A 144,179-nucleotide genomic window follows, 5' to 3' on the forward strand; every position below is an offset into this window, starting at 1 on the left:
GCGTCGAGCGAGCGTCAGGGGATCCAGCCAGTCCCCCCGGTCGTAGTCCAGGAGGTCCCCGACCCTCGTAACTCCCGCCAGGACCAACCTCTGGCGCACCGTGCGGGACTCCGCCGCCTGCACACAAAGTTGGGGGTTGTGTAGCAGGGGCTCCGTGAGGAGATCTGCCCCCACGATGGCCGCCACGGACCTGGTCGTTGAAAACAGTTTCCAGGCCCGGAGGAGGTCCTGGTAAAAATCCGGCAGCCCAGAGAGGTCTCGCGGAAAACCTCTCGGGCAAAGATAAAAGAGCTGTCGGTCATATCGGAGCCCATGGAAGCGGCGTAAGAAGGCATGCGCCAATATGCTCCACGTCGAGCTACCTGCACTATAAAGGAGCCTCTGCAGGGCCTGGAGGCGGAAAACGCGGACCTGAGTGTACAGACACTTCAGGCCCTGCCCTCCTTCCTTCAGGGGCAAGTGGAGAACTCCAACAGGGGCCCAGTGCAAACCTGACCAAAAGAACTCCAGAATCAATCTCCGGAGGTGGGACAGGAAACCCGGGGCCGGGGCTAGGGTGTTGAGCCGGTACCAGAGCGTGGACAGGACTAGTTGGTTAAGCACCAGTGCTCTCCCCCGAAGGGAGAGACATCGGAGTAGCCCCGTCCATTTCCTGATCCGCTCAATCACGCCGCCTTCCAAATTTTGCCAGTTCTCCGGCGGAGAAGGGTGCGTGGCAGAAAGGTAAACGCCGAGATAGAGCAGAGGGCCGGCACTCCACCGGATGGTCTGAAGCGCGGGTGGGAGGGAGCTTACCTGCCGCCAGCCCCCCACCGCCAAGCCAGAGCTCTTGACCCAGTTGACTCGGGCGGAGGAGGCTGCCGAAAAGATGGTTTGGCATGTCTCCACTCGCACCAAGTCGCCCGGGTCCTGGACCACGAGGAGGACGTCATCGGCGTACGCCGACAGGACCAGCCGCAGCTCCGGCTCCCGCAGCACCAACCCCGTCAACCTCCTGCGGAGGAGACAAAGGAAAGGCTCGATCGCCAGAGCGTACAGCTGGCCTGAGAGGGGGCACCCCTGCCGCACCCCTCGCCCGAAGCTGACCGGTTCGGTCAGGGTCCAGTTGAGCCTAACCAGACACTCCGCGGAGGCGTACAGTACCCGGAGAAAACTCACAAACTGAGGTCCGAATCCAAACGCTCGCAGGGTGCTCAGGAGGTACCCATGATCTACCCTATCGAACGCCTTCTCCTGATCGAGAGACAGGAGGGCGAACGACAGACCGTCTCTCCGCCCGAGTTCCAAAAGGTCTCGGACTAAAAAAAGATTGTCAAAAATGCTGCGACCCGGGACAGTATAGGTCTGGTCTGGGTGAATCACGTCCGCCATCACGGACCCTAGCCGCAGCGAGAGTGCTTTCGCTACGATTTTGTAATCCGTGCTGAGGAGTGAGAGGGGACGCCAGTTTCGTAAGTCGCGGAGGTCCCCCTTCTTCGGCAGCAAGGCGAGCACTGCTCGTCTGCACGAGAGAGGGAGGACCCCGCCCTGCAAGGACTCAGCCCAGACAGTGACTAGGTCTGGGCCAAGGATGTCCCAGAACGCGCGGTAAAACTCCACGGTCAGCCCGTCCATGCCCGGAGATTTATTGGTGGGCATGCGACGGAGGGCTTCCGAGAACTCGGCCAGGGTGAGAGGCAGCTCTAGCCGGTCTCGGTCGCCCACGCTGACCGTGGGGAGTTCCTCCCAGAGCACCCCGCAAGCGCCAGGATCGGTCGGATCCGGGGAGAAAAGGTTTGCGTAGAAGTCACGGGCCCTCCCACACATCTCCTCCGGATCCGTGAGGGGGGTGCCGTCTTCCGCTAAAAGGCAGGTGACGTGTTTTTTGGCCCCCCTCGTTTTCTCCAGGGCGTAGAAGAAGCGGGAGCCGCGATCCATCTCCTGAAGGAGGCGGATGCGGGACCGGACAAAGGCACCTCGGGCCCGGTGGTCCTCGAGGGCTCGAAGTTCCTCCCGCTTCTCCCGGCACGCTCCGCAGAGGGACGGGTCCCCGGGGTTGGCGGCCAGGCGCCTCTCCAGCTCTAAGACCTCCCGTTCCAACTGCTCTATCGCCGCATTTCTCCGTCGGCTGGTGCCCCGAGTGTAGTTGCGGCAAAAGAGCTTGGCGCGTACCTTCCCTAAATCCCACCAGCGCCGCACCGAGGGAAAGGCACGCCACTGCTCCCGCCAGGCCAGCCAAAACTCCCGGAAGGACATCACAAAGCTCTCGTCCTCCAACAGGCTGTTGTTAAAATGCCAGTAAGCCGGCCCCGGTCCCTCTGCACGGAGGGAGACCGTGACGGCAACCAAATGATGGTCGGAAAAAGGGGCCGGCCGAATGGTGGAGGAGTGGGCCTGTGAAAGATGGAGACGGGATAGGTAAATACGGTCTAACCGAGAGTGGTGTGACCGACGGGCCTCCACCCGAACGAAGGTAAACGTGGAAGTATCATCTGGGTGATGGTCACGCCAGACGTCCACTAGGGAGTGATAATCGACTATGTCTCGGAGAATGGTCGCGGCGGCCGGGCTCGGTTCGGCCCCCGAGCGGTCCCGTTCCTCGAGGGTGGTGTTAAAGTCCCCTCCCAGGACCAGGCACTCGTGCGAATCCAGGGTGCCGAGAAAGTCGGACACCTGCTGATAAAATTGTGGCCTCCTGGAGCTCATTTGCGGGGCATAAATATTAACAAAATTAACAACAAGCCCTTCCATACGGACTCGAAGGTGCAACAGGTGGCCCGGCACGGCCTCGTTGACCCCTAGCACCTCAGGCCGTAGGTCGGGGGAGAAAAGGGTCGCCACTCCAGCTTGCCAGGTCGCGAAGTGGCTAAAGTATACCCCGTCCCCCCACTCCAGCCGCCACCTGTCCTCGGCGGCCGGGTCCGTATGGGTCTCCTGCAGGAAAACTACAGAGTACCTCCCCTCCCGAAGGTAAGAGAGCACCTGGGACCTGCGGAGAGCCATCCTACAGCCCCTGGTATTCAGGGTCGCAATAATAAGAGGCGTCATGCGGAGGGCTGGGGGGGTGGGGGCCTCGTATCGGTGGGGGTGTTCAGGGCCCCCGGCGGGTTGCCCAGCAACCCGTGACCCATCCCGTGGGTGAGTAGATCGCGTCGGAAGCTGCGGGCTCGCTCGTAGGCCGCAGCACCGCGCCTTCCTTGCCCCCTGCCCTCCTTTATAAGGGCCCTTGTGGCCTGGAGGAGTTGATCAAAGTCCCCCCACAGCTGAAGAGCCAGCTGTGCCCTATCGCGGGCGCCACGGGTGTGCTCTAGGAACTTCCGTAGCGCATGCCGCAGCTCATGGGGGGGTGGGGTTACAATTCCCGAGGTGTTCCCTGATGGGCTTCTTAATACAGCCTCGTGGTCCGCTAAGGCGGGTAGACAGGGTGCGGACCACCGACGGGGCGTCTGACAGGCTGGAGTTATTAAATTCATTTCACGCCTTGGGGTGGAGGGGGATGGCAGGGGAAAAATTGCCACTCCTAATGGGTCGCGGCTAGAAAGTGCAAAGACTGCTCCCTGGGGGGAATCTGCAAAAGGCGGAAAAGAAATAACCCCAGGGGCGGCATTAACATTGCAGGAGGAGGGAACTTGGGCAGGGGTGGGGGCAGGGGCAGGGGTAAGGCTCTGGGGTGCAGGAGGCAGGCAGCTAAAGGAAAGTGCTTCCTGAGCAGAGTCAAGGGTTAAGGGGTAAGGGAGGGGGCTCCCAATAATGCTAGGCGCTGGCTCCATGGTGGTCTTAGCGGCCATGGCATCAGGTGGTGGACCGCCCTCTGCAGGGTGCTCACCCGGGAAGGCAATTAGGGGGAGGGAGCATGGGGAAAGGGAGGCTGGGGTAAGGCTGCCCAGCTCAAGGCCAGCCGGCAGCAGATCATCCCCTCCCTGGGTGACCGGGGTCAAATCTAGGGCCTCAATCTCCGCGTACACGGGGGAGAGGCCAACTCCTGCCACCCCGGGGGCCTCTCCTCTAGGGCCCGCCTCAACGGTCGCCCCGGGGTCCGCAAGGGGTTCAGGTAATGTCCAGGCAGCAGGGGGGTCCTCAAAAGTCTCGGAGGGGAGGGTCTCCCGTAGAGGGGGGATTCTACCCTCCGATGCCAATCCGTCTTCCTCTCCCGACACCAGCGGATGGATCTCGCTCGTGGCCATGGCGGGAGGCTCGATAGCAGTGCCTCCTTTCCTGGTCTTCCGGGGGGCTTCCGCGTCGGGTGGATGCAGCGGAGCTCGAGCCTTCCGCTTGCCTCGCTTCCCCTGGACTAAGGTCCAGCCCTCCATAGCGTCATCTGGGGGCTGGTTAGCAGGGGTCGTGTCGGGGGGCGGAGGCGATGGTTTAGGGGTTCGGGGAGGCAGCGGTGAGGCAACATGAGGGGCAGGGGTTTCTCCTTGGGGAGGGCCCTCTCCTATACCCGATGATATCCTTGCTACACCCTCCTCCATGGGCTCTGTTGGAGTGGTACTAGCAAGGGTGGAACTCCCTTGCTCGCCCGGGCGTTGTAGGGAAGGTATCTCTTGGGCCCGGACGGGAGCAGCAATGGGTCGAGTAGGAGGAGGGTTGGTTTCAGGTGCTGGGCAGCCAGGGGCGTCGGCAGCGACGGGGCCGATGTCCTGCCGGGTCCCGGGGGTTTCGGGTGCCCCTCCCCCCCGGGCCAAAGGGCAGTCTCTGCGGACATGCCCCGCTGAACGGCAGAGGTAACACCGGGCCTCTCCGGTAGAATAAAAGACCCGATAGCGGGCTCCCTGGTAGGGGACTAGAAAGGACCCCTCAAGCGCCTCTTCGTCACGCGCCCCTGCCGGTGGTAGAAGCTGCACTTGCCGGCGGAACGAAAAAATGTGACGGAGGGTGGGGTCCTTGCAGCCCAACGGGAGAGGGCTGATGACAGAAACAAGTTTCCCCAGGGTGGAAAGAGCGGGTAACAGGGCAGCATTGGGTAGGAAGGGAGGAACGGAGGTAAGGACGAGGCGAACGCCCAAATCTTCTAACGGTTCTAGGGGGACAAACACCCCTCCCACCGTCAGGCCTCTCTCTACCGCCTCCTGGGCGGCATCCTCCGAGGCTAAGAAGAAAACGACCTTCCCATACATCTTGGAGGCCGCCACAATAGCCGTGGGTCCTACCACCTTCGCCAACGCCTGCACGTAGGTCTCCACGTGGGGCGAGGCGGGCACCAGGAGGCAACGGACGCCGTGCTTCCTGGTCAAGGCGGGGAAAGGGCCTCGGCCGCTGGTGATGGTGGTGGAGGCGGGGGGGGGGCGAGATGACGAGGCGGCAGGCAGGGGGGAGTCCGCTGCCGCCCGGGCATACGTCCTGGGGGCCGGGGGAGGGACAATCGCAGAGCTGGTGGAGGGAAATGCAGGGAGGGGCGCCACAGTTGATGACGAGGCCACAGCGGTGGGGGCAGCCCCTGCCATGGAGGGCTCAATGGTTTTAGCGGGGCCCTTTCCTTTCCACCCGCCCTGGCCCTTCCGGCGAACCGGGGGGGGTTTCCTAGAATCTGGGGGGGCAGTGGGTGCAGCAGCAGCAGCGATAACCCTGGTGCTTCCTGCTACCGGTGCCCCAGCAGGGGGGGTGGCAAATATCTTAACAATAGTGGTAGGGGGGGGACCTTGGGGATCGGGCAGGGGTGGTGGTGGGGGAGGAACAACTAGTTTTGTTGAAGCAGTCTCGCCCCTCTCGTTCCCCGCCATTGTAAGCAGGGAGAGACAGGAAGACACCGGAAGGAGGAGGGGGGAGGGGAGAAGGCGGAGTAGCCCCTCCTTCCGCTAGGCTGCGGGCAGGGAGGGGGGAAATACTGAGGGGGTTAAACTGGGGGAGGGGAGGGAAACAAAATCGGGGTCCAGTAATAGGGGCAAGCTGTGGGATAAGCAATCCGGGGGGGGGGGGCGGGTGCAGACCCACACACGTTTGTCCAAAGAGTCTCGGTTGGTCGGCTGTTCTGTCCGGTCCGGAAGGCAAAGTCCAAAGCGAACAGCTGGATCCGAAGGGAGATGGCAGGTTGCCAGCAGGGACAGACGGCGGGGGGCCGTGACAGTTGTAATAACGATGGGGGGGGGTGGGGGCACCGATGGATCGGGGGTGGGGGTCTCCACGCCACACCCCCTGTGCCGCCACAAACGCGAGTAATCACAATCAAACTCCCCCCCACGAGAGTGTAATTCAGAAAATTACTCAGTCTTACGGCCCTCTCACGATGATTTATATTATTTCTTCTGTCTGCTGAATCTTCTTCTCCGGCTGTCTTGGCTGTGTTCCAAGGCTTCCGGCATGTTAAGAATGTTGTAAGGTCCGAGCTGCTGGCAAAACGGCTGGGTCTGGGGGTTTTCACTCCCCCCTCCGGACAGCAAAATCAGCAATCTTCCCCCCCCTCCTCCGGGGGCTCAGCTGAGACAAGTAGCTGCGCCCGAAAGCAGGCGTGGGGGGCGGCGGGTGCTGGCGAAGGACGTAGACGGGGGAAAAAAAAACCAAAGAATCAAGAAAAAACAAAAAAAGCGTCCGGCTCGGTCGGGGGGGGACTAAGGCAGGTGCAAAAAGTAAGAAAAATCCGGGCCAGGGGGCTTTAGAAAAGAACAGAAAGCAGATAGCTGAGGAGCAAGCAAAAGACGTTCCGTTTCCTAACAGGGAAGGTTTTTTTTTTTTTTTTTTTTTTTTTTTTTTTTTTGAAACAGAAAAGAAATTTATTTGTAACAGTTACAAAAGGTACAAAAGGATAAAGAAAAACTTAGCAACAACACAACGCAATCAGAAGGTATAACACAACAGCTTTTCAGGAGGGAGAGGTGTTCAGGGTAGCCCAGGCCCAGAGCGGGGGGGCTTCCTCGACACTCGTGGTCTTCCACCCTCCTGAGTTACCTGGTGGCCTAGAGCGGGGGGGCTTCCTCGACACTCGTGGTCTTCCACCCTCTCGAGTTACCTAGTGCCACGCCCAGGGTCACCGACCCTCCCTCTCCCGAGAGTGCCCGACAAGATGGGCACGGCTGCGGGGCGGGTGGTTGGGAGGGAAAGGGGTACATCCATGTATTATAGGACCCCTCCTGGAAGACAGTAATGATGGTAGTCACAGCAACTAACGGCTGTGACTGGCGGCTCTCGCTCTTTCCCTCAATCAGAGGGTCAAACGGAGGGAACCGGACGGGGTCACCGAGCAGAGAACCCCGGACAGCGCCCACCGCTCCTCAAAGGTGTCAAGGGAGTCGGTGGACGCTGCCCAGAGGAACTCCGCCCGGATACGTGAATGTACTGAAAGTCGGAAAACGGCCTCACAATCGCAGGACGCCTCATGAGCCAACCTCCGCTCTCTGGTCTTATAAATGGCTGTTTTAGCCAAGGCTAGGAGGAGGTTAACCAGGAGATCCCGCGACTTGGTGGGGCCACGGATGGGGAATGTATAAATAAAGAGGTGGGGGGAAAAATGAAGCCAAAAGCGCAAAAGAATATTTGTGAGGAGCCGAAAAAAAGGCTGCAATCTGGCACACTCTAAATAGACGTGCGCCAGGGTTTCCCTCACGTTGCAAAAAGGGCAAGTCTCCGGAAGGGAGGTAAAACGTGTCAAAAACACGCCCGTGCTCACAGCCCCGTGAAGGAGCCGCCAACTGATGTCCCCGACGGGCCTCGGGACCAAGGTGGAGTACAGGCTGGCCCACCGAGGTTGCTCACCCTCCAAAGGTGGTAAGAGATCTCGCCACTTTGTGTCGGGGCGGGACACCAGGGTGCGGACATGAAGGGTATGAAGCGTGAGTGTATATAAATATTGCCGTGATGCAACTTGAAAACCGACCGGTTGCAGTTCATGCAGCCGGCTTGCAGTGAAAGGATGAGGGGTGTGTTGGGATCGGCAGGGTAGGGGCCCGATGGAAAGGTCCGGCGGGCCTGGGGTAAGGGATGGGCGGGGCGCGCCCTCGCGCAAGGCTCGGCTAACATAAGCCCGAGCGGCGGGGGTTAGAGCGGCCTCCACCTCCCGAAGCACGCGCCGGGGGGTGCGAAGGTTGGAGAGCCCCATGCGTCGAGCGAGCGTCAGGGGATCCAGCCAGTCCCCCCGGTCGTAGTCCAGGAGGTCCCCGACCCTCGTAACTCCCGCCAGGACCAACCTCTGGCGCACCGTGCGGGACTCCGCCGCCTGCACACAAAGTTGGGGGTTGTGTAGCAGGGGCTCCGTGAGGAGATCTGCCCCCACGATGGCCGCCACGGACCTGGTCGTTGAAAACAGTTTCCAGGCCCGGAGGAGGTCCTGGTAAAAATCCGGCAGCCCAGAGAGGTCTCGCGGAAAACCTCTCGGGCAAAGATAAAAGAGCTGTCGGTCATATCGGAGCCCATGGAAGCGGCGTAAGAAGGCATGCGCCAATATGCTCCACGTCGAGCTACCTGCACTATAAAGGAGCCTCTGCAGGGCCTGGAGGCGGAAAACGCGGACCTGAGTGTACAGACACTTCAGGCCCTGCCCTCCTTCCTTCAGGGGCAAGTGGAGAACTCCAACAGGGGCCCAGTGCAAACCTGACCAAAAGAACTCCAGAATCAATCTCCGGAGGTGGGACAGGAAACCCGGGGCCGGGGCTAGGGTGTTGAGCCGGTACCAGAGCGTGGACAGGACTAGTTGGTTAAGCACCAGTGCTCTCCCCCGAAGGGAGAGACATCGGAGTAGCCCCGTCCATTTCCTGATCCGCTCAATCACGCCGCCTTCCAAATTTTGCCAGTTCTCCGGCGGAGAAGGGTGCGTGGCAGAAAGGTAAACGCCGAGATAGAGCAGAGGGCCGGCACTCCACCGGATGGTCTGAAGCGCGGGTGGGAGGGAGCTTACCTGCCGCCAGCCCCCCACCGCCAAGCCAGAGCTCTTGACCCAGTTGACTCGGGCGGAGGAGGCTGCCGAAAAGATGGTTTGGCATGTCTCCACTCGCACCAAGTCGCCCGGGTCCTGGACCACGAGGAGGACGTCATCGGCGTACGCCGACAGGACCAGCCGCAGCTCCGGCTCCCGCAGCACCAACCCCGTCAACCTCCTGCGGAGGAGACAAAGGAAAGGCTCGATCGCCAGAGCGTACAGCTGGCCTGAGAGGGGGCACCCCTGCCGCACCCCTCGCCCGAAGCTGACCGGTTCGGTCAGGGTCCAGTTGAGCCTAACCAGACACTCCGCGGAGGCGTACAGTACCCGGAGAAAACTCACAAACTGAGGTCCGAATCCAAACGCTCGCAGGGTGCTCAGGAGGTACCCATGATCTACCCTATCGAACGCCTTCTCCTGATCGAGAGACAGGAGGGCGAACGACAGACCGTCTCTCCGCCCGAGTTCCAAAAGGTCTCGGACTAAAAAAAGATTGTCAAAAATGCTGCGACCCGGGACAGTATAGGTCTGGTCTGGGTGAATCACGTCCGCCATCACGGACCCTAGCCGCAGCGAGAGTGCTTTCGCTACGATTTTGTAATCCGTGCTGAGGAGTGAGAGGGGACGCCAGTTTCGTAAGTCGCGGAGGTCCCCCTTCTTCGGCAGCAAGGCGAGCACTGCTCGTCTGCACGAGAGAGGGAGGACCCCGCCCTGCAAGGACTCAGCCCAGACAGTGACTAGGTCTGGGCCAAGGATGTCCCAGAACGCGCGGTAAAACTCCACGGTCAGCCCGTCCATGCCCGGAGATTTATTGGTGGGCATGCGACGGAGGGCTTCCGAGAACTCGGCCAGGGTGAGAGGCAGCTCTAGCCGGTCTCGGTCGCCCACGCTGACCGTGGGGAGTTCCTCCCAGAGCACCCCGCAAGCGCCAGGATCGGTCGGATCCGGGGAGAAAAGGTTTGCGTAGAAGTCACGGGCCCTCCCACACATCTCCTCCGGATCCGTGAGGGGGGTGCCGTCTTCCGCTAAAAGGCAGGTGACGTGTTTTTTGGCCCCCCTCGTTTTCTCCAGGGCGTAGAAGAAGCGGGAGCCGCGATCCATCTCCTGAAGGAGGCGGATGCGGGACCGGACAAAGGCACCTCGGGCCCGGTGGTCCTCGAGGGCTCGAAGTTCCTCCCGCTTCTCCCGGCACGCTCCGCAGAGGGACGGGTCCCCGGGGTTGGCGGCCAGGCGCCTCTCCAGCTCTAAGACCTCCCGTTCCAACTGCTCTATCGCCGCATTTCTCCGTCGGCTGGTGCCCCGAGTGTAGTTGCGGCAAAAGAGCTTGGCGCGTACCTTCCCTAAATCCCACCAGCGCCGCACCGAGGGAAAGGCACGCCACTGCTCCCGCCAGGCCAGCCAAAACTCCCGGAAGGACATCACAAAGCTCTCGTCCTCCAACAGGCTGTTGTTAAAATGCCAGTAAGCCGGCCCCGGTCCCTCTGCACGGAGGGAGACCGTGACGGCAACCAAATGATGGTCGGAAAAAGGGGCCGGCCGAATGGTGGAGGAGTGGGCCTGTGAAAGATGGAGACGGGATAGGTAAATACGGTCTAACCGAGAGTGGTGTGACCGACGGGCCTCCACCCGAACGAAGGTAAACGTGGAAGTATCATCTGGGTGATGGTCACGCCAGACGTCCACTAGGGAGTGATAATCGACTATGTCTCGGAGAATGGTCGCGGCGGCCGGGCTCGGTTCGGCCCCCGAGCGGTCCCGTTCCTCGAGGGTGGTGTTAAAGTCCCCTCCCAGGACCAGGCACTCGTGCGAATCCAGGGTGCCGAGAAAGTCGGACACCTGCTGATAAAATTGTGGCCTCCTGGAGCTCATTTGCGGGGCATAAATATTAACAAAATTAACAACAAGCCCTTCCATACGGACTCGAAGGTGCAACAGGTGGCCCGGCACGGCCTCGTTGACCCCTAGCACCTCAGGCCGTAGGTCGGGGGAGAAAAGGGTCGCCACTCCAGCTTGCCAGGTCGCGAAGTGGCTAAAGTATACCCCGTCCCCCCACTCCAGCCGCCACCTGTCCTCGGCGGCCGGGTCCGTATGGGTCTCCTGCAGGAAAACTACAGAGTACCTCCCCTCCCGAAGGTAAGAGAGCACCTGGGACCTGCGGAGAGCCATCCTACAGCCCCTGGTATTCAGGGTCGCAATAATAAGAGGCGTCATGCGGAGGGCTGGGGGGGTGGGGGCCTCGTATCGGTGGGGGTGTTCAGGGCCCCCGGCGGGTTGCCCAGCAACCCGTGACCCATCCCGTGGGTGAGTAGATCGCGTCGGAAGCTGCGGGCTCGCTCGTAGGCCGCAGCACCGCGCCTTCCTTGCCCCCTGCCCTCCTTTATAAGGGCCCTTGTGGCCTGGAGGAGTTGATCAAAGTCCCCCCACAGCTGAAGAGCCAGCTGTGCCCTATCGCGGGCGCCACGGGTGTGCTCTAGGAACTTCCGTAGCGCATGCCGCAGCTCATGGGGGGGTGGGGTTACAATTCCCGAGGTGTTCCCTGATGGGCTTCTTAATACAGCCTCGTGGTCCGCTAAGGCGGGTAGACAGGGTGCGGACCACCGACGGGGCGTCTGACAGGCTGGAGTTATTAAATTCATTTCACGCCTTGGGGTGGAGGGGGATGGCAGGGGAAAAATTGCCACTCCTAATGGGTCGCGGCTAGAAAGTGCAAAGACTGCTCCCTGGGGGGAATCTGCAAAAGGCGGAAAAGAAATAACCCCAGGGGCGGCATTAACATTGCAGGAGGAGGGAACTTGGGCAGGGGTGGGGGCAGGGGCAGGGGTAAGGCTCTGGGGTGCAGGAGGCAGGCAGCTAAAGGAAAGTGCTTCCTGAGCAGAGTCAAGGGTTAAGGGGTAAGGGAGGGGGCTCCCAATAATGCTAGGCGCTGGCTCCATGGTGGTCTTAGCGGCCATGGCATCAGGTGGTGGACCGCCCTCTGCAGGGTGCTCACCCGGGAAGGCAATTAGGGGGAGGGAGCATGGGGAAAGGGAGGCTGGGGTAAGGCTGCCCAGCTCAAGGCCAGCCGGCAGCAGATCATCCCCTCCCTGGGTGACCGGGGTCAAATCTAGGGCCTCAATCTCCGCGTACACGGGGGAGAGGCCAACTCCTGCCACCCCGGGGGCCTCTCCTCTAGGGCCCGCCTCAACGGTCGCCCCGGGGTCCGCAAGGGGTTCAGGTAATGTCCAGGCAGCAGGGGGGTCCTCAAAAGTCTCGGAGGGGAGGGTCTCCCGTAGAGGGGGGATTCTACCCTCCGATGCCAATCCGTCTTCCTCTCCCGACACCAGCGGATGGATCTCGCTCGTGGCCATGGCGGGAGGCTCGATAGCAGTGCCTCCTTTCCTGGTCTTCCGGGGGGCTTCCGCGTCGGGTGGATGCAGCGGAGCTCGAGCCTTCCGCTTGCCTCGCTTCCCCTGGACTAAGGTCCAGCCCTCCATAGCGTCATCTGGGGGCTGGTTAGCAGGGGTCGTGTCGGGGGGCGGAGGCGATGGTTTAGGGGTTCGGGGAGGCAGCGGTGAGGCAACATGAGGGGCAGGGGTTTCTCCTTGGGGAGGGCCCTCTCCTATACCCGATGATATCCTTGCTACACCCTCCTCCATGGGCTCTGTTGGAGTGGTACTAGCAAGGGTGGAACTCCCTTGCTCGCCCGGGCGTTGTAGGGAAGGTATCTCTTGGGCCCGGACGGGAGCAGCAATGGGTCGAGTAGGAGGAGGGTTGGTTTCAGGTGCTGGGCAGCCAGGGGCGTCGGCAGCGACGGGGCCGATGTCCTGCCGGGTCCCGGGGGTTTCGGGTGCCCCTCCCCCCCGGGCCAAAGGGCAGTCTCTGCGGACATGCCCCGCTGAACGGCAGAGGTAACACCGGGCCTCTCCGGTAGAATAAAAGACCCGATAGCGGGCTCCCTGGTAGGGGACTAGAAAGGACCCCTCAAGCGCCTCTTCGTCACGCGCCCCTGCCGGTGGTAGAAGCTGCACTTGCCGGCGGAACGAAAAAATGTGACGGAGGGTGGGGTCCTTGCAGCCCAACGGGAGAGGGCTGATGACAGAAACAAGTTTCCCCAGGGTGGAAAGAGCGGGTAACAGGGCAGCATTGGGTAGGAAGGGAGGAACGGAGGTAAGGACGAGGCGAACGCCCAAATCTTCTAACGGTTCTAGGGGGACAAACACCCCTCCCACCGTCAGGCCTCTCTCTACCGCCTCCTGGGCGGCATCCTCCGAGGCTAAGAAGAAAACGACCTTCCCATACATCTTGGAGGCCGCCACAATAGCCGTGGGTCCTACCACCTTCGCCAACGCCTGCACGTAGGTCTCCACGTGGGGCGAGGCGGGCACCAGGAGGCAACGGACGCCGTGCTTCCTGGTCAAGGCGGGGAAAGGGCCTCGGCCGCTGGTGATGGTGGTGGAGGCGGGGGGGGGGCGAGATGACGAGGCGGCAGGCAGGGGGGAGTCCGCTGCCGCCCGGGCATACGTCCTGGGGGCCGGGGGAGGGACAATCGCAGAGCTGGTGGAGGGAAATGCAGGGAGGGGCGCCACAGTTGATGACGAGGCCACAGCGGTGGGGGCAGCCCCTGCCATGGAGGGCTCAATGGTTTTAGCGGGGCCCTTTCCTTTCCACCCGCCCTGGCCCTTCCGGCGAACCGGGGGGGGTTTCCTAGAATCTGGGGGGGCAGTGGGTGCAGCAGCAGCAGCGATAACCCTGGTGCTTCCTGCTACCGGTGCCCCAGCAGGGGGGGTGGCAAATATCTTAACAATAGTGGTAGGGGGGGGACCTTGGGGATCGGGCAGGGGTGGTGGTGGGGGAGGAACAACTAGTTTTGTTGAAGCAGTCTCGCCCCTCTCGTTCCCCGCCATTGTAAGCAGGGAGAGACAGGAAGACACCGGAAGGAGGAGGGGGGAGGGGAGAAGGCGGAGTAGCCCCTCCTTCCGCTAGGCTGCGGGCAGGGAGGGGGGAAATACTGAGGGGGTTAAACTGGGGGAGGGGAGGGAAACAAAATCGGGGTCCAGTAATAGGGGCAAGCTGTGGGATAAGCAATCCGGGGGGGGGGGGGCGGGTGCAGACCCACACACGTTTGTCCAAAGAGTCTCGGTTGGTCGGCTGTTCTGTCCGGTCCGGAAGGCAAAGTCCAAAGCGAACAGCTGGATCCGAAGGGAGATGGCAGGTTGCCAGCAGGGACAGACGGCGGGGGGCCGTGACAGTTGTAATAACGATGGGGGGGGGTGGGGGCACCGATGGATCGGGGGTGGGGGTCTCCACGCCACACCCCCTGTGCCGCCACAAACGCGAGTAATCACAATCAAACTCCCCCCCACGAGAGTGTAATTCAGAAAATTACTCAGTCTTACGGCCCTCTCACGATGATTTATATTATTTCTTCTGTCTGCTGAATCTTCTTCTCCGGCTGTCTTGGCTGTGTTCCAAGGCTTCCGGCATGTTAAGAATGTTGTAAGGTCCGAGCTGCTGGCAAAACGGCTGGGTCTGGGGGTTTTCACTCCCCCCTCCGGACAGCAAAATCAGCAATCTTCCCCCCCCTCCTCCGGGGGCTCAGCTGAGACAAGTAGCTGCGCCCGAAAGCAGGCGTGGGGGGCGGCGGGTGCTGGCGAAGGACGTAGACGGGGGAAAAAAAAACCAAAGAATCAAGAAAAAACAAAAAAAGCGTCCGGCTCGGTCGGGGGGGGACTAAGGCAGGTGCAAAAAGTAAGAAAAATCCGGGCCAGGGGGCTTTAGAAAAGAACAGAAAGCAGATAGCTGAGGAGCAAGCAAAAGACGTTCCGTTTCCTAACAGGGAAGGTTCCAGAACAATCAGGAACTTTCTGGAAATAATTAAGGCAGACAGGCTGATTAGAACACCTGCAGCCAATCAAGAAGCTGCTAGAATCAATTAAGACAGGCTAATCAGGGCACCTGGGTTTAAAAAGGAGCTCACTTCAGTTTGTGATGCGCATTCAAGGAGCTGGGAGCAAGAGGCGCAAGGAACTGAGAGGGAGAAGGCGTACTACTGGAAGACTGAGAAGTACAAGCATTATCAGACATCAGGAGGAAGGTCCTGTGGTGAGAATAAAGAAGGTGTTGGGAGGAGGCCATGGGAAGTAGCCTAGGGAATTGTAGCTGTCACACAGCTGTTATGGAGCCACTGTAGACAACTGCAATCCACAGGGCCCCGGGCTGAAACCCGGAGTAGAGGGTGGGCCTGGGTTCCCCCACATCCAGGGACCAAAGCCCTGAGGTAAGTGGGAAAGCGGGATACCGGGAGGAAGCACAGGCAGGAATGTCTGTGAGGGGAGGGCTCCTGCCTCATACCGAGAATGAGGGGCGATCAGCAGGTTATCTCAAGTGCTTATATACGAATGCACAAAGCCTTGGAAACAAGCAGGGAGAACTGGAGGTCCTGGTGATGTCAAGGAATTATGACGTGATTGGAATAACAGAGACTTGGTGGGATAACTCACATGACTGGAGTACTGTCATGGATGGTTATAAACTGTTCAGGAAGGACAGGCAGGGCAGAAAAGGTGGGGGAGTTGCACTGTATGTAAGGGAGCAGTATGACTGCTCAGAGCTCCGGTACGAAACTGCAGAAAAACCTGAGTGTCTCTGGATTAAGTTTAGAAGTGTGAGCAACAAGGGTGATGTAGTGGTGGGAGTCTGCTATAGACCACCGGACCAGGGGGATGAGGTGGATGAGGCTTTCTTCCAGCAGCTCGCAGAAGCTACTAGATCGCATGCCCTGGTTCTCATGGGTGACTTTAATTTTCCTGATATCTGCTGGGAGAGCAATACAGCGGTGCATAGACAATCCAGGAAGTATTTGGAAAGCGTAGGGGACAATTTCCTGGTGCAAGTGCTAGAGGAGCCAAGTAGGGGGAGAGCTTTTCTTGACCTGCTGCTCACAAACCGGGAAGAATTAGTGGGGGAAGCAAAAGTGGATGGGAATCTGGGAGGCAGTGACCATGAGTTGGTTGAGTTCAGGATCCTGACACAGGGAAGAAAGGTAAGCAGCAGGATATGGACCCTGGACTTCAGGAAAGCAGACTTCGACTCCCTCAGGGAACGGATGGCCAGGATCCCCTGGGGGACTAACATGAAGGGGAAAGGAGTCCAGGAGAGCTGGCTGTATTTCAAGGAATCCCTGTTGAGGTTACAGGGACAAACCATCCCGATGAGTTAAAGAATAGTAAATATGGCAGGCGACCAGCTTGTCTTAACGGTGAAATCCTAGCGGATCTTAAACATAAAAAAGAAGCTTACAAAAAGTGGAAGGTTGGACATATGACCAGGGAAGAGTATAAAAATATTGCTTGGGCATGTAGGAATGAAATCAGGAGGGCCAAATCACACCTGGAGCTGCAGCTAGCAAGAGATGTTAAGAGTAACAAGAAGGGTTTCTTCAGGTATGTTGGCAACAAGAAGAAAGCCAAGGAAAGTGTGGGCCCCTTACTGAATGAGGGAGGCAACCTAGTGACAGAGGATGTGGAAAAAGCTCAATACTTTTCTTGCCTCTGTCTTCACGAACAAGGTCAGCTCCCAGACTGCTGCGCTGGGCATCACAACATGGGGAATAGATGGCCAGCCCTCTGTGGAGAAAGAGGTGGTTAGGCACTATTTAGAAAAGCTGGACGTGCACAAGTCCATGGGGCCGGATGAGTTGCATCCGAGAGTGCTAAAGGAATTGGCGGCTGTGATTGCAGAGCCATTGGCCATTATCTTTGAAAACTTGTGGCGAACGGGGGAAGTCCCGGATGCCTGGAAAAAGGCTAATGTAGTGCCAATCTTTAAAAAAGGGAAGAAGGAGGATCCTGGGAACTATAGGCCAGTCAGCCTCACCTCAGTCTCTGGAAAAATCATGGAGCAAGTCCTCAAAGAATCAATCCTGAAGCACTTAGAGGAGAGGAAAGTGATCAGGAACAATCAGCATGGATTCACCAAGGGAAGGTCATGCCTGACTAATCTAATTGCCTTCTATGATGCGATTACTGGTTCTGTGGATGAAGGGAAAGCAGTGGATGTATTGTTTCTTGACTTTAGCAAAGCTTTTGACACGGTCTCCCACAGTATTCTTGTCAGCAAGTTAAAGGAGTATGGGCTGGATGAATGCACTATAAGGTGGGTAGAAAGTTGGCTAGATTGTCGAGCTCAACGGGTAGTGATCAATGGCTCCATGTTTAGTTGGCAGCCGGTGTCAAGTGGAGTGCCCCAGGGGTCGGTCCTGGGGCCGGTTTTGTTCAATATCTTCATAAATGATCTGGAGGATGGTGTGGATTGCACTCTCAGCAAATTTGCGGATGATACTAAACTGGGAGGAGGGGTAGATATGCTGGAGGGCAGGGATAGGATACAGAGGGACCTAGACAAATTGGAGGATTGGGCCAAAAGAAATCTGATGAGGTTCAATAAGGATAAGTGCAGGGTCCTGCACTTAGGACAGAAGAACCCAATGCACAGCTACAGACTAGGGACCGAATGGCTAGGCAGCAGTTCTGCGGAAAAGGACCTAGGGGTGACAGTGGACAAGAAGCTGGATATGAGTCAGCAGTGTGCCCTTGTTGCCAAGAAGGCCAATGGCATTTTGGGATGTATAAGTAGGGGCATAGCGAGCAGATCGAGGGACGTGATCGTCCCCCTCTATTCGACATTGGTGAGGCCTCCTCTGGAGTACTGTGTCCAGTTTTGGGCCTCACACTACAAGAAGGATGTGGATAAATTGGAGAGAGTCCAGCGAAGGGCAACAAAAATGATTAGGGGTCTGGAACACATATCTTATGAGGAGAGGCTGAGGGAACTGGGATTGTTCAGTCTGCAGAAGAGAAGAATGAGGGGGGATCTGATAGCTGCTTTCAACTACCTGAGAGGTGGTTCCAGAGAGGATGGTTCTAGACTATTCTCAGTGGTAGAAGAGGACAGGACAAGGAGTAATGGTCTCAAGTTGCAGTGGGGGAGGTTTAGGTTGGATATTAGGAAAAACTTTTTCACTAGGAAGGTGGTGAAACACTGGAATGCGTTACCTAGGGAGGTGGTAGAATCTCCTTCCTTAGAAGTTTTTAAGGTCAGGCTTGACAAAGCCCTGGCTGGGATGATTTAATTGGGGATTGGTCCTGCTTTGAGCAGGGGATTGGACTAGATGACCTCCTGAGGTCCCTTCCAACCCTGATATTCTATGATTCTATGATCCCTCCAACTCCCTACTTGATACTGGAGGAGTTGACCCGGACTGTGGGTTCCACCAGAGGGGAAGGTCTCTGGCCTGTTTCCTGATCCACTAGGTGGATCAGCAGAGACTGCGGGGATTGTTCTTCTTCCTTTTCCTCATGCTGGCCAGTGATGAGGCTAACTGAGTGAACGACAGATTTGAGCCACGAAAGTGGCCAAACTGAGGGCTGCCAGGAACCTCTGAAGCGAGCAAATCCGCCAATAAGCGCAGGACCCACCAAGGCAGAGGAGGAACTTTGTCACAATATGTAGTGGCTTCTGTAACACCAAGAGAAAAAGCTACGCCAAGATCAATCGGGTTGCGTGTGACCTTAAGAAAGATCTCATTCCTCAGGGGTGACAAAGCAAGGCTGAAATCTACTTTACAGCCCATGGTGATGCTATTACATGTGCGTGCTTATGTGTCTGCCAAATGCAAGGTAATATACCACTGTATTTTGTATAGCATCTTTCAGACCCACTGCATCCTGAAATGCTTTACAGATTTGAATAGTGTAATTGCAAATAATATTTAGAGGCATGAATAAGGGAGAAAAAATGTTTACAGATGACACTTCAAGGTGTGTGTGTGTGAGGGGGTGCTAAGACGCAAATGGAGGAAGGCTGTTCTAGAGGGCAGGAGTTTTAGGGAGGGCTCTTACACTACCATTGCAAAATTGTGCAAAGAGGCAGAGACGAAGTTGTTGCTGGAATGGCTAAGGGAAGGAGAGCAGAGTGACAGAACCGAGGAGGTAGGCTGAAGAAAGTCTGTCAAAAGTTAGAGGGTGATTTGGAGCAGAAACCAGAAATCAGTGGGGTAGCCCCAGCTGGGGCTACTGAGGCTGAATGGATTAGGTTCATCTCACATTTTCAATCAGAAAAATGTGAATAATTGGGACTCATTTAAGAACAACTTACTTAAATGCCCCCAAAGCCACAATCCTACAATTTGAGCAAGAAGGCAGCTGTAAAATATTTATATATAACAAATGGAAGAAAGGAGCAGTTGATAGTAACAAATATAAATCAGAAGGTAGGAAAATTGATAAGAGAAGCCAAAGGCCACAAGGAGAACTCTATGGCCATCAAAGTGAATGACAATATAAAGGAGATTAATAAAAATATATTAGGAACAAAAAGAAGACTGACAATGGTATTGGGTCACTACAAGATGGAAATGGTAGAATTCTCAATGTAGAAAAGGCAGAAGTGTTCAATAAATATTTCTGTTCTGTATTCGGGGGGAAAAACAGATGATATAGTCTCATCATATGGTAATAACTCTTTCTATTTGTTAGTCACTAAGGTGCCACAAGTACTCCTTTTCTTCTATTCCACTGGTATCTCTGGAGGAGGTTAAACAGAAGCTACTGAAGTAAGACACTTTTAAATCCGGGATAGATAACTTGCATCTAAGAGATGTAAAAGATCTGTGCTATGGGGCACCTGCCACACAGTGGGCTCTAAGGCAGTGCTGGACAACCTGCAGGCCACATGCGGCCCATCAGGGTAATCCACTGACGGGCCGTGAGACAGCTTGTTTACGTTGACTGTCAGCAGGCATGGCCACCCACAGCTCCCAGTGGCCACGGTTCACCGTTCCCGGCCAATGGAAGCTGCGGGAAGCGGTGGCCAGTACGTCCCTGCAACCCACACCACTTCCCGCAGCTCCCATTGGCCGGGAACGGTGAACCATGGCCCCTGGGAGCTGTGGGCGGCCATGCCTGCGCCACTTCCCGCAGCTCCCATTGGCTGGGAACGACTACCTGCAGCCACTGGGAGCTGCAAGCGGCCATGCCTACAGATGATCAGTGTAAACAAGCTGTCTTGCAGCCCACCAGCGGATTACCCTGACGGGCCACAGGTTGCCCACCACTGCGTTAAGGAGTTAATAGAGGCGTAGGGAGGCTGTGGAGGAGGCAGCCAATCAGGGCTAGGCAGACCCATATAAGAAGGGCTGCAGGGCAGAGCAGGTTGAGTTGCTCCCTGGAGCTCGAGGAGGGAGGATTGGCTGCCTTGCAGGAGGAAGAACACGAGCACCTTGGGCAGAAGTAGGGGAGTGAGAGCAAGCTCCTGGCTGAATAAGATGGGCAGGCTGAAGCCCTGAGATAAGGGCAGAGAAGGTTCTAGGGCCGCGGAAAAGCAGCCCAGGGAAGTAGACTAAGGAATCGGAGGGGATGCAGCAAATGTCACAGGAGACAGCAACTTCCCTTTCCATGCCTCAGTTTCCTTATCTCTGAAACAGGGATAATGATACTGACCTCCTCTGCAACCTGCTTTGAGATCTCTGAATAAAATATCTCATGGAGAGATGGTGGTTGGCATAGCCATGTATGTATTTTCATGTCCATTTTGTGTGTGTGAGAGAGAGAGAGAGTCATTTTAAAGTACCACCTTTAGGGGTGTAGGAAAACAGGGAAGTCGTGAGTCACCCTAATGAAGGACACAAAAATTCATACATCTCTCAAAGGATGGTGATTTCTATTTAGTAAAACCAAACAATTATTTTTAGTATTAGTGGCATGGAAACATTTCCTAATACTATTCGTTTGCACGGATGCTCTGAATATGGCTTTTTATGTGGAATGCTATGCAGTGGCATATGCTAACGTGTCAGGTATGTGTGACAAAGCAAGCATATGTCCAATATAAATTATACATGGCATCCTGAGAACAGGTATGGCTTGCTGTGAAGGCTGACCCTTTGGGTGTCATCCCTCCGCTCATAAATCTGCGGGGAAATAATAAGCATAGAATGTCTTTGTGCTGTGTGTGTGCTTAATGTAAAGATACTTTAACGCGGTTTGCATTGCAGGGCTGCAAAAGGCAGGTTGTGTATAATAATGAAGGCACCTACAAGGGGAATATGAATGCAAATAGGAATGACCTTTCACTTCAAAGGGATTTGCTCTTGACACACTTGGTCACTAGTGATTCTTAATGCACACTGAAGGGCATTCTGTGGCCCCAATCCTGCAGTAAACTCGGTGCACTTGGACCCCTGCCCCCAGGTGGAGCATATTTCGGGATCAGACCCTTTAGGGTGTGCAGAGTTAACTTGCTGATTGGCACCCACATCTGAGAACTTGGGATGGTCAAGCCCTGGTGTGAGTAGCCCTACTGCAAAGTCCTACTGGAGTTATTGTGTCTTCACTGGTGCTGCCCTCCCCCAGGTCTGTCACTGGGGTTCTCAGGGGCATACCCCATGGCTCTTACGTGCCACAGTAACCTGAGCTGTTCTGTGATTCTTTCTTTGCCAGTGAAGTGTATGAAAATTTGTCTTTCTGGGCACACGGGGGATTGTGGGAAGATATTGGAGGACTATCAGCACTTGAGTGGTTTAGCCTGCATCCTCACTGCAAAGCAGATGGGTTACCAGCCCTAGTGAAAGCAGAAGCTAGGCCTTAGTCTGCAGCTCCAGATGGGCCAGCTGGAGCCTGCGTTTAAGGCACCACTACACTCGGGTGAGAAGGTTTTATGTGTGGATGGGAGGGGGTTAGGGACAAGAGTCCAGGTTATCTCTGCAGAGAAGACTGGCCTAACGTGGCAGGCCACATGCAGTGTCTCTTGGAAGATCTGTCCAACATTTTTCAAACCTGCATTTTTATTGTCGAAATATTTTCTTTACAAATTTTGCCAAAACTCTCAATTTTTTGAAAATCTTTCATTTTTGGTGACTTTTTTTGGGGAAAATTGCATCAACATTTCTCTAGAGGGTTTCTGAAAAACAAATGTTAATAAGCATTTTGAGAACATGTTCCATTTAATTTTGGGGGGGAGGAGGGGAACCAAAATGCATCCATTTCAAATCCTGCTAAATGAAAACGACTCAGACATTTTAGCTCTGTTCCCTAGTAGTATCATCATTGCAAGGTTGGTCCTTAAAGAGCCAGGCCACATAGAATGTTCTCATGATAGGATCAGAAATAGCCTCCATGGACCCACTCTGGGATCAGACCCTAAAGTCCACCCCCCATAAGGTGTATCTACACAGAACGCTAAGGCTGGGCTCTGACCCAAGATTGAACCCAAGCCCCCTTTCCATCCACACACAAATCATTCTGACTCAGGTCTGGAGGATGAGGTAGATGAGGCTTTCTTCCGGCAGCTCATGGAAGCTACTAGATCGCATGCCCTGATTCTCATGGGTGACTTTAATTTTCCTGATATCTGCTGGGAGAGCAATACAGCGGTGCATAGACAATCCAGGAAGTTTTTGGAAAGCGTAGGGGACAATTTCCGGGCCAAGTGCTAGAGGAGCCAACTAGAGGGGGCGCTTTTCTTGACCTGCTGCTCACAAACCGGGTAGAATTAGTGGGGGAAGCAAAAGTGGATGGGAATCTGGGAGGCAATGACCATGAGTTGGTTGAGTTCAGGATCCTGACACAGGGAAGAAAGGTAAGCAGCAGGGTACGGACCCTGGACTTCAGGAAAGCAGACTTCGACTCCCTCAGGGAACGGATGGCCAGGATCCCCTGGGGGACTAACATGAAGGGGAAAGGAGTCCAGGAGAGCTGGCTGTATTTCAAGGAATCCCTGTTGAGGTTACAGGGACAAACCATCCCGATGAGTTAAAGAATAGTAAATATGGCAGGCGACCAGCTTGTCTTAACGGTGAAATCCTAGCGGATCTTAAACATAAAAAAGAAGCTTACAAGAAGTGGAAGGTTGGACATATGACCAGGGAAGAGTATAAAAATATTGCTTGGGCATGTAGGAATGATATCAGGAGGGCCAAATCACACCTGGAGCTGCAGCTAGCAAGAGATGTCAAGAGTAACAAGAAGGGTTTCTTCAGGTATGTTGGCAACAAGAAGAAAGCCAAGGAAAGTGTGGGCCCCTTACTGAATGAGGGAGGCAACCTAGTGACAGAGGATGTGGAAAAAGCTAATGTACTCAATGCTTTTTTTGCCTCTGTCTTCACGAACAAGGTCAGCTCCCAGACTGCTGCGCTGGGCATCACAAAATGGGGAAGAGATGGCCAGCCCTCTGTGGAGATAGAGGTGGTTAGGGACTATTTAGAAAAGCTGGACGTGCACAAGTCCATGGGGCCGGACGAGTTGCATCCGAGAGTGCTGAAGGAATTGGCGGCTGTGATTGCAGAGCCATTGGCCATTATCTTTGAAAACTCGTGGCGAACGGGGGAAGTCCCGGATGCCTGGAAAAAGGCTAATGTAGTGCCAATCTTTAAAAAAGGGAAGAAGGAGGATCCTGGGAACTACAGGCCAGTCAGCCTCACCTCAGTCCCTGGAAAAATCATAGAGCAGGTCCTCAGAGAATCAATCCTGAAGCACTTGCATGAGAGGAAAGTGATCAGGAACAGCCAGCATGGATTCACCAAGGGAAGGTCATGCCTGACTAATCTAATCGCCTTTTATGATGAGATTACTGGTTCTGTGGATGAAGGGAAAGCAGTGGATGTATCGTTTCTTGACTTTAGCAAAGCTTTTGACACGGTCTCCCACAGTATTCTTGTCAGCAAGTTAAGGAAGTATGGGCTGGATGAATGCACTATAAGGTGGGTAGAAAGCTGGCTAGATTGTCGGGCTCAACGGGTAGTGATCAATGGCTCCATGTCTAGTTGGCAGCCGGTGTCAAGTGGAGTGCCCCAGGGGTCAGTTCTGGGGCCGGTTTTGTTCAATATCTTCATAAATGATCTGGAGGATGGTGTAGATTGCACTCTCAGCAAATTTGCGGATGAAACTAAACTGGGAGGAGTGGTAGATACGCTGGAGGGGAGGGATAGGATACAGAAGGACCTAGACAAATTGGAGGATTGGGCCAAAAGAAATCTGATGAGGTTCAATAAGGATAAGTGCGGGGTCCTGCACTTAGGACGGAAGAATCCAATGCACCGCTACAGACTAGGGGCCGAATGGCTAGGCAGCAGTTCTGCGGAAAAGGACCTAGGGGTGACAGTGGACGAGAAGCTGGATATGAGTCAGCAGTGTGCCCTTGTTGCCAAGAAGGCCAATGGCATTTTGGGATGTATAAGTAGGGGCATAGCGAGCAGATCGAGGGACGTGATCGTTCCCCTCTATTCGACATTGGTGAGGCCTCATCTGGAGTACTGTGTCCAGTTTTGGGCCCCACACTACAAGAAGGTTGTGGATAAATTGGAGAGAGTCCAGCGAAGGGCAACAATAATGATTAGGGATCTAGAACACATGACTTATGAGGAGAGGCTGAGGGAGCTGGGATTGTTTAGTCTGCAGAAGAGAAGAATGAGGGGGGATTTGATGGCTGCTTTCAACTACCTGAAAGGGGGTTCCAAAGAGGATGGCTCTAGACTGTTCTCAATGGTAGCAGATGACAGAACGAGGAGTAATGGTCTCAAGTTGCAGTGGGGGAGGTTTAGGTTGGATATTAGGAAAAACTTTTTCACTATGAGGGTGGTGAAACACTGGAATGCGTTACCTAGGGAGGTGGTAGAATCTCCTTCCTTAGAGGTTTTTAAGGTCAGGCTTGACAAAGCCCTGGCTGGGATGATTTAACTGGGAATTGGTCCTGCTTCGAGCAGGGGGTTGGACTAGATGACCTTCTGGGGTCCCTTCCAACCCTGATATTCTATGATTCTATGGGGCCCTAGGACCGTGCTAGGCAGGTGGGTCAGAGCCTGAGTCCCACTGAGATTCTGGTCTAAGCCCTGTCATTTTGCAGTAAGGACGCCGGTCAAGCTGCAGACCAGAGTCAGTATGAACACATTAGCACAGTTGAGACCTGGGTCCAGCAATTGCAAACCCAGGTTTACAATGCAGTGTGGATGTTCAAGCACTGGCTTGGAAATACCAAGTCCATGAGCCTGAGTCCCACAGACCCAGGCTTAGTGTGGGGTGGAGATGTACCCATAGAATGCCCCACAGTGATACGATCGCTGCGGGATTGCTTCTTTTGTCATTGCACAGGGCACACTACAACCACAACATTAGGCTTGTATTCAACAATCTATGCTCTTTTCTCAAAAGCTATTGTTGGAGCATGGGGGAAGCCTGACTCCTGCATGCCCACAATGAAGATCGGCCGTATCTCCTTAGTCATTCAGTTACTCTCTGCTTCTGCATTTCCCTGACCCTTCCCGCAGGAGTGTTACATTTCTGTCTTGTTATATTGATGTGGTGATCTGAACAGTGGTTTCAACAAGGGGAGGAAATTAGTTGGCATATGTGCCAAGAATGACTGAATGTTTCAGGACACAAAACCTGAACCAGCCCAGTGAAATCCAATTTCCACCCTTCCCCCCGCCATCTCTCCCCCTCCATTTGTTCTTGCACAGAACAGTGCTCTTCATCTCACTGTGGCAGAGTCAGCAGTTGGTATCTCCTAGCCGGCATGGTGCTGCCAAGTTTCTTTCATTTGCATGCAGATGTGGCTGACTAAGAGAATCAAGCCCTGGATCTTGTCTGTCTATGAGGCCTTGCCAGCATGAAGCTAGAAAGGCAGCCCTGATCAAAGAGCAATCTGAGCCTGATGAATTAGTCTCTGGTCTCACTCCATGAATTTGAATACAGACGGTCACTTTTTTTCCCATCAAGGCAAGGAGGTTATTTGCATATTCTTTCCTCATCAGTCTTCTGCTGCTCAGGGAGCAGAGAGCTTCTCTTGATAGAATATAAAAATTCCATGCTGGTTTTTCATATGTAAAACAAATTGTATTTCAGCCATCTTCTCTATGTACCCATAGAATAAAAATATACGAGGCAGCGTCTGAATCTCAGCTGCTTTTCCATGGCCTATTGTAGCATGATTCCTGACAGAGCCCATTGTTAAAGCAGAAATCCATCATGTCTCCTTTATATTTTTCAACACGGGATAGAGTTTTCTTTGAGTGTGATGCTTTCCTGCCAGTCCTCGCATTCCCCAGACAAAGCAAAGCATTCAGGAGACATCAAGGCTCTGATGTCAACCCACATAAACAATACACCTCCCATTTTGGGGCTATAACACTCAGAGGTGAGGTCCTCGCATTCAGTTTCCAGGCCAAAAAAGTGTCATTTTTTGCCACTCAATAGTGAGCCCTCTGGCAAAGTAGGGAGTTAGGATGACTGGGTCTGAAGGGAGTCTGCTCTGTCCTTGACAAGAAAGATGGTGGAAGCAGTGTGTCTAAGGGAAGGGGATATGCAGATTCACTAGGAACTGAGAGTTCACTCTAGGCACAGTCACCCTGATTCATTACGGCAAAACTCAATCTGTAATAGGGGTTAGGCAGAAACTTGTGCTGAGGGAAAGTTATTCCATAGCTGCCTCTGAAGTAGCTGATATCAATGCATGTCAGACTGGCTACTGGACTAGATGGACCAGTGATCTGGTCCAGTCTGGCATCACCTCTGCCATGGGAATTTGAAAAGCCTTCTTCGAGGGCTTCTCCGTATGTGTATGTGAGAAGAGGATTGGGGGTGGGGAGTAATGGAGAGATCTAAGGACTTTGTAAAGGGTATCTCAAGAGAAAAGAAATTAAACAGTCTTAATGGTTGGAGGATCATTCACAAAATATCTTATGGGAGCTATTTTAAAAAAAAATCCCATTTTCACACTCTGACTTTGGTGCAGATATGTTTGTTGACATTCCCTCTGCCAACTAATTCCTCTGGTTTGTGTTTGTTTTCTTTGCTCAGTGATGGATTGCAACTCTCATCGCTCCATGTAAATTAATCTCATACAACCAGCAGATTCCCTGTAGGCCAGGTTAATATACACCAACAAAGACAGTTTTTCAAAAGGAGGTCATGGGGGGGAAATAATAAAGATCACTGCCAGTCTCAAGGTGTAGGGCGAGCCTTTTTGTTTGCCTCTTTGAGCTCTTGGACATTCCTACTACAACTATCGTAAATGGCAATTACTTTAAACTAAAGTATGATGCACTTAAAACTGAATCAGGTGGGATCAACCCAGAAGAGCTTCCTTGTAGGAAACATACATGTTTTCCACTGGGTAACTGCAAAGCAATCACTGATTACTCTTGATACTTTGCCTTACTCTGCAATCACCCCTATTTCTTTCATTTAAGAGGCAATGTTTTGTGCAGTGATTAGGGATCCCAAACCAGCAAACAGGAGACTTAGGGCTTCTCCACAAGGTGTGGTAATGTACCCTATCGGGGTGGGATTTCTCAAGCATACCAATGCGTTACGCATAAATTGGTCTGTGTGGACCTGGGTGGTGCACACTGAAGGTTGCCTAATAAAAGCATCTACACAGGCCAGTTAAGGTGCGATATGAGTGCACATGAGATATCACACCCCGGCAGGCACATTACCGCATCATATAGCCAAGCCCTTAGCTTCTGTTCTGGACTCTAACAAACTTGATGTGTGACTTGGGCAAACCACTTACCCTGTCTGCCTCAAATTCCCCATCTGTTAAATGGGGATAATAATTAGAGTTGGTTTGGCAGGGGGGTGGGGGGGGCGCAGTTACTATGGAATGCTTTGACTTTTCATCTAAAACTGGAACTTCTCAGCCAAAAAACAAAAATTCTTTGGTTTTCTAAACCAAAAAACCTATTGGAAATTTTGAAGGAAAGCAGACCCTTTTTGCCAACACTTTTCTTTTAGTCAAACCCCCCATTTTCAGTCAAAAAATGTTTTGACAGGAATTTTTCGATCACCCCAAACTTCCCTTCCAAGAATGTCTTCAAGCTTGACATAAAGCTCATGTTATGAAGCGCTTAGAGGTCCTGGAATGAAAGCAAATTATGATTTATTATTAAAAGACTTCTGGCTGAGAACAGCTGAACAGAATCTTCCCCTTTTCCATATGTATTTACATGGAGTACAAACAAACACAATGCTTGGAATGCTGCATATTTTCCAAGAATAATTTTCAGAAATCGCCTTCCCCCCACCACCACCACCACATTTCTAACATGCAGTGGAACTGCATCTGGTTTCGTGTACGCTTTCTAGTACACCATCACCATGTGATGATGACACTTCATTGTACGTATGAGACCAGGAGGATTCAAGAAGTAAATGAGCTTCTATACCACACATGGAAATGTTGCCAGAGGGAAACAATTGAATGAGATTGGGTCATAACACCCTGAAGGAGAAGAACGAAGTATCTGATCTCTGCAGCTCTTACTATTGTCATCTAAGACCTATGTGCCAATCTCCATCTCTAAAGCCAGGGGCAGAAGGACATCAACCTATTTTCTCCCTGCTATGGATGTGGACTGCAGGAGCAACGGTGATTCCAAAACACCATTCCTTCATTCTACTTACCCCCTAGGTCTCACAGTGTGGGAGGGACCCAGGTGGGGCCAGGCGGAGAGCTACTGTCCATGGCCCTGATCCTCCACCATAGAGATCCATGGGACTTTTGCCCTATGGCATTTTGCTTCTCCAATCCAAGGCTTGAATTAGGGGGAAAATAGTGATATTCTCCCAAACTATGCCCACAAACCATGGGTCGCCTACTTGAGACACCAAAATAAACACAACTTGCAGTCACTTGAACAGATGTTCAAAATATCTTGTGCTCTGATGGGCTCCTTGGGCACATGTCCCTCTCAGCTGCACCCCACGGTCCCTTTTGTTTGCTTGTGTCAGCTTTAGGGTACCTCCCAAGCACCGACCACACACAGCACCAAAATAAGATGCCAGTTGCAGTAGATGCTGAAGACCTTCATTATTTGATTCCTTTGCTCAGCAGGGAAATAGCTCCCCATTTCCATGGGAAACTTCAAATTTTCATTGAAAAACTGAACACCCAAAAACTGAAATATTTAAATTCTGAAATGCTGCTGCAGCACCTCATGGGATTTGTAGTCTGACTGGGGATCCCAGCCCATAGAAGAGAATGGGAGCATGAATTACATCTCCCATGACATCCCGAGGCCATGCGATTGCCATGATACACAACCTTCCCTCACCAAGAAGGGAGATCCGGATGCATCATGGGAGATGTAGTCCAACCAAAGGAGCTGGGTCTATAGGGTAGAACCGGGGGTGTGAGATAGTTGAACTACAACTCGCATGAGGCACAGCAGCAGCACTTCAGAATAAAAAAATTAGTTTTTAATTTTTTGCTGAAACTTGAAACTTCCCATGGGGGAGGGACATTTTCTGAATGCCTCTACTGGTTAGCTCCCTTAGGCCCCCTCAACACAGGCTACATTGCTTGAGAGACCCCTTCACAATTTGGAGCCTCCACCCCCACCCTAAGGGGAAGTTCTGGGACCAGTGGCCAGCAGAGGGCAATTGGGTGTCAATTTGAATGGATGGCCAGTGGCTTCCACAGATTTCCCCTGGATCTATACAGAACTTGGAGAGGAATCTGCTGATTTGGGGATAAAGTTGGAGAGAGAGAACACACTGACTTTGCTGCCCTCTGTGACAGAACAGCTGGTATAAAGGACCAGATGGCCAAAGAACAGTAAGCTGTAGTGTCTTAGTGGATTCATTCCATCGCTTAATGGTTTGGGATTTTTTTTATTGAATGACAACACATTTGTCTGGCTTGACTTTCTCTTCATAACCCATGCTGCGCATAGCCCAGGTTCTCCTCTCCTCGAGGCGTTCAATGACAATACATGTACACCTTGCAGGGTGTTACAGAGGGTATGTCTACACTTTGAGCTGCTGGGGATGTGAGTGACTGAGCTAGCATGCTAAAAATAGAGTGTAGTCACCGGTGGTGGGAGGGGATAGCTACTCCAAGTATGTATCAGTCTGAGACACTAGGCATAAGCGCCGACTCCCTGGGTGCTCCAGGGCTGGAGCCCCCATGGGGAAAAATTAGTGGGTGCTCTGCACCCTCTGGCAGCCAAGCTCCCCTCACCTCACCTCTGCCTCCTCCCCTGAGCGCGCCACGTCCCCACTCCTCCACCTACCTTCCAGCACTTGCCGCCGCCAAACAGCTGTTTCGGGACCTAACAAGTTCCTGGAGGAAGCGGGGAGGAGCGGGAACGTGGTGTGCTCAGGGGAAGAGGTGGGGAAGAGGCGGGGCTAGGGTGGGGATTCGGGGAAGGAGTCGGGATGGAGCGGAGACTTTGGGGAAGGGGTTGGAATGGGAGCGGGGAGGGAGGGGGCGGGGCAGGGGTGGAGTCGGGGCAGGACTGGGGGCAGAGGGGGGTCAAGCACCCACTGGCGCCAGCAGAAGTCAGTGCCTATGACACTAGGTACATCCTCAGGGCAGCTAGCCCCTCCTACTTCTCATACCACCGTGGCTACACTGTATTTTTAGCACACTAGCTCAATCAGAGCTAGTGAGGGTATGTCTCCTGGAGCTGGAACTCGCACCTTCCAGCACGAAGTGTAGACATACCCTGTTTATACCACACTTTGCACAGCACTATGTAAGTGCTAACGAGCTGTTGCCGGCGTTTATTACCGTTTCACTAGATTTACCTATCACAACCTACCCAGGGCTGGAGGGAGAGGTTAGGATGAATATTGCTCTTCCAAATGTGGCCAACTCTCCTGCACAGACAGCGGCTGTTACCTCATCTGCTGTTCTAAGGTTTGTGGTGGAGCTGTGCAAAACTGTTTGACAAGACACCAAAAACACTCCAGTTCTGCTAATTACAAGTTGGTAGAATCTTCAGCAGTTTTTTAAAAATTGTATTTATTTAATGCAGAAGGTGGCCTGCTTATTTTTTGATTGTGTGTAGGGGTTGGGGAGGAAAACCAAAGCTGGGCGTGACATTTTTGCACTGCATGGATCCCTGCCAAATTTGTAAGGCAGGCTTTCAACAGTGCTGTGACAACTTTGAGTTTTCGAACTTCTGGGGTTCGAAGCTTGGATCCAGAATTTTAAAGGTATTTAGGCTTTGCTCTGCTCAGTGTTGTATGGCCTAAGGGATTTAGATTCAAAAGTGACTTAGGCACTTGAGCCCAGATTCACAAAGGGATTTAGGTGCCTAACTCCCTTTGAAATTAATGGGAGTTAGGCACTTAATACCATTTTTGAGGATCTGGACCTTACGTGTCGAAATCTGATTGAAAGTCGATGGCTCTTCCCCATCTAAGTCATGTAAGCCTCGCAGTGCTGAGCGGAGCAGTGCCTAAATAAGGTTGTGGTGTTTTTCTGATTTCCTCTCTTCTGCTTCCTCATCGTCGTGAATCTCCTGTTTCTTTGGTAAGTCCTTCCCCAGTGCCCTCCCACCCCAGGCCTTCACTCCCACCCCATTCGTCGCTAGCGTGGTCAGCAGTGAAAGAGTCAATGACTCTGCTCCTCGTCACTGAGCTAGAAAAGAGTTGACCCTCCAATCAGGTGAATAGGGAGAAGGTAGTTCATCTCTCATGTCTCTGCAGACTCTGGCAGACATCGCTGTATCCGTTACATTTGGTAGGGTATTCCTGCAGCTACAAGAGAGAGAAACTGTATTTGTAAAGAAAGCTGAGATTCTACACAAGCTGCTCATGTCTTGTGGGCTGTACAATACAATTTGTGGACTGGTCCTGGCCTGCCTGTTGTGCACATTTGACACCTGTGCACTAAGCAAAGGTACGTGGTTGCAGTGAGGTTAATGCATTAAGTAGCATGACCAGATAGCAAGTGTGAAAAATTGGGATGGGAGTGGGGGGTAATAGGTGCCTATATAAGAAAAAGGCCCCAAACTTGGGATTGTCCCTATAAAATGGAGACATCTGGTCACCCTAGCATTAAGCCTCATTAATGAAGGCTATATTGCAGCTGTCAGGCTGAACTGCTGAAAGTTTTACCTTTCAGGAGTGAGAATAAATATGTCCAATGCAATCTGCTCTCACAATGCAATCTGACATCTCCCCTCTCTTTCTTTCTAGCTCCCTAAATTTTTTCCCTTTCGTTTCTAAGTAAAGATCTGCATGAAGCTAGGAGGAAGTACTATGACTGTTCTCAATTTACATCCTCAAAATAAAATACATTCTTTGCTGATTGGCTCTGAACTGCAGTTAAATCATACCCTCCACAGAGGTGATTGCTGGTCATTACAGAATATTTTGAGCTCAATTCTAAATTGTCTGCAACAACTAGTAATGCTGGATCCTGTTGTTTAGAAGCCTATGGCGTTCTGTGCTGAATGAAAATGTGCTGATGCTGGAAGAAGAATTCCTGCCTTGCTGGGTAATAATTATGTCACTTATGTTAATCTTGTATTATTTATGCTTGAAGTGATTGCAGCTTTCTCTTTGACACTAATCTGCTGTTGTCTCGTAGGTGCTGCTTTTGAGCATCATAGCAACGCTTTTCCTTTCTGCAACGATGGGCTATTGCAGGGGGAGGGGGGAGACGGAATTCTCACACTTTCTGGCATCGTTTATATCTCATACCCTGCCTAGGCTCCAGCAACGCACTTAAGCACATACTTAACTTTAAACCTATGAGTAGTCCCATTGAATCCCATTTTAGCCTCAATGCTTCAGTGCTTTGCTGGTCCGTGGCCTAAAATAGCTACTAACTGCACCAAATGAGGTGCTGTACTCTATATCTGCTCAACCCCAAGTTCCAGAATGCTAAAGTCCTGCTCGGTTTATGCATTTGTTTGTGTTTGTAACTCTCTGTGCTGATTCAGTTTGGCAAATTCTGTGTTCCAAGAACACCATGCTGGAGAAATGCACTTGTTACGTACAGTTTGTAATGCAAACTCTTCTCTTTTCATCTAGTGTCTTGAGATGAGCCAGGCAGCCAACTCTGGGGATGCAGATTGTTCTGCTGCAGTAGGTACTGTGACCTTGCACAAACATACCTGACTTCATAAAACAAATGGCAACCACTAAGGAGCTGAGTTTTATTCTTGCAGGAATGGATCAATTTCCATTTGATCAGTGAGTCAGGTCTAGGTCAAAGGCTCCTCTCCCTTCCCAACAAGAGACTTTCTTGTTCATTTCTTTAGCACTGAAGATTTTCTCTTCTCTCCCCCTTCCTAACCTTTTGGCCAGGCAGGTAATAAAGATTTGTATCTACATATCAGACACACAACTCTGATTAAGGTGGCAGCCTAAATCAGATAGGCCTTCAGAAGCTGCTGAGAACAGATGCTTCTGAAAGCTCTGTGTTGAGGCTTGCCTGGTTGGAAGCAGCAAACTGCCTTTCAAGTGAACGCTTCACATTCTTATCTGAATTCTCTGATGCTTGCCATGGCGCATGTTTCTTATGTAGATCTTTTCATAAATGTAAGGCCTTCTTCTAAGAGATCTAAAGGAAGCTTCATATCATAGTGGCCTCCTCCTTCCCCTAAGTTTGTGCATAATAAAGGCAGAGGAAGCCCTGTGTAATTAAGCAACCAGAGTGAGATTTAGATAAATTATTGGCCCAACTGATCCTTCACTGAGGATCTGACCCTGGAATAGGGTGAATGAGGAGAAAGAGATGTGGAAATACCACCAACATCAAATTGAAGAGAGATGGGGAAACAGTGAAGAACCTTAGCTGCGGAAAGCTAATGCTATGGGAGGATCAGTAACTGTCCCTGATGAGATGGTTGGGTCTGGAGGTACAGGTGAAATGACTGGTTCTTGGTTGAATGGGAATGGGTAATTACAGGGCATTGGTGGAATAGTGGACAATGTTGCAGCCAAACAGTGGCAGGGAAGGGGTGGGGAATCCACTGGTCTCTTGATGGCTTTCTGGGAGGTATGCTTTCATAGAATCATAGAAGATTAGGGTTGGAAAAGACCTCAGGAGGTCATCTAGTCCAACCCCCTGCTCAAAGCAGAACCAACCCTGACTAAAACATCCCAGCCAGGGGTTTGTCAAGCCTGGCCTTAAAACCCTCTAAGGATGGAGATTCCACCACCTCCCTAGGTTACCCATTCCAGTGCTTCACCACTGTCCTAGTGAAATAGTTTTCCCTAATATCCAACTTAGACCTCCCCCAGTGCAGCTTGAGACCATTGCTCCTCATTCTGTCATCTGCCACCACTGAGAATAGCCTAGCTCCATCCTCTTTGGAACCCCCCTTCAGGTAGATGAAGGCTGCTATCAAATCCTCCCTCACTCTTCTCTTCTGAAGACTAAATAAGCCCAGTTCCCTCAGCTTCTCCTCATAAGTCATGTGCCCCAGCCCCTTAATCATTTCCGTTGCCCTCTGCTGGACTCTCCAATTTGTCCACATCCTTTCTGTAGTGGGGGGTGGGGGCAAATCTGGATGCAATACTTCAGATGTGGCCTCACCAGTGCCGAATAGACGGGAATAATCACTTCCCTCGATCTGCTGGCAATGCTCCTACTAATGCAGCCCAGAATGCCGTTAGTCTTCTTGGCAACAAGGGAACACTGCTGACTCATATCCAGCTTCTCATCCACTGTAATCCCCAGATTCTTTTCTGCTGAACTCCCGCTTAGCCAGTCAGTCCCCAGCCTGCAGAAGTGCATGGGATTCTTCCATCCTAACTGCAGGAACTCTGCACTTGTCCTTGTTGAACCTCATCAGATTTCTTTTGGACCAATCCTCCAATTTGTCTGGACCCTATCCTTACCCTCCAGCATATCTACCTCTCCCCTTAGCTTAGTGTCATTGGCAAACTTGCTGAGGGTGCAATCCATCGCATCATCCAGATCATTAATGAAGATGTTTAACAAAAAGAAAAGGAGTACTTGTGGCACCTTAGAGACAAACCAATTTATTTGAGCATAAGCTTTCGGAAGTGAGCTGTAGCTCACGAAAGCTTATGCTCAAATAAATGTGTTAGTCTCTAAGGTGCCACAAGTACCCTTTTCTTTTTGCGAATACAGACTAACACGGCTGCTACTCTGAAACATGTTTAACAAAACCAGCCCCAGGACCAACCCCAGGGGCACTCCGCTTGATACCGGCTGCCAGCTAGACATCGAGCCGTTGATCACTATCTGTTGAGCCTGACGATCTAGCCAGCTATCTATCCACCTTATAGTCCATTCATCTAATCCATAATTCTTTAACTTGCTGGGAAGAATACTCTGGGAGACCATATCAAAAGCTTTGCTAAAGTCAAGGTATATCACGTCTATCCCTTTCCCCATATCCGCAGAGCCAATTATCTCATCATAGAAGGCAATCAAGTTGGTCAGGCATGACTTGCCCTTGGTGAATCCATGTTGACTGTTCCTGATCACCTTCCTCTCCTCCAAGTGCTTCAAAATGGATTCCTTGAGGACCTGCTCCATGATTTTTCCAGGGACTGATGTGAGACTGACCGGTCTGTATTTCCCCAGATTCTCCTCCTTCCCTTTTTTAAAGATGGGCACTATATTTGCCTTTTTCCAATGGTCTGGGACCTCTCGTGATCCCCATGAGTTTTCAGAGATAATGGCCAATGGCTCTGCAATCACATCAGCCAACTCCCTCAGCACCCTTGGATGCATTGCATCTGGCCCCATGGACTTGTGCATGTCCAGCTTTTCTAAATAGTCCTTAACCTGCTCTTTCACCACTGAGGGCTGCCCACCTCCTCCCCATACTGTGTTGCCCAGGACAGCAGTCTGGGAGCTGACCTTATCTGTGAAGACCGAGGCAAAAAAAAAGTATTGAGTACTTCAGCTTTTTCCACATCATCTATCACTAGGTTGCCTCCCACATTCAGTGAGGGTCCCACACTTTCCCTGACCACCTTCTTGTTGCTAACATACCTGTAGAAACCCTCCTTGTTCCCCTTCACAGCCCTTGCTAGGTGCAACTCCAGTTGTGCTTTGGCCTTCCTGATCGCAAAAACTTTCAAGATTTCAACTTTTGTCTCAATGCCAGATGGGAGATTTTTTTCCAAACTCTCATGTGACAGGAAAACTGCTTCCTGCCCAGTCTTGGTGAAAAACAACTTGAACTTTTTCATACAGTGTCCTTCAAACTGCTCAAACCAGCATTTCCGATCTTGGGAGAAATGTTCCATAAGCACATTCTGTCACTGCCAACCCTTTGCCTCAAATAATGTTGTGAAGGAGCTAGACAAAGGAATTCAGCTTGACCACTAATCCCCTCCCAAGACCAGTTTCACCATTTCCCAGGTAGCTCGCTCACCTGTGTCCCAAGTCCAAGCTTCTGAAGATCCTATTGTCTGGCCTCCCTTCCTTGTTCCTAGATGTATACATTTACATTTAGCTGTATTAAAATGCATATTGTTTGCTTGCATCCAGATCAGTCTGTAGGGGTGACCTGTCCTCTTCAGTATTTACCATTCCCTCAATTTTTGTCATCTGCAAACCTTATCAGTGATGATTTTATGATTTCTTCCAGATCACTGGGAAAACAAGTTAAATAGTTTAGGGCCAAGCATCAATCCCTAAGGGACCCCTTGATGGCTTTCTGAGAGGTATGCTTTCGTATGGAAATATAGCTGCTCGCTCATGATTCCCCTGTTTACAGTTACCCCTATCAGTTATCCGCCTATCAGTTAGCCAGTTTTTAATCCATGTAATGTGTGCCATGTCAATTTTATATTAACACTTTGATTAAAAAACTAAATCTAGTGCTAAATCAAATGCCATACAGAAGTCTAAGCATATTACATCAATACTATTACCTTCATCAACCAAACTTGTAATCACATTTAAAAAAAATCAAATTAGTTTGACAGGATCTATTTTCCATAAACCCATGTTGATTTACATGAATTACATGACCCTCCTTTAGTTCTTTATTAATCAAGTTCTAGATCAGCCACTCTATTATCTTGCCTGGGATCAATATCAAGCTGACAGGACTGTAGTTTCTCGGGTCATCCCCATTTACCCTTTTTAAATATGTACAATGGTCCCTCGCTCTCCTGTGGGGAGGGAGGCCACTGTGCCTCAGTGTAGGGGCAGTAGTCTTCGGGCTTGGGCCACCCCAGCAGGATCCATCTAACAAGAGCAACCACACAACAAGAGTGCGGGCTTCTGTCCCCACCCTTGGGTGGGTGTGGGGGGTGCGCCGATGCAGTCTTTAGCCCTCAGCCCACTCAGCTGGGGCTGACACCAATTAACAGTGAAGCCCCTGCCCTTGGGCAGGACCGGGCTAGTAGCAGGCTATTGCCTATGTCTCCGGGTCGAGTCAGCCATCAAATACACACAGTTAGCCCTAGCCCTTTGGGCGGGGCAGAGCAGGGAGCAGGCTTTAGCCTAAGCATGGGGCTCAGGCAGCCAGCGAACCCATACAGTCTCGGGGTTCATGTAGGGGTGAGTGCCCACCCAGTCTCGGGGGCTCCAAAAGGGGTTGAGCACCCAGCAGGCAGTCTAGGGTGCTGACAAGCTGTTCAGGGACACAGGCCTCCTGGCCTAAGGGGGGTTTGGTGGGGCAGGGAGACGTGGGCCCACCCTACTCCACCGCGTCCCAGCCCAGGGCCCTAGCAGTGGCAGAGAGGTCCGCCACTGTGTTGGCGGGGATCCAACCGCAACATGCCTACCCAGATGCAGTCAGCCCTATAGCCAGCCAGTCGTCAGCTGCCCCTGGCTACTTCCTACCTCCCCAGGGCTTGGTACCTCCAGTATCCACCAGTCCTCGAGCTCCTCTGGTTAGACAGTCAACAGTAGTCCCAGTAACTCCTCATCCGCTGGGGGCAGGGTGTGGCAGAGTGTAGATTCAGCTCCTGGGCACCGCATCAAAGCAGAGGCATCCGTCTCCTCTGCTGGCTACCGCTCACTGAGCTGCAGGGCCCTCCCTTTAAACTTCCTCTCCCACCTCGGTCCTTCTGGAGAGGGGAGCGGGATGGGTTTGTCTCTGCCCACCAAGGGGAGCGTAGTGGTCCCTCGCTCTCCAGTCCAAAGGGAGGCCACTCTGCCTCACTACATACTGGAACAATACTAGCTTGCTTCTAGTCTTATGGAACCTCCTCAGTGCTTCAAGACTTATTCAAAAATCAGCATTAACTGTTGAGTGAGTTCATCAGCCAACTCTTTTAAAACTCTTAGATGCAAGTCATTTGGACTGCTGATTTAAAAATTTTGACTTCAGTAGCTTCTGTTTAACATCCTCCAGAGAGACAAGTGGAATGGAAAGAGCGTTATCACCATATGAGGAGACTATATCATCTGTTTTCCCCCAAATACAGAACAGAAATATTTATTGAACACTTCTGCCTTTTCTACATTATTGAGAATTCTACCATTTCCATCTAGTAATGAACCAATACCATTGTCAGGATTCTTTTTGTTCCTAATATATTTTTAAAAACTTCCTTTATATTGTCTGTAACTGTGCAGGCCATAGATTGCTCCTTGTGTCCTCTCAGCTTGTATTATCTGTTTTCTGCAATTACTATCAACTTCCCTGTTCCCTTTGTGTGTATATGTATATAATATATATAATCTTTTATTTTTTATAGATGCTTTCACTTCCCCTCTAAACCAGGTGGGTTGGTTTGTTTGTTTGTTTTTAACCAGTGCAGCTTCCTTCCTCTCTTGTGAGATTGTGGCTATTTGGGCATCTAGTGAGGTGTTCTTAAATGATTCCCAATTATCATTCACACTTTTCTGATTAAATTGTTTCTCCCAACTGATTTAGCTCATAATTGTTTTCAGCTCTGTAAAACTGGTCCTATTAAAGTACCAAGTATACATAATCATAGAACTGGAAGGGACCTCAAGAGGTCATCTAGTCCAAGGCAGGACTAAATATTATCTAGCTCATCCCTGACAGGTGTTTGTCCATGATATATGTTACTGCTCTGGAGTTTATTCTGCTTGCACATTATAAATGTAATCAAGTCATGATCAGTTGTACCTAATCTACCATTAATTTTTGGTTCTGTGATCAGTTCCTCTTCATCTGTAGGCCAAGATTGAATAAAAAACATGTTTTGAGTTAGGAAATTGTCCTCTACAATGTTTAGAAATTCCAAGGATGTTTTAGCATTGCCAGTGTGAGACCTCCAGCAGATGTCCCTCAAATTGAAGGCCCCCAGGATCATGTAGGTTTTTTTCCTATATATTGAAAATAGTCGTGTGAGGAGATGGTCTGTGGCTAACCCCACTAATACCCTATCTCGTGCTTTATCTGTTTGGACATTGATCCATAAGCATTCAAGATCATTTTCTTCCTAGTTATCAGTGACTTGGAAACAGGCAATGACATTTTTGACATTGATTTTAACATTCCAGGCGTGTGAATCATCCCACCAGGTTTCAGTAATACCAACAAGGCTGAATTTATGCTCATGAATGAGCTATTGTAATTCCCCTTGTTTGTTACACAGGCTCCTCAAATTGGTGTCTAGGCAATTTAAAGGACACAAAGAGGAGAAATTCTTGGTTCCTTGATTGTTCTCAACATCTCGGTTTTGTTTTTGAGCTGAATGCTCATCTCTGCCCTCTTTTTACCCTCCCTTTTGCTATTAGTGTAACACCTTCTGCACTACTTTAGGCAACCCCAAGGAGATGGTCCCCCTTCTATTAAGGCGGAGGATATACAGTTCTCTTTCCCCACTGAAGAAGGATCAATGTTCCACGAAACCAAAACCCTCCACATCTTCCCTAGCCAGTGATTCACTTGCAAAATCTTCTGCCCTCTTGCTGTTGCTGGCGTTGCCATTGAGCCTGTCACTGTAAACACCAGTGTGAGAGGGAGGGTGTTGGTCAGCCTTTCCATGCCCATAAAGAAGCTACCTCTTTAAAGGGGCACAGTGCTATCTGCCTCCATGAAGGCAGTGTTGCCTAGAGGTTAGTGCACTAGAGTAGGACTCAGGAGAGCTAGGTTCTGTTCCTGGCTCTGCTGCTAGGTGACCATAGGCAAGTCATTCCCCCCATGCCTCAGTTTTCCCATCTGTCAAATGTGGCTAATGCTACTGACCTACTTTATATGGTGTTTTGGGATCTATGGATAAAAAGCAGATAAGAGCCAGGTATTCTTATTATCTGCCTATGGTGATCCTGCCGCAAGAAGAGTTTAAAGAAATATATGGGTGCGGGGGAAGAGGAGAAAGCAAGATCAGGTCTGTTATCCTGAGTTCTTCCAGTATCCATACCTAATTGCTGGTACAGGGGCACAAGGACAAGTGGCCAGTGGCATCAACACACAATCTGTTCTTAAACCATCTTCAATAGTTTTGGATTCACTGGAAGCCATAGTACCATGTGAGCCAAACACTGCAGACCAGTAAGGGTTCAACATGAAAGGCCTTTCTACTCCCAAGCAGACCTACTTTAAACAAGAGGGAACTGTTCTCCACCCCACTACTAGCATGACCTACCCCTTTCACCTTGCCACTTGTGACTCTGCTTCCGTTCATAAAAACGGACCATAATTGTTTTATTTCCCTGGAAGTGCAGTCAGCCCAGAACACGCAGGATCTGAACTCAGTTTGTCTGATCAGAGAACTTGGGCCTGGATTGATCTTTACAGCTATCCTAAGCTAGGAGCTGCTTTTCATCAACAGCATTTAAGCTAAACAAGTAAGCAGGCAGACTCACATGCCTGCTGTATCTGAAAGCAGCTTCAATGAGTTCAGCTTAAAGGCAGGCATTAGATTTGGCTTCAGCGCTGTACACACCTTTACCAGCTCAGGTCAGGTGTGGATATTCTTGTCTGGTTTTCTAGCTAACTAGCCAGAGAGGAGCAGTTCCATGGCCTACCAAGCCAGGCTCATTATTCGGACAGGGGATTGTTAAATGAAACAAGCCAAAGTCAGACCAGATGGAGAAGAGAGAGAGGAAAAGAGAAATGAGGGAGAAATAACAGAATAAAAAAAGGAGGGCATAGGAGAAGTGAGGGGGAAGAGAAGGAAGAAGAATTGACCTTTGCTACCCTGTCCAGCTGTTCAGAAATCGCTTCCAAAGCATATCACTCTTTCCAATTAGTTTCCAAAGAGATTTCATCCTATAAAAATATTGACTGTGTAGGAGGAGCAGGGGTGGTTCCTTGGTTCTGATGGCCTCTGAGCTCCTGAGACAAACTGATGAATTCCCCGAATGTGAAAAATAAGCCGCGATCTCACTGCTCTAATCGCATTGGAATGGGCGCCTGCTTAGCACCGCAGAGATGTTGTCACAGTAAAAACTGTCACGTTGCAATGAAACAAGGGTGGCATCATCGTTGCTGATCTTTGCATGCAGCCGTTGCTTTTTCGATCAGGTAGCAGGTGTTATGAGCCGCACTGTGTATTCAGTGATCGGAGGGCAGTGTTTCGCCGCTGACGGTTAGCAGAGCTGTCTGCGTAGCCGACACTTTTATGCGCCCCATTACTATAGTGCCCGAGCACCTCCCAGTATCCCTGTGTGGTAGGGAGGTGCCATTATCTCTCGTTGCTGGTGGGGAACTGAAGCACTGAGAGTTGGCGTAAGTCTGCCCGTCACTAGAGGTGTGTTTGCAACACGCACACTAGTTTCACTCTAGCTAATGCAGCTAAAATAGCCATGAAGATGCAGCGGCACAGATGCTGGCATGGGCGAGGAACACATGTACCTGGGGTTCCAGGTGGGCTTATACATCCCATGTTGCTGTGTCTTCACAGCTAGTCTAAGCCATGCTAGCTTGATTAAAGCTAGTGCAGGTCTGTCTATCCGAGCTGTGATCGCATCTTCACACGCAGGGCCAATCTACGTACCCTGGCTTGTCCAAGGTCATAAGAAAAGTCTATGCAAGATCAGGGAACTGAATCAGGGTCTCCAGGGTCCCAGGCTAGCTCCGTAACCACCAGACTGTCTTTCCCATCCAGGCTCCGGAACTTGCACCATGTTGAGGTGTTTTGTCAGCCGGATCCTCCTCTCTTTTACACACATTGAGAAGTACCTCATTCCACTGTGAGGGTGCTGGTCAGTGTAAAAGAATCAAAATCTGGCCCCAAGATAGCAAACATCATCACCTCAGGGCATGGAAAAAGACTGAGCATCAAGGAATCTGGAAACCCAAAATGCAGGGTGTAAATAGAAACCTTGCTCTGGATTTTTCCATATCTGTACTGGAACTGCCTAGTGGCCACGGATGTTGTAGAATTCAATAGCCCGCCACTGGAAGTGACCTTCCCCTTCTCCTCTGAGCTCAACCCTGTGGTGCAACAGCCATGATGGCCCTGTCAGTCGCTATTACTGTCGGAGAAAACTGGGTCTTAGCCAGGTAATAATCAGCAGCTGGAGCTGTACCAGGAAGTGAACAGGTGGGTGTAGTGCATTCTTGTTGGTCCACCTTTCTAAAAGGTAGGAGTCTGCATGCAGCGCTGATTGGGTGGCTTCAAGGAGGTAAAGGTCTGGGTAACAATGGGAAGGACAAAAAGATAATGGCATCGCCAGTGAGGACATTTCTGTTGTGACACCCCCGTTGAACTGCTCTTGTCTAGAGAGAGCTGAAATTTTTCAGAGAGAGGGGGGAGTGGGGTTTTCAAAAAAAATATCATTGTCCAAAACATTTTTCACCCCACAATCTCTGTCTCTGCTTCCCCTCTCACTGTCTTTGCCCTTTAAATCTGGATTCAGTGGCTATAAAAAAAATGGACCCCATCAACACCTGATCCTGGGCACTCTCATAGAATCCTAGAATATCAGGGTTGGAAGGGACCTCAGGAGGTCATCTAGTACAACCCCTTGCTCAGAGCAGGACCAATCCCCAATTTTTGCCACAAATCCCTAAATGGCCCCCTCAAGGATTGAACTCTCACCCCTGGGTTTAGCAGACCAATGCTCAAACCACTGAGCTATCCCTCCCCCAAATATGGAACACTTCACGAATTTGTGTGTCATCCTTGCACAGGGGCCATGCTAATCTTCTCTGTATCGTTCCAATTTTATGTAGCTGGAATAAATCCTTTCCTCTGTGGGAATGTCTAGAGTAAGGTACATGCTCTTCATGCCTAGAACCTGAATGCAGTGGAGAATCTGGGATGACCCAAGGGCTGGAAGTTGAAGCTAGGCAAATTCAGACTGGAAATAAAGCATTAATTTTTAACAGAGAGAGTCATTAACCATTGAAACAACTTACCAAAGATTGTGGTGGATTCTCCATCCGTGACCATTTTTAAATCAAGATTGAATGTTTTTCTATTAGATCTGCTCTAGGAATTATTTGAGGGAAGTTCTCTGACCTGTGCCATACAGGAGGTCAGACTAGATGCCCACAATGGTCCCCTCTGGCCATAGAACTGAGGAATCTATTCTACATATCTAATCTTTCATGGGAAAGAATTTCTTGTAAATTCTTCCATTCTGGCTGAAATTATGAGAAAGAAACAGGCTTGAGATGTCTCTAAATTATAGACATTGTGGGCCTGACCTTCTTTGCTATGATTTTTGTTTCTCTTTATCTCTGTTGCTCTTCCGCTCTTTGCTGCCACGTGCACTGAGTTATTCCCTGGAGCATCTTGCAGCTTGGCTAACCCCAAAATACATTCCACCATAAAATAAATCACAGTAGTTTAATCACTCAAGTAAATTACCCACAGAAAACTATCGTGTCACCTTAATTGCATCTCTTCTGAAGAAGCAGTGTATTAGAAGGATGTTTGGAACTCCCCTCCCACAAGTTATGGTGTGTCATGATCTAGCTATTATGGTTACAGAGGCTATAGCAACGGAGCTGTAATATTTTCTTATTATGCTTGTTCCCTGATAATACTCCCATTTCCCTGAAGGCTCCGCTTTTAAACCTATTACAAGGATTTTGGAAGATGGTACGTTATTTACCTTTCTCAGCCCGTAGCTTACCACGTGCTTTTCTGCCTGTGCATGCATCCCAGGATGTTGTTGCACTACCAAACAAAGCCATGTACTGTAGGTAAAACCCCATTTACATAGTTTGAGATCCACATTTTTTTTTTTCAGTGAGGGAGAAGTCCTGGCTGAGTGCAGCAGACAGCCCATTGGGAAGGGAGGAGTAGGAGGAGGCTGTGAGGGGTTAGAAAGAAAGCTGGGCTGGGGTCAGAGCTTCAGCACTGTCTGAAGAGAAAAGGGGACAAGAGGTTCATCCTCCCAGATGGGGATGGAGCAATCTACTTCTTCAGGGAGCTCTGCTACAGCCTTCCTGTGTGACTTTGGGCAAGTCACTTCTCCTCTCTGTGACTCAGCTTTCCCTCCCACTCTTTATTGGTATGTCTATACTGTGTTGTAAACCTAGGCTCAGAGTCAGGTTTGAGCCCAACTGTCCCTCTGGTCCACCCAAATCTTTCTGGATCGGGTCAGCAAGCACAGAGGACGGAAGAATCTCATGCACCACTACAGACTAGGGACTGAATGGCTCGGCAGCAGTTCTGCAGAAAAGGACCTAGGGGTTACAGTGAACGAGAAGCTGGATATGAGTCAACAGTGTGCCCTTGTTGCCAAGAAGGCCAATGGCATTTTGGGATATATAGGTAGGGGCATTGCCAGCAGATGGAGGGACGTGATCATTCCCCTCTATTCGACATTGGTGAGGCCTCATCTGGAGTACTGCTTCCAGTTTTGGGCCCCACACTACAAGAAGGATGTGGAAAAATTGGAAAGAGTCCAGCGGAGGGCAACAAAAATGATTAGGGGACTGGAACACATGACTTATGAGGAGAGGCTGAGGGAACTGGGATTGTTTAGCCTGCAGAAGAGAAAAATGAGGGGGGATTTGATAGCTGCTTTCAACTACCGGAAAGGGGGTTCCAAAGAGGATGGATCTAGACTGTTCTCAGTGGCAGCTGATGACAGAACAAGGAGTAATGGTCTCAAGTTGCAGTGGGGGAGGTTTAGGTTGGATATTAGGAAAAACTTTTTCACTAGGAGGGTGGTGAAACACTGGGATGCGTTACCTAGGGAGGTGGTGGAATCTCCTTCCTTAGAGGTTTTTAAGGTCAGGCTTGACAAAGCCCTGGCTGGGATGATTTAATTGGGGATTGGTCCTGCTTTGAGCAGGAGTTTGGACTAGATGACCTCCTGAGGTCCCTTCCAACCCTGATATTCTATGATTCTATGACCTGGGTTCTAGGAGCCACCTGCAGGCGGGGTCAGAGCTTGAGTCCACTGTTTCTCATGTCCAAGCCCTGTCATTTTGCAGTGTGGACAGTGCTCAAGCTGCAGAGCCAGCTCAGGTCTGCATAGTGCAGTAGGGATGCATTAGCACAGTTGTGAGACCTGGGTCCAGCAATTGTAAGCCCAGGTTTACAATACAGTGAGGGTGTTCAAGTGCGGTCTTGGAAACACCGAATCCATATCCCACCGGTCTGGGTTTACAATGCAGTGTAGACGTACCCTGTCTATCTTGTGTATTAAGTCTTAGTCAGTATAGTACTTAAGCATGTGATAGAGTTACACTGAATTAAGAATGCTTTCCTGAGTCAGGGCCTTAGATTGTATGCTGTCTGGGGTAGAGGCCATCTCTAATTCTGTGTTATGCAGTGGCCAGCAAAATGGACTCCTGATCTCACTTGGGTCCTCTCTGTGCTAACGGAACATAAACAACTGATGCTGGTCCAGTGTCCTTGCTAAGTGCCTTATAGAAATGTAGGGCTGGAAGGGACCTCAGAAGGTCATCAAGTCCAGCCTCTTGTGCTGAGGCAGGACCAAGTAACCCTAGGCCATCCCTGAGAGGGGTTTGTCCAACTTGTTCTTAAAAACCTCCAGTGACAGGGATTCTACAACCTCCCTTGGTAACCCGGCCCAGTGCTTAATTATAGCTAACTATGGCCTGGTTCTGAGGGCCTCCTTCATGGACCTCCGTACCGTCAACTCTCCTTTGAGTTGTTGGGAGTTGAATGAGCTTATTCTTTCCCAGGATCTGGCCGTATATTAGCACTTCTACATAGATCAGTTAAAAAAATCATCTGAAGGAGTAAATATCTGTGTTAAAAGGTAACTCCCTTACGCAGGGGGAGGACTGAGAGTGAAGTCTCCTTAAAAGATGATGTGGGATGCCCATAGTTAACATATCAGCCTGGATTTATTTATTTTTATCCTTGATAAAACATTTAATGTTGTTTAATTCTGCCCCAAGCACTAAGCTGGCTTCCCAGAGAAGAGACCTGTCATCTGAGCTTTTGATGCTAAAGTTCCTCAGACAGCTGTGTTCAAAATCTCACTTCAGAGGACGGTTTTGTTTGTGGTTTTTTTTTTTCTTTTTCTTTTTTTTCCTTTCAATATACTCCACAGACATCTCAGTTCAAAACCTATATAGGAAATTCCCTGGAGGATCTTGCTGTAATTTGTGGAATTCAGATTCCTCCTAGTGATTTTTTTGTATTGCCTTTTAAACACTTGTGATAAATAGTTTTTCATGTTCAGAGGGCTACAGTATCAAAGCCATCAAGGTAGTCTCACTGCCCTGTGCAGGAGCTGGCATACTTTAGCAGCACTTCCTTTCACACAGCTAACTATCCAAACAGCATCTATCGGCTCAAGACGAGCCCAGCAGCCTCATTATAACTTTTATTGTTGTTGTTGTTGTTTGTGTTAACCACTCAGGAGCCGTGAGAGATCAGGACTCCGCATCCTATTCCTGGCTCTGCCACCGGTCTGTTGGGTAACCTTGAGTAAGTCGCTGCCCTGCCTTGTGCCTCAGTTTCCCCTCTATAAAAGGGAGATAATGACTGACCTCCTTTGTAAAGTGCTTTGAGATCTACTGACAAAAAGTGCTATGGAAGAGCTAGGTATTCTTGTTAACAGTATTTCCAACCCCAAGCACTCAGAAATCATATGTCAGGTCCATCCAAAATTATGAGATTAATTTAACAATCATGAGCTGCTTTTAAAAAAATACATTTTGAGATTCTTTTTATTTACTTTCTGGTTTCCGAGCCTTTAGTGGGCACGAAGGTCACATTTTCAAGCTTTCCACTGCAACCATGAGGGCTGGAAACTTACTTTTTCTCTTGCATGAAAACTGAGATTCTCATGGAATCATGTGACTCCAGCTGCTGGGGATTTAAGAAAAACAGCAAATATTGCAATAAAATCCCACTTTACCCTGATCCTGCAATTGGGCCTGTGTGCGTAGGTGCCTTTGCCTGCATGGTGAAATGACGTTCCAGGGAGGAACAAGGGGCCACCTGCTTTGAATCACATTCAACATCAGAGCCATGGAGCATTAAGTAATTGATAGTGTGTTGCTGGACTGTTGAACCTATGCTGAGCCACACTGACTTTAGCAGAGCTCCATGCACATGCTGCGACCTGCCTATATGCTGGGGGCCTTAATGTGTAAATATGAGTGAGTTCTAATCATGTAACTGAAAAAGATACCCTAACTGATCACATGAAGGATTGTTTGGTGGTACTGAAGAGAAGACCTAAGGCTCTGGGTACATGCTAACAGAGTTATATTCTATGGAACTGGTATTGCGGTAGAATAACCAAACACAAGACATACATACCCGTGTTGATTTGGCACATCTGTACTTGAAAACAAGATCACAGAAAGGCCTTTAAGTACCATACCAAAGAGAAGTTAAGAGCTTCTGTGTATCAGTCCATAAAGCGAGGTTTATCGTGATAAATCAATGCTACTCATTGCCATTGCTGTGCAGTGTTCGTTTTTCTGAGCAGATCCAAAAGTCAAGTGCATTCTAAAGGGATGTGAAGCTGCGGCTTCTCCAAAATCAATGTTTCAACTATTGCTGTCAAGGGGCAGGCATGTGTCCTAGCACAATGCAAAAGCTGGTGGTGAAGGTGGTGCCTGAAAAGTAGAAATACATCTCAGGTGCAGAGTTAATTAGAAAATGGGGCGGGGTCCTCATGGAAAATTTGTACTGTTTGTCGAAAAACCCTTTTGGCTGAAAAGTTTTCGGGTTTCAGGTTTTTAACAAGAAAGCCACATTTCCCCCAGAAAGCAGATACTTTCTGCCGAAATGTTCATTTTGTCAAAACCCCAATTTTCCATCAAAACCCAGGTTTTGGGGAAAAAAATTAAATAGAAATGTTTTGGTTTTCTGTTTGCTTTTCATAATAATAATTAATAATAAAAACACATTGTGGATAATTTAGGGGGAGAAATAAATTCATTTCCCATGAAAAATAATTGGCATTTTGGATCAGCTGTACAATTTAGCCTTTGGTGCTAGGCGATCACACCCAGAGGCTTTGGTGTCCCAGTGACTTATTTTAGATGTTTTTTCTTGATTTTTGTAAAACACAAAAAATGTGTACACTGGTTGTAGCCAATCAGCAACGGCTTATCCCAGCGGTTGTGGGTCGGGACCCCAGAGTTGGCTGCAACCCCATTTTAATGGGGTTGCCAGGGCTGGCTTAAACTTGCTGGGGCCTAGGGCCAAAGTCCAAGCCCGAGGGCTTCAGCCCTGGGGGGCGGGAGCAAGATTACAGGCCCCCTGCCTGGGGTGAAGCCCTTGGGCTTTGGTCCCTCCAGCCTAGGGCAGTGGAGCTTTGGCTTTGGTCCCCCTACCAACCTGGGTGGTGGGGCTTGGGCAGGCTCAGGCTTCGGTTCCCCCCTCCTGGGATCCTGTAGTAATTTTTGTTGTCAGAAGGGGGTCGTGGTGCAATGAAGTTTGAGAACCCCTGGCCTATCCTGTGATGTGATTTGCAGGAGGACATAACGTTATCTAGATTTTTGAATGACCACCCTAGTATCTAAGCACCTCACAACCTTTAATACAGCATCCCTGTGATGTACATGCAGAGAATTGAGGTGCTGAGAGATTAAGGGCTTTGCTCAAGGTTACATGGTAAAGCTGTATCAGAAACAGGAGCTGAGCTGAACTCTTCCTGAATTCTATTACAGTGCCTTAACCACAAGGCCATCCATTGTCCAGGTTGTTTTTGCCTCTTGTATCCTGTACCTAAATGAGGTGCAGTTAACTGCTCTAGTTACTCCTATCTGCACAAAGTAGACTGAAGCCACTTACAAGGAAAAGTTATCTAATTCTGGAACGCAGGTTAATTGCATCAGAGTTGCTAAAAATATGATCCTCTTGGTGTTTACCATTTGCATGTACCAGTAGCTAAGTTCAAAAACGATACCAGGCAACTGCCAACTGGATTGTATGATTTTCAGAGGGAAAAGTTATGTGAACTTGTTGCATAAAATATTAGACTGAAAAAGGTGAGAATGATTCATAATAGTGAAAGAAACTCTGAAAATTTGGAATGCAGATTGAAGCAGAAATGGAGAAGTCCATTTCACATACTGAAATGATACCACCGCTTATTCACAGTGACATCTATGGCAAAAATACAGTAATTAGGAGTTTTCAAGCTCACTTTGGCTCATTGGAATCCTAAGCACACATTAAAAATCCATCATCTATTTTACAAGGAGTAGAGATTTAATAAGCAAGGCATTCATAGATTTAATAAGCAAGGCATTTCAGTACAAGAACATCACATCACATCTTCCATTCTGCTGGAGTTTCTTTCCATTAATTAATTTTAGTCTGCTTTTGTATAAAAATGCCGATGAATTGGTATTTCTTTGAGTAGGGTGTGGGTGTGTGTTTATGATGTGAAATTCCTTCAGGTCTGATCATTCAGTACAATGGAAGAATGTGGAGAAATTGAGGGGGGTGTAAAGACCCACAAAACTCCAGTTATATGAATTAGCAAAATTAATTCAGAAATAGACAAAATTACAAGCTATCTGAATAATACTTGTTGGGGAAAACAAATTATCAGTAATAGAGGAGCCTAGACTCTGACCATGGACATCAATGGCCCTACTCTTGTGCTTAAAGTTTAGGGAACTGAGTCAGGACCCTAGTTGTAATAGGAATTTAGGGTGACCACTGGAGGCATCCGTGATTGGGCAAATGCAGAGACATACATGTGTCTTTACAGGACTTAAATACTATCACTGGGCTACTGTTCCATCCATTCCAACTCACGTACACATGAAGACAAATTGCACCATGATAGAGATGACCATTTCAGTAGAGTAACCAAGGCATGTGCTGACATTCCCAACAGCTGCCAGTCAAAGACAGATTCAGGGAAGAAAGCTGGGGAAATATTGATAGTAATGGGTTCCAAGCTTCCAGCTTTTCGCCCTACTGGAAAAGATGAGGTGGAAAGATTTGTACATCTGAGCTGTCCAACCAGGGAACAATTGGAGACACCTATTGATCATTGCTGAGAAAGTTTCCACCTGGAAGTCCATTATACTGGTAAAGAGATAATTATTTACAGATTTCAGTGTCAATTCAGGTAACAGATGAGTAAACCAACAATTTCTAAGCTGTTAGAAAATCAAGTCGATGCTATGAATATGTCTCCTTCACACAAACAAGAATATATCCCATTAAAATTCATTGTAGCTCATTAAAATTCATTTATCACAGCACAATTTTAATCTGCAGTAGGAGGGATTTCAGTTTAGAAGCATGTTCTCTTATGACTTGTCTGGATTATCAGTCATTCTCAGAAGCAACATTCTTCTTCAGGTGCATTTTTCTTAGTCTGTGGGTAAAAATACAATGCCTTCTTGCTACTTTATCACAGTCCAGTAATGAGTCTCCGAGTTTTGAATATTAAACGCAGGGCCATCTAGGAGCTGTTCTGGTTTCCCACTGGAACTTTGGAAGCGGAAGCTGCCCCAAGAGATGAGCGAGACGTTGGCCATCTTGTTCCTTTAAAATAACAAAACAAAAATACCAAGAGGACAAATGAATAAGAAAGACCACAGAGAGGAACAAAAGGAAATGTTAAATTTCAGGGGGGATGGGTAATTAAAAACAGAAACGTATTGTAAAACCTAATCTTGCAGTGTTGTCATCTTTGAAAACCTCATCAAAGATTCCACTTGCTATTAGGAACTGGAGGAAATTATGCCTACTCTCAAAGCACTGTAGAAGCTTTGGCAAGCTGTTCAATTAAAAACTGAACTCTCATGAACTTCTCGGTCTCAGGAGAAACCAAACTAAACATGAGCTCTGATAACATCCTCTTCAACATGGAAGCTCGGTATCTTAATTATTGGGTCCATTTTGGCATAGAACAGCACTGTGGAATACCTCTTATGTAGGGAATTTAGTCTGATGTCATAAACAACTTTTGCAGTGTCAATCAGGAGGAACAGTTTCTGTGGTTTAAAAAAAAGGAATCCACTAATATTTCTGTATATAAAAGCACTGGGTTGGGTTAACAGTCATTCCTGATGTCATGTTGTTGCACTAAGGAATGGGTGTTGGTGAAAACATTCACGAATCCTGAAATTTTTGATGAATTTAGCATGAATGATCTTTTTTTCACAACAGAAGTTGACTATTCATTGTTCTCCTGCTTAAAATGGTTCAGTCATCCAACCAGATACCAGAAACATTACCATGTGACTGAGATGAGCCACCACACAACACAAATAATACACAGAGACTGTCCCAAGTGATCAGTTCACAAACAACACATAGTCTGAAAATGTTTTGTGTAAACTCTTCTATGAATAACCATATAAAGAACGGTTTAAAAGGGGCTTAGGCCTTTTCTACACCTACAAGTTGTACTGTTTTGAATCCGCCAGTATAATTAAAGTAGTACAACCCCCTAACGGGGATGTCATTGTGCTGTTCTAAATGTGCTTATAGTAGTACAATTAATTCCCACGCAGGAAGCGGAATAAAATATGCTGGTATGAGGCACCTTTGGACCATTATAACAACATCCGCAACAGGGGCTGAAGTGATATTGGTAAAAAAAATAAATAAAAAATCACTCTCTTAACCGGCATAATCATGTTGGTACAAAACCTGTGGGTAGGCCAAGCATAGGCCCATAAAGAACAGTTCAGTGTACACTGTAAGCTCTTCAAGGCAGGGAGCATCTACTGCTCTGTTTGTACAGCACCTAGCACAATGGGACCCCACTCTTGGATGGCCTTTAGGCACTGCTGTAATAAATGTGGTTATTAATAAGAATAATTGGTTGTACAACCAATGGGTGAATTTGTTTCTCGTGGCAAACAGATCTATCCCAATCTACAAAACTTCGGCTATTCTTGTCCTGTGTCCTTTTTGAGACAGGCCTGGCAGCCATGCAGTAGTTTTGTGATATGTGAAACACCTCCAGATTCATTTTGACTTGAGGCTTCCACTTCTGGACATGAAAGGCTAGTGCACTACCCAGCCTGCCATCGACATTCTCTGAACATAATGCAATTTTACAATTTCTTTTTGGATCAGAGGTCGAATGCAAACCTTGGGCTTGATTCTCATTTCACCAGTCTACATGCACTCGCATGGAAAGGAGGCTCTGTCCTGGGGTTTAGGAAATGTGGATCAGTTCCTGCCTTTATTTCAGATATCCTTTGTGACCTTGGGCAAATCACTCAGTTTCTTGGTGCCTCAACTGGGCTTCCACAAAGTATCCTTTTCTCTCACCCGTTGTCTGTCTTGTCTATTTAGACTGTAAGCTCTTGTCTTTTACTGTGTGTATGTGGAGCACCTCGCACTAGGAGGCTGTGATGTTGGCTAGGGCCTCCATGCCCTGCTGTGAATAATAGTAATAAATAACTGACTTCACGGAATTTGCTCCTGGTTTACACTGGTGTAAATGTAATCAGAATCAGAACCTCTGCTGCTGCTTTGCAGGGGAAGGCTGGCCTTGTTGTTAAGCTTGTTGCCTAGGTCCCTTGAGTCCTGGGTTCAGTTCTTGCTCTCCCACAGGCTTCCAGTGTGACCTTAGACAAGTCACTTCATTTCTCTGTGCCTCAGTTCTGCATCTGTGTAATAACAATTCCCTCCCTCACGGAGTGGTGCTGAGATAGTAGCGAGGAGCCCAGACACTCTGTCTAGCAGGGCAATATGGAAAGAGCTGGGAGAAACATTTCGGGCAAATAGAAATTTTGCCAAAAAATGCATTGGGGGCAGAGCGTGTCTCCAAAACTGTTTGCGAACTTGCATCAGCTTTGCCTAATCATTTCCGCCAAAAACACCCAGAAACCATTTTTTCCTAAAAAGAACATTTTGTTTAGACCTTTTTCATTTCAAAATGGCATTTCGTTTTCACATTTGGCCAGTTTAAATAAAAAAGATGAAAACCACCTCAAAAGAGCCACATTGAAACACAACACTAAAAATAAGCATCACCGTCATCATAGTTTCAAATCGACTAAAATGGTGTGGTTGTTTCAAAACAAAATTTTTATTTTTTTAGAGGTTTTTCAATTTGATAAAAATTTGAGGGAAAGTGATTTTGTTTCAAATCGAACTGGATTTTGAGGGAGGATTTTCTGGCTTGGCCCCTGAACCAAAAAATCCATTATTCACTTAGCTCTGAACATGAATGCCTATGCTGGAGCTGGATTTCAGAACCTGGCCTATGTCCTGGGTAGGAAACTCTGCTATGATCAGGATCTGAGTTTGAGTGCTAGCTGGGAATGGAGCTTTGGCCATGCACAGGTCCACACTTCTGAAAGGCATTCTCCTCTTTTAAATGCAAAACAGTCTGCACAAAATTCATGGTGCTTCATCAGATGGACATCAGGGCGAAAGTAACAGGAAAAGCTCCAATCATTTTTCTTAGATAACTGTCACCTTGTATAATTCTTCCTAGCATGGGAGTGAAGGCCTCACGCACCAGTGGGAATGGAAACCCATGTGCATTATAAACTGTTCCTCTGGAGTTGGACTAGACCTCACTGACTGAGGAGCAGGCACGGACATCTTGAGGTAGAATGAGTAGCTCCTTCGGGCTCATCTCTCTCCTCTCTTTCACCGATGCTACATGAGAATGAAAGGAGCTTTGGACTCTATCCAAGTGGATGCAAATCAAGCCAGTCTGCAGTTTCTTGATGAGTTTGTTTGCTTGAGTGTTTGTTTGAGTGTCAGCTACATCTAGGTTGACCAGATGTCCCAATTTTATAAGGACAGTCCCGATATTTGGGGCTTTTTCCGATATAGGTGCCTATTACCCCACACGCCCCGTCCCGATTTTTCAAACTTGCTATCTGGTCACCCTAGCTACGTCCCATTGTTTTGTGAATATCCCCGACATCAGCCAGGGAAGACGGAAGTGAGGGTAAAACAGCAATAATAATAATAAGGATGCCCTTAGCATTTATTACATATAATACTTGCCTGATCCTTCTCTTGCTGTAGATCAGGAGTAACTACACGGCAGCACAATGCAGTTATGACACTGTAAAACTGGTGCGAGACGCAAATCCAGTGCCATGTGTTAGAAATGCAGTACAATCATTAATTGCAGATTGAGTCCTCCCAACACTGGAATAGGGTTTCTTCAGGTGAGTAAGGGTTTGCAGGACTGGGCCCTCTGTGAGTGAGGGATTATTACCCCCATTATAGAGATGGGGAAACTGAGGCAGAGAGATGAAGTGATTTTTCCCAAGGCCACACATATTTATTATTATGTGTATTATGGTAGCAACTAAAGGCCAGTGCCCTGTTGTCCTAAGTGCCATACAAACATATAACAAAGAGACAGTCTCTAGCTGGAGAGCAAAGATTAAAACTCACAAACGCCTAAGACCTAACTTTCCACTCATTCCTTTAGGCCATGCTACTTCCAACAGCCCCCTCTGTTGTGTTCTTTCTTCATGCCCTAGAAACATTTGCTAAGAATATGTGTCTCAGAAAGGCATAATGAAACTGGAAGATGTCAAAGCAACATTAAATATTATTAAGGATACGATTCTGTTGTGGAGGTCATGGATTCTGTGACTTTCTGGAACCTCCATGATTTCTTCTGGAGTAGCTTCGAGCCCTGGAGCTGCCAGAGCAGCAGCTGCTGGAGCAGCTGATCGGTGACCAGCCCCAGGGCCGCCAAACAGCTGACTGGCAGCCAGCCCTGGGCCACCGGAGCAGTGGCTGAGGTTGGGTTAGCCCCCTGGAGCTGGAGCAGCTGCAAGCCCCTGGCAGAGCTCTGTTTGTCTTCCCCCCGCAGGGTATTTTCAGTCAAAGTCAGGGACAGGTTGCGGGCTAGCGTGAATTTTTGTTTATTGCCCGTGACCTGTCCCTGATTTTGACTAAAAATACTGTGACAGAATCTTAACCTTAAATATTATTGATTGCATTTTCAAAGGGGCTTCAATCCAATATCTAAATTTGCACTTGCAAATTTGCCTGCATAAATTATTTGCACTTCAGCTTGGGATTTCTGTGCACAAATGAGGTTGTTGACTGTCTAACTCTTATTTGCTCCCACGAATGTTATTTATTTGGGAAAATTCATTCTTGTTCCATGCACAAATGACTTTTCCTGGAAAACAGAGGGCACAGATTTAGAGGCTGCTTTTAAAAAGCAGTCCGTTGAATTACAGGATTACAGTGAAGGGTGATCTAGTGAGTAAGCAAGGATGTTACCTCTTGGTCCAAAGTGCTGCAGGTAGCAGTGATTGCAATAGGGTTTGTCATCATACTGTGAAAGAAGAACAGCAAGGTTTAGTGACAACTAAGGACTAGTTCTAGGGACTAGGTTTTTCCTACACACTGTAAACCCCTGAAGCACCACTTGTGATAATATCTTGTATATTGTTTCAGAGTCTTCCTTCCAGTTTGTCTCTGAGTATTCACAGTGTAGGTGTGGATTTATAAAGCCCTGCATGGCTTAGCACTTCTGCACTAAGAAACCATCGTTCATTCCTTGTTTTACTTCCTGTCACAAATGTGGTCAGGCTCCCCTATTGGCCGCCCACTAGCTTAAGAACATAAGAACGGTCATACTGGACCAGACCAATGTCTTCCAACGGTGGCTAATGCCAGGTGTCCCAGAGGGAATGAACAGAACAGGCAATCATCAAGTGATCCATCCGGTCACCCATTCCCAGTGTCTGGCAAACAGCTTGCTGTGAGGAATCCAACTGCTGGAGCCCTGGATGTTTTAAGCTTCCCTGGGCCTCTGTAGGCTGCCATATTGGTTCCTCTCTTGGTCTTTCTCGCAAATTCATTGGATGCTGACTCTGTCTCTTACCTTGTCATGGAAATGGAGCCCCTCAGCCCACCTGCCTTAGACCCCAAGGTCCAGCACTGACCCCTAAGGTACCCCAGTAGCTTAAACACTGCCTCTCCCAGAACTCCCCCCAAAGGTCTGAGCCTGCTGCGTTACAGTTTAACTCCCTCAGGAGGCGTGTGGTAGGTGTTGCACCCAGACACTATGCACAAAATTCCAACACATTATTGCTCTTTAGTTAATCACATAAACACACAGACACATACAAAAATAATAAACTCTACACACATTTCCCTTCTCCGGCTTATTCTTCCTTGGGGAGTCCTGGGGGACCACCTATGTTCTGGTAGGTAAGAAGGCAGGCAGCATTCCCCATTCTCCCCCACCCACCTCATCTGGGTCCTACTGCAGCTTCTCTCATCTTTACCTCATGGCAAATGGCCAAAGAGAGAGCAAATAGAACAGCTTATGCCCTTTATACTCTCCTTTGTCTCCTCTGTCAGGTGACTCCCTGGTCAGCCTCAACAGGTGACCCCAGAGCCCTGGGAGCCAGTCTGTTGTTTAGAGCGATTCCATTTTAATGGCTGAGCACTCAAGTCAACAACCCTCTCGTTATCCCTTGACCACCAGGAATTCTAGTCCAACACGGAGGTAGCAGGATCACCAAGAAGGTAAAGAGCCCCACATCCAAATGGAGCCTGCAGCCTAGCAAAGAGAGTTCATACAGGGAGTTCATAATCCCACACAGAACTCATAAACTGTACAGACAGATTCCCCCACCCGTCACACATCCACACTTGAGATCTACTGGGATGTTCAAGCTTAGAACCCCCACGTTTAATGGTGGGGGAGAGAATGGTGACAGGATGTTTCCATTTAAGGACTCTCAGCTCTAGAATTCACTTTGCTCTTTGGTGTTGTCAGATGTTGGCTGCATGTTCCCTCTGTGTGCTGCACCAGATAGCTGAGGCAGCAGACCTCGATCATACTGCCCAAGAAAACCACAGACCCGTTTCAATAGCGAAGGCGCCCAGCCAGGTTTATTGCTGACAAAGCACGGTCCTAGCTCCCCAGATCAACATCTACGTTACTCTAGCACATGTGTGCCCATGACAGTGGACCACCTCAGTCAGTGGCAGGACTTTCCACTGCCCCGCTAGGCTGACTAGATACACTCCCTCTGAGACGCCTCTTTATACACCAGTACAAACAAGTGACATATCGCCCCTCTGATGTGGTTAGCTACTGCCCCCTGACGTGGGTTGTTCTACCCATTACCTTGTACCTGTTGGTTTGATCAAAACATCTCTAATCCATCACACTGTCATCCTGACCTTATCACTAATAGGGGGTCAGTGTATCCTTGTATCATCTTCGGGGAGTGTGTTTGTACCATACTTGGTATCGGAGTGTTCTGCTACCACCCTTCTGGAATGTGTCCTGTGCCCAGCACTTCTCAGGAATGTGTGTGGTTTTTGCAATACCAGCCCTATTCTTGCCAGGTTCTGTGAGCCTGCTCACAGCCTGTCTCTTGCTAACTTTGCTTTATATTAGCAAGGCTTGACCACTACTTTAGTTCAGGCCTCTGATACAAGGCCTCATGTCTCAGGCTCTCTGTCTACTACACTTGGGTCAGAGACCTTCCAGTCATGGTGCAAGAATCAGCTGTTTATCTGGGCCTTCATAGAGGAGGCAGACTGAGCAGGTAAGGCATGATTATTTGTATTTGTGGAAGGGTGTTGATTTGGGCATCTATTTGGGTTATTTATGTCTCTATTGGAATGTAACAGTAAAATATACCTAGAGACTGTGACAGGTGCTTGTGGCAGGGGGCAAGGGGCACTACTTGATCACTTGCAAACAAATTGCAGTTTCTTTTTTCGTCCCTTTCCACAGGTGTTCAGGGGAGGATAAGGAGGCAGGGCTCAAGACTGCAGGCCACTCAGCTATTCCTGTGACATCGTGGGAGGATACATGTAGTGGGAATGTTATCACCTATTTAGGCAGGACAGAGTGGGCAGCAGATACTATTACCTGCTTTAGAGTTGCCATCAGTTCAAAGCACAGGACCTGGAGGGCTTCTGGATCAGTGTTCTCACTGATGAGCCACAAGGTGGGAGATAGGTGGGAGTTTGTTACAGACATTGAGAGCAGGATAAGCAGCTCTTTAAACATCTATTTGCAATGTACAGAAAGAATAAACATTGTCATTGGGGAGTTCAGTCGGGGGGACATATGCAGGAAGTTTGAAGCTGCCACTATTTAAACATCCTTTGAGTTTCTTAAAACTATAGATGATGATTTCTAAGTGTATTATATCCAAGTAGGAGTACTTCTATATTAGACCTTATTCTGACAGATAAAGAAGAATTGATCATGTAGCTAAGAATTAGTGGTTGCCTGAGAGCAAGTACTCATGACCTAATTACATTTGTTATGTTCAAAGAGGATATAGTCCTGACCATTAATATATATACTTGGCATTTTAACAGGGCAATTTTTCTGATGCTGGAAACAATTACGATCAAAATTGATTGGAAGAAAAAAAATTTAAAAATGGATAACTGGGAGTGTTTAAGAAAGCTTTACTAAATATCTAAATAAACCACAGTCCTGCAACCCTAAAAGAAGTCTTATTCACATAAAATATCATCCTGGTTAAGAAAGGAAGTGAAATCAGCTATAAAAAATAAAGTACAATATATAACAAATTGAAAAAGAGGGAAGTTGTAATGACTATAAATTAGCAATTATGAAATTCAGACAATTGATAATGGAAGCTAAAGGTATCAGTGAAAAAGGTATGGACATAAATTGAGAACAAAGGAATTTCTAGAAATAACAGAGGTTCTTTACTAGACAGATATGGTAAAATTGTCAATAATTCTGGAGAAAAAGCAGAAGTGTTGAATAATTTTTGTTGTGCATTTGGAAAGAAGCTGTATGATGTAGCCACATGTTAGAGGAATATTGAAATACTTTTTGTTCCAACAATAACTAGGCAAGTTGTTATAAAGTAACTCCTAAAGTTAAACATCTTTAAATCTGCAGGATCAGATAACTGGCACCCGTGAGTTTTAAAAGAATTGGCTGGCAGATGCTCTGAACCATTGATGTTGCTTTTTAAAATATCTTGGAATACTGGGGAAAAAATAATGTTGTGCCAATATTTTAAAAGGATAAACAGGATGACCTATGTAACTATAGGCCAGTTAGCTTGACATTGAATCATGGAATATGGAATCATGGGCAAACTCAGACTGGAAATAAGGCATAATTTTAAGTGAGAGTAATTAGCCATTGTTACAATTTACCAACATTTTTATCAATGATCTGGAAAACAACATAAAATCATGAGTGATAAAGTTTGCAGATGACATCAAAATTGGGGGAATGGTAAATAATGAAGAGGATAGGTCTCTGATACAGAATTGCCTGGGAAGCTGGGCACAAGCAAACAATATGCCTTTTAATATGGCTAAATGTAAATGTATATACATGGGAAAAAAGAACGTAGGCCATACTTACATGACGGGGGACTCTATCTTGGGGTGCAGTGACTCTGAAAAGATTTGGTGGTCGTGGTGGACAAGCACCTGAATATGAGCTCCTAGTGCAACACTGTGGCCGAAAGAGCTAATATGATTCTTGGCTGCATAAACAAGGGATTCTCAAGTAGGAGCAGAGAAATTATTTTCCCCCTTGTATTTGGCACTCTTGCAATCTCTGCTGGAACATTGTGTCCAGTTCTGGACCTTTGATGACCAGAACCTGGGAGTGGAAGACAGGGGTGGATCACTCCATAATTGCTCTTTTCTTTACATTCCCCCGACGCTTAGATACAGGCCACCATGGGAGATATAATAATTGGCAAGATGGACCATGATCTGACCTAGTATGGCAGATCTTATGTTCCAGCATGATCCAACGGCTGGAAGTTGAAGCTAGGCAAATAAGGTGTACATTTTTAACAGTCAGGGTAATTAACCACTGGAACAACTTACCAAGGATCATGATGGATTATCCATCACTGGCAATTTTTAAACCAAGATGGGATGTTTTTCTAAAAGATCTGCTCTAGGAATTATTTTGGGGTAGTTTTGTGGCCTGTATTATACAGCAGGTCAGACTAGAGGATCACAGGGTCCCTTCTGGCTTTGAAATCTGTGAATCTATGAAAAAAGATGTTGACAAATTGGAAAGGGTTTGGATAAGAGCTACAAGAATGATTCGAGGTCTGGAAAACCTGCCTTACAATGAGTAACTAAAGAAGTTCAGTCTATTCAACTTATCCTAGACAAGTTTAAGAGCTGGCTTGATGGTGATCTACAAATACTTAAATGGGAAAGGCATTTCTAACTGCAGATGGCTCTAGAGGAAAAAGATTACATAATGTCTGGAAGCTAGAAATAAGGTGCAAATTTTTAACAGTGAGTAGATTTAAGCATTGAAACAGCTCTCCTAAGGTTGTAGTGGATTCTTTATCACTTAAGGTCAGTAAATCAAAATTGGATGTCTTTTTCTGAAACATATGATGTTGTGCAGCCAGCAGTCTTGAGCTTCATGCAGGGATCACAGGCCTGTGCCATGCAGGAGATCAGACTTGATTATCATTAATGGACCCTTTTGGCCTTAAAAGGCATGAATCTTAGAAAGATTGCTATTTCCCTCTCTCTGGATGCCTGCTGAGTCTCTCCACCTGCTTACAGAGAGAGTTAACTCAATGTAAATATGTAATTATCTGTATCTTACAGCTTTCATTCAGTTTTGCCAAACAAATTATATGTAGGTAAGTTTCACACTATCCAGTGAGGAATTGTAGTCACCTTTGCAATGAGATGTGACAAACGTCTCATGAAAACAGCAACACAAAGAACAGTTCAGGACAGAAAGTGAAGACTACCTTATCCAACCAAAACTGCAGAGGGAATCTAAGGAGTTAGACTATAATTACCCATCTTTGAATTTGGACATGACATCAGAGTTCATTTCCCTACTCCTGTTTTAAAGTCCCATGGCACCTTTGATGACCATAAGTGGTACCAATCCTGTTTTTGAGTCTCATCTGAAAGACAGCACCTCATTCAGACCCAAGAGTGCTACCTGCTGTCCCACTGATAACACTTCCTGCAACACTTAGCTGCCCCATCCAAGGCCTGAGCTGGGCCAATGCTACTTAGCTGTCAGAGGTAATGGATTTACAGCACCAGGTTGTATAGCCACAAATATTTCTTCACTCCTCGTGCAATAGGTAGCAGGCCAGCTGAGGCAGTTTAGTGGTAATGGGGAAGAAGCTGTGATTTTCACTATTGTGTTAGAAACCTGGATTGGGAGCAGGCACCACTCAGAGTAGGGGAGACATAAAGACTCTCACAAATTACACTTTAACAGGTAGGAGGGATATATTATAATTCACTTAAACAGATACTGTCAGGTTTAAAATCCTTATTAAAGAAAACCCAAAGACTGTTCGTGTGTTACCAATGTTTCTTTGTTATTCAAATGGAAAGAATGTTTTCACCACAGGTGCCAGCTTCCTCCTTGTCTCAGGGGTGCTAAACCCCTGTGCCACCCCAGACCCCACCCACACCCCACCCCTTCCCCCAAGCCCACACCTCTGCTCCTCCTCTTCCTGCCTCTGCTCTGCCCCGCCCCGCCTCTTCCCACCCAGTGCTGCCCCCGCCCTTGAGCGTGCCCCATCCCCACTCCTCTCCCTCCTCTCCAGCGCCTCCTCCACGGCATGGAACAGCTGATCATGGCGGCCAGAAGGCGCTGGGAGGGAGGCGGAGGAGTTGATCAGCAGGGCCACCGGCAGGCAGGAGGTTCTGTGTGGGGACAAGGAGGAGGAGCTGACTGCCAGTGGATGCTAACCACCCACTAAATTTTTCAGTGGGTGCTCCAGGACTTACGGTTTTCACCATGAATCTCTTTATTTACATTTCTGTATAACCTGTGAAACTAGACTCTAGAGAGAGACAAGGTGGATGAGGTAATATCTTTTGTTGGTGAGAGAGACAAGCTTTTGAGCTCCACACAGAGCTCCTCTTCAGGTCTGGGAGGTACGCAGCGTGTCACAGCTAAATACAAGGGAGATCAGGTAGTTAAGCATAAGGAGTTAACACATATTGCGAGAAACAATTCTAAATGAAGTGGGCAATTGCTGCAGTCATAGGAATAATATGCCAACCTCTTCATGGGCCACCTGGAGGAAGAATTTCTAGAAAAATGCTGCATGAAATCAATGATACACCGGAGATACATCAATGATTATATTCACCGTCTCCACAAATGACCAAATCTCCCTCCTAGAGTGCCCCCCCAACTTCAACAACCACCAACCATCCATCAAACTCTCTCAAGAACATTCCCACACCCGCCTCACCTTCCTGAAAAACACGATCAGCTTCAACAATGGAGCCCTAGAACCAGATATAAGGAAATCCACAAATCATCACGCTTACCTCCACAAGTTCAGCATCGACCCCAAATACACCAAGAAATTTGTTATCTCTAGCCAGGCCCTCAGATACCATAGAATATGCTCCGAGGAGAATATTCAGGATACACACCTTAACACACCTAAAACTGCTTTCACCAAAAAAGGACTCTTCACCAGAGAAGTAGATTGCATCATGGAATGGGCCACCCTAATTCCCTGAGATAATCTGCTTCAATACAGAACAAAAAAACACCCCAATGAGCCCAAACCCCTAAGTGTCACATACTAACCCACACTGGAAGCCATGCATGGTATCATCAAACCATTACAACCCATACTTGATGGGGACCACATCCTGAAAGAAATCTTTCCTGTCTTCCATCTTCTGGCCTTCCAACCCCCAGCTCCCAAACTTGCCAAACTCCTCATCAGAAGCAAACTCCACACAGACCAGGATACACCAACTGGAAGCGGCAGCAGACCCTGCCAGAACAAATTCAAAACCTGAAGCCATATCTCCATTGCTATTATGATCAGTAACCCCTACAACACACCTTTCAAGAACCATGGGTCCTACACATGCCTATCACAAACATGGTGTACCTCATCCAGTGCATCAAATGTCCCAACAACCATTATGTGGATGAAATCAGACAGACAATCACTACGCTTTCGAATGAACTCACACAGCAAAATTGTAAAAGACAAAACCATCCAATCACCCATGGGTGAACACTTTTCACAAAGTGATCACTTTATATCTGACCTCTCAGTCTTTGTCCTCAAAGGAAACCTGCATAACACCTTTAAATGATGAGCATAGGACTTACTGCGGTACAACTAAGTCATTCAGGGGTGTGAAAAATCCTCACTCCTGACTAACATACTTATAACAACCCTAACCCCCCTGTATAGACAGTGCTATGTCGGTGGGAGAGCTTCTTCCACCGACATAGCTCCCTCCTCTCACAGAGGTGGAGTTAGTAAGAGCTCTCTCCCATCAGCTTAGAGAGTCTTCATCAGATGTGCTACAGGGATGCAGCTGCATCGGTGCAGCTGTGCCAATATACCTTTCTAGTGTAGACCTGCCCTAACTCTCCCTTGTCCTATGACTGCGGATGTGTTAATTTCCTATTCGATTTTGAAAGGTTTCTTGCAACAGGTGTTAACTCCTTATGCTTAACAAATTGTTCCACCTTTTATTGAGCTGTGACACTCTGATTCCCCTTCCCAGACCTGAAGAAGAGCTCTGTAGAGCTCAAAAGCTTGTCTCTCTCACCAACAGAAGTTATTCCAGTAAAAGATGTTACCTCATCCGCCTTGTCTCTCTGATATCCTGGGACCAACATGATGATAACAACACTGCAAACTAGATCCTAGTCCGTTTCCCTTGCTTTATTGCACTTCTCTTAGGTGCATGACGCTTCAGTGTTTGGATTGCAAACAGTACATGGGAAATTTTTAAATGCAAAAAACGTGTTGCATTGAGCGGTTTTTAAAAAAAAAATATTTAATGAGAACAGGTAGACAATGTTTTTTATAATTTTCAATCAGAATCTAACTGTTGGGCCTAAACTTTCTGCTAATAGAAGATTATTTCAGTTTATGAATTAGACGTATGGAGTTAGTCCTTGCTAACTACTCCACTTTGTAGGAGAGACACTTCTCATTAGAGATTTTTCAGTTTGCTTCCCTGCCTCCCAAAAACTGCACTGAGGCCAAAGCATTTCAGTGCGGGCTGAAGGCATGTATTATTCCTCCCCCAAATGTTCCTGTTAATGGTATTTAAGTGCTGGCATTGATATGGGTGTACTCAGACAGAGTAAAACACAGAGCTGCTACAGGTGAGTTCAGGGTGAAAGCAGAGAAACTGACTGAAGGGCTGGGAAGGGGAGTGGCATAGAGGGAACTCAGCAAGAGGGTTGTTTTTGTTATGGTCTGACAAAAAAACGCAAGCAAAGTTTAACATTTAAAATAAAAGCGGCAAAGAGTCCTGTGGCACCTTATAGACTAACAGACGTATTGGAGCATGAGCTTTCGTGGGTGCATGCGACGAAGTGGATATTGACCCACGAAAGCTCATGCTCCAGTACGTCTGTTAGTCTATAAGGTGCCCACAGGACTCTTTGCTGCTTTTACAGATCCAGACTAACACGGCTACCCCTCTGATATTTAAAATAAAGTATCATGAGCATTGCTTTGTGCCATAGATCTCTTTTAGCTTCTCATTTCAGCTCAATATTAGCTGATTGCAGTGGACAGATCTGATGATAGTGCAGGTACCTGCCATCCCGACCTCTGGCAAGCCAGCCCACCTCTAACTTTCCTTTATCAATGTGGCTCTCTACTTTGGGAGACGGAAAAAAATCCCAAACCCCAGAGGAATTAAAGTTGTTGGGACCTTATCTAAAGTAATCGAAGTGGATGGAAAGACTGACTTTGAATCCATCCCTGACTTAAGGCAAAATCCTATTTGTCTCACTTATCCTGTGTGTAATCCCATTGACTGCAATGGGACAAGTGCCATCGGCAAGACGTGGAGCATTAGACCTTGAGAATTCAGCGTTCGGATCCTGTGTCAACATCTTCCTGAGATCCAGCTATCTTTGAGCTGCCCATGTACCCCAGAATTTAATTTCCCACCTCCCATCATTTCCACTTCAATCATTTCAAGGGTACACCTTTGTAATCACCCACCCACATGCAGAACTCCCAAGCGTCAACGGTTGTGCACATTGTCTTCTTCAGTTATTCTTATTTGTAAAACAGGAGCACCCGTGGACGTGAGCTGAAATCAGAGCCCTGTAGCGATAGGAGCTGTACACATGCTCAGTCCCTGCCCAAAAACGCTTACATTCTAAACAGGCCAGGCAGACAAAGGAAGTACAGTATCTGCACCCCCATTTTAGATGTGGGGAGCTCAGGCCCAAGGAGATTGACTGACACCTCTGAGATCACACAAGAGATCTCCAGTAGAACTGGAATTGTTCTATCCTGGGGTACATAAACTCCAGGCTGAAATCTAGGCTGTTAACTAGCACGGGGTACAGGTTATTACTGAGATATAGCAACACAAGGATGGGCCTACATAGTGGTGGTACAGCAAACCTGCATTCTGATTGGCTGAGCCAACTCCACTCCTGTAAAACAACAGATAGACATATACTCATAAGAAAAGGATAAGGATTGCCCTCCAACCAGCTGGTCACAGTATGTGTCTCAGCAGCCCATGGAAATGGAACCCAGAGCAGAGAGGTCAAGTCCTGCTTAAAATGGGTTCAGGAATAATGTGTGCGCTCGATTCAAACAAGCAGCATCTAGAGCTTTGCGAGCCATGGCATCTGGATGTGGACAGTATGCTTTTAAGACCTGGACCATTTTGCATGGAGTTCAAAAGCAGGCTGGCCAGCTGGAAGCAGCTGCAGCTGGAGTTGGTTGGAGACTGCACCTAGGAATGAGTTAGGGTTGGATGGAGCTTGTAACTAATGGACCTTCTCATTGGGCTGACGTGATCCATTTTCTCATTATGTGCTTCTTATCTGGTTAAAGTCGTGGGGCCAGAGCCTCCACTGGTGCAAGCTGCTGTAGCTCTATTGAAGTTACTGGTGCTACACTGATGTACGGGAGCCAAGGGTCTGATTCTAGCCCCTTGTGGTTCGCTTGAATGGCATGCTTGGCTTGTTGGATTTGAGGAGACATAGCAGGCCAGTATTTTTGTTCTGTGTTTGTACAGTGCCTTGCACATTGGGGTCCCGATCCATGGCTGGGGCCTAGATGCTACCACAGCATGGATAATTAATAATAGTATAATATTGTGGGTTGGGTTATACCTCATTTAACCTGTTGGGTGTGGCTGCCACCCCTCATTTCAGATATTTGTAAGAGACAGTTAAGCAGCTCCTGCCTAAAACAAAGGCATATGTAAGTCTGCCCAGGAATTAGAACTGTGTGGGCTGAGGGCTTTGCTGAGCATTGTTTGTGGGTGAGGATATGTGTGGGAGGGGAGAATCGGGAGAGAGAAAGACAGCACCACAGAAGCAGAAGGAGCAGGAAGACAGTAAGAGAAGGCTGGTAATGTGGTTCTGAGAGAGAGCTAGTAGAAAGCTTTTTAGGCAGAGTGCTGGCTGGAAAGGAAGGCTTGGAACAGCAAGCAAGGAAACTGGCTCCTGCTATTTGATTCCTGCAGTGTTCAGGCAAACAGGACTTTACACATAATCTTTGTAAATAAACAGGATTGCATCAAAGACAATACCTGGCTCTGTCACCAGTTTCTCCCCCTAACTGGAACAGCCCGTGACACCCTGTATTTAGCTAATTGCTCAGGTCAAAGGGAATAACAGGAACAAAACCCAGCTGGCGGGGGGTTAGTTTAAACATCACTACCTAGTATTTCCCTTCAGTTCCTGACAGTGAACTGAAATTAAAACGAATGGCTGGATTTTCTTCTGTTCACCCCATATTGACACCTAGCAAATATGGAGAAAGGAAACACCCAGTGTGTCAGGGAACTTCCTTAGCAAACAAATCCCAAGAGCCTGGGGGGTCTTTATGATCAGTGCTGCTGAGATTTCCCACCTTTAGGAGCATTAGGTCTTGTCATGAGCTCAAAGGATACTGTACAATATTTCTGCCTGGCATTTTCCATTCTTCCCACACTGTGTGGGGGGCTTTGGGGGCACTCAGAGTATGTCACCGACCAGACATTTTGAATCTCGCTCATTATCTATTGCTGAAAAACCCCTCTAATGCCCCCCCCACACACACACACTTGTGAACTCCGAGACTCGCCTTTCCCCAGCGCTTTAATTAACTAGTGATAAATAACACCACTGCCGCGAATGCTGCACTACAGCCAGGTGATTAAATGGCGGGGTCTGAAAAAACTCAACTTCTGCTTTTAAGCAAATTCATACTGTATTAGAGGGAGTACGGGGAATGCTGGTTACATGATGAAATCAACTGAGCCAGAGGCCAACATTTGCCAGGAAATACTGACTGTCGGGATAAGCAGTCACTTTAAATCAATCCACTAGTAAAAGGAGCTTCCCACAGATGCTGTGGGGATGGGATGCGCATATTCAGGGAAGCAGCTTCGCTTCCAGAATAGGTGGGTGTCTGCTATTTCTGGTCTAATCCTGGCTATGAGGCTAGCGAGTTAAACAGCCAGTCTCTCCCTCTGGAGACCTGGATTCAAAGCTGATTTACAGCAGATCCATGAGTCAGAGCTTTCGGAAATGAAAAGGGACCTTCTCAGATTGCCTAATTAAAGCCCCTGCTTCCAGGTTAGAGATGTCTAGTGACTGTGCCATAGCAAGCTACCTTATTCGACACTTCGTTTCGCTGGCTGACTGACTTTAACATCAGTTACTTCTGCTATCTCCCTTTATCCTTTTAACTTCAGCACCTTGCTCCTTAGTTTAATCCCAGTGTCCCCTAAGAATAGTTACTTGTGTTCTTCTGTATTGAGCTGCCTTTAGGAATGTGCCGGTACCTCGCTGCCTTTTTAAGTATCATAGAATCATAGAATATCAGGGTTGGAAGGGAACTCAGGAGGTCATCTAGTCCAACCCTCTGCTTAAAGCAGGACCTAATCCCCAACTAAATCATCCCAGCCAGGGCTTTGTCAAGCTTGACCTTAAAAACCTCTAAGGAAGGAGGTTCCACCACCTCCCTAGGTAACGCATTCCAGTGTTTCACCACCCTCCTAGTGAAAAAGTTTTTCCTAATATCCAACCTAAACCTCCCCCACTGCAACTTGAGACCATTACTCCTTGTTCTGTCATCAGCTACCACTGAGAACAGTCTAGATCCATCCTCTTTGGAACCCCCTTTCAGGTAGTTGAAAGCAGCTATCAAATCCCCCCTCATTCTTCTCTTCCACAGACTAAACAATCCCAGTTCCCTCAGCCTCTCCTTGTAAGTCATGCGTTCCAGTCCCCTAATCATTTTTGTTGCCCTCCGCTGGACTCTTTCCAATTTTTCCACATCTTTCTTGTAGTGTGGGGCCCAAAACTGGACACAGTACTCCAGATGAGGCCTCACCAATGTCAAATAGAGGGGAACGATCACGTCCCTCGATCTGCTGGCAATGCCCCTACCTATACATCCCAAAATGCCATTGGCCTTCTTGGCAACAAGGGCACACTGTTGACTCATATCCAGCTTCTCGTCCACTGTCACCCCTAGGTCCTTTTCCGCAGAACTGCTGCCTAGCCATTCGGTCCCTAGTCTGTAGCGGTGCATTGGATTCTTCCGTCCTAAGTGCAGAACTCTGCACTTGTACTTGTTGAACCTCATCAGATTTCTTTTGGCCCAATCCTCCAATTTGTCTAGGGCCCTCTGTATCCTATCCCTACCCTCCAGCATATCTACCTCTCCTCCCAGTTTAGTGTCATCTGCAAACTAGCTGAGAGTGCAATCCACACTATCCTGCAGATCATTTATGAAGATATTGAACAAAACCGGCCCCAGGACCAACCCTTGGGGCACTCCACTTGATACTGGCTGCCAACTAGACATAGAGCCATTGCTCACTACCCGTTGAGCCCGACAATCTAGCCAACTTTCAATCTACCTTATGGTCCATTCATCCAACCGATACTTCTTTAACTTGCTGGCAAGAATACTGTGGGAGACCGTTTCAAAAGCTTTGCTAAAGTCAAGGAACAACACGTCCACCGCTTTCCCCTCATCCACAGAGCCAGTTATCTCATCATAGAAGGCAATTAGATTAGTCAGGCATGACTTGCCCTTGGTGAATCCATGCTGATTGTTCCTGATCACTTTCCTCTCCTCTAAGTGCTTCAGAATTGATTCCTTGAGGACCTGCTGCATGATTTTTCCAGGGACTGAAGTGAGGCTGACTGGCATGTAGTTCCCAGGATCCTCCTTCTTCCCTTTTTTAAAGATGGGCACTACATTAGCCTTTTTCCAGTTGTCCGGGACTTCCCCCAATCGCCATGAGTTTTCAAAGATAATGGCCAATGGCTCTGCAATCACATCTGCCAACTCCTTTAGCACTCTCGGATGCAGCGCGTCCGGCCCCATGGACTTGTGCTCGTCCAGCTTTTCTAAATAGTCCCGAACCACTTCTTTCTCCACAGAGGGCTGGTCACCTCCTCCCCATGCTGTGCTGCCCAGTGCAGTAGTCTGGGAGCTGATCTTGTTCGTGAAGACAGAGGCAAAAAAAGCATTGAGTACATTAGCTTTTTCCACCTCCTCTGTCACTAGGTTGCCTCCCTCATTCAGTAAGGGGCCCACACTTTCCTTGACTTTCTTCTTGTTGCTAACATACCTGAAGAAACCCTTCTTGTTACTTTTAACATCTCTTGCTAGCTGCAACTCCAGGTGTGATTTGGCCTTCCTGATTTCACTCCTGTATGCCCAAGCAATATTTTTATACTCTTCCCTAGTCATTTGTCCAATCTTCCACTTCTTGTAAGCTTCTTTTTTGTGTTTAAGATCAGCAATTATTTCACTGTGAAGCCAAGCTGGTCACCTGCCATATTTACTATTCTTTCTACAGATCGGGATGGTTTGTCCCTGTAACCTCAATAAGGATTCTTTAAAATACAGCCAGTTCTCCTGGACTCCTTTCCCCCTCATGTTATTCTCCCAGGGGATCCTGCCTCTCAGTTCCCTGAGGGAGTCAAAGTCTGCTTTTCTGAAGTCCAGGGTCCATATTCTGCTGCTCTCCTTTCTTTCCTGTGTCAGAATCCTGAACTCGACCATCTTATGGTCACTGCCTCCCAGGTTCCCATCCACTTTTGCTTCCCCTACTAATTCTTCCTGGTTTGTGAGCAACAGGTCAAAAAGAGCTCTGCCCCTAGTTGGTTCCTCCAGCACTTGCACCAGGAAATTGTCCCCTACACTTTCCAAAAACTTCCTGGATTGTCTGTGCACCGCTGTATTGCTCTTTCAGCAGATATCAGGGTGATTGAAATCTCCCATGAGAACCAGGCCCTGCGATCTAGTAACTTCCGTGAGTTGCCGGAAGAAAGCCTCATCCACCTCATCCCTCTGGTCCGGTGGTCTGTAGCAGACTCCCACCACGACATCACCCTTGTTGCTCACACTTCTAAACTTAATCCAGAGACACTCAGCTTTTTCTGCAGTTTCATACTTGAGCTCTGAGCAGTCATACTGCTCCCTTACATACAGTGCAACTCCCCCACCTTTTCTGCCCTGCCTGTCCTTCCTGAACAGTTTATATCCATCCATGACAGTACTCCAGTCATGTGAGTTATCCCACCAAGTCTCTGTTACTCCAATCACATCATAATTCCTTGACTGTGCCAGGACTTCCAGTTCTCCCTGCTTGTTTCCCAGGCTTCTTGCATTTGTGTATAGGCACTTGAGATAACTCGCTGATCATCCCTCTTTCTCAGTATCAGACAGGAGCCCTGCTCTCTTGCACGCTCCTGCTTGTGCTTCCTCCCAGTATCCCACTTCCCCACTTACTTCAGGGCTTTGGTCTCTTTCCCCCGGTGAACCTAGTTTAAAGCCCTCCTCACTAAGTTAGCCATCCTGCTTGCGAAGATGCTCTTCCCTCTCTTCGTTAGGTGGAGCCCATCTCTGCCTAGCACTCCTCCTTCTTGGAACACCATCCCATGGTCAAAGAATCGAAAGCCTTCTCTCCGACACCACCTGCGTAGCCATTCGTTGACTTCCATGATTCCACAAGTAGTTTTTAGGTTAAACAAACCAGTTCCTTCCATCTCTCCTAGTAGAGACTCAAGACTCATTTTCGTTGCTCTTCTTTGAACCCTCTCTTTTTTGGTATCTTTTTTGAAGCTTGGACAGAACTACACAGAGAGAATTCCAGATGAAAAGAAGATAGGTAACTTATCCTTAGAGCTGGTCAAAAGTCAGAATTTCCCTCCATGGCAAATTCCAACATTTTGACATTTCCTTTCATTGAGAAATGTTCACATTTCCCGTGAAACAATTTTTTTTGGGGGGGGACTTGTTTAGGGCCAATCAAAACATTTTGTTTCAATAAAATCTAATCCACAAGGGGTCCAGGACCATGGTCCGAGGCTCTTAGGCTGATTTTGGCATTTTAAAAAGTGCATAATATACAGGTGCCAGAACAGCTGAGTGAGGAGTAGGTCTGGGCTCAGCCAATTGTTACTGTCCTCGAGAAGGGGGAAAGCAGGCTGGGGATTGTTCTTCATTAGGCTGTTTTAGGGGAGGGGTGACGTACATATCACCTTAGACACAAGAAGTTCACATGAGACAGACACAGAACAGGCTCCCACCAGCTTCCCACTTCTGCCTAGTCAGCAAGCAGAATTTGGTTCTGATCACGTGTTAAGGGGAATGCACTGGCTGAGCTGCCCAGGTTACTGTGTGTTAGTGACAACGTCGTCCCAATGCCTTCCCCTTACCCAGACCATCACCACAGCCCTTTGGGTAAGAACCTGAAAGATCTCTTGGCCTTTCTGATTCATGAACTTGCAGAAAGCGAGGAAGGGCTGTGCCAAGCCAGGCAGGTCTGTGGCAGCATGCACTGCCATCTTTGTTTGTCTCAGTGATTGGCGATTTAAAGAGTGTGGCAGTAGGGCTGATTCTGATTTTAGAGAAGAGGAGCCTATGGTTGGGCATGTTGCAGACTCAGAAACTGCATGCAGATTCATGACAGCTCTTGGGTGTCTTGTATAAATCAGATCCTGTATGCAGAATCTGTCACGGGGCAGTACTGCAGGCAAAGAAAGAGCAGCTGTCTCTGGCTACCCTGAGATATCATCCACCGCAGATGTGGGCAGGTGCATGCAGGCATGGGCAGGCTGTGCTGCATGCCCACAGAGACTCGCTCCTGCACACCCCTGCCTGAACTGGGTCTTGGAAGCAGGGACACATTAAGGCATAGGCAGCCTGGGGCTCCAGCTCCTGGAATCATGTGATGACATCTGAATCCTAGTATTAATTTAAAAATTTTTTCTAGCCCTGATGGATAGTAAGAAGAGCTTGAAACTGTGGCCTGAGACTGCAGAGAGCCTGAGACAATTGCTCTGAGAGAGGAAACTGCCCCGGTAATCTCAAAGGATTATTTATTTTGAAATCCACTGCTCTTGGGACCCCTGCTGATCCCCCTCTACTCGAGAAGTGGCGGTATCTTTGAAAATACGGCCCCAGCTGTCTAAATCCCTTTTGAAAGAGGGACTTAGGCTCTGAAATCATTTAGTGGCTAGCTCTACTTGGCCAGCCAACCAGTTACACAAAGCTCCTTTCCATTTCTCCCCACCTCCCGCATTTGAGGAACACCTCAACCCTCTCCAAAAACCCATCCCATCGATTTTGCAGCATCCCTAAAGTGTCATTGACTTTGGGTTAGACTAGGAAAATCTTCCCAAGAGTTCACTCCCTGATGCTCAGGGGCAGTCTTCAAAAGCAGGGCTCTCAGCTCTATTGCTTGAGGTACGTCAAACCACAGCTGTGCCGCGCTCCCCTCCCCTGGTGGTACTCACAGGCTGCCCCTTCAGATCCGAGTCTGTGTAGACCTGGGCAGGAAATGGTTTTCCCATCCCAGGAAAATTTTCACCTCCTGAATTGTGATGAAAATCGTGATCTCAAATTTTCCCACCTGTCAAGCCCCCAATTTTTTTTTATAATTCATCTAATTCAAAACATTTCATTTAAAGTTTGATTTTTTAAAATTGTTGTTAGCATAAATTTCTAACCAAAAAGTGTTTCTGAACTGGAATTTTTCATTCTGAAAATGTCGACACGAGTCGTGTGGACAATTTCAAAATTTCTTTTCTCCAGCCAATTTTTCAAGATGAGCAAGTCATCGAAACTTGGCCCCTGCCTGTGAACAGTTTTGGGTTGGACAAATTGGTATTTTCTGATGAAAAAACATTTTGCTGAAAAATTCCTGCCAGGCTCTACTAGTGTGTATGGTTCCATGTGCAACCTATCTCAACACACTCACCCCCGTCCACCTCCCCACACCGGCGTGTGACAGACACACGATAGTTTGTCTTTATCGCTGTGGCAAGCTGGATATTTTTAGTAAATGGTGGTGCTACCCTGGTGCTGTAATAGTTCTAATCTGTCTGCTGTTCTCAGTGCATGTCTACTTTCTACCAGCCTTTATCTCCCCAGCTATCACACTGAAAAAACTTCTAAGCGGATTGCATGCAGCCTTCATTGCATCCCAGTGCGAACCAGCCCTTTGAAATGGGATCAGGAGACAGATTATTGTGGTCATGCAGTAACTCATTGAGGCAGGCAGATAAGAGACAGTTCGTTTCCTACCTCTGCGTGCTGGCCGGGGCTGAGCTGCCGTTTGCACTGGTAACACTTCAGACAAAGGGGATGATAGTCTTTGCCTAGAGAACGCTTCCTCTCAGCTGTTAAGAGAAGAAAAAGGTATGAGTAATTATACTCCAAGCACCTCATTAATAGTGGAACATATGTGAAATGGGTCTTTGATCCGTGGAATTACTTGCCAAGGAAGAGGGAAGAGTGAGACTCTTTTTCTCAAATCAAAGCCATGGTAGAATCTTTAATACAGGGACAATTTGGCTTTTTCCTGTGAGTTGGTTTCAACAGCACTGCTGTGGCTCTGTCTTTTTGAAGTTTACTCTTTCTAAACTTTACACATTGGAAATTTCACACCTAACCAGGACGAAAATTGCCTTTCTTCTTCACTTCAATCAAATGTAGGGTTTGGGAGGGTTTGTTTGTTTTTTTTTTCATCTTTGGCAGGATTTCTGTCCCAGGTCACACATTGTTTAGTGTAGATGCTTTCTTGGTTTGTGTTTGAGCTGAGAATAAAAAGGCATGCAGGGAGACACATTATGCAGTCAGCTTGGGTACCTAGTTGTCTTATTATTATTTAGAATTTTACTCTGAGGCAATTATGTATTTCAATCTTGTGTCATAAAATTGCTAAAGGGAGAGAGCAGTGCTTATTAAGTCTCCATGCAGAATATGATCAAACACAGAGATAACACCTGACAGCTCAGGATCAGGCTGAATGCATGGCTTGATGCAAACATTCTTGTGGGAGTGGATCAAGAAAATCAGGACAACCCTATAGCCACATATTGCATTTCAGGAAACATACAAACGTGTTTTATTTATCTTCCCTTTGGAGCTGTCAGACAATTATTGGGCATTTATTTCCCTGGTATATTTTCCCTGTAGAGGGGCTTTGATCCTGGTACATTATAGTCATCTGTATAAGGCCACAAGGAACGCCAGCCAATAGTAATAATAAATATCTCACATTTGGAAGGCACCTTTTTATCCCTACAGATCTCACTGGGCTACGTAAACTGTGTTTCTCCCCATTTCTGAAATTCTCCCCACTCCATTAATTTAGCCAGCTCTGGGGAGGAATATAGTGTCTGTTTAACAGCACACAGCAACCTTACACAATGGTTACAGGAAGAAGACTGAAATGGCAGTGGGAAGTTAGATGGGCAGAATATTTGAGTTGGATTTAAATCGGGACACCAGGGTTAACATCTCTACCCCTGTGAAAAGGGCAATAGGAGCTTTACTCATCACAAGCACTGAGGGTTTCCATTTAAGAGATCGCTCAGTGAGTGGTTTCTCTAGCAACACAGTGGGGAGCTAGTTCAGTACTGATCCAGTGCCCGATTTTCAACTTGACAGCACTTTCTGCATAGTCAGTTTCCCCTGGTGTGTACTGTATGTGTGTGTTTCGCACCCCAAGAGGGGGAATGTGATTCTAAACCCACAAACGTTAGCAGGGAATTTGGGGGCAAGACCTAGAACAACTTGTACATCTTTCTTTAAAAAATGGCTGGATTTCAAGTTACTGGTGTCCCTTTAATGTCACAGGATAGATTTTGTCCTCTCTTACAGAGTGATACTAGTGACTCCTGTGAAGTCCAGGAGGAAAATTGCAGCTTTGGATCCAAATTCCCTTTAACTCTGGAAAAGGTTGGACTCTGATCCAAACCCCATGGCTCAGGCATGTTGGGCCAAAGCTGGAATCTGGATGGGACCAGAGTGGTAGCTTGAATTTGGTGAACTGTGGGTTCTAGATAGGAACCTGGTGACATGGGCCCATATCCAGCCAAAACCTGGAATAACTCTATTCCAGGGCCGCTGAATGCTGGCTAGGGAGCTTTATGGACCAACACAGAGGGGCAGAATTCCTGCGGAGCAGTAAGAATGCCCCAGCACATCCCCATTCCTCTGGCATGTCCCCACCGCTTTCCTCGGGCATGCCCCTGCTCAACCCTGGACCACGGCTCCTGCAGAGGCCACACAGTGCTGGTAATGATGAACTGGGCCCCTAGAGTTTAACTGATCCAAGTAGGGCTTGGAATTATTCAAACTCTCACAAGTGCAGGTGCTAACCTGGAGTCCTGACTAAGGCCAGGATGAAGTTTGGCACCAGTCATTTAAGAGTGTAACCTGAAACAGGGCTGCAGCCAGATGACAACAGAGGTCATGAGTGGTGCCCAGTCATTACATTGATCCCATTGGCAGCCCCTTAAAGCTCCTTCCTGGATGGTGCTAAATTAAGCCTGGGATGGGTTACATGTAATCCCTGCATTTTCTAGCCTGACCAGTTTTTATTTCTGATTCCCATTGGGTTGGTGCACTGAGAGGGGAGAAGGAACAATCTTCACGCAAACAATCTCCTCGCACGTTGCTCTTCTCCACTGGTCGCATGTCAAATTGGTCACATTGGTGATGTGTCCACTCAAGAGGATTAGTGCAGATCGGGGCTTAGCAAGAGGGCCCCCGCCTGTCTCTCTCTCACTTCAATCCCTGGGCAGGCCCCAGGTGAGTTCCACCAGCACAGTTTATTTCAGTCATTCTGGCTCTCGCATCTCCTGAGCACTGGCATTGGAGGTGGCTGTGACGGGTGCAGAAACCCACCCGTTCCAATATGGGAAGGGTGGATTCCTAACCCTGCAGATTTGCCCATGACAACCACATGGGCAGTAGCAGGTATATCAGTTCTGAAGCACTTCTGATTTCCCTTGTAGTAATATCCCACGGTCACCTTCGTAATACCCTGCAGTTACCGTACCTCTAGTACCGTAATTAATAAAGTATCATGGGTCCCAATCCCCACTTTAACTACTTCCCATTAAAGCAGAAGCTACAGGATTCATCAGGCTCAAATTGCGTGGTGCCTAAATTAGAAGCCACTGTTAAGAAAGTGCATTGTAAGTCATTGCAAGCCAACAAACGCGCTCCGCCAGCAGTGGCTATCTTTGGAGAGGGATGGACAGGGGCATACGTGTTTGAACTAGTGTACTACCAACAAAGGGAGGTGGTGTTGGCTAATGGATAGCATGCCGGACTGGGACTCGGCAGACCAGGCTTCTATTCCCGGTAACTTTTGACAAGTTGCATCATTCCTCTGTGCCTCAGTTTCCTCATCTGTATAATGGGGACAATGATACTGACCTCTTTTGTAAAGCGTTTTGAGATCTCCTGATGAAAAATGTTATAAAGACCTCAGTAGTAATAGTATTAATTAGCACAGACCTCTCTGCAAACAGGCAGATTCTGAGCAACCACTTCTAGCGAAGTACAAATGCACACATGACCTAGGGGGAATGGAAAGGATCCCCCTCCCCACTTCGTGTTGTGCTGGTTGAAGCAGCTTTCATAAATCAGATCGTACATCTCGGGTTGGTTGGTAGAAGAGATCCGAAAGTAGGATTTTTAGATGTATCCCAGAAGGGACGAGCAAGATGAGATGACCCTTCAGACTCCTCTTTATTTTAAACATTCATATTGTGACTAACGCATGTCATCCCTTCAGCCGCTGAATCCCATTTACTGGCCTGAATGCTCCATTTGCTGACTTTGCTGTCACATCGGACTTTTTCAGAACAGTGGAACAGAATCCTGTCACTTTGCAGCACAAGGACACGCTGCTGGAAGGCAAAGCCTTACCTGACACAAACCCCAGGAGAAAAGAGGTGCATGCATTATGCCATAATAATATGCTCGACAAACCTCCACTGAGTCAAATGCCCTCAATTGTTGTCTCGCCAGCTATTGCCGGCCAAAGAAGTGGAAGAGTATTTGGCCAAATGTGAAATAAACAGATGTTTCTTGACAAAATATTTAAAAATTAATCAGTATTTCAGTGGGATGGCCATTAAAGCCAAGCTGTCATGGAAGTTAAGGGCTTCAAGAGTACAGACAAAACCTCCCCTGCACCTTTCTTTGGACTATGCAGTGGAATTTGAGCAGGTCTTTTCATGCCACGTTCCCGCACTTCCCCCACATAAAATGCATACGTTTTTGCCCCAAAGCAGCAGGAAAAATTCAAGCCTGCCTACCAACATCCAATTAACTTCACAAGGGTGTCTCCTCCAGGGCAACCACTGAGATCTTCTGTGATGACACCAGGCAAAAGTGGTAAACCGCACCACGGCATTTTTTTAGGTTCCATTGTGCACAGCTATAATTATTCAATTGTCTGTGAGTGTTTACAGTGAAACTATGGATGCGAACTACAGAAGCGTAAGTTTTTACTACAGTGGATCAGGTCCAGGGTGGATAAAAATGTATTATTTTTTTAACAAATCAAAAAAATCCTATTTTTTTATTTAAATTGGATTTTTGAGGAAAAAAACTATCTAAAGATAGTTTTAATTAAGATGCATTATAGCTCAAAGATATCGCATCATGGAATAGGGATTATAAATTCTAATTCTATAGTATGAGACAGTATATTCATGTAATGGTTAAGAAAAGTTTTGTAAATGAGTTCCAATAGTTCATGGATTAGGGCCCCAAATTTATGGGGTTCCAGGGGCTACTGTATAGATTGCTTAGGTTAATCTTTCTATCTATCAAATGAGATTCAGTGCTCAGTCTAGAAGATACCATCAGAGATGCTTAGTTTTGCAGTTCTCAAACTGGATTTGTGTCTCCAGAGATAACATGCTTGTTAACAGCAAAAATGTTTTAAAATAAATAAATAATATATAGAGATGAGAAATAACAGACCTCAACTCTATTGTCCCTCTGCAAATGTGTGTACACAGAGTCAATCCCTTATCTCTCTCTAAAAGTGCAGAGTTTCAAAAAGTTCAATGGATAGAAGATTGTTGGAGGCAGAATAGATCTGGACAAGGAGAAGAAGTTTGAAGATAAATTTGAGAAGGGAGGGACAGGCAGTAGAAACAAAAATGAAACTGTTTGAGCAGCATATTCCAGAAGTCTTGAGGTCTTTCTGAGTGTAGCCTTCATTGATTTGAGTTCTACCATACCATTCTCTCACTAGAAGGGAAAACCTATAATGGCAGCAGGCCGTAAAAGAGACCCAGTTTGGGAATATTTTAATGAAGTTCCTCTACCTGTGGGTAAGACAGGCACGGCTGCAAAATGCAATCAGTGCAACAAAGAAATGCAAGGCCTGGTTGCCCGAATGAAACAACATCTTGAGAAGTGTTTCTTCTCAAGAGGAAGCTGCGTTGAAGATGGTGAAAGGAACAGGTCTGAACATGCAGGCTCTTCAGGTTGGTAAACTTTTTTATTTCATACTTCTTTCTTCTTGTCCTCCTTCTGGACTATTCTTGAATTCTCATGTTTGAGCAAAAAATATAGTTGTTACTCTATGGTACTATCAATTTTAGATGCAGTCGTGAAAAAAAATAAATCGCGGAAATAGGCAGATCTTCCTTGTACAATTTCACCTTTAAAGTAGTACTGAGTGTCAGTGAATGCAGTGAGTAATACTAAATGAGCAGTATGGTAATATAATTAAATAACTGCATTGACATATTTTGTTTAGGGGAATCCATACTCAACATACAGGATTCTGAAGACTATCCAGCTTCAAGATCACCATCATTTTCTATAGTTTCAGAGTTTTCTGCCAATGATAGTGTTTCAGTCACATCATCTATGTCACATAGCCACAGTATAGCTATCACCTGTAGCAAAAAGAAAAAAAAATCTCCATCATCCAGAAACAACCATAGATAAGTTTGTGATAAGAACCAGCAGATTACAAAAAGAGGTAATTGATGAAAAAATTGCCCGGTTGGTTTATGCAACAAACTCTCCTTTCTGTATGATTGAGAACCCACATTAAATTAACATGGTTCAGTCATTAAGACCAGGATACAGTCCACCCAACAGAGCAGATGTCACAGGCAAATTTCTGGATAAAGTGTATGAAAGAGAAATTGAACAGTGTGCAAAAGGTCTACAGGGTGAAATTGTTAACCTGAGTCTTGATGGGTGGAGCAATGTTCACAATGATCCTGTTGTATGTGCTTGTGTGATAACAGAAGAAGGGAATGTCTTCCTTACAGAAACAATTGATACACCAGGAAATGCACACACAGCAGAATACTTACAAGAAGTAGCAGTAAAAGCTATAACCAACTGAAAAAGATTTCAAATGTCTAGTATGCAGCTTGGTCACAGACAATGCTGCAAATATATCCAAGATGAGAAGAAATTATTTAGAAAGAAAGTGATGAGAGTCCCAAGCTAATAACATACGATTGCAGTGCTCATTTGATGCACCTCCTAGCCAAAGACTTCAGTGTTCCATAAATAAAGGCTAATGTTGTTGAAATTGCAAAATACTTCCATAACAACCACTTTGCAGCAGCTGCTCTGAAAAAAGTGGGAGGAACCAAGCTAACTCTCCCACAAGATGTGTGATGGAACTCAGTAGTGGACTGTTTGAGCTCTATATCAAGAACTCGCCTAATCTGATGACAATTTGTGAACAAAATCCTGAACAAATAGATGGCCCTGTCACAGCCAAAGTTCTCAACATTGGACTTAAGAGAAATGTTGAACACATACTGAGTACCCTGAAGCCTATTTCTGTAGCCTTGAACAAAATGCAGGGAAATAGCTGTTTTATTGCTGACGCTGCTGAAATATAGAAGGGACTGAGTGAGATCGTAAAAAGAGGAATATGCAATGACAGAGTTAAACTACAAGCACCATCTCCAGCTCATTTTCTTTCAAATATTCTCAGTACTTGGTACCAGGGTCAAACCTTAACTGTTGAAGAAGAGGAGTTGGCTATGACATGGACATCCAGCAATCATCCCTTCATAATGCCAACTATAATAAACTTTAGAGCTAAGGGTAAACCGTTCAAGAAATATATGTTTGCTGATGATGTTTTAAAGAAAGTCACACCAGTGAACTGGTGGAACTTACTTAAGCACTTGGATCAAAGACTATTGAAGTGATAAACTCACTTTTAACAACAGTAGCTTCTTCCGCCGTGTAGAAAGAACATTTTCTTCCTTTAGACTAATTCATTCCAAATTGAGAAATTGTTTGGGACCTGAAAAAGCAGGAAAGCTTCTTTTCCTTTTCCAGATTATGAACAAACAGGAAAATGAAGGTGAAGATGACTGAGTTAGCTGCAGAAGCCAATAGTTTAAGTTTCTCATGTTGACTTGGCTGACGTCGTCAATTTAATTTTTGTTTTTAAAAAATATATATTTCATTTGACTATTTTAGTTAAAAACAATTTTAACAAAAACAAACTTGAATGTTTAACTAAATTCAAAAATTCATACGCTAGTTTTGTTAAAATATTATATGTTTGCTGCTGAAGAAAAAAATCCAGAATACGTAATGTTGTTGTTGTTTTAGTTAAATAAAACAATTTAAATGTCTGTCTGGTGATGTTCTCCTCCTAATACAGCATGGCAGGAAAATCCTCCAAATATTAATGATTAGCCTGTTGAATTGGAGATAGTTCACCTCCCAATGACTTCATAAGTATCTGCTTCAATTACCTTTGGTAAATGAAATAACCAAACAATCCTTCATTTTCTGATATAGCTGTAAAACTAATCTGAAAAGTTTTCAAAATAAATCACTTTAAAAATGGATAGTGTGTACCTTCTAAAAATGAAACCTACATCTATCTCTGAGTTGTGAAGAATATGTATTAAGGTTATAACAACCAACAATAATGCACTTTTATGTAGAAAACCATGATTAAATCGAGTCTTCCTGACTAGTGATTTAAATCATGATTTAAATCAATTTGATTTAAATCAAATCCATCCTGATCAGGTCATTGGTGGAATGGTGCACTGAGAGGAGGAATGGTCCTCTGGTTAACACACTAGCCGAGGAGTTGGTAGTCCTGTGTTCACTGCTCTGGTACAGACTTCCTGGGTAACCTTAGGCAAGTCACTTAGCCTCTGTGTGTTTTGTTTCCCCATGTGTAAAACTGGGATAATAACATTTCTTGCCCTTCCTGGGGTGTTGGGAAGATAACTACATTAAAGATTGTGAAGCGCTTTGAGATCCACTGATGAAAAGCACCATATAAGAGCTAGGTGTTATTACTGAGTCTAATAGAATGAGTGGGCATATGTTATGCTTTGGAGAAAGGTGGAAAAAACCCCAATTCAAGTGCATCTAGTCACTGGTGCAATTGTATAGGGGAATGTGGGGAAATTCCTTCCTTGGGGCCCCAATTCAGCCAGGTGCTTAAGTGCATCCCCAGCTTCAATTGCATGACTTCAGTGGGCTTGCTCACATGCTTAAATACCTGTTTGAATTGGAGCCTGACAGCTGCCTGTAGCAAACACATTAAGCATACGATTCGATTAGCCAGATCATAACACAGCAAGCTATTAGACCAGGCTGAACAATGTTGAAATTTCAATTAAATATTTCACTGAAATTTTGATGAGGAAATAGGAAAAAATTCTCACTATATTTCCAGCCTATTTTTCAACTGTCTCTGTTTACTATAAATATTGCTGACCCTGAAATTATCCATCCCTTTTAAAAGGCCACGACTTATTTGACAGAGCTGTGTGACTGACACTAAATAATTTTGTCGCCTTTATTTCTGTGTACATATTTTCTGCGAACGGATCATGAAATGCTCCCAAATTTCTTCAGTAAATAATTCTCAGTCTGCAGATGGTTCTCAATAAACTATTCACCAGTGTTTTGGTTAGTTATGTAAGCGATGTAACATTGTTTCCAGCCCCTGATTTGACAGCGCATTTAGCGAATAATACTATGTGAATGGGGAATTTTCATTGAATTCACTCTCTCAGTTTTGCTCTCAATGAGTGTTTGAGCAGCCACGCTTCACATTCGATGTTCACAAGCATTCTCACTGGCTGAGCTCAAATGCACACATGTTAATGGAAAGGGAACATAAAAAGGTCATGAATACATGAAAGCCACATGTAATTTGGAATTCAAATAAGGATGCATTGCATCTTCCCCATCTGCCCTCCTCCCAATATTTGCTTAGCTCTAGTGTTTGACTCCGTTATCCATTGCACTGTATAGTATTTGAGAGGAACAGTATCAGAATTTTACAGCTTAATGCACCTCCTGACAGCTGTGAAATGTACTGCTTTGAGCTCTTCATTCCTCTGCAGTTTGAGTCACTTGCCATCTCCTCTGCTTAGAGCAATTTATGGGAGAGCCTAAATGTGGAAAAGCCAGTCAAAGCACAGAGCATGGGAAAGACTGACTACATAAGGCATTCAGAATCTGGTAGTTTGCTCTGTAGATGAAAACGGCCCATGAATGTAATTGGATAGAGAGTCGGGAACGATGTGACTATAAACTTTCTTGTTTCACACTCCTCTATTAGAACCTTCTGGTCTCCTTTGATGTGCATAAAAAAGGGGAGGCCAAGTCTAATATCAAGAAATGGGATCCTCATGGGACAATGGTAAAAATGCCAGAAAGAGGGATTCTAGAAATGAACAAGGATCTCTATGAGAATAAGGAAACCAGTATTATCCCTAAAGCTTCCATGTCTCTCCTGCACTGTAGAAATTCTTCCCCATGCCTGCAATAGCTTCCTGCAATAGACTTAAAGAAACAGTACCTGTATCCTCACAGGAACCAAAATAATTAACAGGAAAATAGATTTCTCATAGAGTTACTACAGTCCACACACACCATGGCTCATAATTGTACCTTGCATACGGCTTCTGAAGCTTAGCAGGACACCACGAAAATTAGGTCATTTCTCAGCCCTTTAAGAAGACAGATTATTATTTGCTGCTAATTGAGGCACATAATAAAAACCATTTTGAGAATCTATATTTGCTTCCAGAGTTTTAAGTAGAGCTAGCTGGAAATGTTTTGTGGAACGATTTTTTTTTCTTTTTTTCTTTTTTTTTTTTTGCCAAAAATGGCTTTTTGACCACATTTATTTATTCATTCATTTATTGGTTTGGTGGAAATTTTTTATTTTGGTTAAACATTTCAGGTGTTTCGATGAAAAACGAATCCAAAACCTGAACGTTTTTCAGCAAAATATTTCTGGTTTTGATTTGGATTTCAGTGAAGATTTTCCATTTTTGGGTTTGGAAAAATGGGTTTGACTGTTTGTTGCTTTTTGGTGTTGGTTTTTCATTAAAAACAATTGAAATGCTTTCATGGGAAATGGGTTGGGGGATGTGGGGGAGAATGGACATTTTCTCTACATTTTGTGCAAAAAGTAAATGGCATTTTCCATCCAGGTCAAGTTGTAACGTTCTTCAGTGAGATTTGTTAACAGCATCAGCTTCATGTTCTTAAACAGCCTAGTTTAAATGAGCTGTCAATGAGTGCCCCTCACCCTCCATTTTCCAGAGACCAATCTCTTGCTAGGCAAGGCTGCTTTTTAACACTCGGCCTCCATGTTTCACCCCAACATGTATGTAACCATAGTCAAGACTGAGTCACTGCAACCTTTCTGCTTGCTGGCTGAAACGTTCACTTCAGGGTAGGGTTAAAGCTTGGGGCTGTTAACTTCAGTGAGGCTAGACTGTGGACTATCTGAGCTTCTCTACACAGGAGAAAGTGACTGGAAGGGCTATTCTACAATAACTATTCCGCTCTAGTTAGTCCAGAATAAGTCCCCATGTGGACTCTTTATCCCAGAATAAAAGTGACCATGGAGGCAAAGTAATTATTCTGGAATAGCATCACTTTGATTCTGGAACAGAGTGCCACACAGACTTAAAAAGACCAGGCCATGTGCAGAGGTCAAGAATTGTTTCAAAATGCTCAGTGTTGTAGGGGTGGGGTTTTTTGCATATTATTGCATAATTCATTACAAAGAAACGACGGTTTAGAAAAAATGACGAACTTGCTATAGCAAGGTATCTGCATTGCCCGGTAAATACACGGCACTGCTATAGTGTAGTATGTACTGTACAATACACATACGTAATGCCCTGCCGTAGTACAGCATATGCCTTGCACTATAAATACGGGCCTACGTAGCATAGTACGTACATTGCTTCAGCGCAGTATATGCATGGTGCAGAATGGTACATTGCTTCAGCGCAATACCGTGGCAATCGCAAAGCACTGCACTGGAATGCGATCAAGTGACTTGCATTGATTTTAATGAGATCCATGTGGCTAAAATTCCACACAATGAATTGCAAATGTTTACCTCCATCTTCTTCTGGCACTTGTCAATATACAGCAGTTTACCCTGTAATCCATTAAATCTCAGTTTCTGTTTGACTCTTGATGGCTAAGGTCCCAATAATTAATGTTTGCAATGTGCAGAAAGCTATAATCATTTCAAGAACGACTGTGTTTATTCCGTATTACTGCTAGCCGATAGTATACAAGCAGCCTGATTTCACTTCCACTTATGTAAATCAGGACTAACTCTACTGAAGGTGATAGGGTTACAGATCAGAACTGGCCTAGTGTATGTACACTGGTTTTGTTAATGGCTGATACTTTATTCTAATATACAGCCCACTTGGAGATATGCAGACCTCTTTTAGTGACCGAACTCTGCTGCCATCCTGACCCTTTGCCAGGAAAGCCCTGATGTTGTAGCAGGACGTCCACTAAGACCCATGGACGGTTTAAGCACTTGTCCATTCTTTTCTTAAATGGGTGCACTGTATGCGACATTTATTGTTATGATTTGTATTGCGGTAGTGCCTAGCAGCCCAGCCCTGGCCCCACTGTGCTAGGTGCTGTGCAAACACGGAGCAAAAAGACAGTGCCTGCTCCAAGCAGTTTACCCCTCTGTTGTCTCATTCTCATATTGTACAGCCAGGCTGATGAGGGAGGGGGGCACAAGGAAGCAATGAGACACCATTAGTCATGTACCAATCCTCTGCCATGGTAGGTTGTTGCACATTATGGTAACCCGCTTGGAGAAGAAGCCTCTGTAATATCTGCTCTGCTGTGTTCATCCATCTCAGCAACCTCTCATTTCATCAGCCCTCTTGGTCCCTCGGACAGCCTGCTAGGCCAAGGCCATGCTAGAGGAGAAATAGCATTGATGTGGGACTGGATTAGCCTTACAGTGGAAATGAGATACCTAGTTACAAAGAAAGAGACCTAGTGGCTAGAGCTTTACACTAGGACTGAGGAGACCTGGGTTCTGTTCCTGGCTCCATCACTAGCCTGTTGTGTGACCATGGGCAAGTTGTGTCAGCTGACTGTGCCTCAGTATACGCATCTGTGAAATGGATATAACAACACTGACCTCCTTTGTAAAGCTCTCCCTAAGAGCTAGGTCTTATTTTTACCAGCTAACCTGCTAGGTGACCTTAGGCAAGTCACTTCTCTCTCTGTGCTTCTGTTTCCCGTTGTCTGTCTTTTCCATGTGGACCATAGGCTCTTCAAGGCAGAGACTGTCTCCTCCTGTGTGTTTGTACAGCCCCTAGCACGTTCGGGCCCATAGCCACGACAGTACAAATAATAATCCCGTTTGGTAAACAGGGGCATTGTTTTCCTGCTGTCATTTTTGAGATACTCTCTGCACTCCCAGGGGGCTTTGTATTTAGGGAAGGTGATGGAAGACTCAGAGAACAGCAGGACAGAGCAGAATTCAACTTGGAGCTAGAGAATCTGGTTTCCTGGAGGGTGTCCTAGGTCATCAAGTGAAGGTACAGGGGTTTGCTAAGACGCAGATCAAGGAGTGGGCCTATGTGACTTATACAAATCAGAGTAATAAGGAAACCGGTTCCTTCAAGAGCTACATTGTGAAGAAGATGAACCTCAGTTATACAGCTAAAGCCGATAGTTATGTGCCAAACTGCAAATGCAGTTTGCTTCCCTACACAGCAACTTACAGCATGGCAGGCTTGAGACGCCAAACTATTGAGCCCCTATATTGTGAGGAGATATGGGACCTGTTTCTTTAAATCCATAGGCGGAAGCCAGTCAGGAGCAGGTTAAGGAAATTCTGCAGTGAAATGCAGAATGACAGAGTGGCTTTAGCGATCACACTTATTCCTTAGTGCAAAAAGTTCCTTGTTCAGTGTTAGAAAAAAAGTGATTTTCTTTGAGTCTTTACTCCTGTCACATGACCATGCAAAGACTGAAAATTGCATTTTCAGCTAAACCCTATTGTCCAATGAAAAATCTTTTCAACCAAAAATGTTCAACCAGCCCAATGGATGAGATTCTTTAACTGAGTCCCTGACCTTAGTCAATGCCTTTATATGGCTACGTCATTATGGAGCATGAAGCCATCTGCAATGGCCTCCTTGCTTTCCTGCAAACCAAGTTACTGAGGGATTTAGCTGATTTTGACAACATTTGGAACCAAAAGACACAGCAAGCGGGTGAGAAGGAATTTCGACCCTGCTAATGGGACATCTACCTTTAGAATCCACTGAAACTCTAAAGGATGAGTTTTTTTAACTCCTGTGGGGGAGCAAGGATTTCAACATCTACCTTTAGAATCCACTGAAAGCTGAGGAGTCTGCCAGGTGTATGACAGAGCAGAATTTGAAGCAGGAGGATGAGTGCTCACTGCAACACCCAAGAACTACACTCATCTCGCTACTCTGCTGCACACTCCCTTTTGTCAGGGACGCACAGCTGAGCCCAGCTGACTCAGCTAATGAACCTGGCCCCCCGATTGGCTGAAGATACCAGCAGGAACATTCTTAAACCCTGTAGCAGGGCTATCTACTTAATACTGTTCTGTGCTCCTAGCTATGTATCTGGTCTGCTTTCCTTCTGAAAGTCTGGCTCTGATTCTTAGCTTCTGGCTCTGCTATGCTCCCTAGAGTTGGTAATTTGGCTCTTGATCTGGGCTCTGGCCACTAGGCCAACCTCCCACCCTGACCATTAGGTAGTACTGTCCCACATCCAGTCTCTTACAGCTTGGCCAAGTCACTTAGTCTCTCTGTGCCTTGATTTTACATTTGTAAAGTGGGCATAATAGCTCTGCCCTGCCTCACAGGGGTGTTGTAAAAATAAATGCACAAATATAGGCGATGTGTTCACGTTATACAGTGATGGAAGCCCTATAAGAACCTAGATCAATAGAGTGCCCCAAACCCTCCCCACTGAAATAAATGGTGTGATGTTGATTTACACCGGCTGAGGGTCTGGTGCTGTGAGGTTGGATTACTGCTGACTTGAGCATAATTAGAAGCATTGGTGGCCACACAGTGAAAAGCTCCATGTGCTATCACCAGGCATCGTGCTTCCCCATTTTTTTCCTTTTGCGGTTACTTGCTGATTGATAATGAAGCTGTTTAATGCTGATAGCAAAACTCCATCAGTGGCTCTGTCCCATCCCCTTGCTTCCAGTATGATGCAGTGGGACTTATTAAATGCACAATGCATCACACACTTAGGGGAAAAAAACCCTTCCCTTCATTTGCTAAATTGCAAGGCATGCTGCAGCCGTGCTCAGCAAGGAACATTCCCCTCGCCCTAGGGAAAAGGCTGCTCAGAACAACCTGCGCGTGTGGGTGCCCTTGGTGAGGTGAAGCATTAGTATGTCAGCGCAGCTCTCAGCAGGAGCTCATTTGCATGAGGAGTCTGTAGAGGGCTCCTCTCCCTATCGAATGAAATCCAGCAGCGAGGGTAATACAACGAAAATGAATAGACTCTGAACTTTAGAGCTTCCTGCTCTAACATTAGTGTTCTCCACAGAAAGGCCTAGCGGGTGGTGTGGGATCCCAAAGGTACTTGGTCACTCACGCTCTTTAGGGCACGTGTTTTCTCCCTCCTGTGTTTTTCTGCTCCACTTAGCAACTTCCGCCATCAGATCCCTGCTGTCTGAGGAAGCAGGGAAAGCTGCTTCATGCAAAGTCGAGGACGGGCCAGCAAACCGTGTCACTGAGCACACATAGGGTACGATGTAGCCAGGCGCAGGTCACTTAGGCGGTCAAAGGGCATTGTCTCTGCAGGAGCAAGGGGCTAGCCGTGGTGGGAATAGGTGCAAGGGCCGGCTCAGTACACAGATGCCTTGTGCCGAGTCTGTCAGGTGCTTTTTTGGTCTCGGCTTTAGCCCAGATGGGCCAGTTTCTGGTCCCTGTACCTATGTTGAATAGCACTTGGTCCGTTCCTTTCAACAGCAGGGTACTGTACTTCTCATCCGGAGTAAAGGGAAGGGCGTCTGGCTTTCTGAATGTGATCCCCCAGCTAATGACTGCAATGTGGGGTGAGTTAGCCACAGTTCTCATTCCCAGCATAGCTGGGGTGGTGTCTTAGCCAGTCTGTTAGCCAGGATGCATGAGAACAGGTGTTTAGAATGTGCTTCCAGTCGTAAAGTGATCCCCAGCCACAGAAGAAAGCAATCCCCCCTATCTTCCTCATGTCCACTTCTATTGCTGTTCTCTCTCACCATGTAAATCAGCCTGGAGTCCATTAAACAGCTTACCTGTCATGCCCCGACTGACCTACGGCAACTAGGAATGCCAGCAGCAAAGCCTGATTCCACATTGCTTTGCTATGCAAAGCAGTATCAAACTCTACCAGATCAGGATGGTGGTGTTTTCACACCTGCTTTGCACAGACCTAAATGATTGCCCAAGGCAGGGGGTGGGGCGGGAAGGGAGTAGGAGCGTATTTTACATCCCATACTGGTAACCAGTGCATAAATGATCAAGAGTGACAGGAGAAGCTACACCAGAAAGCTCTCTGCTGCTCCAGAATAAATGTCCACTGTACCCAGCAATAGCCATCACTCTTCGTGAATGCAACAACCATGAGTTCTATGTGTGCGCATCAGAAAATGAATGGCCCTTCTCCATGAGAGAGAGCAATTCAGCATCTATGTCCACTCCACCCGCTGCTCTGCACTGGCCGCGGCCCCTTTACACTGCGTGGCAGTTACCGGCGCACTCCGCTCCCTGCTCTGCACTGGCCACAGCAGTGGGGGGGAGGGGGGGTTGCCAGTAGGAATGGCACTGGGAGCAGTGCAGAGATAGGGGGCCTCAGCCCAGACAGAACAGGCTGCTGACTCATCCAGAGCTGGGCATTCCTTATTAGCCAGGAGACCAAGAGATGAGGGCAGAGTTTCTTGCCAAAATCATTAACAGGCTTGGTCGCTGGCCCTGTCCGTTTAGTGCTGATCTGCCTCATCAGCCGATCGGCCAGGCTAAAGTATTGCAGAGCCTATTTTTTAAGGCTGTGCTGAGGTTTCTGCTTAAAGTTTTGTTTTGCCATTTCTATCTCAGGTACTTAGCAGAGCTCATCACCACCACAGTGAGCCCTTCCTCCAGCCCCCGGGGAGGCAGGGCAGTGCTGTGCTTGTTATTCCCAATGTACAGATGGGGAACTGAGGTACAGAGAGGTTAAGTAACTTACCCAAGGTCATCCAGAAAATCTGGAGCAGAGCAGAGAACTGAGTCCCAGCTAGCACCCTAACCACAGAGCCAGTCATCCTCCTCCTCTTCCTCATTTGCTCCCACTTTAACTTGTATTTCTCAGCCTGTGTTAATCAGTTTCTTCTTTGTGAATCAACTGCATGGGCCAGATCCCCAGCCTGTGTCAGTCACTGGCACCAGCTGAGAATTTGGCCCACAACTCCTATGTAGCTCTTCAGCATGTCTTTAGCTCTGCTGTTATTTTCTTTGCCTGTGCTTAGAGATGAAAGGCATTCTGGCATAAAGTCAATTCTTAAGTCCTTGAGAAGGCTTCAGCACTTGGAGGAGTGTTTCCTTAAAAGATTTCAAGGACGTGGTCCAACCCCCGCCCACTTTGACAAACAATCAAGTACAAAATTGTATCCTACTTCTCTGTATTTCTTAACCACATTTATACTATTAGGAACATGTGTTGTTTGTTCCTTGAGAATTAATCACTCCTGTTGCTTATTCCTAAAGCTGCGAATCTTTCACAGAAGTCACGGATTCATGGAAGTCATGGACAGGTCACTGGCCGTGACTTTTTGGTTACTGCCTGTGACCTGTTCATGACTTTTACTAAAAATACCCGTGACTAAATCGTAGCCTTACTTATTCCCCACCGGAAGTCATAGCAATTCTTTGAGATAACATCACTGGCTGCTATGGAAATGGATGTGATGTCGCAAACAGAAGACTAGGATACCATGTAAGAAATAAGAAAGAGCTGTTGACATCTGAAGGATCAAATCCTGGGCTAAGTTCAGCTCTGGCGTAAATGGGTGCCTTAACTTCCATGGGTAGGCCACCTGCTTACACCAGGGCTGAATATGGCCCATGAATTTAACGCAAATAATCTTTATTATTAAAAGGAGGGGAGAAGAGGGGTTTCTAGCAACAGATGACAAAAAGAAGGGGAATGGACCATTTCTGTCGCCAACAAGTTCAACGTCCTTCTTCTAAAAATAAACCCCATCTAAAGACTCATGTTGAATTATAATAGCATCAAGTACCTGGCCACCACCAGGGAGGGAAGTAAATTCTTACCCAATTCTTACTCAGTTTAGATTGCATGGTTCATTCCTGGTACATGAGCTGCTTTGAGGCCCTTCAGTTTGGTGTGCAGGGATATAAGGGTAGCTGGGTTTTGAGGATGTTTGCCATTCCCTGTTAAATTCTGCACCCTTGCCCCTCCTCTTTCTCAGGCATCAGTTTGAAGGCACAATGTGGGTAATATTCCCTCAAGTTAATGTTCCAGCTACATGCTTATTCATTGCCTGCTGATGCTTATTTTCTGCACAGACAGTGAGATTCGTAGCACCACCGGCTCTGCTGTGTTTAACAGTAGCCCCACTCTGTCACCTTCTGAGGAGACCAGGGTGTTCAACCAAAGCCGGTGGCCCAGGATAATTTTCACCATCTCTGTCCTCCTCAGTGAGATGAATTATAGACATGGAGCCTAGCTAATCAACCTGCTTTCTCAGCTGCTCGGAGAATCCGCTGTATCTGAATGTGTGGCCAGCTACTTGATGCCAGCTGGTTGATGAAACAAATTGACACTGGTTAATTTGCTTTAATGTACAAGGTATTAGGGTGAGCAGTTTCTCAGCCGTACTGACATGGTTGTATGCCATGTGGTTGTAGCCGTGTTGGTCCCAGGATACTAGAGAGACAAGGTGAGGGAGGTAATATCTTTTATTGGACCAACTTCTGTCCCATAGAAGAGATCACCTCACCCACCTTGTCTTACTGATTTGAGTTGTCGCTCCCATTGATGTCAATGGGGGATCATTGCCCAGGATTAGCTAAGCAGAGGGTTTCCTTGCTGTACGTTTGTGCCACCCCACATCACAGGTGGAAGAGGGATAACAGCTGCAAAATTTGGTTATTTGGGTTAGTCAAGTCCCGAGAGGGCTGTAAGTAGCTTCAGAGGGACTCAGTCAGGCTAGGAGAATGGGCAACACAATGGCAGGTGAAGTTCCATGCTCATAAATGCAAAGTAACGTGCACTGGAAGGAAAAAAATTAAACTACTCACACACCGTACAGGGTTCTAAATTAACTGTATCTACTCAGGAAAGGGACCTGGGCATCTTAACAGACAGCTCTGGTCAACGGTCAAAGAAGCAAACAATGTTAGGATGCGTAAAGAACAGGATTGAGAATTATCTGGCAATATACTAATGCCTGTATATTAATCAATGGTGCAGCCTCACCTGGATAGTGTGTGCACGACTGGTCACCCCGTGACCTCGGACAAGTCATTTCATCTCTGGGCTACCCCATCCGTAACATGAAATAATAGTCCTTCCTTTTCTCCCACCCTTTGTCTGACCTGCTCATTTAGGCCTTGGCTACTCAGGGATTTGCCAGAGGTGTAGATGCACCACCCTGGGCACGACTTACACTAGTGCAATATGATTGGTAGCAGTGCGGGTTATCTTAGTCGGAAACCTTAGACTGTCAGCTCTGTGAGGCATTGACCTCGACTTATTACATGGCTGTGCAGAACCTAGCACTACGGAAATCCATAAAACTCTGCTGGTGTGTCTAGCCATTGCTGTAACATGAATATTAAATAATGTAGATAAAGTGCTTGCAGCATCCTCTCCATATATTGTAAGCTCTCAGGGGCAGGGACTGTCTCTTTTCTAGTTTCTGTAGGGGACCTGGCACACTTAAACCTTCTTAGTTATAGCATCTGGTACAGAGACGTGTTTGGGTTCCATGCCAGTGTTATACACACCTGCCTCACCAGGGCTGCCTAGCTTGTGCTTGTGCTATTGTCAGACTTTCTATGTCTGGATGTGGAATGGGTTGAGAATAGAGACAAGAACCTCAACAGTCAGATGTTTGTTTTGCAAAGCCAGGGATGATTCCATCGTTCTGAGCATAGGGTCAGGTAAAAGCTTCTGGCTTTGGCTCATCTTTGGTAAAAACACAAATCAGGTGGTGTTTATAAAAATGACTTATCGCCTCAAGTACCCTGTGAACTCAGCTAAGAAACCTGAGCTTGGAAAGAAGTAATGTTTCAGCACATCTACAATGTCTGCACCCCTTCCATCATACTTTCCATGATTCTTCTTTAGTCTCCTCATTACACACACAATAGCCGTGTGGATCAGTCATAAGCAACAGGGCAAGGCTGCGTGTTCTTATACAACGGCATCTCTGCCTCTCCCTGTCACTGTTGTGGATCAGTGTCCACTTCGGGGCTACTATCCGTGTGTGTTTTGTAAACTGAAATGAAAGGCCGCCTCCTTCACTGCTGTAAATTGGCAGAGCTCCATGGACTTCAAAGTCAGTTTAAGTTTGAACTGCAAATGTATCGTCCCCCTGAGTTTGATTAGATAACATCAGGGAATCCAGAAGCTTCTTAAATGCCACATAATGGAAAAATGAATCTGTATAATGTTGATTCTCAGTCAGTTCACCACCAGGGACGACAGTTATTCAGAGAGACATGGTGAGGGTGAGGTGACATCTTTTATTGGGCCAACTTCTGTTGGTAAGCGAGACAAGCTTTCGAGCCACACAGAGCTTTTCTTCTTCTACACTGCCTAGTTCCTCAGACACTAAGGTACCAACGAGATGATGGACCTTATTTATAAGGTCAATAAGGTAACAGTAAATACTAGTATGAGACAAAGCTTGGCTATGGGTCACATTGTCTGGCTCTTAATAATAATAATCAGTTATATAACACCTCCTCCTCAAGCAATCTGGTTCACCCACTGAGCTACCAACACCACTTACAGGGGGATTTTTGCCATTGCACTTTAGCTGAGGTTTCTGCAGAAGGGAATTGCCTGAGTGCAGCATGGGATCCCCTGAGTCCAAGGGAGCAGGAGTTGTGTACATTTTGAACATCAACAAATTACACTAAGTAAATGCACTGAGTGCATCACTGATTTCTCCCCTTAAACTGAGGAGGGCTGGCTGGAAAACAAGAATTCCATTTTGCAAAACATTATGAGGTTCTGAAATTTGTTTGCATTCTTTATCAGAACGAACCCAAGACCTCTTGAAAATTTTCATGAAAAACAACATGAGAGAGACAGACCCCAGTTTTGTTTGAAGTATTTTGGCATTTGAATTTACACAAAAAATAAAAATTTTGCATGGACAACTTAGAAAAACTTTTTTAAAAAAAAATTTAAACCTCTTCTAGGTACCAGCTTTTGATGTGCAGTTAGGAGCCAGTGGTCCATCTGAGTTGGCCAGGACTCAACTAAAGGTTCGCAGAAGAGGAAAGGAAGAGATCCTCCCCCCACACACCTGATCTGGCAGAGGATGTGAGGAGATCAGTGTAGCTGGCATATCCAGATGCCAGGGAGGACTCGCATGCTATATGAGCAGTGGGCCAATTTATTGAAGCGCAGCTGGACAGGGACTTGCAAATCAAAATCAGTGAATTGATACCAAGGACAGGTTGTGAGGCAGTGGAATTTGCTAAAAAACTGGAGTTCATCCATTCAGCAGCCCAGCAAGAGAAATAACAGCTGCTAGTGAGGAAGGTGTAAGCTGATCACCCTCAGCCCAGTAAGTACAAAACTGTGTCTAAGATGCATGATGTGAAAGGGGATTCCGATGATTCTCACAAGAACCCCACTTGCCCATGCCCCGGGGCTCCAGCTCTAGGAAGACAGGGGGAGATAGATGTAGGAGACTTTGGCAGTGCTTTGTCATCTGAGGATCCCTGTACACTGGGGAGACCTTGCTGTGACGGAGCAGCACAGAGCTGCCCCCTCACAAGGAGCATCTGGCCCCTAATGTTCTAGCCACGTGCCCAAACGCCTCACGAGTCATCCAGTCCTTCAAGCTGGTTGGCCTGTGGGACACTAAATTCACCACATCTGGAATCATATGCTCAGTTCTTCCTTAGTCCTTTATTAAAGCCAGTCAGCCAAAGTCCGGGTGTTGTGGGGTGAGGGGAGAGGGTCCATTAAGAGGAGAAATCAGTGAAACCAGTCAGATGTATTCTTGACGTAATCTTGTTTGTTTGCAAAACAGGTGCACGCAGTCTGTTTTCCCCCTAAGCACAATAGAAACAAACAGCGGGCAGTTTCCTGGCTCAAAAATCCCCATGGCTGCTCTTCCAGCAAGTTCTGTGCCCAAGAAGTCCTGCACCTCTGCGTCCTCTCCGGGTCATGCTCACCGCTCCTTCACTTGGCTGGCTGCCTCCAGCACACACCACATGCAGTCCATCTCCTCGCCCCTGCGTTAGCCCGTTGGTCCACACGCACAACACCTTGGCCCTCAGGCCCAGCTCTGGTGCAGCCTTTGCCTGTGGCAGACCCCCCATTATTGGCAGCTGTTTTGACTACAGAAGGGGGTTGGATTGTTTATTCTGTCGGGCCTGAAAGAGTGCTTCGCACCCATTGGTTTTCACAAGGGCTGTGATTCTTTCGATCAGTCCCTGGCTGGCAGCTGTTAGCACCTTTCAGTGGGAGCCAACAGGAGCGCTGGCTCCACAGACATTGGCAAAAGCTGCAGGGCGTGGCCTACAGAAAGCAAGTATAGCCAGTTTTCCATTGCACAAATGCAATTGTCACCTCAAGCCATGGCCCATGCTTGCAGGTGTGGATTTGGTCTGTAGATCTTCTGTGTGCTGGTTTCTGAGTGAGCTGCTCCATCTTGTCATGCACTCTGACAAAGCTAGGACTGGTATTTTCTGCCTGTGGCAGAAAGGCTTCTCTCTGATAGCTCTTCACTTCTTTTTTTTCCCCACCCAGCATCTCAGATTTCATCAGCCTTTGTGCACAGTGGCTTGCTAAAGAGTGTAATAACCCTGACGCAAGTGCAGAGTGAACTTGGTACAAATCCATTTCACCTTGCTCAGGCACAGCTTCAATCACATCCTGCCTCCTCCTGACGCACGGACCTGACAGTGGAGATATCCTTTGTGAAGGGAGGTTACAAAAATAATTGCTCAGGAAGAAGACAAAAGAATAGTCAGGGAGGGTGCAGTTTAAAAAGGTCATGTAATGAAAGAATCTATTCAGAGCTGCTCATTAGCAGAGCCACTGGTGACCCTGAGTTACTTCCTCCCTTATCAGGCTAATGTGACCTAGATTCAGTTCTGGTGATGCAAACATTCCCCTGACTTGGATCATAGAGGGCCCAAATCTTGCCACCACGGATGTCAGTAGTAAAATACCCATTGAAATCAGTGCAAGTGATAGGAGCAGGTCAGCTATACTTGCATAGTGGCCACAAACATTATCTGTCCTGTGATCCCCTGGCAGGTGCCTGTCCTTCACCGAGTTGCTGGGCTGGCAGGGCTGTTTACATCAGTGATGTTAGTCATGTGTGCCCTCTCACCGTGCATTGGTAATGCTGATAATGCCTGTCCTCTAACCATGCTGGCAGCATCTGAAATCCAAATGAAGGTCACATAGAACAGGTCCCCTGAAGTCAAGGAGAAGATATCAAATTGGAGCTTAATGACCGATCTCCTCAGCCCAGACCAGGACTAGGGAGCACAGGGGCTGTTCATTTAGGCCCCTATTCAGGAAGGTACTTAAGCACATGCCTAACTCTAAGCAGGTGAGCAGTCCCAGTGACTATCAATGGGTCTATTCATGTACTTACAGTTAAGCATGTGCTAAAGTGTTTTGCTCAATCTGTGAGCTAGAGAGCCAGCGGGAACTCCAGGGTGTCTCTGTAGGCCAGCAGCAGCCTGAATAAAGAAACACTCTTACAGTCACTGTAGGCAAGTCCTGTTTCTTCTTTACAGGAGGAGCATTATGCAGACCACAGAAGCCTTTGAGTCATAACACCTGACAAACTAACCTGATTTGCATCGGAAATGTAGATCAGAGACAGGTCAAATACAGAAGCCAAATGAGCAGTTGGCCAGAGTGCAATGGCAAAGCTCTCTCTTTTTTTTTTTTTTTATTTTGCTTGAAATTTTTCTTCAAAAAATTTCAAGTTTTAATCAAAAACTCCAAAACCAAAAATGATTTGTTTTGGGGTTTTCACTGAAAATCTCAACAATTTTTTTAAAAAATTCATGAAAATTCTTTTCATTGAGCAAATACTTTCCATAAAAAAAACAAAATACGTTTCAACAAGAAAAGCTTTGACCAGCTCTAGTGAGATTGGAATCAGTCCCTGAGAACAAAAATAGAGACCACTCCTGCACCAATATTGAAAATAAGGGCAAAAGTAACCTTGATTTCATAGATTCCAGGCCAGAAGGGACCACTGTGATCATCTAGTCTGGCCTCCTGTGTAACACAGGCCAAAATAAATCCTAGAGCAAGTCTTTTAGAGAGAGAGCCAATCTTGATTTAAAAATGTTCAGGGATGGAGAATCCACCGCAACCCTTGGTAAGTTGTTCCAGTGGTTAATCGCTCTCATTGTTAAAATGTACACCTTATTTCCAGTCTGAACTTGTTTGAGCTTCAGTGGAGCAGGATGGGCTCTGGGAATGGAGATAGCATGAAAACTGCTTTTTTGCAGTATTCTGGCATAGCTGCGTCTGTTGGCTGTGGTCTCTATCCCAGTGTAAAGAGGGACAGTATACAAGACCTTCAGTCATTTAGAACCTGCTCCAACAGATCACTGCGCATGGAAAATGCCAGTCTCTGTGGATCTGAACATTATGTTCATGCTAAAATAGATCTGTTTATCTCTACAGCAGTATATGACACTAAGCCTTAGGGTCGGTCTACAAACAAAGTTGCACCTGTTTAACTAAAGATGTGGGGTGAAATCCTGGCCCCACTGAAATCAATGGGAGTTTGACTTCAGTGAGGCCAGGATTTCACCCACGATGTTTAAACTGATTTAGTTAACTGATGAAAAAGGCTGTGTGGACACACTTAAATCAATTTTAAACCGGGACAATATTGGTTGTGCTTCTGTTGGTAAATGTACAGGTGCAAGCTAAGCTAATATAACCAGCTTTAAATTGATCTGTGTCTATACACGGGTTTTCATCCATTTAAATCAGAGGTCCCAAAACTGGGGGACATCCCCCCTGCGGGGCGCAAAGGAACATTAGGGAGTGCATGGCTGGGGCCCAGGCAAGCCCCTACAGGGGACAGGGCAACCCAGCTCCATTCCTAGCTCCAGCTGCTGGCCCTACGCCCGGGGCCTCGACTGCTGGCCTCGTCCTCCAGCCGAGGCTCCGCTCCCAGTCCCGCCTCGCCCCCAGCTGTGGCCCCAGGGTCCTTACCAGTTCCCCAGTACCTGTGTCCACATCCCCCCTTCTTGGGGCTGCGGCCCCACACCTGGCCCTGGCTTGGGGGGGAGGGCGTGGACAGAGGTTGGGGGGCATGAGGTAAAATTTTGGGGAACCACTGATTTAAATAAATCATTTTATAGCTGCTTTTGAGTTAAACTGGTGCAATTTGTGTGTTCAGACACAATTATTATCACTAATTATTACTAAAAATAAAAATGCATAATAGAATTGCAATATGATCTGTGGTTTTTCAAAAATAAATATTTCAAACAGCCATTTCAAAATATCAAATGATATCAGTTCACAAACAGAACTGTACCAAATTTTTATTCTTAAATTAACCCATTTTTTTGGCTGAAAGTTATGTTCCTTGAAAAAATCTCATGCAAATCATTTCTTTAAAACTCCATAATTTGTCCAATTTGCATCATATTTATAACCGAAAAAAGCATCTAGACAAACAATCTCTTTATAAAGTTTAAGCCTCATGTGATTTTAAATGATTGAATTATCAACCCATGAAACTCAGGGATTACAGTGGATACAGAGGGTGAACGATGCTGGTAGGTAAGGTTATAATGAAGCACGCACTATTGTAACCACTTAAGCAGATACATTAGCTGCTAACAAAGAAGAGCGTCTATAAAATCATGCAGTTCCTGTGCACCAAACTCTGACATTTTAAATAATCCATCAAAACATGTTTTAAAAAAGGAAAATAATGAAGCTGTTGAAATAAGACCTGTTTTATGTAGCAAGCCACAACATTTCCAATAATGCAGTGAGTGACACATTCTTAAGCAAGTAACAGAGGAATTAATTTGCTACAATGAAAGTGTTCCATTGCCTAAGAGGGCTTGTATAAATTTTGCATAATGTTTGGAAGATATATATCCCCCATAATAAACTTCCTTCAATTAGAATGAATTAGCTCAAGGTCATTTCCTATTAATGTGAGTACTAAAAATCAAGGAAATCACTAGTTATGGCATTCACCTCCCCCGCAACCTCTCTCCAGATGTCTTCCCGCCAAAATTAATACCCAAATGCATTCACCTCCACAGCAAACTCCCTCTTATATCCACTACACAACTGCCCACAGTTACACATTCAATTCCTCAAAGTCGCACTCAACTTTACTTCTGGCGGGGCAGAGTTAAGGTTGTTTGGTGCCTGAATTGTGCATTCCCATGCTTTAAAATGTTTGGTTTCTCTTTAATTTAACCTTAACCCTGAATTTCCCAGGTTTTTAATAATGTCTTTTAATATGATTTACAACATTCTTGTAAGACTTTTTCCCCCTGAAATCACTGAGATGTTCTCCCATCTTTAACTCCAGCTCCTGAAGGGTGGGGAGTATGTAGATATATATATTGTGACAGGGTCGGGCCAGATGGCTACAGGAGAGTGATAGAAGGCAGATATATTAGCCCCATGTTAAGTAGGTCCCTTTCCCCTGGGTAAGGTAACAGGGAAGGTTCCAGAACAATCAGGAACTTTCTGGAAACAATTAAGGCAGACACGCTGATTAGAACACTGCAGCCAATCAAGAAGCTGCTAGAATCAATTAAGGCAAGCTAATCAGGGCACCTGGGTTTAAAAAGGAGCTCACTTCAGTTTGTGGTGTGCGTGTGAGGAGCTGGGAGCAAGAGGTGCAAGAAGCTGAGAGTAAGAACGCGTACTACTGGAAGTGTGAGAAGTACAAGCATTATCAGACATCAGGAGGAAGATCCTGTGGTGAAAATAAAGAAGGTGTTGGGAGGAGGCCATGGGGAAGTAGCCCAGGGAGTTGTAGCTGTCACACAGCTGTTATGGAGCCACTGTAGACAGCTGCAATCCACAGGGCCCCGGGCTGGAACCCAGAGTAGAGGGCGGGCCCAGGTTCCCCCACATCCCTCCATCCCTGTAACTCCCTACTTGATACCGGAGGAGTTGACCTGGACTGTGGGTTCCACCAGAGGGGAAGGTCTCTGGTCTGTTCCCCGATCTATTAGGTGGATCAGCAGAGACTGTGGGGATTGTTCTTCTTCCTTTCCCCATGCTGGCTACTGATAAGGCTAACTGAGTGAATGGCAGATTTGAGCCACGAAAGTGGCCAAACTGAGGGCTGCCGTGAACCTCTGAGGCAAGCAAATCCACCAATAAGCGCAGGACCCACCAAGGCAGAGGAGGAACTTTGTCACAATGTATCATATCAAATATGAGCACACATGCATAGGCCCACATGCTCTCTTCACGGTTAATAGAAACCTCAGGAAAGTGCATTTTTCCAGGCAAACTTTTCATGATGTGTGTCTATGAAGAAACAATGCAATGACAGCAATGGGCTGGATTGTCCCCTTCCTGGATTTCTCCACTATAAAGCACAGGAAATTCTGATTGCCCATTCATGGAATCTCTGTTTTTATTATTTAATAGTGGGGGGTAATGGGATTTGTCCCCTAGTCAACCACTGCAGAATTGACAGGGGACTTGACCCAAGGAAGCCACACAGTAGCCGAGGTCAGTGCTATCTGAATGGAGACCATTTGCATCCGTTCTGCCTCCTGAATCTAAGGCCCCATAGCCACGCAATTTGCTCTCCAATGCGCACATCATCCCCCAGGCAACTGCTTCATTCAGGCCCACTCAGGGGCGGTTTCAGAGAGCAGGAGGGGACAGCGCGTGAGTTAATACTGATAAAGCCACCGTGAACAGGTTATGGTGCTCCCATGGGGTAGACCAGAGTGGATGTTCCTACAACAAGCACTGATTTCCCCCCGTTCTGCCTCCTCTAGTCCTTGCTTTGGCCCGTCCCAACCAGTGGAACGGATCCCCTTGGAGCACCCAGGGGCTTCCACGAGGTGATGAGAGAAGGGCAATGTTGTGCAGGTAGCAACCTCCTTTCTGGGCCCTGTCACCACCTGGATCCACTCATTTCTCTGCCTCTGCCCACACAGGGGTAATGCGGCTCATGGTGTGGAATTACCCTTTGGTCACAGATGGGACCTTCTGGCTAGGGATCGGAATCTTAATGAGATGCAGCAATGAGGACCTCACCCTGCTATGCAGACCTTTTCTGGGCATCTTGGGTAATTTTAACCCCAGGAAACAGAAGTGGGAACAGTGGGGAGACAAAGGGCAAATGGAAGAAGCTGCTGCTGGCTTTTACTGGACTAACCTAAAATGGAACAAGATGGATTCTTCCAAATGCCAACCTCTTCCTGGAAAGCCAAGTGAGTCTTCATCAAAACCCCCTTCTCTTTCGAGTGCTCCCTCATGTCCTATAAGCATGGATTTGTGAGCACCCCATCAATATACTCCCCCCCTACCCTTCGTAGTATTCAAGAACTGAGCTCCTGATAACCCTATCCCATAGCCCAACACATGGCATGCACGGTCCTCAGAGTAGCTGGTGATTTAAAAATAAAAAGCCAAAATTCATCCTATAAATCACTTGAAACAACTGCTAACTTAAAAAGTGAGCAAACCTTTTCCATGTATCTTTTTGCACTGTAGACCCATTCTTGTTTCTCTATCACTTTGTACACTGTAGCAGTCCTATTTCATATGAAGCCAAGCGGTATTATAAGGGCCTACTGCACCATTGCAAATATGATCTGAGAAACTATAAATCACTTCTAGGTTCCGAAAGATATTTTGTAGCTTTATCTTATCTTATCAGTTCATTAATAAAAGCAGTTAACACATTCATAGTACTTTTTGAAACATGTTGAGTAAACTTTTCCTGTCCATTGCCAAAATATTTCATAGCAAATTTGGAAGGAAATTCATATTAATCCTGTTTAATTTTGGAGGACTGATCTTGAGGTTTTTCTATCCAGATATCCACATAATTCAGAACTGATTATACACAGAGAGACAATGTATTAAAGAGGTTGCTTGTTGAGGTAATGTTTTATTACACCAACTCCTGTTGCTCGAAGAGACAAGCTTTTGAGCTTTACAGAGCAGCATCAACTTAAAAATTATACTTCTGTCTGAAAATGCTTTTCCTTCAGTTATTAAAAGTATCATCTAAGACTGAAAGAAATTAGAGAAAAAGTGTTTCTCTCTATTTTTGTTCAGTTTATTCACTTTATGCAATCGTCAGCACTTCTCATAGTGCCGCTGCCCTGGTATAGTCAGAGTGAGTCAGCTCCTCCGGTTTGTGGGGGTCTTTCACACAACAACAGGGGAAGAAAAATATTTTTAAAAACAGAAAAATGTGATTTTTTTTTAAGCACAAAAACTGGAACAGGGAATGAGAAGCAGGTGCAATCACTGAAATGACTTTTAACTGGCTATCTGAAACTGATTAGATATCTAGCGGATGAAGTGCCATGATGAACGGAGGGTCACTAACTGCAAATGTAAGAAAAGTAGAACAGAAAGTGCCTGGCTTCATTTACCATTTAAAGAAACATAAAAAAAAAAGGGCTCTTGCTTCCAATGGAAGAAACTTACCAAAGTAAACGGGCTTTCCGCATATGGGACAATATGAAATCATCTTCAGGGCTCCTCGGCACAGCACACAGCATTGAACAGGGCTCATATAAAAAGCCTTCTTTTCAGCTAAAGCAACAGGAAAACCATGGCCAACAGCAAGACAATGACGTGTTCTGCTTTTGAAGCAGGATATTGTGGTTATAGGTAAATGAGAGCACTGTAGTGTAAGAAGCTGAGTTCAGGGGCTTTATTACGTGAAGAATTAATTTATCTTTTTGAACCAAAAATGTAGACTTTAAGAAACTCTTCTTCTCTATCACCAGAGGAGAAACACTGGAACCAGTTTAACTTCACCTCGTGTGCAGCACTCATGATATCTGGTGCAGATGCTGCTTATACAAGTCTCTTTTGCAAATCTTTTCTCCCAAGTTTCAGAGCCTGAGCTCTGATGTGAGCAGGAATGTTTACCCTGCTATTTTTAGCGCCATATCACAAGCCTATGTCAGTTGACCTGGGTTTTGAGACTCGCTGCCGGATAGGTTTTTTGCCATGTAGACATACCCTCATTGGCAGAGCTGAAACTCCAGCCCTCCAGTCCAGTGTTCGTCTCTCTGGAGTGGGATGCATCTCTTCCTTTTGCAGTACAGATTTTCCCCCAAAACTAGTTTTGTGTCTAACTTAGGCTACGACTACACTTGAAGAGTTTTTGCGCTGTAAGTTTCAACGGTGATAGTGAACCCATGAAAGAAAGCGTTGGCGTCAGATCGTGTTTACAGTTGCAGCATTTCCATCACCCATGAGAGCAGCGCACTGAGGGCAGCTGTCCCACAGTGCAGCTCTCTCCATTTAGACAATCGGTCTTGTGGGAAGGGTGTGATCGCGGGGCATCCTGGGTCCCTGCACAGCCTCCTCTCCACAAATGCTGATCGGCTCCAGTAGCTCAGCATCGCTCCAAGCGGGGGATCATTTGCTCCACGGAGCAGCATTGTCACCAGGCCAGATGATAAGTGAGCACTTGCTAAGAAAACAGGAAGGGGAGTTTCAAAGTTCCTGGGGCTTTACACCAGAAGGGGCAAACGTCTGTTTACCTGGTGTCAGAGCAGCAGAACTGCTGACCAGAGTGGTCACTGTGGGATATCCTGCATAGGCTAAAAGCTCTGTAAACAGGAAGAATGTGTCTTCACTTGCACATCACTGCGAAAGCATCACCAGTAAGAGCTGTACACCTCTCGTGGAGGTGGTTTTCTTTTTGTGGTGAAACTTCTGAGTTTTACCACAAAAAGTCATTGGCATATGTAGATGCTCCCATGGTTTTTGTGCAAAAAAGGGACTTTTTCTGCTTTAAATGGCAAGTGTAGGCATGCCCTAAATGTAGATTATTACGCCTGGTGCCTGTGTGAACCCCTGATGCACCTTGAACAAACACTATCAATCCAAATCGAAATACTAGCCCTGCAACATACAGCAAGACTGTGTACCCAGGCAGCACACCCAAGACACTGAATTCCCCAATGGCCCCCAACAACCCCTCTACCAACAGCCCTCTGAAAGAAGATGTGTTTGTGTGGTGCGGCAGGGGGACTGATCGATCTGGGCTGAACCGGGCCACCGTGTTCCAGCTCCATAGGGCTCCTACAGAGAACGCCCTGGCAGTAAAATTGAATAGTGTCCAGAGGACTGTGCTGCATTGGTCTGATCCAGGTTATTGGGCTCAATACAGGAAGAACTGGGTGGGGTTTAGTGGCCTATGATGTATCAGGAGTCAGACTAGATGATCGGGTGGTCTCTTCTGGCCTTATACTCTATGACTATAAGAAACATGATCCAGCGGTGAGGGCACTAGCCCAGGACTTGGGTTCAAATCCCTGCTCTGCCACAGATTGACCATGGGCAAGTCACTGAGTCGTGCTGTGCCTCAGTTTCCCCTCTAGCCAATGGGATAACCGCACTGCCCTGCCTCACAGGGTGAGGGTGAGTATGTTAAAGATTGTGAGCTCCTCAGATACTATGTTATGTGGGGATCAGAGAAGTATCTGAAAAAGACAAAATCCATGGGAAGTGAAATTCAGGGGAACTTTAGCCAAAGAATTGTTCCCAGTTTTGTCCAGCTGTAATTTAACTTCTAAATAGGCATCTGTCAGCATCTCAACCTCAGGCGCTGTGAAGTATCTTAAAGCAGTGTGGCAAACTGCACTCACAGTGTTTGTGAGACAGGAAAACGTGACAGGAAGTGGGTGCTCACCCTGCTTCTGACCATTGTTAGCTCACAACTTAACTCTTATGGCGGCATTTGCATGGCGGTTGTCACTCACTCTGAGCGGTACCTCACCCAGGCAGCATATACCAACCAGCCGGCAGGGCAGTCCCGTTAAACAGACCTTCCCGCCAAGTCTCAGTCCCGGAAACAAAATAGAAACAGGAGCATCCAGCAAAGTTCTGTGTCAGAACAATGGTTAGAAGTTTACCCAGCTCTTGATACTGCTAAGAGAGACACCTCACACACTCATTTTACACAAACATTGCCCTGGTGTAAATGCTACCACCTTAGAGCTCTAACACAGTGCACCCAATTTGCATCGGCACAAATGACATTACTGACCCAAGCAGAGAAACAATCCCAAAGCCTCGTACAATAGTTTAGAAAAGAAATAAGGACGGTGGTAAAAAGTTCAAACATTAGTTGCAGCTATGCTTTTATCCTACGGCCGCCAGTGAATCCCATCCTGTCTGATGGCCCTCCAGCAGAGTGATTTTTAAGAGAGATTGCCAACTTTTAAAAAAAAAATTATCTTTCAGTGGGATGCACAACGTAACACCCAAGATTGTTATTTGGAAAAAGAATAGCCTGCACCAAAACAATCTCTATTCTGGATCATGCACTGCACATCTGGCAGCATTTTGTGTACAGCTAGTTTCACCATCTCTCCTTTGCAGTCAGTTCGTTCCTCTTTTTTGCTTGTGAGAGTGTTTCAGACAGCAGCAGAGGAGAGAACAGCATTACATATTAACATATGACGGGGAAACCACAAAATGTGGCAAGGCAGCGAGGGGCAGGTGCAATCGCTGAAACCGCTTTAAACTAATTTATTTAAAACTGACTAGATTTCAAGCTGCCTGTGCCCCTTTAAGCTGTCCCTCAAGGCCCAGTCTACACTAAAAACTTTTGGCAGTATAGTAATGTCTGTTAGGATGGTGGGTTTGCTTGTAACGTTTTTATACTGGCAAAAGCACCACTCAGGGAGCTGGTATAAGTCATACCGGCAAAAGCCAGTATAAGCTGCGTCTACATTAAAAGAGTTTGCTAATATGGCTATATACTATACCCTTTTTCTAGTGTAAACAAGGCCTTGCTCACTAGTCAGTCCTTAGCAGTGCAAATTTCTGGAGCCGAGTGAATAGCAGGGGGGGAAAAAAGTCTGCAAATAGTCATTAAAAATTCTAAAGGGAATTTTGATCCAACCATATATTCAACCCTTTTGTATTCCCTTTCCATAAATATTCGAGTGCTCAAACTCGACTACCATGACTACTTGCTAAACCAAAATGTTTACCTTCAGTGCATGAATATATGCTGAAAGTACATTTTGAATTCTATATTCAGTTGTAATAACCACATTTTGCTCTGTATTGGTTATTTACATAAGTCATATGGTGCTGTTTCTTTATTTTGATTGGATGTCTTGGGTAACTCAACAACATGGTACATTCTACCAACGAAAACATCGAACATATAGTTCTAGCTTCCTGCAGTGTCCATTTAATTCCATAAATTACTGCTAAATAAGTTCCAGAAGTTAATTGTGTATGTGACAGTGTAAATTACATATTTGGTGGTAATCTTTGCAGTCTGAACGAACTGTAGACTAAGAACTGTTCCCCAAATTAGTTTATATATAATTTCAAGTAGCAACAAATGTGAGAATTTCACAGTCTCTTCATGGAAAATTCATAAGCAGAAAAAAATTGATTTCCAAGAAAAATACTAAATGGCTGATTCTGTACTGAAGGTTTTGTCTTAAGAGGAACCATTTGTAATGAAATCTCTTAACAGAATGAGGAAGAACACGGGCCTTGTCTATATTCAAAGTTGCACCAGTTTAAATAAAGATCTAATTTTAAAATGGTTTAGTTAAACTAGTGCAAAACCCTGTGTGGGCACTCTAAATTCAATTTAAAAGTGGTTTATATATGGATTTCGGTTAAAACAATATTTCAATTTAGTTTAATTCAATTCCTTATTGCGTTCAGTTATATCGATTTAATCCAACTTTAAATTGAATTAAGAGTGTCTACACAAGGAGAGTCAACAAACTAATTTAGTTAAATGAGTGAAACTTTGAATTTGCTTTGGTTTAAATCCAAAGTAACTCCACTGACTGGTTAGAAAATGAAATAGCAATTTGAGAAAATTTTTATAAATCTTTAATTCATTTTCATTTGAAATGGCACAAAATGTTGAGAGCCTGAAACTTTCTGTGAAACAATTTAGTCAGAGTTCAAGCTGGTTGGAAAAGGGATTTTCCATCTTGTGACAAATTTTGAAAGTTTAAAACTTTTTCCTCCCAAATATGGACAAAAAGCCAAAATTTTGAAATTTTTCACAATATGAAATTCTGAAAAAAATGTATTCTTCAAGTGCTTGCTCATGTCAGTTCCAAGTAGGAGTGCACAGTCATCTGAAGGTTTTTCCTTTAGTGGTACCCATCAGGTCAGCTGTGGAGCCTCCTGGAGTCGTGCCTTCATGGCGGTGTATGTAGGTCCCAGCTGACCCACCGCCTCTTCAGTTCCTTCTTACCACTAGTGGCGGTCATTGGAACAGCTCTTCTCTTGCTATGGCAAGCAATCCCCTACCGGACTCTTTCTAGTCATATCTGTAAATAGTTTAAAACTTAGTATTAGTTAGTTCGATTAGTTCTTAGTTAGTTAGATAAGTTTCAGTTGGGGGTTCCCCCCACCACGTTTCCCCTCTCGGGGACCGGGGCTTGACTCAGTCTCAAGGGTTTAAGCCATGCGGGTCCTGTCTGAAGCCTATGCCAAAGGGAGGGAAGTGCAACTCCTGTTTAAAGTGTTTGGGGGAAGCCCATCAGACCGAGAAGTGCAAAATCTGTAGAGGCTTCTGCCCAAGGACTAAGAAGGAGAGGGACTTCAGGCTGAAACTACTCCTCATGGAGTCAGCCTTTCATCCCCGGCTGGCACAGGCCTCGTCCCTCACGCCCAGCACTTCAGTGTGGAGCGCGCCAGCCTTAGTAAGAGAGGCCACAGCACTGAGAAAGGACTCGGGCTCCAGGGACCCTCGACACCGCCACTCCGTGGCACCAAAGACCTCCTCCGGGGCAAGTGCCCTGCACCACTCGCAGTCGCGGCACAAAAGAAAGAATACCGACAGAGGTCACCCTCCCACTAGAGCATTGGAATGAGGAGGCACCAGTGGGGTGTGTCCCATGCCGGGACACCCTGCTCCAGCTCCGACTCAGCCAGCACCATCGACTCTGGCCTCACAGGGAGGTCTGTCGAGTCTGGTTCTAATGCGGGAGTCTCGGGAGGAGGACTTAGACCTTCCCTCCACGCCGGACGACTCTGAGGTGGCTAGGGACCGCCTAGCAACGATGGCGCAGTCCCCCACACAGCACCACAAAGAAGCACTGTGTCCTCTAGGGGCAAGCCGGCGATGATGAAGCACTGCTTGTCCTCACCTCCGCACCACTCCCTGGCGCTGTCTTGCTCCACACGGCCTTGGTCGCCCAGGTCAGAGTCCTCATTGGACTCGGAGGCAGGGTTGTACACCTCTAGGCAAAGCCGGCTCCGCTCGCGGCACCACTCCAGACAAGATGGAGGGCAGCCATTGCCGCTGATGTTGTGGCCACCGCAGTGGACCCAGGCCTGTTACCAAGCCCAAGGGCTGGGGTCCAGATCCTAGTCAGTGATTTTGGAGGCATGGGACCCTCCATCATCTGTAGCCTGGGAACCTCCGTGGGGACAAGAGATGCAAGGGCCATCTACTATACCATTTCCCGCCCTTCTAGCTTGTAAACAAGGTCCTGCAGAAGGGAGGTAGCATAGGTGCCGACTTCATAGATGCTCCAGCCCTGGAGCACCCATGGAGAAAAATTAGCGGGTGCTCAGCACCCACTGGCAGCCAAGCTCCCCCCGTCCCCCCAGTGCCTCTCCTCTGGCGGCAGCCCCGCTAATCACTCCTCCCACTCTCTCCCAGCGCCTCCTGCCCACTGCGAAACAGGTTGGCTCCGGGAGGGAGAGGGAGGAGCAGGGACACAGCACACTCAGAGGAAGAGGTGGGAAAGAGGTGGGGCGGGGTCTTGGGGGAAGGGGTGGAGTGGGGGTAGGGTCTGGGGGGGTCGAGCACCCCCAGGTAGAGGGGAAGTCGGCGCCTATGGGAGGTAGCATCAATTATCTTAATAGCACCAGCATGGCCTTGCCAGCATTGGTTCACCACGCTTCTAGACCTGTCTGTGAACACACAAATAACCCTGCCCCTAGTCCTGGACTTGATCACGCAGGACCACGGCCGCCTCCAGCATCCCAATGTCCAGTCTCTCCACCTCACGGCATGGAAACTCCATGGCTAAATCCCTCGGAGCTCACATGCTCCGACGCTGTTAGAGAGGTCCTCCTTAGCATCAGGAAGCCCTCACTAGGGCCATCCATCTGGTCAAGTGGAAAAGATTCCCCATTTCGACATTACAAAAACACCCTCCACCTTTACAGACATCAGTTCCTTTTATCCTGGACTATTTGCTGCACCTAAAACAGCAAAGGTCTGTCAGCATCATCAATAGAAGTGCACCTGGCGGCTATCTCGTACTATGCCCTTACGGCAGAGCATAGCAGGGCAGAGACGATGGGGCTTTTGGCAGAGCGGTGCTACAGTCAGCGATTCCATGAACTCTGAACCCACCTCCTGGGTAAGGCTTGGGAGTCACCTACTAGAAATCGACATGAGCAAGCACTCGAAGAAGAAAAACAGTTACCGCCTTCTCGTAACTGTTGTTCTTCGAGATGTGTTGCTCATGTCCATTCCAAGACCCGCCTGCCTCCCCCCGTCAGAGTATTCCAGCAAGAAGGAACTGAAGAGGTGGCGGGTCGGCAGGGACCTATATACACCGCTATGAAGGTGCGACTCCAGGGGCTCCACAGCCGACCTGACCGGTACCACGAGGGGAAAAACCTTCAGACAACTGAGCACGCAGTGCATGCACTGCTACTTGGAATCGACATGAGCAACACGGTCCCGAGAGGTAGGTAACCGCTTTATTCTGGGTAAATTTGAAACAGTTTGGTTGGATAAATTCAAAACGTGTCATTTGGTTTCTGACCATTTTACATTTTTTAATTTTTTTATATAAAAATGTAAATTTCAAAATAAAAACTTGAAACTTTTTGTTCTGAAAGTGTCAAAACAGGATGTTTCAGCATTTCCAATTTTTTAAAAGGAATTTCATTGAAATTGACAGATTTTGCAAAAAAGAAAATGGTTTAGTTGAAGTATCATTTTCCAGTGGAAAATTGTTTTTACAAAAAATTTCCAAGCAGCTGTACTGAGAATGTTTAGAGTCAAAAACCTGTCAGAATAGAAAATGTGTTCCTTTCCATTTGAAATGAAGAAGAATTATGAATTTTTTAATGGCTAAAAATATTTAATTTTGGTGGGAGAACCTCACTCTCATTCTTCCCCCTTTTTCCAGTGGAAGAAATTTTAAAAAGTTAGAGATCATTTTAGTTTGAAGAAATCCGAATGTTCTCACAAAGCATTCGTCATTTTTCAAAGCCCAGAGTTTTGCTGAAATATGGTTTGGAGTTTGGCTTCAGAGGATGAGGTAACAATATTAGGAGCAGTGTCCATTTTCTGTAGTTTCCAGAGATTTCAATGAGAGGCACAGGGATGAAAATGGTAGCTGGTGGCAAAACTAAAGAGCATTCCAAGAAAAAAGACATTTGTCTCCTGGTCCATATTTTACTTTCTAAACTTCGCTAGTGAAACAGTTTAGCTAAATTCATACTGGAGATGGTTTTAAGCAAGTGATTGTTTTTTGTGGAGTGTTTTGAAGACAAGGAACATCCTTTCATCCTGTCACAGTCACTTGAGCTGTGTGCATGTAAGAGCCAGCAGAGCTCCGTTTGAACACAGCTGGTCTGTGGCTGGCCAGAGAGAACAGAAATCCTCCTGCCTCCAAACCATTTCTAGCTTTGCCTACAAAGAAGCAAAACCTCAGGGCCTCGGATAAAAGAGGAAGGTGACATTTTAACAGGTAAATATTTTGTTAGAAAAAGTGCTGAATGTATTTTGGCAGCCCACAGCTCCTCCACTCCTGGGATGCTGGCTTGATTGATGTGCACAGCTGAGACGAAAGGCTAAAACAGCCTATTGCTTTAGAGTTTCCAGGCTGTTGCCTGGAAACATCACCTTTGTTCTTTCTCCTTCCTGGCAGCCCTTAGCTCTAGGAATCCAGAGCTATTTACCTGGCACATGGCTCAGAGGAGACCCTGTGGGCCTGGTAAGTGGTCCCCCTTATTGTTAGCAGGCCACAGCTCCAGTGCTCCCTGGTTCCTGAGCAGGTACATGGCTAAGCTGAGAAACTAATGTTCTGCAGAGCAGATTCTCCCTCCCATAAACCAATGGCTCTAATTTTTACCAAGCTGCTACTACCTAATAACATAATGGGCTTCTGAGAACCAGAGGTAATATGGAGGCAGATGCTGGTCGGCCGCAGCAGGCAGTCAGCTAGCAGCAGAGCATAGGGGTCTGTAGCTATCATGTGCCAAGACTTCTCTCGCTCTTCCTTTTGTTATGCTGATATATGAGAAGAAGAAGAATGGTAATCCTAAATAATTACATCGTGTCAGGCCTCTTGTTCAAAGAGCCCCCATGCTCTCTGGACAGTAAGGGCCAAATCTGTGGCAGGTGTAAATCAGTGTAGCTCTGCTGACTTCAGTGGAGTTGCCCTGATTTGCACCAGCCGAGAATCTGGCCCTTTGTATGCCTCACAACATCCATCTGAGGTTGCTCTGAAATACAGAGCAACATCAACAGGATCGTGCCCTGGCACTTGGCATTTCCAGGCGATTCAGCTGCAGCTGCAGCAGCACCATCTTCAAAAGGAAGCAAACAGAATGACCTGATTGTAACGTATCGGACTAGGGTAGTATCCCTTGAAGTCGTTTGTGAGCCCTGTTGTGGTGCTCATTGTGTTCTAGGTTTTGGAAGCTGACAGAAGCCAGTCAGAGCCCTGTGTATGTGTAGCTAGGCCTTTCATGGTAGTGTATGTTTACTAAACACTGTTATTTGAGACCCAACTGTGCTTGAGTGTTTTTTGCCACCTTGTTTTATTGTGTAAAGAGGAAAAAACACAATACAGATGCACAAAGGATACAATCCAGAGCCTGGGACAGCAGCTAAGTCTGAGCAAATGGGCTTTGCTTTATGTGACTGTAGGATGGAGACCTCAGCTCCTATTGACCAGGCTGCAACTTCTAGTACAAGCCCTTCCAACCTGCTTCTCCACCTCAGCAGCACCATGGCCCACATGGGATTTTGGCTCCGTAGATGGGAGCACAGTCCTGGGGACACTGAACAGAGATTCTTCTTGGTGCAGAGAGATTCCACAGGTCCCTCCGATGTGGATTTCGGAGGTTGCCCAAGATTAGGTAGGATGGCTCAGGTTTTAGCTCTTGTTGTTATAGTGTGTGGGGCGGTGGGAAAGGTCTAGCAGTACAGTTTTGAGTGTCTATGTTCGTGCCAGTCCTTGAATCCTTGGTTCCCCTCCCCAGCTGCAGTGTAGCGGTAAACGGAGCAGAGGAATTCATTCAAGGCATGATGTTCAAAAGTGGCCTATTTCTAGGTGCCTGAATTTAGACACCTACGGTTAAATTCTGGCCCTAGTGAAGTCAATGGGAGTTCTGCAGTAGACTTCAAAGAGGCCAGGATTTCACCCCAGGGCATGATTCTCAGAGCTACTAAGCATGCATAACTACATTTGAAGTCAATGCGGGGAAAGGGGTGGGGGTGGGGGAAGCAGGTATGTAGATTAGTGTGCAAATTAGCTGCCTTTTTCTGCAAGAGGGTGAATTCCATGTCTCGTGCTTCAGAGTCAGACATGACATAATATGCAATATTCTTGCTAAGCAGTCTATTGCACTTTCTATCAGTCTGCTCTTCCAGATGTCAATTTGAGCAAACAGGCTGGCAATAATCAGTTTCCCTTTTAAAATGAAAAAGCCTGCTGGCAAAATGAAACATTTCCCTTTTTAAAACAAAGAGAGGGAGGGGGGAAAAGGCAACAACAACAAAAGAAACCAAAGAAACCAAATAAAAGAAGCCAGCTAGACCCAACAAAACTTTCAAAACCCATGCTGGGACACAAACAATTTATGCCCCTTTTAAAACAATATTAATTTTTAAAAATGGACTCTGGCCAATTACTAACAATCCCTTGTGAAATTCAAAGCTACGCTGGCACGCTATAAAAATTCCACACTAGACCAAAAATTTCGCAGGCACCAAAGCGACATTTCTTGTTTTGAGGGAAAGGAAAAGACATTCTTTTTAAAGGCAAGTTTCTGGGCTGAAGGAATCAGAGATAAAAACACTTTGCAAAATCCAGCTGCAATTTGCGAACCTTTGTAGAGACAGAGCATTTTAAAACAGTTCCAAAAATTTGATTTTTAAAATGTTTAAAACTGTTTAATTTAAACAAAGGAAGGTACATACCCAAAAGACCCCTGAGGCATTTAGACTGTAAACTCTACACCCGGGCCCATCTTTTTGTTGTGTTTGTACAACACTAGCCATTGCAGGGTCCTGGTCCCTGACTAGGGCTAAAGCTGCAACGGTTTCATTTAAATCATTATTTTAAATTGGGATTTAGTTAAAGTGGTGCAAAACACTTTTTAATCTGGCTTCTGTACTTCTCTGGCCCCCATCACCATTGGAGCCGAGCACCTTGTTGTCTTTAATGCATTTATCTTCCCAACTTCCCTGTGAGGTAGGGCTGGGCTGTTGTCCCTATTTTACAGATGGGGAACCTAGGCACAGAGAGATTAAGTGAGTTGTCCATGGTTACCAGGTAGACTGTGGTAGAGCCTGGAACTGAGCCCAGGTCCCCTAAATCCCAGGCAAGTGCCCTTCCCATTGCACCACCCTTCCTCTCCTGTTAAGGCAAGTTAACTTAATTCAGCAAGAAATTGACTTAAGATGAATCAGTATCACCTAGGGTGAATGGATTTAAGACAGTGCTTTCCAACCAATTTAACTGCATTGATTTTAAAGCACCCCTTTAGTCAAACTTGTGCACCTTGCTGCACAGACAAGGCTCCTTGTTTTCCTTCTTCTCACTGGCGCATTCCCATCTGAGAATTGTTACCTGACTCTTCAGAGCTATTGTCTCTAGGTATTCTACTGTTTTTGGGATGCTGCTGTTCAGACAGCAGGGGAGCTCAAATGGCTCATGGTGTCTTTGAAGGGCTCTTAAGCAGGTTCTGTGGGTCACAGGCTGGTTTCCCTGTTCTTACAGCGACTCAGATTTAAAGAGACAGGCTCATATTCCCCTGCCCCAGCCTGCACTATATAAAACTGGCAACATTTATATTAGATATTGTTCTCCCAAGGCCAATCAGAGTTGACCTTCACCGTCTGGTGGTCCAAGTCTGACAATTGCAGGAAAATCTCCTACCATCACCCCAGATGGCTCCATCAGTGCTAGGAATGGGTGGGAGCTTTAGAGCAGACCAGCTGACAGCATTTGTATCATAGAATCCTGCTTCCAGCACAACGTCATGACAAAAACATGGGCAACTGGGCTACGTGAGCATCCAGTGTCAGCACTAATGGAGCCTTTTCCAATGCTGCAGCAATGGCAGGGATGCTCCCTAAAATGGCCTGTGGAGATAAGCTATTGTGTCAGACTCTCTGCAGACTCAGGCAGCAGAGCAGCCGTTACACAGGGGTCACAGTCCAAAAGATGTTTTGGCAGTTAAGGGTTAGAATCTGAGACTGAGATGAGGGGAGTTAGGCCACAAACTCCAAGTAATTTCAATGGAAATTGTGCCTCTAAATCTCCTAGGTAGCTTTGGAAACCTCAGTCTTTGTGTTTCGTAAAAATCAAAGCTTGGATCCTGCAGATTCCTACTGAACTAAGAAGAGGTAGCCACTTCCCCAGCCTCAGCATAAAAGCAGTGACTGTTCTACAGCTGATATTTTCTCTACTGAAACACACCCCTCATGTTATGCAGAATCTCTACTCTGTTGTATAACTAGATAGTCCACTTTAATCAAATGTACATCAATACTGTCAAGTGCTTGGGACAGAATGGAAATCCAGTAGTTGGAGCAGCACGCAGAGTGCCTGACCTAGCCCAGCTCCATGGCACAAAGAGGCTGATAATTTCATCTCCAACTCTAATTCTGTCTTCATCACTTCATTAGGATCTGGATACCAAGACAGTTGGACTGCAGTGCCATATATATTCAGGCCCTTTTATACATAGCAGCTCTTTGTTTCTGTCTGCACCTGCTTCATTATTCCATTTCATTATCTCCAGTTTTAATGCAAACCCACTGTTGCCTTTCTAATTACCAGTATATGCTTGCTTATGTCTTGGATGCTCAAACTTGAGTATGGTAGCCTGTTAGATCCTAAACCAAATGAAGTCAATGGAAGTCTTCCCATTGACTTCAGTGGGCTTTGGATCAGGCCGTTTGTCCCTTTTGGGTCCCAATCAGCTATGATGGAACTGTCATGCAGAGCTGGGTGAGTACCTGATTTTTTGGTTTTCTGACAATTTGCCCCAACCTCCTCCCCAAAGAAAAAGAAAACAATTGTTTTAGGCTAAACCAAAAATGAACATTTTTTTTTGAAATTTTCTGCAAATCAAAAAAATTTGTGTCAGATAGAATGAAACATTTTAAGGATTTTTAAAATATTTTTAAACAATTTAAATAAAAATATAGCAAATTCTGAAACAAAGTTGGTTTGAATTGAAAAATCAATATGTTTTGTTTTGAACGTGTAGAAACAAAATGTTTTGTTTTGGGGGGAATTTATTTTAGGGTGTTTTTAACCAAAGCAATTTGGTGAAATCAACCTGAATTCAGTAAACGTTTTGGGGCCACTGAATCTCTTTTTTTGCTGAAAAAAAGTTGTGTTTGAAAAGTTTTGCCCAGCTCTGCCTTTATTCATAGTCCAGAAGGACCACTGTCATCATCTAATCTGATCTAGCAAAGTCCACAGAACTTCCCTCACAATAATTCCTTTAGAAAAACATACAATCCTGATTTAAAATGGTCAGTGGTGGAGAATCCATCATGGCCCTTGGTAAATTGTTCCAATGATTAATTACGCTCACCGTTAAAAATGTGTGCTGTATTTATAGTCTCAATTTGTTTAGCTTTAACTTCCAGGCACTAGATCATACCGTTCTCTACTAGTCTGATGAGTCCATTATTAAATATTTGTTCTTCCTGTAGGTGCTCTGTAGTTAAGTCACCCCTTAACCTTCTCTTTGTTAAGCTAAATAGATTGAGCTCCTGGAGTCTCTCGCTATAAGGCCTGTTTTCTAATCCTTTAATCATGCTCATGGCTCTTCTCTGAACCCACTCCAATTTATCAACATCCTTCTTGACTTGTGGACACCAGAACTAGACACAGTATTCCAGTAGTGATCACATCAGTGCCAAATACAGAGGTGTAAAACAACCTCTCTAGCCCTACTTGAGATTCCCCTGTTTATGCATCCCAAGATCGTATTAGCTCTTACGGCCCCAGCTTCACACTGGGAGATCATGTTCAGCTCCATGACTAGAGAACCGCCATTGAGGGCTATAGCTAGTTCTGGAGTGATAGGTATGGGGGGAAAGGAGGAGGCACCACACTGTATGTCACACTTGCTCTAGGGTCCAAGAGGAAGTGAGCGGCAAACCTACTGAGAGTCTCTGCGTGAGTGTCGCAGAGTATACAAACCCCGTCCCCCTTTCGAGGCGGGGTTACAGCCTCCCTGACAGCCTCTAGGCAGAAAGCGGCCAGAGTCACTTTCAGCAGCCCTTACGTTCAGGGTAGCCTAGTGACCTGAATCAATTCTAGCAGCCCTTGCGTACAGGGCAGTGCAGTCTAGTGACTAGCGTCAATATTGCAGCCCCAGGCTGCAGGGCAGTGAGGCAAAAAGTCCAGCAGCTGGGGAGGAGGAAGGCCCCTGGTGACAGCCTGGGTAGGGAGGCCCAGGTCCACCTGACTCCACCGGGCCTCAGCTCAAGGCCCTGACAATGGTGGAGTGGTCCGCCACTGGGTCAGCAGGGACTCCCACCGAAACATGCTGACCTCACTCAGTGTGAGGTACCAGTCGCACACCCTCCCTGGGTCACTTCCTACCTCATTTCCAGACATCGAAGTCCATTGAGCAGCGGGGTTCCCAGACTCTTCAGCTTCTGTGGCTCCGTTGGCCGCAGCTCTCCGGTCTGGCTCTCACGGTCTCAAGTTCCCGCAGGCAAAGGCTGTGCTGGCTCTTCGGCTGGAGCCTCCGCCCAAGGTCCTTCCCCTCCAGCGGTCAGCCTAGAATGAGCTGGGCTGCTCCCTTTTATACTGAGGCAGTAGTTGGAGCATGCCCAGCATGGTCTGAGGGGCGGGACTTCCGCCACCCATACTGTGGGGTTAAATCCCTCTTGTCCAGTGCAGGGGATGGTGGGGGTTCACTGCTCAAAGGAGAAGATGAGCTGGTAATGGAAGATGATAGGACGACAAAGCTGCTCAATGCTTACTTTGCTTCAGTCTTCTCACAAAAAATAACATGTGACCGGATGACTAGTGAAGTTACCTTAGACAATAAAGGGGAAGGGATGCAGACTGGGATAAGTAAAGAACATGTCAGAGATGTTCCGACCAATCTGAGTGAATTCAAGTTAGCAGGGTGGGATGCTATTCACCCCAGGATGCTGAAGGACTTAACTGAAGAAATCTCAGAGCCACTGGCAATAATACTTGCAAACTCATGTATGACATAAGAACTTCCGGAAGACTGGAGAAGGACTAATGTGGTGCTCATCTTTAAAAAGGGGGAAAAGGAGGAGCCGGAGAACTATAGACCAGTCAGCCTGACCCTGATACCTGGGAAGCTACTAGAGCAATGGATAAAATATTCAATTTGCAAATACCTGGAGGACAAAGGGGTGACCACTAATAGCCGGCATGGAGTTACTAAGAACAAATACTAAGCTGCCAAACCAGCTTGATTTCCTCCTTTGACGGGGTAACTGGTTTGGTGGATAGGGAGAATGCAGTGGACGTAATATATCTGGACTTTAGCCAGGCTTTTGACACAGTCTCACATGACATTCTGATAAATAAGCTGGAGAAATACGGGCTTGGCGGAACTACCATTAAGTGGACAAATAATTGTTTAAACAACTGGAAACAAAGAGTAACTATTAATGGAATGATGGAAGGAGGTCTCAAATGGGGTTCCTCAGGGCTGTGTTCTGGGTCCGGTATTATTAAGTATCTTTATTAATGACCGGGATACAGGACTAGAGAGCATAGTATCAAATTTGCAGATGAGACAAAGCTGTGGGGCGGTTGCCAATACATTGGAGGGTAGCGTTAAATTCAAAGGGATCTTGGAGAACTGGGCTATAGGCAACAAAATAAAATTCAGCAAAGACAAATGTGAGGTGATACACTTAGGGAAGAAAAACCAAATGCACAAATGCAGAATGCGGGATACCTGGCTTGGCAGCAGCACCGCTGAGAAGGATCTGCGAGTTGTGGTGGATCACAACCTCAACATGAGTCAGCAATGGGATGCTGTTGTAAAAAAGGCAAATGCTATTTCAGGTTGCATTAACAGAGGCATAGCATGCAAGTCACGGGAAGAGATAGTACCACCCTACTCAGAACTGGTTAGTCTTGAGTAGTGTGTCCAATTTTGGTCACCGCTGTTTAGAAAGAATGTTGACAAACTGGAAAGGATCCAGAGGCAAGTGACAAAGATGATCAAAGGGATGGAATGCAAGCCATATGAGCAAAGACTGAAGGAACTGGGTATGTTTAGTTTGGAAAAGAGGAGATTACGAGGGGACGTGACAGTGGTCTTTGAATACTTGAAAGGCTGCCATAAAGAAGATGGAGAAAAGTTGTTTTCTCTTGCCACAGATGGCAGGATAAGAGGTGATGGGTTCAAACTACACCATAGCAGATTTAGATTAAATCTCTGGAAAAACTTCCTAACTGTAAGCACAGTAGGACAATTGAACAGACTGCCTAGGAAGGTCATGGAAGCTCCTTCACTGGACGTTTTCAAAAGTAGGCTGGGTAGCCATCTGTTTTGGAGGTTTAGAGACAACAAACCCTGCATCTTGGCAAGGGGTTAGACTAGATGACCCTTGCAGTCCCTTCTATGCCCATGGTCTATGATTCTCCACCCCCACAATCAAAATCTTTTTCAGAGTCACTGCTTACCAGGATAGAGCCCCTCGTCCTATAAGTCTGGCCTACATTCTTTGTTCTCAGATGGATACATTTAGCCATATTAAAATGTATATTATGTGCTTGCACCCAGTTTTCCATGTGACATAGATCATTTTATCAATGATGATTTTGTTTTCTTCCAGGTCATTGATAAAAATGTTAAATTGCATAGGGCCAAGAACCAATCCCTATGGAATCCCTCTAGAAACATACCTGCTCACTGATGATTTCCTGCTTACAATTACATTTCAAGACCTATCAGTCAGCCAATTTTTAATGTAGTTAATGTGTGCCATGTTAATTCTATATCTTTCTAGTTTTTTTAATCAAAAGTTCATGCGGTACCAAGTCGAATGCCTTACAGAAGTCTATTATGTCAAAACTATTTGCTTTATCAACCAAATCTCATAAAATCTGGATCTATTTTCCATATACGCAGGTTGATTTGCATTAATTACATTACCCTCCTTTAGTTCTTTATTAATCGAATCCCATATCAGTTGATTCATTATCTTGCCCAGGATCTATGTCAGGTTGACAGGCATATAATTACTAGGGTCATCCCCGTTTGTCCTTTTAAAAATTGGCACAGCTTTAGCTTTCTTCCAATCTTCTGGAACCTCTGCAGTGCTCCAAGATTTATTGAAAATCACCAGCAAGCAAATCCAGCAAGCTCCTCTGCCACCTCCTTTAAAACTCTTCGATGCAAGTTATCTGAAACTGCAAATTTAAAAATGTCTAACTTTAGTAGCTTATTTTTAACATCCTCCAGAGACACTAGTGGAATGGAAAGGGTGTTATCACCATATGATGAGAATACATCAAGAACAGAAATAATTATTGAACACTTCTGCCTTTTCCTCACTGTTTTGAATAATTCTACTACTTCCATCTAGTAATGGACTAATACCACTGACAGGATTATTTTTGTTCTTGATATATTTAAAAAATTCCTTCTCATTCTCCTTAACACTGCTGGCCATAGAGGTCTCCTTATGTCCCTTGGCTTCATAGAATCATAGAATCACAGAATATCAGGGTTGGAAGGGACCTCAGGAGGTCATCTAGTCCAACCCCCTGCTCAAAGCAGGACCAATCAATTCCCTTATCAATTTCTTACAATTCCTAACTTCTAATGTATATTTATTACTATCAACTTCCCGTTTCTTCCATTTGCTATATATTATTTTTTAAATTATTTTTGGCAGCTGCCTTCACTTTCCATCTAAACCAGGGTTTTTTTTTAACCAGCACAGCCATTTACCTCATTTGTGGGATTGTGGCTTTTGGGGCATCTAGTAAGGTGTTCTTAAATCATTCCCAATTATCACTGACATTTTTCTGATTAAATTCTTCCTCCCAGCTGATTTGGCTCAATATTTCTACTTTCTTCTACAAGGGACAATGACAAATAGTGGACTGATGGGAAACCAGAATAGCCTGTGTCTACACCTTTCAAAAGGACGTTCTATTGCTTGAAGTGAAACAGAAAACCTGGTCTAAGATGTCAAAAAAAAAATCTGTCTCTTCTTCTGCCTTAGTAGAGAAAAATTGAACTAGCTGTTTCTTGGGCAGCTCCACTGTTATGAGACAACAGTATAGCTGGTTGAAATGTTTTGAATTAAAAGCATTTTAGTTGGGAAATGGTTTTTTTACAAAATCAAAAATTTTCCTTGAAAATGTATTTTAAATTTTTCACATTTTTAAAAAATTAATATCTTTTTAAAATATTTATCATTGATCACTTTTATTTTGTCCTTCTTTTCCTTTTTTCTCAATCCTTCCCCGCCCCCCTCCCCCCCTGTCATTTTCAAAAATGAAGGTTTCTTTTTTTCTGAAAACAAATAAAGGTGGATCAGAAAGAGAGGGGGGTAGAAAAGAAAGAAACAGTGAAAAAAAGATGTTGGAAAACATTTTTTTAAAAAAATCCCAAACACTGATTTAACAAACAGGCCTAGGGTTATTTTAAATCCTGCCAATTGACAGTTTTTTACTAGACTGTTTTATTTTTTGATCTGCTCTAGATGAGACTGAAGCTTTCCACTGTGGACAAAGATGTTCCCAACCATCTAGAGCAGCCCACTGTCTTTGGGAGGGAATTACCAATAAGGCTCAATCATCACAATTTTGGGGATCATTAAAAAATGGCTGCTATGATCTCTCTAAGGCTCCAGTCCAGCAACTGGTAGCACACAGACAGAATGCTGAGCCCATGTGGAGAATTACTGAAATCAACATTTTCAAGGTCATAACCCAAGTGTTTTGCCTTTTGCTGCGGGGCTATGCCTTCTTTTGGCTTTGTACAACACCTAAGACACTGTGGGTGCTACCAGAAAAAAAATATATTCTGTTATTTTTCAAAAAAATGCTGTAATCCTAAATTTATGGGGGCAGGAAGGTTGTCTTTTTGCCTATACAGTGCTGGGCATATCTACAGTATGTAGCTATGTGTAAAATAAATAAGAGTAATTAAATCCGTCTTCCCTCCTCCCCCATACACACCAGACACCGACTATAAACAGTACAAGAACAGGCTACAGGTAGTGTTTGCTAGGAATTACAGTGCACTTTAGGAGTCTACGGCAGTTTAGACTAATCCTAAGAACTAATGCTTCCATAAGATACACATTTATCTCACTGTCTTATTGACCCTACAGGTGATATCTTGCTATGTTTTGCCTTTCCTAGAATGTACTGTCTTGGTAAGCTGATATCGGTGCACTGAGATATGTTCTTCCTTTTTCATGTTAACCATTCGCAGATCATTTTTCAGTGCACAAATCTCTGGAGATCAACATCCCCTTAAAATTAAAGCCTCTTAAATTCTTTCTTTTAACAAAGTGTTTAGCCTAGGGGCTCCCACTTACCGTGAGTATCTTATTTCAGAATTGGATATGAGTGACATCTTTTTAAGTGACCATTTAAACATGTACAACCATCTCTTTATTCCAACTTCCTACTAACTCCAGGGGTCTGATTCCCCTGCTATTTAATCTTCTAGGGGCTATGCCCTTATAATACAGTGGGCTGTCCCTTTAAGGGCCAGGCAGTCTGGGGCCAGCCAGTGCTGTTCAGAAGCAAAGCCCCTTTAAGAACAGCTGTTTAGGCCGGAGTGGGGGGAATCAGACCCCGCTGGGAAGCGGTCGGGGATTCCTAGGAAGCCTGAGCTGAGCTGAGCTGGAGGTGGAGAGCTAGAGGAAGCAGGCTGGCTCCGAGGCAGATGTCTGGGAAGGAGGACTGGGAAATTCACTTTATTTTGTGTTACTTTGTGAGGTGTTTGTTTAAATAGTAAATGAATTGCTGAGGAAAAGGGCCTGATCCAGCCTCTGGGTAGGGCGTCAAGCCTTCCTGGGCCAGCACGATAGGCTGGCAGCCTACAAACGATTTCTCTGCTCCTTTCAGGGAGATTGCTTGGTGGCTGCAGGGGGTGAATCATGGACTATAGGCACCCTGCTTTGGTGAAAAGGTTATTCTCTTTTGATCTAAAGTGCATCCAGATGTCACAATTAGTGGGGTCTTTCAGATGCCAATAAATACCATAACCAATGTCGCAATGATGACAGTGGTGGTGATACTTGCCGGATGGCCTTATCAGTGCTGGGGGGACGGGACATGCAGTTACCATTGCAAATGCGGTTCTTCAGGAGTCTTTCCTCTGCTCAGTCACGCTTGAGGGATGTGCTGCAGGAATCTTCTGGAAAGCAGAGCCCTTTACGGCTGCTCAAGCATCTTCTCCTGGCATTGAGTTTCCAGAGCTGAGGTTATAAAAGGGTCATGTGTCCCCAACTGCCTCAGTTCCTCCCACTCACCCGCAGAGCGCTGTGACAGCAGAGCTGTGAGGAAGAGAGGAAGGCGGGCAGGGAGCGGCTGCATGCATGCTCAGTGAACCACCATTACAAGCAATGCAAATTGACTCTTCACGGTGATTTCTGTATATTCCAACTTGTGGGACACGGGGATGCAAAAGGTGGGCTGAGGAGTTCCAGTGAAATACAGGCAGCAGAAGTGCTTTCCCAGAGCAATCATTGGCTCTAGATGTCAAATTGAGAGAGTAGCTCTCCTTAAATGTGTGGACAGAACGCCAGGTAGCTGCCTGCAGGTTCCAAGCATGGGACCATTACATTGGCAGGCTGTCTAAGCCACCTTAGGCCCTGGTGGAGTGCATCCTATATTCACCCTCACTAGGCACAATAGTTGCAATCTAATCCACTTGCCCACGTGGTAACAGACAACAGGACAGCTGTGGATTGCCTGAGAGGTGCTCACTCCCAACAGCACTGGCTCTGTAAGTTTGCGGTCTAACATATCAAGTGCATCCATAATATTTCAGAGCTGGCAAACAGTCCTGCACTGGCAGGGGGATGGACTTCATGATCTAACAGGCCTCTACCAACTCTTACTTCTGTGCTTCCGGCGAACCAGAGGCTGGGAGTTGCCAGTGCACGCAGCACTGGTGCAAAGAGCAGCAGTTGTCTAGCAAATGAAATTGAAGGGTTAGAAGAATCAGGTCTCCTGAAGGAATCTTGGAACCCACCCACCTCATCCTTTCCTCAAAGGCGTTATTCACACGGCAACTGATTTCCGTTGGGCTAATGAAACAGCAGCAGCAGTCAGGTGATCCAGAACCATTGGCCAAAGGCTTTTTTTCACTAATAAATAGCCACTGGCAGTCTCCTTGTCCTTGACCACAGAATGATCTAAGTACATGAACATGTAACTTTCCAACAGCACTAAGAAGACAAAGTAGGTACTAATTATTTAGTGCAAGGAATAAGTCCGCTGGGAATGTTGGTCGCTCTGTGGAAGCTGCTATTATCAGGCCTTGGACCTACCCCTCCTTATTTTATCATAGGAATATTTTTATATGCCTCAACTTCTGTCTGAGCTCATGGGGAGAGGGGGAGTATATATGTGTGTGTCTATATCTTTTTTAAGGAATAGCAATATTAAGAGTTGGTAGCATTTAAGTCCAGGAATGACATAACGTTGAAGTTAGCAATAGAGAATACACAGTTAGTACATCTAGAGCAACAGCTCTTAGACTTTTTCATCATTTGGACTAGGTCTTAGTTGAGATCTTGGCCTGAGTTCACCTCCCCACCAGTTCGTGACCATAGGATTTCTCTATTGTTTTCATTCCTTGTATCCTAACCCCCAGATTGCACCACCTCTCTGGTCATTTTCAAGTGATCATGTAGATGCTTTTGGCATATAAATTAGCGTTATTTGTACTGTGCTGGGGCCGAGAAGCTCCAGTTGTAGACCAGGTCCCCATTGTGCTAGGTGCCGTACAAAACCACACAGCAAAAAGACAGGACCTGCTCCAAAAGTCTTACTGTCTAAGCAAATATAAAGCCATCCTTTTGTCTCTTCTTCACTTTCTCCCTCTCCTGTACATGTTGTGTCGGCTGTGGGAATTACCAGTTGTCAGTTATACTCAATAGATTAGAATTGCCAGCATCTGTAGCAGCTTTGATCTGCTTTGTTTCCAGTAGCTGTTGCATTTCTTAACATAACAGTATTCTTCCAAGTCTTCTTTTGTTTGGGAACAAACTCCACCTTCTGCCTTATTTTGTTCCGCTCTGTTATTTGTGTCAGGCAACACCTTGCTGGAGGCTCTTCTAAATAAACCTACTAGCTTTGAATCCAGAAAATAGGTACCCTCCTGCTTAAGTGAAGAGCTCCAACTGCAAACAGACTCTCCTCGCAGAAGCTATCACAATGTGTGTAGGATCCAAATCCTCCTTTCAGCACCAACAATTAGCCTCCAGCTAATCTTCTCTTCCTTCTTTAGTACCAGAAGGAACTCCAAGAAGACCACCTGCATTTCCCCAGTGTCCACTTCTCTTCTTCAGGTGCCAACATGGTTCTGAATCAGATCAGTTCTTCCTCCTCCTCTTCTCAGGTGCACCCAGGCTTAACGTGGGCTGCGTCGCCTGAGGTCACAGACCCAGCCCAGAGAGAGGGCTTTGTGAGGGGTCAGTGTGGGTGAGACTGGCAGTGATTGAGCCATGCTGCTATAGACCATGCAAGGAAGAAAAGGACCCCAAATCAATGGAGAACTTGCTCTCCAAAAGCTCTGAGGTAACAACTGACTTCTCCAGTCTCAGGAAGCCACCTCCACCCATCTGGGAGATCTCGGAGATACAAGCCTCTCCGGACAACACTTTTTCTCTGGATGCAAGTGTAGAAGATCTCTGAAACCAGATACCCCATCTCTGGAGAAATCTGTACATGGTCTATAGCTTTTCTTCCTTGCATGTCTATAGCAGCATGTCCTCCTCCGGCTGCACTTAGGGCTTGGCTCCATGGGGTTCCTCTGGAAAGTCAAGCCAAACTAAGCTAACAGGGGAGTACGCCACTTGCCTTCTGAACAAGAGTGTCCACACAGGGGTATAATGCGCTTTAACTAATGCACTTTAAATTCACACCTTTAGTTAATTTGGCTTATTTTTCCTGAGTGTCACCATGGAGATAGGTCTTCCCTCTTCTCCCCTCCACCCCACCCCACCCCACCCAACACACAGGGTCATTCTGAATCAGGGCCTTATTTGACTATTTTTCATTTAGTTTTTGCCTTCTCTTCCTGGTTAATATTGCTCTGTTTGGATGATGATTATCTCCCTTCTCAGCACTGGGCTCACTCACATTCTGTGCTGTTGTATTGTACCACGCATCTTCTGGACATTAATTGGGTTCAGTAAGACAGGTTTGGGTCCCTCCCCGACTCCAGTACACACTTGAATCAAACACAAGTTATTGGGCTCAATACAGGAGTAACTGGATGCACTTCCGTGGCCTGTGTTATACAAGAGTTCAGACTAGGTAATCTAACAGTCCCTTCTGGTATTAACAGCTGTGAATTTATGAATTTTATTATGTTCTTCAGTATGCATAACTTTGTATAGTATTTCATATGATTTTATTTGTACTTAACATTTTACTGCCTTCGATAGTTTGTCCCTTGCAATGGCAGTTCAGAAAATAACCAGACTTTCTAATGCACTTTAACAATACAAAATGTTTGCACGTGGGAAAAAAATGAAATGTGTCTTTATTTTTCTTTAACCAAGTTCAGTTTCCCCTATAGCCAACAGAGCTATAAATAAAAGTAGCTTTCAGGAGACAATTTACTCTAGCTGTATGAAAAGTTTTACCCACAGTGTGAAGCCAGTGAACGTTCTTGTTGACAGAAAGGTTAAATATGTCAGTCCTGCTTATCTGACTTGGTTTCCTTTGTTTTCTTTACTGAGGGATCAAAAGCAGCAGAACTCAGCCTAACAAAAGGGGCAGTGTAAAGAAAGGTCTTTCCAGTGATGTCTCAGGAGGAAGAAAGGAAAGAAATACCAAAGCGGCAGCTTGGTGAAGCAGTGAAATAGCTTTACTCCCCTACCATGTTGATTTCATCAGGGTTTTCTTTTAAAACCTAGGGTCAGGTCCCCAGCAGGTGGAAATGGGCACCACCATGGGCAAGTTTCTGATTTCATTTATCCTGGTACTGTGATTCTGTCTACTTCCGCGGAGTTATTCCCCCCTGACCCTGGTTTAAATGAGGGCAGATGGAGCCAAAGAGGACTGCATAACGGGAAGACTTTAAAAAGAACCTGGGAGAACCTCCTGATCCTGATGAAGGTGAACATCAGGAGAAAAGAGAGGACGCAACCAGGCACTTGAACTCCTCTGTTGTGCACAGATAGAGGCTAATGTGATGTGTCTGTGGGCAACTGACAAGCAGGAAATACCTGGATCTGATAGATATGAATTGTTTACAAATAGTTCACCAACCTCCTACAGTTAGTGCTGGCCTTTACAGATTGAAACCATGGAACGCACTCTCTTAAGACAGTTCCTTCTTTCTGACGACTCACCTCTCAACCGTGAGAACAGGACAGGAAAATACAGGTTAAAAGAGGGTGTAAGAACTCACTGCAAGCCTAAACAGATAAAAGAAGCCTGCAAAAGCCATTCAAATAACACATACTCACTTGGCAACTGAGCCCACCTCCTTGTACTAATCTAAGTACTAGCTGGGTCTCTAGCCCTACTGCTGGGTGAATGTGTAGGGAAGGACTGTCTCTTAGACCCAGCAAACTCGCAAACAACGCAGCAGGATTTCTGCCCTAAACACACATTGCTGTAGGAGCCCTAGGTGGTAATAAAGCAAGTGAGAGTGGATCTATGTGAGTCTCTGTTTGCGGCTGATGGGGAAGGCAGTCCCTGCAACAAACCAATGTGCAAACTGAAAAACAAAAACCTAAGCTGGAGAAAGCAGACTCAATGCATTAGAGAAGGCATGTCACCCACTAAGGGCGATCTCTGGTATCTTAAAATGGTTAGCTTGTAGCAGGAAGATCTGCAGCCATCAGGGTGATGCCACTGGATTGGTGCAAAAGATACTCAAAAGGACTTTTTCTCCTTAAATTCTCTCTGTGTGTCTTAGTGCTCCCCTATCTATCTGTATCCACCTGTTGTCTCTTGTCTTACACTTAAATTATACTTATACTGTCTTTTTGTCCTGTGTCCCTACAGTGCCTAGCACAAGAGTGCTGGTCCATGACTAGGGCTTTCTGTGCTACAGCAATAACAATGGGTCTAATGAGTCTGTGTGGCCCAGTGAATAGGGCAATAGACTGTGCAACGGTCTTCTGTTTTCAGCTCTGCCCTGCTTCGCATGTCACTGCCCCTGTTCCCCCGCCCCCGGCCCTGTGTCTGTGTTGTCCCAGCCCCTAGCACAATGGGGTCCTGCTCTTGGAGGGGTTCGCTAGGTACAACTGCGTGTTGTGCTGCATGGATCTCCCCAGGCGATCAGAGGCCTTGCTCAATAGACTTACCTCTTTGGATAAAATAGCACGAGTGAGTCAGCAACATGAGCCTGTCGAGGCCAGCCCCACTGGACGCTGGGGGGCTGTGAGGGCCTGAATGGCCCTTGGAGTAAATTAGAGCAGTCCCTGCAGAGGTAAGCTCCCATGGAGCCCCACAGAACCCCCCATAGCGCTCAGTGTTCAAGGTATGCCCACTCCACGACCTGCCTCCAGTATGACCCCTACCACTGGGCTGCCGGGGGCAGTGGGGTTTGTGTATGGCCACTTATATCCGCCCTGCCGGGCTCCTGCACTGGGAGAATTCTCCCACAGCCACTTGCTGCTCCTTAACAGCTCCTGAACGCTGCTGTTTCTAGTCTTCATGGTTGCAGAGAAAAAATTGAAAATGTGACCCGAGTGCACCCTCCAAGCTCAGAAACCAGAAGGCAAAGCAAAAGCACCCAATGTTTATTATTCTTTTAAAGCCTTATGATCTTTAAGCCAATCTCATTATTGTTTGTGGGGAGAAGGGACTTGACTCCTGAATTTTGGACACATGCTGTTGGCCATAGTGCAGCTGTGACTTTGTAACCTGGGGCGTCAGTTCATAGCGTTGTGATGTGCAAGACCTGTGGGTGGTCCCTGTTAGCCTTCACTCAACCTAATTAAATAATTGACCTTGGCTACTTTGCTTAGGAAACACAGAGAAAGCATTTGGCCAGGCAAAGCAGAATCCCTTGGCTGTTCAGAGTGCATCATCCTGTAAAAAGCCTTCTCTAAGAACCCTGATGCCGGAGACTTTGATTTTGGAGGCAGGGAGCTGGGCAAGGCTGCCTCATCTCCATTATTATTTTCTATCCATCCCGAAACACTTGCTGTCAGGATTCACACTGAACAATAATGTGAGGTTTCTCGGCCTGGAGCAGATCAAAGCTCAAACTGAGCCCAGTCCTGCTTATCAACGAAAGCTTTGCCACTAGCTTCAATGAAAACAGGATCAGGCCGCGTAGGGAGACAGTGGGCCGAATTCTGCATTACATGCAACCCTCCCAGTGAGCCACCTGCCTCCTTCCCAGTTCAGGGCCCAGTCCTGCAAGCCTTCACTCACTGACCGTTCCTTATTCCTGGAACCAGCCTCATTGTCGGTGTGAGCTAATAATGGACAGAGAGGTACCTATCAGATGGCAGCATGGTCTAGGCTAGGAGACTCTAGGCTCTATTCCTGGCGCTTAATAATTGTCAGTAAGAACAATTTGGGTTTGTGGAATCCAGCTGACAGAATGGACAGGGGCACGAGATAGTACAGTTTTCAAGCATCCTAAATGAAGCGATATCTTACTGTATTAAAAGTGACCCATGAAGGGGGAAAAAATTGGCCTGTTTTTTTTTTTTTTTTTACTGATGTATAAAGAACCAAATTATTTTTGTCTGGGTGCTTTTCCTGCTTCGAATTCTCAGAACTGGCAAACCTGTTGCTCTCGGAATTTGCTCAGGTTCTCCAAAGCTATATGCTATTAATGCACACGCCTGAATTGGGGTGGGAATGTTGGAAAGGCTTCTTTTCTCCAAAATGTTAATTACACATTGAAGTTCAGTAGGCATCCAAACTAAATTAAAAAATAAAGAGTTACAGAATCCCTTTCTCACCCACTTGCTTCACTTGCACACTCTTGACTTGGGTGATGTCCCTAGCTGTCTGGGCATCATAGAATCTTCCAGGGAAGACAAGAAATGGATTTCTAATGCAGGAAAAAATATTGGAGGGGGGGAAGGGAATCCCTTTCAGGCCTTTATACATCATAAATCAAAAAGGGGCACAAGTCTGATTTTTAAGAAGTAACTTTGGCACATCCTGAAGTGTCATTATTACTATTAAGAATAAATTAATTAAACAAAGGAAAAAAATTATTGCAGATGTTTTGCATCTCATCGGGATTTTAAAGGCTATGACTTGCTATCACTATGACTTGGACTTTTGTAAACACCATTTTATATTCAAAAATAAACTTGGCATTAATTATTTGAGAAATTAGGTGGGGGGGGGTTCTAGCTGCATTAACAATAGACTTTACAAAGTACAAGTATTTAACTAAAAAGAAAAGGAGTACTTGTGGCACCTTAGAGACTAACCAATTTATTTGAGCATGAGCTTTCGTGAGCTACAGCTCACTTCATCGATGAAGTGAGCTGTAGCTCACGAAAGCTCATGCTCAAATAAATTGGTTAGTCTCTAAGGTGCCACAAGTCCTCCTTTTCTTTTTGCGAATACAGACTAACACGGCTGTTACTCTGAAACCTGTCATTATGCAAAGTATTTAACTGTTTCTGTTGATGAGAAAAACACATCAACCAGCTCCAAATTTGACACATTGATTCCTTGAGGAAACTGATCATGTGATCACTATCTAAAGGCACTGAGCTAACTCCAAAGCAGCCACTGTTCTGCTAAGGCTTCTAAAACGATTGCAAATAACGCTTCTGTTCTTCTTTGAGGAGCACTGCAGTGTACAATACAGGAACTGGCTCTCTCACTTACTTTACAACCTTCTCAACCTCAAAGAGTGGAAATGTTTAAGGTCAGCTGAAACATACATTAAAATAAAAGGCCTCACTCTCGTTTTGTGAAAAAAAAATCAGGGTATCTGGGGAGGAATGTAAATCCTAAGAGCCCTCTATTTGCACAGCAAAAATTGAAAAGTGCTCCTTCTGTTACTGAAAGCAAGGAGAGCCCTGATGCATCAATTTTTGTAGAGCTGGAGAGAGGCAGCCTTAGATTATTTTTGCAATATTAAAATAGCCACCTCATTTACACATACACCCATTGATGCCTGAGGCTGTCATGGCATTGCCGAGTAATGTTGCAAGCTGATAGGAGAAAAGGCACTAGCCATGTGGCAAGCGAATGGCAGGGACAATAATCAGAGGTGGCCACTTTATGTTAACCCACTTTATGTCAACCCACATGCCTCACTCCCCCAATACAAAACTGCTAGTCTCCTTATTGTTGCTGCTGTCAGTTAGCCCTTGCATCCCAGTTCTACAAGACGCAGTCTGTTTTGTTCTCCCCATTATCAGATGTTGATTTATCTCTCACCTTTGCACAGTTGTAAACACTGGGGAAATTTGCTCCATGGTGTGGGTTTAAGACTGAAGCTAAGAGTAAGAAAAAGATCTGTGTTTGTTTACTTAGATGCTCTAAGGCAGGGGTCTCCAAACTTTGAGATGAGGGCCATATTAGATTTTTGAAGGGGCTTCACGGGCCGAAGCGACTGTGAAAGAAATTAAATATATGCAAATTATGCAAAATCGTTAAAAAAACAACACTACTCTACTCAGTTGGTTGGCACTGTTTGGTTCTGTTAGTGCTGTAGTTAAAATTTAACCATTATGAAATTGTTAATTTCCATCTTCTTTGCTCCATTTATTGGAGATGTAATTAAGTATCTGGCTTGTATTTTTACTCTAAGGCAGGGGCCCGTGCCTGCTCAGCTGCAGAAGCAACTCTCCCCTAAGTTGGCTCCCCTTCTGGGGGGACACTGGCTCCCGGGAGCCCTCACCCCACTGCACAACTCAGCTATGCTGCCACCCCGCGTGAGCTGCTGCCCGCGGCCCCTCTCCCTGCCTGCTCGGCGCGCCTACTCAGCTGTTCGCTTCTCCCCAGCTGGTTGGAGGGCCGGACAAATGGAAGCCCCGGGCCGGATCCGGCCCGCGGGCCGTAGTTTGGAGACCCCTGCTCTCAGGTGCTCCTGTCCACGTGCTCCAGGCATGCCTGGCATAATGTCAACTTACATCCTGAGTGCTGCAGGACAATACAACGTAACCCACCACCAGCGAGCCAGGCAAAGAGGCCTTGTCTTCACTGCCAAATAAAGCTGTGCTTTTTACCTTGGGGTAAGTAATGTGCGCAAATTATCCCCAGGTAGAAACACTGTGAAGACCAGGAACTTTAGTTTTGCTGAGAGGTAAACTCATTCAAGCCAAGGCCAGGCAGGGATGTTGGGCTGCCCTTGGCAAATTTAACTATGGTTTGACTAAAGTGCCTGGTCTTTGCTGTGTTTTCACCTCAGGATAGCGCATGTGTCTGAGGTAAAACACAACACCCTTCTTGGCAGTAAAGCCACGGCCTTAGACACTCAAATCCCCCTCCCCTCCCTTACAACCTCTCCCCGCCAAAAAAGTGTCTGGGGGAAGGTTGAGCTTTGTAGCATGCCCTCAGGGGCATCCATCTGCGGCTATTTCTGAGCAAGGTAAGGGGCGAATTCGAACATGGGGCCAAGCAGGCCCTTCTCATGTATGCCAACTGCATTCCAGCTCAAGCACCCAGCTGATCTAATGTGTGGTGGAACAGCACGGAGAGAGAGGCCTGTCTCAGGTAGGCAGGTTCAAAGCCACCTAAGGTTTTAATGGTCCAACCCAGCACTTTAGACTCCATCCAGAAGCCCCGGGGGAGCCAGTGCAGATCCCAGAGCCCTGGTCTCTTACACTCACGGTGAGACACCCCACTTACCATGCATCCAGTCTACACTGGCTTCAGTTTTCACTCTCCACACTAATGGCCTATTGACTTCAATTGAAAGCTTCCCACTGAGTTCAGAGCCCTAAATAATTGTCCTCAGATAACATTTCCTCCTGCTACAACAGAAGAGACTGTGGAGGGTCCTGGCAGGACCGTGAACAACCTGGGAATTCAGCAACAAGCCAAAAAAAATGCCTTTGATTCTTTGCTAGGAGTTGAGCAAAATGCTACGTCACTTTATTTCACAGAGTACATATAACCATGGAACTATTATTTAATTGAATTGCAAATACCATGCATAGTAATTGCTTGTCCCTGTAATTTATTTTACAATTATAATTTACATTACTAAGGAAACCAAAGATTATTTACCATGTTTCTTGCATTGTTCAGATCTCATAATGCTCTACTTTAGAAGACAGCAATAATCACACAATGAATTATCCTGAGAATGCATGGTAATTACCATGTACTTACATGGTTAGTACCAAATAATATAATTCCAAACAGATCTATTTATCAGTGCTGTGAAATGCATGGATCTTACTGTGGGTAAAATATGTAGCATTAAAGAAGTTTAAGGAGCCTGATCCAAAGCCCACTGAAGTCAATAATTCTCACACTTCTAACTGGATAACTAGGAACATATATCTAACTTAGATTCAATAATTGTTCTACAAAGGTTTATTGAAATATTATCTAGTCTCTGTATTCTTAATGTGCACAATTGCTCTACTGTCTGATAGGTACACACACAAATACACCCCTTATCCTAAGATCTTATAACAACATTCATGGCACTTGGTGAAATGCAGCTGAATTTATATTACTGTACTTTAACAGGAAAATTGTTCAATTTTAAAAAAAAAAAGAATCTTTCTAAAATTTGTTTTTTTCTTCTGGAAAAAACACTTTTGACCCATTATAAAGTTCCTGATTTTCTCATTATTGTTAGAAACACACAGACTGTTCGAATTCGTATTCCTATAACAGAGGAGGACGATGATTACAAAGGGGACATGAGATGCTGACTGCAGAGAGAAGATAGAAAGCCTTGAGATTCTTGGAGGTAATAAATTATTAGAATCAGAAGCCAAGGCAGGGGCAACAGCAGTCTCGAGAGAGCTATCGTTTGGTTTCTGTGGAGTGCAGTGAAATGACAGATCCTAATACATGAGTGAGTAGGAGTCCCACATATTTTCCAGCTGGGCCTGATTTCCAGCTGATCGGCAGCGAGAATAGCAGCAAAGGTAGTTGTGCTTTAGCCTAGTATATTGCACAGGTCCATGCTTGTATTTTCTTTCTAAATTCACTTCTATTCCATGATGCAGCACGGTGGTGGATTGTCATTACTCATCAGAACGAGTGTCCCAGTGAACAATATATGTATTTGACTTATTACCAGCATAGCCTTCTTTATTCTAATTGGCTGGAGCTTGAGATCACTAGAGCGTCCTTGTGTTTGAGGCCTTGTCAGAAGACCTAACAAATAGCTATTACACCTGAGATTGGGTTTTTGCCTGATTGCTGACTGACGGTGACTTCTGCCAACTTGCAATAGATATGTTGATGTATCATGTACCGCTGTTGATGCAGCTGTTTTAGACATTGATGTATCAGGTTCAGTAGTTAATGTAGCAAGTTTGTCTTCCGGGATATTTGTTTCTGTAAACTTTACACCACCTTTGGCACTGGCGGTTATGCTTCACCTGGTCCCACATAAAGGTAGTGAAGACATATATACCTACACCCCAGAGTGACTGAAGAATGTCCAGCTGCATTGATACAGCAGGTACACTTCCGGGCTTTGCTATAGTTATCAGACTCTACTCTAGGATTAGCCGACATGCTTCTTGGTATGCTGGCACTGATGGAGAATGACAGAGGGTAAAATTAAAGAAGTGGCGTGTTCCAAAAGGTGGACGATATAGGCTACTAATGGTAGTGTCCTGAAATTCTTTTCAAGTTGACAAAAAGCCACATATTTCACATTGATTCTTTTCACCCAACCCGTCAGTGGGAAGGTCAGGCACAATACGGAAGAGTTCTTTGCAGTGTATGGGGCTGATGTGACATGGAGGGGTAGATGTTCATTGTAGCACTGGTCTACAATAACCGGTTTGGTGGAAAATGTATTTCTTTTGGGAGCAATGTAGCAACTGTGATCTAGTATTAGAAATAATTGGTTGCATAGATGCTATATTTCTTAGAGTGAGGGAAGAATTTATTTCAAGAGGTAGTTAACTATTGCAGCATATTACCCATAGGAAAACCCAGTATGCAGAGAGTCAATGTGTTTTATGAAGGGTATGAAGCATGGAGTGGGTCAGTCATGTATAATAAATAATATATTCACTTCAGTGAATAAGGAAACTTCCAGATCATTCTGCATTATCCGTCGCATTCTGAAGGGATGGGAAAGGTTCTTACTGTACATGTCCTCTCATTAAGGTGCCATTGCTTGCTCTAAAGCACAACAAGGAACTGGCCATGGTACAAATTGAGAGGTGGGGCTGTCATTTAGAGTGCTTTGTTAGCGTCGCAAGTCAATAAGAATATGCCAGAAGAAAATTCACAGAGAGACACGCAGAGACAATTTAAATTAAAATAGTTTGCCATAATTTACATTTTTAATTAAAAGCTTTTAAGGTTTAATTAAAAACTTTAATGAGTTTGCTTTATTGAAAATGCATTTGTGCTTGCATGATAAACACAGTAAGATCTGTATTTAACTAGCTCCTCTACCTCTCCCATACAGCTCCCTTGACCCCCCATTGTAAACTGTAGAAGAGGCTCAAATGAAAGTTGTAAAATGGCATCAAGACATTCTAAACTTTTTATCCATCAACAGCTATGGCAATAGCATCCCCTAACACCACTGGCTGGAAATGTAGCATTTATGAAAAAACAGGATTACAGGCTAGACTACACTAGAAAGGTGTAGCCAGTATAGCTACACCCACAGAGCCCCCTAATTGAGATGCAGCTTATACCAGCATAAGGCGATCTTTTGTTGGCATAGTTAAACCACCTCCCCAAACACAAAGAGTCCTGTCTGTAATGGTCTTGGGGTTCATTAAATAACAAACCAGTGAATGAGAAAAGAATAAAACTTAATAAAACAAACTGGAGAGCAGTTGCTCCCAACCCCCGCCTCCAGGGTACATCTACAAATTCCAATGTTCATAATACTGTCCCTTATGAGGGAGCATCTCTGAATTACAATCTTCTACAGACATATCTCTACCTCTTGCCTCTTAAAGAAAAATTATCTCTTACATACATATTTATAAAACAGCTAACAACTATTTAATAACACATGCATTAAATTCTCAACCCATGTAGTACATTTCCATAAACCCAATGTGTCAACTACCTAGTAAGGAGACGTTACCGGCACATCACTCTCGAGTGAGTCTTTACCACTCACTTTCTTCAAATATCCCTTCTCCAGGCAGGTTAGCAAGTCTCTGAATCTTTCAGGGTGTTTAATCTCCCGCTCTGATTTTCTTAATATCAGCCTTTCATTAGCGTCTGAGTTGTTCTCTTGTTCCTTGACAGTTTCTTCTTTGAGGGCCAATGAAAAAGGATCAGTCAGATGGGAAACGCCAGAGTCCACTCTACTGTCAATGTGTTGGAACTTTCTGGGATTACTCATAATTCCCTTTGATTACATCAAAATGTGTCCTCCTGGACTACATAATACCTTAGATGCAGCTGTTCTTGAATGGTACCCCTTTTGCCCCAAGTATTAGAGGTGTGATTTCCCAGGCACACTCCTTCACCTAGGTTAAGAGATCGGAGGTCATGGGCCCGTTTGTCAAAACAATATTTCTGCTTCTGATTTTCCTTCATCTTCTGTATGGTTTTATTGTTATGAGATTTCAGCAAATTATCACTAATTGGTAAATTACATCAGATTCTTATCCCCATTACCAGCTGAGCTAGAGAAAAGCCATTCTCCAGAGGTGTACTTTGGTAAACCAGTAACACTTTATACAAATCAACCCATACTGTCAAAAGTCTTTTTCATAAGGTTCTTTACTGTCCGTAGTGACCATTCCACAAGTCCTTTTGATTGGGGGTAATTTGGACTTGATGTTTTGTGATGAAAATCCCAATCTATGGCAAACTGCCTAAATCTGCAGCTCATTATCACTAAAGACTTCATCTGGAATTCCATGTCTGGAGAAGATTCCCTTCATGCCGGCTATCACTGACTTACTATTAGCATTGTGCGGTGTGCAAATTTCTGGATACAGAGAATAATAATCTGTGACTATTAAATAATCCTTTGATTGCCAGGTAAATAAATCAGTGTAGACCTTCTCATAAGGCCTTTGTGGAACTGGATGAGGTCTCAGTGGCTCTTCCTGTTGGCATGGCTTGCATCTCAACCATGAAAAGCAGTTTCCTACTACATTAGTAATGTCATGATTGATCTGCGGCCAATACGGAACTTCTCGTGCTCGTTGTTTGCACTTCTCAATTCCTAAATGATCCTCGTGGCTCTTCTGTAGCATTTCTTTTCAGAGGCTCATTGGAATTACAACCTTACTGCCCTTGAAAACCACCCCATCTATCACAGTAAGTTCATGTCTGCAGTTCCAATAGTCTCTTATACTTGGACAGCAACTGCTTATTTCTTCAGGTCACTCTTTAATTAGCATTTTTTAAGGATTCCCAACGATTCATCTTTTCCATTTCTTCTCTCATTTGTTGAAGTTTCCTGTTAGCTATGGGAATTGACTTTACAATCAAATCTATTTAGGCTTGTATCTGTGTCTCTAAAGTCTTCTCTGGTTTCATAGTGAGAGTCACTGCTCTGGAAAGGGCATCTGCAGTGAACATGAATTTACAGGGCATGTAGGTCACAACCAAATCATACTTTTGCAGCTTTATCATCATTCTTTGAAGTTAAATCTCCTTCACGGAGCAGTCTCTCTTAACACATTGTCTTTAATGCCACAAATGATTCTATCTCTGGCCAGAGGCTTTGTCAACTCAGAGGTTTTACTGAGTTTCCTTAATTCTGTGACACACTGTTCTATGGTGTCATCATTTTTTTTTTTTTGCATACATCTAAAAAAATTGTCTCTCTCAAAGGTTTCATTCCTTTTTGGCATGCGATGTTCCTCAAATTTAGTCAGTATTTCACTTAACTTCATGTTTTCACCTTTGTCAAACTTAAAGTTGTCATAAATATCCAATGCTTTCTCCCCAACAACATGCAAAAAGATTGATGATTTCACTTTATCATTTTTCTCCTCTGCCCCTGTGGTTGCAAAATACAATTCAAATCTCTGTCTGAATTTTTTCCAGTTCTCTGCAACCTTACCTGACAGTTGCAAACTGGATGGAGGTTGCAACATAGCCATTTTTGGCCTTCCCCCATCCCCTTCCTAAGCTAGTCAAGCTACTATTGTGCTGATCAAATACATGCAAAAGCCTCTATGCCTGGTGCTCCATGGGCTTCTCTGGTGCCTCCCTTTGTCTCTGCTTTCAATAGCAAACATAGGAATTACCACCAAAATGACTGCAGTTGCCTTCTCATTCAGCACTTCTGCCACCACATAATGATCGTGGGGTTCATTAAATAACAAACCAGTGAATGAGAAAGGAATAAAACTTTAATCAAACAAACTGGAGAGCATCTCTGGTGAACTGCTGCCCACAACCATGCAATGTTCCTAACCCCTGCCTTCAGGGCACATCTCCAAATTCGTATGTTCATAGTACTGTTCCTTATGAGGGAGCGTCTCTAAATTATAATCTTCTACAAACTTATATCTACACTTTTGCCAATATAGCTGCACCTCCACAGGTGCTTGTGCCAGTGACTTGGCTTTAGTGAGGCTCAATTCTCCTTTCCTCACGCAGGTGAAGCTCCAATTCAATGGAAATTTTGTCTGCGGCCTTGTCTACATGCAGAATTGCACAGGTTTCACCAAAGGTGTTATTTTAAATCAATTTAGTTTAAGAGACTGCATGGATATTATCAATATAAACCTGACATATCGATTTAGCTTAATTCAATTAAGGACAGGTTTAAGCTAAGCCCCAATAAGCTGCTCTTACCCTGAAATAAGTGTCTAGACGGGGGTTGCACCAGTTTAAGTCAAACGAGTGCTATTTCTGCTTGGAGACAAAGACTCAGTCAGACTCCAACAGTGCAAAAGCATCAGTAACCTCCTGTCTCCTGCTAAGCTTTATGGCGCAGGCATCAGCAGTCTTCAGTAACACCTCCGTGACAACAGCCCCAAATGCTGATCTTCCAAACTGGCTGGCTACTGACTGATCACAATCAGGAGTAGTGAACTTCTGGATCACTTCTGGATCTGGTGGAGGGGAGCTCTCATGTAGGTGTTCCGGCAGGGCAGCTCCAGGGGAAGCTCCACACAGATTTCTATGAAGGTGGCCTTTGTCCTCCTGCAGTTCTGTCGCCACTACTGGTCATCCCAAGTCTGCATCGCTTCCCTGTCCCACCAGTCAATGCTATCTAGCCAAGCCCAGAAGCAACATCCATCAAGTGAAGCCACTCCAGGAAAAGTCAGCTGTTATGGGGCAGCAGTGGGAGTCAGTGTGAACATATGTTCTGGCCCTTGGCTCCAGCTTTCTGGCTTAGAGCCAGCAGATAACTCCCTCTGCTGCTGCTTCTGCCTCCAGCCATCCCCCACATCCCAAACATACAGTCTCTGGCAGCCCTCACCCCACCGCTGACTCCCACTCAGGCAGCTCTGATTCTCCAGCTCACTGGATCTCTTCTAACTCACTGGGTCTCTCCCTGGATCTGATTCTCCCTGGTGCTTTAGAGCCTCAGGTGCTGACCACCCTCTCAATTGTCCAAATGGGAGCACCTGTCCTGGCGCAAGTGTGCTGGACCTACTTCGGACCCTGTGCCAGATCACCTTTGCACTCTACAATGCCTCCAGTTGCAATTGCCCCGCCCCCGTGTAATTTAGAGCAACCTTAGGACAGCTCCAACTTATGACAGCCTTAAACTGCATAAGGGGAACGTTCAACAGTCTGTTCAGAGCACCGTTAAGGCTGGAGAGGCCTCCGCATGAGCCAGAATCTGGCAGGCTGAGTTTTTATTTCATCCTGCCTTTCGATTAGTGAATGGCTTTCTGTTGGCCAAGATAACTGGCTTTCTGGCTCAGTGTAAAGCCACTTCCCCCATGCAAGAGCACGACAAGGCAGTGTTTTGTAAGCATAACAGAACTAGTATTGATGTTTGTTGAGGGCTGCGTGGATCTGCCATCTAGCTGACACCCACCTCCTCTTCCCCTCACCTAGGAAGAGTTTTCAATACATTTCTACCCATGGCCAGGCTAATTTTAACTTCCACTTATGTTCAAGCAAAGCGAAACCAGCAGCTGCTGCTTCCAGATGAGCCCTTTTTAATGCAAAATGGATGATTGAACGAATCCTTGCCTAGCCACGTGGAGAAGCCATTTAAAGCCTTCAGCACCATTTTTCTAACTAGCTTTCTTTGCCTTATCCTGTCAGTAACACTGGCTACACATGCTCAGAAAATGGGTTTCATTGACAAGGGTTTAAAGATGAATATTTTGAGGGAGGAATTTCCTTGACTGAAAGGTAAATATTTCCAGCGCAACTTTTGCTCCCTGTTGCATGGGTCCAACTCGAGTGAAGCCAATAGGTCTTCAGCAGTGTCAAGGAGAGCTATATTTGTCTCTCGGGGACACTTTTTGGGGGGCAATACTCATGGTGAGCACAGAGCTACTGCCCAGCTGGAGTGGAATGTTCTCTTGGGCTGATGAGACACAAGATTAGTAGTGGGACAAAACTAGCTTTAATTTTCTTTTGTTGGCTTGGAGGTGAATGTGGGATAAACACAGCCAGGTGACCAAAACTCAAAGGGAAGATGTTGGCAAGCATGTGCCTCTGAAGACTGGTGCACACTGTAAGCTGCTTACCCTAGAAGGTGAATTTTGAAATCTAAGACTTGTACGTACTGTGTGCTCCTGGCACTGTTATCAGAGAGGAAACAGAAACCTCAGCCTCTGCAATGCACAGGATGGTACATTGTCTGCATCTATCGATAGGTTTTGTTTAGCTGAAGTCTTCCGACACCTTTGACAGAGATATTTGTTTAGGCTGCCACAGCTGGAGGCTTGTTTGAGAGGATGCTGTATGCAGGAGATAATGCAGTGTTCAGCATCATGTCATTGAGGAAATTGCATAAGCATCTGTTTCTTATGAAGCTTGCTCTAGTGGATCGGGCACTGGAATGAGAGTCTGGAGACCTGGGTTCTGTCCTGGTTTTTTTGCCATTGACCTGCTGTTGACTTTGTGCAAGTCACTTCATCTCCCTGGGGCTCTCTTTCCTCTCCCAAGCTTTGTTGGAATTGCAATGCCAGGTGCTTCAGAGGGAATAATTAGAACAGGGTAATTTCATCCAGTCCCAGCTTCTGGCAGTCAGAGGCTTAGGGGCACCCAGAACATGGGGTTGCATCCTTGAACATCTTGGCTAATACCCATTGACCTATCCTCCATTAACTTATTTAATTCTTTTTTGAACCTAGTTATGGTTTGGCCTTCACGACATCCCATGGGGATTAGTTCCACAGGTTGACTGTGTGTTGTATGAAGAAGTACTTCCTTTTGTTTGTTTTAAACCTGCTGCCTATTAATTTCATCAGGTGACCCCTGGGTCTTGTGTTATGTGACGGGATAAATAGCACTTCCCTATTTATTTTCTCCACACCATTCATGATTTTATAGATTTCTATCATATTCCCCCCTTAGTCATCAGTTTTCTAAGCTAAACAGTCCAAATCTTTTAAATCTCTCTTTGTATGGAAGCTGTTCTGATTATTGTTGTTGCTCTTCTCTCTACCTCTTCCAATTCTAATATATCTTTTTTGAGATGGGGCAACCAGAACTGTACACAGTATTCAAGGCATGGGCGTTGTGACGGGTTCACCCACAGGGTGCCACCTGGAACTGCGGTACCACTGAGCCCCCCTAACCCACCAGCCTGGGCTCTCTTTTACACTGTACTACTGTAAAAAGCTGCATCCAGCCTACACTTTCAGCAGCATACATACAGGTAGGGAAACACCCAGCTGCAGTTACATGCACGCACCCTGACTAGCCCCTGCATAGTAAGGCTACAGCCAAGGCAACTCCCAGCTCCCCAGGCATACACTCCCTCTGGAGTGTAAACCCCAAATGATACCGTCTTGCACTGCACAGGGAACTGTACAGTGTAAGCTCATAAAATTCACCCCTTCCCTCAACGTGGATAGGACTATGCAACAGCCTTTTGTCCCTGAGGTATGATTCCTGCACACTGGTTCAGATAAAGCAAAAAACAGTGTATTAACTACAGAAGATAGATTTTAAGTGATTATAAGTGATAGCAAACAGATCAAAGCAGATTACCTAGTAAATAAACAAAAATATAAACTAAGCTTAATATACTAAAGAGATTGGATATGAATAGCAGATCCTCACCCTAAGTGATGATACAAGCAGGCTGCAGATTCTTAAGGGGCAAGCTGCACTTGCTTTACAGCTTGGAATCCCCAGGTGTTTCATTCATAAGCTTAAAAATCCCTTTAGCCGAGTCTAGCACTTCCCCCTGTTCAGTCTTTATTTCTCAGGTGTTTTTTAGGAGTCTTCTTGTGTGGGAAGCAAAGAACACCAGATGATGTCACTCCCTGCTTTATATAGCTTTTGCATATGGTGGGAACCCTTTGTTTCAAAGCTTAGTTCTCAGACCGGTCTGTGGAAAAACACTGACATTCCAAGATGGGGTCCAGAGACATGTAGTTACATCACATGTCTTTGTAGAGTCATAGCAGCCATTACTCAGAGGCTGTCTGCAGCGTTCTCAGGAAGGCTCCCCAGGTGGGAGATAAGCTTCTCCTAAGGCCTATTGTTTTTTCCTAATGGCTTATTGCTCTGAATAGGCCCTTCCCCACCCACTATCTAGAATGAAAGCATCTTGTCTAATGGTCGTTCCTCAGGTGTAACTACATTTTGAAATACAGATGCATAGTCAATATTCACAACTTGAGATACAAAAATTATACATGCATAGAAATAGGATAATCATATTCAGCAAATCGGAACCTTTCCAATGACACCTCACATGACTTACCTTGCATAAAATACATCATAACTATGTCATAATCATATCCTAATAATATTACTGTGAAGAATATGGGGTGCAGTGTCACAGGCATACCATGGATTTATATAGTGAGTGTGATGTTTTCTATTTTACTATCTATCCCTTTTGTAATGGTTCCTAATGTTCTCTTAGCTTTTTTGACTGCCACTGCACATTGAGCAGACATTTTCAGAGAACCATCCATGATGACACCAAGATCTCTTTCTTGAGTAGTAACAACTAATTTAGACCCCAGCATTTTGTATGTATAGCAGGGATTATTTTCCCATGTGCATTACCTTGCAGTTATCAACAATTAATTTCATCAGCCATTTTGTGGCATTCCAAAATGTTACTCCCACATTAACAGCAGCTGGAGTTAGATATAGGTTCAATTCCTTGTTCTGCCACAGATTCCCCCTGTGACCTCAGACAACTCACTTACATTCTTTGTGTCTCAGTTCTCCAGCTGCACAATGTGGAAAATAGCACTGCTATATCTCACAGGAGTGGTGTGAGGATAAATACAGGAAAGATTGTAAAGTGCTTTGAGATCTATTGATGAAAACACTATCTAAGAGCTAGGTGTTATTATCTGAACTGAGTAGGTTTTGGAAAATGTTAGTGGTGAGTACAGAGTACTTAGCATCAACCAGCATTTTTAATTAACAGCAGAATTATGGTCACACTTAAATCCCAAAAGTTGAAAGCAATGGGAGCCACTGGGTGCTGGAGCACTTGTGAAAATTTGGCTAGTTCATGCAGATGCCTAAAGGGGAACTGAGCTCCTTTGAAACCCTGACCCCAATTGTGGGTGCTGAGTTCTTTTGAACCTCTGGCCCTGTCTGCTCAGACCACTGCCCATCATGTTGACCAGTACTGTCTCATTGTTTACCCCATTGGTCTGTCTGTATCCATCTGTTGTCTCTTGTCTTACACTTAGACTGAAAGGGACTGCCTGTTTTTTCTGTTTGTACAGCGCCTAGCACAATGGAATCATAATTCAAGACCGAGACTTCTTGCTACTACAGAAATACAAATAAAAATAACAATGCTGCTGATTCTGTGTCTTGTGACTACTTTTGTGCCGAGGTCATAAAAAGTTAAGGAGGTGATTATAAGCCCTTATCTTTGCTAGAGAAAAGGTGTGTTTCTAAAACATATTTAGATGTTTTAAAACACAACCTGTTTCCTAGTGTGGACACAGCCTGAGTGTCTAAGTAGGCCTGGTTGTAACTTTTTTCAGTGGTTGTTGACTAAATGAAAATTTTCACTGAAAGCTTCTCTTTTTCTCAAACGTTTAATTTTTTGTCAGATTTTTTTATATTTATAATACAAAGATAGCAGCTGTTTTCTTTGAAGGATAAGATTGCCTTTCTCCAGCAGCAAGAAGCAACGAAGAGCACAAATGCAATTTTGTTTGCTCTTCCATTTACCTTTAACTTTCTTCTCTGCTCACTCAGGGTATGCCTACACTTCAATAAGAGACCCACAGGGCCGAGTCTCAGAACCCGCTCAATTGACTTAGGCTCACAGGGCTCAGGCTGTGGGATAAAAATAGCTCCAGCCCAAGCCCCAGTATCTACACTGCTCTTTTTAGCCCACAGCCCAAGCCCTGCGAGCCCAAGTCAAGTGACCTGGGCTCTGCGATTCGGCCCCATGGGTTTTTCTTTGCAGTGTAAACATACCTCAGGCAATCACCTCAGGAGCAAGCCTGCCATTGCAGCTCCTTTGTATATGAAAGTTTCCCTCTTGTACCCAATGAACAACAAACACTTTCTCTCATCTCCAGTCTCTCCTTTATTCTATCTAGCTGGAACTAAATGCCCTACCTAAAATTTATTGCCATCACATTCACACTCTCCAGACTGTTTGTTCTGATCCTGATCTCACCACTCAAAAAAACAAACAGAATGTTGGGAATCATAGGAAAAGGATAGATAATAAGACAGAAAATATCATATTGTCTCTATATAAATCCATGGTATGCCCACATCTTGAATG

At 46.2% G+C, this 144,179-nt stretch overlaps 1 protein-coding gene and 1 non-coding gene across 2 annotated transcripts; both read right to left on the reverse strand.

The window, feature by feature from the left end:
* Positions 1-42,545: 42,545 nt before the first annotated feature.
* Positions 42,546-42,651, reverse strand: LOC144265463 (U6 spliceosomal RNA). Its single transcript, XR_013346280.1, has one exon. It is a non-coding gene; the product is annotated as a U6 spliceosomal RNA (small nuclear RNA).
* Positions 42,652-49,068: 6,417 nt separating this feature from the next.
* Positions 49,069-102,398, reverse strand: LOC144264728 (cysteine-rich protein 1-like). The gene is made up of 4 exons (XM_077816519.1): positions 102,267-102,398; positions 73,335-73,429; positions 55,051-55,105; positions 49,069-50,364 (listed from the first exon to the last, which is right to left on the reverse strand). Exons 1-4 carry the CDS (start codon positions 102,352-102,354, stop codon positions 50,282-50,284), a joined length of 321 nt encoding a protein of 106 aa, XP_077672645.1. The 5' UTR covers positions 102,355-102,398; the 3' UTR covers positions 49,069-50,281.
* Between the last annotated feature and the right edge of the window lie 41,781 nt (positions 102,399-144,179).

Source organism: Eretmochelys imbricata, chromosome 5 (assembly GCF_965152235.1).
Source record: "Eretmochelys imbricata isolate rEreImb1 chromosome 5, rEreImb1.hap1, whole genome shotgun sequence".
Taxonomy (NCBI): domain Eukaryota; kingdom Metazoa; phylum Chordata; order Testudines; family Cheloniidae; genus Eretmochelys; species Eretmochelys imbricata.

Excerpts from the sequence above, each read along its gene's own strand:
- LOC144264728 (XM_077816519.1), bottom strand. The coding sequence starts at position 102,354 with ATGAGCCCTGTTCAATGCTGTGTGCTGTGCCGAGGAGCCCTGAAGATG. Across the intron at positions 55,106-73,334 it reads GCCCCGGCCAGCACGCAGAG|TATGATGACAAACCCTATTG; the intron begins GTAGGAAACGAA and ends CTTCTTTCACAG. Across the intron at positions 50,365-55,050 it reads GCAGCACTTTGGACCAAGAG|GAACAAGATGGCCAACGTCT; the intron begins GTAACATCCTTG and ends GTTATTTTAAAG.